Genomic DNA, 144,179 nt, shown 5'->3' with positions numbered 1-144,179 from the left:
TGTCTCAACACCATTCCTTATGAATCAAAAAAGGTGAAGGATATGCCTTGCCTGAACTGACAGTACCCTTATACATAGTCCATTTGGTCCATTTTGGTATAAGATGTTAAACTGTTTGAAAATCATTGTGTAACACAGACAGTTACTGAGTTAAATATGCCAGTCATATTAGCCATAATACATCTAACTTATTCAATTTGATTGAATACATTTAGATGGGTACTGGAATAAGTGCCAGAATTCTAACACCCTGCAGACTTGACACACTATGTATTTTTTACTGTTGTATAAGCCTTAGATAATTTTACTCTATTAAATCCCTCACTTTTCCATGTGACCAAGACAAGTGCATTTTGGAGTTAGTAAGTTTGATAATGAACATAAGATATTAACATCTAGTTTCAGAAGAGATCAATTTCAACACCCTATTTTTTCCCTGCACCACAGAGCTTATAGTCTCTCCATTCCCAGGTCAGTCTCCAATCATAAATGTTACAAAAACTGGAGGAAGTACCCCATCCTGCTTCTCCGCACATAGAGAGCACCTTTTGTTCTCTGCTTGTGCTCCTCACAGCCATGCTAGGGTCCACAGCTCTTTGGCAGCATGGACTTCCTTTAAATATATGACCCCAAGAAAATTAGTGAAAAGACCGAGCCAGAGATACACAGAAGAATAACTTTTCTGTCGCGATGCACCTTTTGAAAGTCCGGCCAGCCCCGGCACACCTGACAGCCTCCAACGCGTTCGTGGGCTTCTTTTCTGACACCCTTCAGCTTGCCCAACCTCGCTATAGCAACGCTCAATAAAGGGAGAGGACTCTCAAGGAAACGGAACAAGGAACTTTATTCCAGGTCCGGCATCCCAAGAGAGACACCGATCCTGTTCGAACAAGGATATTTAAACTTGGTCTCTCAACATGGGCGTAACAGGGGTGGGTATAACAACAACCAATAGGAAGGAACTGGGGGTGGCTGCATGAACAACATTAACAAATCATGAACAAGCAGGGAGGAGGGAGAACAGGGGCCCAGCCAATCACCCATCCCGGGCCTCAGGGTGACTGGCATGGGGGGAAGGATACATTCAGGCGGGAAGAAGGGGCCAATGGAGTGCTGTCTCCAAGGCGGGGAGAGGGGGATAACAAACATTGTAGCGAACTGGGGCTAACTATAGAACTGAGGGGAAGGTGAACAAAATGGAAGACGGGGTACAAAAAACAAAGGAAGCCATTTTGAACTGATTACAGAACATGAACAATAAACTTAAAACCCAACAAACCCACACTTTTCCATTAATATCTCCTTGGGATTTTTATATTGTGTTTGTTTGGCAAAGAAAGCCACGTTTTCTTCCGACCCTCTACCTTTTTAAAAATTACTTTAAAATTTAATTACAAATTACATTGAGGGTGTGTTTTTGTTGTTGTTTTTGTTTGTTTGTTTGTTTTTGTTTTGTTTTTTTTTTCCTAGGACTAGAACACTGAGAATTTATCATCCTTCCTGAAACATGGTGGTAGTTGAAATTATGACCCTGGATATTAGATGTGTTGATAGCCTTGACCTTCCACATGATATTAAGGTCATTTTATTCTCCAATGTGTCTTACCAATCTACTTCTATGAAACAGTTTTTTCTGGAAGGTATCATGTTTCTTGTCTGTGGCAGTTTTGATTTGTTGTCTAGTTTATTTTTTTTTTCCCAGTGATGTTAGATGTCTGTTTTCTTCCTGCCTCAAATCCCATGGTTAACGAATGATGGCTGCTCCCTCAAGCTTCCAATGCCCTGCTTCAAATGTTTTATCAACTCTTTGAGCTCAGATATTTTCTTTTTCAGTGGCAGTTTGTGGTGGAATGTTTTACCTAATACTACAGGAAACAGTTCAATAGGATTTCAGAGAGAAAGATAGTATTTTCTAGTATGAATGTTTCTCAAGGGTAAAAGAAGAAGGTGATCTTGTTATTCAGATATTTTTATAACAGCTTTTCTTAAAGTCCCTGACTTTGTACATACAACTGCAGGAACTAGGCCTTTCCTTTGCAGCTGTTCACAGGACAGAGATTACACATTCCTTCCAAAAGGCTCCATCGGGTAGTACAGCACTTACAGTATTAAGAAGGTTCCAGAAGCCAAAAGTAACAGGTAGAAGGTGCCTCTCTTGAGTTACAGTCCAAGGAAATTAATTTTTTCCTTATATGGTAGAGGTCTACTTTTTCAGAACAGAGTATTTCTGGTTTAGCTTATGTTTCTTTAATAAATAAAAGCAAATGAGTGTGACTACTCCAGTTGTTCCAATTTTCAAAGTGTGATATTCCTAGGGACCTCAGTGCCTGTCAAGAAGGAAAAGAACCATATTTGGAAACAGCACTTAAGGGAAAATGCTTTTAATACTTATTTCAAGAGCCCTGGTGTTCCATTTAAAGCCAAAACTATGCCACGACAAGAAAGAATTTTTTAAATTATCTGCATAACAAATAAGCAATTCTTCTGTGCTTCAGTGAGTGCAATTATGGACCTGTAAAATTGTAGATGTGTTAACCTGCTAAACCTGAAGAAGTGCCACAATGCAAGCTTGAGACATAAAGAAAGATCCCTGAAAATAGTTTTCTTGTGTATTTTTTCTTACTTCAGCAGAGAAATCACTATAAAAACTCCACCTGTATTCCTGTATTCCATGTTTTTTCCTACACTTACCTGTGAATTGGAGGCTGTAAGCCACTTTTGCTGCCTTCCAAACTTAGGTTGTGGTTTAGCATCTGCAGTACTGGACCGGGGCCTCTCTTTTTCATTGTTCTTCACCCAGCACATCTTTCCACAAAGGAATGGATTTCATTTGTTGCATGCAGTTCATTTTCTCAGACACAATGCTAATGATATTTTTGGTCTGGTCCAGAGTTCCCCTGCTAAAAAAAAGAGGTACAGGAATGCTAGAAAAAGTAAAAGTGTAGCCAGCATGATCCCAGAAATGACAGTTTTCATGAGTGGAAAGCTCTTTGGTTAGATGCTCTACTTCATAAAGGAATGAAAAAGGGAGGATAAAAGAAATCTGTTACATCATCTGCAGCCAGAAAGAGTTTGTTTACTGTCTCTTCTAAAAAAGCATCAAATGTAAACAAGAACTAAGGGCTTCAAAGCAAAACCAATACAGTCAAACTGGAACTCTCTATTTCTGCCAGCAATGGGCATTAAAAGTTTGCCTATGGCAGGGAAGAGAAGCTGAAGTACAGAGGGCTACAAAATGCCAGTGTGCTCAGTTAGGTTCAGGGATCAGTAAGATCTCAGGAATACAAGTGTGCAATCTGTAAAAGTAGCAGTACATGCCTGAGTTGTTACAGTCTTCCTGAGGCATCTGCTATTGGTTACACTTGGAAACAGAACCACTAAACAGGATAGACCTTTGATCTAATGTGATATGATGATCATTCTTATGGTCCCCATGTGCTGCTACAACATCTGGCAGGTTCTGTCAGCTTTGTCTTAATAAGCCAGAAGAAACCTAATAAATCCTTTTATTACTGTGGCTACCAAGCTTTACATGCAGACCAGCACAATGCCTTTGGTGCAGCCTACTGCAAGGCGAGACATCTCCTGGTTTCAGAGAGTAGAAGTGTCTCAGTGAAAGGGAATTGTTTTGTGCACACAGAGTATTGTGGGAGCTGTGTCCAGAATGCCCCAAGCTTAGCACTGATTTTCACAGTTTTCTGGGGCAAAGAAACAACCATCTAGCAATCATTGTGAGTGGCTTAACCACCAGAGAATGATAGCAACCAGCAAGAAAATATGGTCCTGTGTTTGCATTCACTACACATGGCTTCCAGGTGGAACTGTCAAAGTAGCCATTTTTACAGATTAGTCTAAGAAGTGGCTAGAGAATGAAAAATCAGTGATAACCAAAAATTTAAAAAATGTATCTGTAGGCCAACTCACCACATGAAATTCCAAAAAATTTCTGTGAAGAAATACTTAAAATCCCTTGATAGACCAACCAACCAACCAACCAACCAGCCAACCCATCCCTATCCAAAAAAAATTCCAGAACCCAATCCAACCCAACTCAACCCCAAAACCCCACAAATAACAAAATCAAAACAAAAAATACCCACTGCAAAACCCCAACGTTGTTATTGGTTTTGTTGTTGTTCCTGTTATTATTATTAATGTCGTTGATATTAATGTAGTTGGCATTTATGTTGTTATTGTTAGTATTATTACAACAATCAACACTTGCATCACAGGCCATTGCACAGGAAAAAATGGGGACCACACTTTCTAAAGCAGAGCCCCGTGTTCTCTGTGTGCGGGCGTGTGCCCAGGCGGGAGCCAAGCGTGCCCACGGCGGCTGGACAAACGCCTGCGCCCCTGGCAAAAGGGGCTCTGGGGGAATCACCCGGGCCGGCGGGAGGGGCTTCTGCAGCGATGCGCCCGGCGGTGCCCGGCCCCGGGCTGTCCCCGCGGCCCCCACTGGGTGGTGGTAAAACGCTGCAGATGATGGTGCTGCAGCCAACGAGGCGCGGCGGTCCGCACAAAAAGTAGTTCACGAGCAAAAATCTTTCGGGCTTCTTCAAATTCTGAGGGATCGGTACATATTTACTGTCTGCCGTCACAGCCTTAATCTTCTTATCTCTCCGGTGACTGGAGGACCTTCACGTCTACAATAGTTGTGCATGCTGTACCCAGAAAAATCCAGGTGATGGATGCTTTCTGAGCGCATACACACTGTTCCACAGCATCACAGAACGGCCTGGGTTGGAAGAGACCTTAAAGACCGCCTGGTTCCAAATCCCCTGCCGTGGAAAGGGATACCTTGCACTAGACCAGGTTGCTCAGAGTCTCATCGAACCTGACCTTAAATAGTTCCAGTGGTGGGGTATTCACAACTCTGGGCATCTGGTTCCAGGGCCTCATCACTCCCACTGTCAAGAATTTCTTCCTACTATCTAGTCTAAACCTACTCTCTTTCAGCCTGAAGGCATTCCCTGAACACAGCACTGCAGGTGGGGTGTCACCAGACCAGAGCAAAGGGGTCCTGCTGGCCACACTGCTTTGGATGCAACCCAAGGATACAGTGCGCTCTCTGGGCTGCAGGTGCACATTGCCTCCAACAGCACTCACTCCCAAGTCCCTGGTGAAGATAGAGAATCACAGGTGCAGAGGCGATTTCCAGCCTTGGCAGGGTATGGTGGCTCTTCCTGTGGCAGGAAACAGCCCTTTTGTCACGTTAAGGGCACTGCTATCCTGCCACTGAAGGAGAGAGACACAGTTGGACAGCGTGTGCATGCAGAAATGGTGCAGCATTTGAAATGCTGCCTTGTAGAGGAGACTATGATCTCCCATCTCTATAGTTAAAGGACTGGATGCAGTAGCTTGTGGGACACATAATAACAAATTATTTAAATACACAGTTTTAATCTAATTCCTTAAAATTCAGGCTTGAAACAGAAACATCAATAAAAGTTTTCCCGAAGTTTGAGAGAGATAGGTGGAGGGTACTGCAGTACTGCTTCTCTCAAAGTTATCATTTGTCTTAAGAAATAATGTTAAAAGCATGCAGCACAGAAGAGAACAGTGAATGTGTGGTCAACATTTATGTTGCGCATTAATTTTCTTATGAACCACAAAGTACTTTCACTGAGGCTTTTGTGCCTGAAATTTTACTGGTTTAGCTGTAGACTTTTGGAAGGTCACAGTTTATTCCCACTCGCAAGTTGCAGTGTAGTTGATGCTGATGGCAAAATTTGTTAACAGCCTGATTTTTTTCCTGGCTTGTAGCTGTTATTTGACAAATAAGGACTTTTAAATTATCATCTCTATGGTTTCAGTTGGGCTTGAAGGCCAAATTTTTTCTGCTTTTAGTCAAGGTAACATAGTATTGTGAGGTAACAAAGAAGCATATTTTGCAACATCAATATCTGTGCAAAAGTGGCCATCAACTTGAATAAGAGTACAAGGTCAACGCTGAAACCCACAAGAGCCAGGTACCAGAAGACTGAGGAAGACTATAAGGAGGAACAATCTCAGTGTCAGGACATGCTCCCAGTCCCTGTGAGCTAGACCAGATGTTAAAAACTAAACTTGTAAATATGAAGCTGGTTCTAGACCAAGAACACTCCCTTCTCCATATGCTCAGATTGTTATTTATATCCTTGGGATGAAACGGCTTGTCCCCATGTGGTAACTGACACTTCCAGATCAATAGCACAGACTGAACTGTTGCTGTCTGGAAGCAGTAGGGCCTGTGCTGTTGGAGAGGACAGGCCATGTCCTTGTTAACACCTCAGGAAGTGCAATCCCATCTGGCACTGTTTAGCTAAAGCTTTAAAGGAAAGAAACTGCCTTCTGCAGTTTGTCCTTTTGAAAAAATGACTGAGGAAATACTGAAGACAACTTTGTCTAGCATTTTCAATTTTATCCTGTCATTGCATACAGAGAAACTTTCCTTCTTCGAGGCTATTGAAGAACTAGGACATACTGTGCACTTCAGCCTGAAAAGGAGGTAAGTGAGAACCCTACGACAGGGTCTGCATCCTTGTGAATGATATGAAAGGCAGGTATCTACATCTCTTCTGTCAAAAGAAGATGTGAAACAGAAGGTATAAAACTAAAACCTCACTTAGCAATTTTTTTTACGTCTCTCATGAATAAAGCTGTGGAGCTCACAGCCATGAAGTAATTTTAATGGGCTTAGGGGAAGAGTGAAAAAGTTCATGAAAGAAAGTCAGTAAGACCCTTAAATGGGAAAGAAAAAATAAAAAGAACTTCTGATTATGTCCTTGAGCATGAAAACACTACTGTCTGGGAAAGCATACTGGGGAAGTGCTGCTGTGAGCCGGCTCTTCCTCAGGCAGCACTCTTCAGCTGCTGGTTTCAATGAACCTTTAATCTTTCACTCCAAGGTGGTTGTTTTCTTCCTGTGTCATGAAGAAATTTATTGTGGACTGTCTTTACAGACTTCTCAGTTGCCTCTCTGGCAAACTGGCATGATTATTCATCTTATTATATTCTGTTAACAACTTTCTTGCATTATTGCCACTGGTAAAAGGCAGACATATTTGGTAAGGTTTCTGAAGCTTAAAGGAGTAGGAAAAGATTGAGACAAAATGGAATGAGGGTTCATCAGACTAACCTAAGGTGCTGAATAAGATATAAAAGATGGAGTCTCTGTAGCATTCATAATAGTTTAAAAGCTCAGATGCAGTGTATGTCACCCTTAATCATGTCTTTGTAGTATTACTTATTAACAATGATCATAAAAAAGTAATTGGCAAAATTTAAAGCATCATGTTTCCTAGTGGTGGAAAAGAACTAGACCTTCTGAGTTCAGCTTCTTAGCACAGCAAAATGCTTTTTCTGCCAGTGCTCTGCTGGCAAACTTTGAAGAGGCACAGGCTGTAACTATCAACATTCCACCTGCAAATATTTAACCTACTTGCATTTCTACAAGGATTTTGGGTCAGTTGGGGAGGGAAATACACTAAAAATACCTGCATTTTTCTGCATTTCTTTAACCTTAGGATTTTGGAAGTGGTTTGTGTATTTTGGATTTTTACCTTGAAACTGGGCTCAGCAGTCACACTTGCCAAGGTCATACATCTGCACTGTACCTGTTCTTCATATTTCCTCTATAGTGAAAAGCTGCATGCCTTTTAAAAATGTTATATATACATGTGCTGTTAGCTCTAGAGGCTTGAAGAGAGTTGAGACATGATTCTTTAGCTGACACTGACACAAGTGTTTCTGCACTGAATATGTAAGCCCCAGGAGTCAGAACCTCAGTGTAATAGGTCATGCACTCCTGTAACTTTACTTTCAGTAACCGATTTATCTAATGATGAAGTGTTCTGCAAGTTTACATGGCTACATTAGAGAGCAGAGCTCCATTTTCTCTTGTCCTGGTGTTTGGAGGTAAGTGGCTGAAATGCTTGTCAAGGAAGTAGGATGGTCTTTCACACTCAAGGTACACATCAGTTTAGACCAGAGTCTTCTTGATCTTAATTTTCTTTTACATGCTGGATCTTACACTTTTATTGTGCTGCTAGGTTTGTTTCACTCTGTGATTGCCACTAATCCAGCCCATACTAAATGAAAGGGAAAGGCTGATTCCAAGGAGAATTTTCCAAAAGAAATCAGTCATTTATTGGTTCCCCAAGAATTACCACTGGAGAGCTGATCAGCTGGAAGTAGCCTCTTGTGACAATGCTTGTGCTATCTTCAGCCTGTATAGATATGCTGCAGAAATAAGGCAAACCATGTAGCAGCCTACATTCCCTCAGATGGATGAAGGCCTTCATCAGTTGATTAATTAACTTAATCAAGACCTTAGCAAACAGATGATGATGTATGTTGAAGACTGGACATTTTAATCAGAAGTAGTCCACATAAAGAACTGCCTGGTGCAAAGGAGGTAAATTTCTGGTTGCTGTGATAATCACCTCCCAGGACTCACAGATGCACTTAAGAGTCCTAACTTCCTCCATTACCTCAGCTGTGAGAATGCAGATGCCACTTGAGTGAGAAAGAAAGCAGTTAAATATACAGCTGCAGCATGAAATAATTGCTTCTCCAGTTCTCTTCTCTATACTCCCAGAGGATATTCCAAGAAAGTAGACCAAACCCATTTTTAGCTCAGTCTTGAATTATTGAATGTACTATATACCAGGCTATTAACCAAGGGAAAAAGTGGTTAAGAAAAAGACTTGCATGTATAGAAGAACAGGATATTTATTAGAAAAAAGAAAGTATTTAGTCTTGTTTGTTTGGTTGGTTTGGTTTGTTTATAAAGCATGTAAATCATAATTTTAAAACTAAAAGCTTTTTTCATCCTACAAGGATCTAGTTCTCATTATAGGTAGAATGATTATGGGGATGGCAAATGTTGTGAAATAACTTCTTTGCTGTTGCTGTTAAGATCTCTTTATCCCAAGTGGATCTTCCAAAATGTAATGTTAATTCGTGTAGTGTATGGTGTTGCTAACAACTCTAACGCCTCTCCCAGTAGAGGTATGCCTGCAGTGCAAATCCAAGCCACGACTGCTGTTCACAGAAGCATCCATCTTACAGGTAAAGCAGTAAAGCTACTACAGAGCAAAATGAGATACCTTCAGTGAATACCCAGGAGCTGAAATATGTGGTACCATAACTCTGCTGCTAGTCTTCAAAACATTCAGTAAATCTACACCTAGATAAATGGCAAAAACTTCTCTGCGTACACTATCACCAGTGGTGTTAGTGACTTACTGATCTTAAATCAGACTGAACTAAGAGAAGGGAAAACAGACTGAAATGCCCATGAGCATACCCCACAACTGGTACAGGTGTACCACAAGTATAGTGCCACATTAACTTACAATATGGTAGCTGCTCTGCCCTTCTGTTGCCTGCTCCATGATTCCTTTGGGACCCCCAGGAGCAACTCCTCAAGGAGAATGGCAGGAAGTGGTGGAGGACTGATAGGTCCTCCATGTGAAGGTACACACTGAAACACCTCTTTAAAAGTGATTCAAACACCTGTGGATATTCTTCTAAGTGGCTACTGTTCAGCTAACAGCAGCAAAAGGAGCAATGAAGCAGGACCTTAAAAAGCACAGCTATTTCCCACTGCTTGCTGTGCTGATTTGCAACCAGGCAAAGTTTGCTGGCAGCTCAAAATCCAGCCTGACCACCTAGACAATTAATTCATTGTAACTTCCACACCACTTGCAAAAATGCCACATCATGTCAGTGCTGTTGGAGCTACGCATATGAGAGGATGAATAAATTATACAGGGCTTTTTGAATGCATCTGTGCAATCAGTGAGGAGGAGTTACATAAAGCTCCTCTTCCTGGTGAAGGGGAAAGTGCCTTTCTTCAGCACAGTTCATCCAGGGACAGATTCTGCATAGGCAAGCACTGACAAATTATCTTGTAAAAGACACAGAAAACAAGGTGACGGTTTTCTCTAAAATTCTCAAAAATATATAGAAGGGCCAAATCCTAGACCCTATGGAAAGCTTGAGTGCAACAGCTTTTAGGCCAAGGATCTCAACAGGCACAGACAAACCTTTGAAAGCATCGCAGCTGCAGGTCTCCTGCAGGTTGTGTAGTCTTAGACCCTTTTGCAAAGAAGAAAGCCTAAAAATGCACTTACACAGTACACACATACACTTACAAAGCCCAAATCCCATACTGACATAATTTGCAATCCAGCAGGCACTGTACAACCCTTTCCAGGATGCAGCAGTGGCAAGACATGGTTCCCATGTCAAGCAATCTTCAGGACAACTGTTTTGGTAGAGCAACCCACAGAGCTTCCTGCATTCACAAACAAAGCAAAACTTGTCTGGTGGCTTGCAGACACATGAGGGTAAGCTTACAAGAGCACCTACAATGCAGGGAATGTTTCAGTGAGTCCTTCACAGTGTGTAGTGTACAGAGCAGTTAGTGGCTACTAGCAGAGACAGACTTTTTTCCCAATTGCTTTAAGATACCATCAGAGGACAGAGAACTGGGAGATGTCTTGAGACTTATGCTTAGTATTTAGAGAAGAAGGGGAAGATGCCTCTCTCAGAGATGCCAGTGGGAACAGTTTTATCTTCAAGTGAAGAAGAATAGCTGTGCACACACTGAACTGCAATAACTGCACGCTGTTTATTAGAAGAAAATGCACTGTGAAGCATGCTAGCCCAGTGGAAGGCATTTTTCTCCTCACCTCTGCCCTGGATTACGAGTATGAACACAGACAATTACCATAACTCAGCTACTTTCGATGTCTTGATTTAGGAAATAACTTCGTGTTTCCCAAAGCCAATCTGCAGTAAAAAAATACTCTCGTTACGTGTCTGTATTTATACACTTTCTGTGACATCTGTGTGACAAGTCTTCTGGGTACAAATGAGAACTTTCCTACACAAAACCTTTGGGATTTTGCTTTTTAGCAAATCTAAATCAGCTTTTGCTGATTTAGAACCTTTGTTCTGACCCCATTCTATAGCTGAATGCCTGGTTTACCCTGCTGTAACTCTTCTACAGTTTTCTGAATCAAGCTGGCAAGAAACCAGATTTCAATATTTATTTCCAGCGCTATTTAAAAATAAGAGATTCACTAGAGACATCTCTGCAACATGTGTCTTGTTGCAAATGGACTCCAGCCACTGATCAGAAGACAGTGGAGCAGCAGATGTGGATTGTGAAGAAATCTGTTCATATTTAGTAATTGGGAGGATGCAGCTTTCTTCCTATGTGTTTGTAGCTTAGAAAGAAAGAGTCAACAAGAGCAATAACAGTAATAAAAACAACCTAGCATGGACCAGAGGCCAACTTAAAAAAAACCCAAGAAAGTATTAAGTCATCATCTCTACCTCTGTCTCACACTTCTCTTTCTGTCTTGAATTCCTTAGGGCTTTTTAAAATATTTGTCTTGCTAACTTGACAATCATTATCAAAATACAATATCAGAATACAGTAAGAACCTACCTTCACAGAGGGCAATAAGAATGCAGCCACTACTAGGCACTTTATTGATTGTTTTACTTATTTCTAATACTCTGGAAGGAGCAGAGGAACATATTTGTTATGCTCCTTCTCCTCCTCATTTTCACTCTGCAGTCATTGACCCAGGGGACTCTAACCTGCAAAGCTCTCTGCCCACTGCAGTGCTGACAGAGCCAGCAGAGCATTCCCACCACAGGTGTTGCTGGCACAGCAGTGGGCTGCTGCTGCTCACCCTGGAAGAGGCAGCACCCCTCAGGGTAGGCATAGGGCTGAGTATCCAAGGCACAGCTCAGCATGGAAAAAACAGCTGTCAGTGATGAAATACCATTCTGAAGAGGCATCTAGAATAACAAGAAACTGTTACAAGCTCTAAGCTTCTGAAAGGGTCAGAGAAGAACTAGATCTTTGGATAGTAATTGTAAACTGCAGCTTTCACCCCACCAGTCCACAGCAGATACGCTCAGGCTGGGACAGCTGCTAGCAGTTAGGCAGGAGCTCTCTGGCATAAATTTAAAAGGCAGTGGGGCTGCAGCTTGTTGAAAAAGAGATCAGACAAGCATATGAGCAGCCAGGTAGATGAAATGAAAAAAATACTGTCTTGGGTGAATGTCTTCAGAGATAGGAGGGTAAGAAAATTCTTTTGATGTACTAGGTTGATGAGACAAATGGGAAACCATATTCTTGTCTACAGATATCAAAGCTATTTTATTTTCCCAGTCAATTTAGTAATACTATCTGTCTCTATGTTGCTTTTTCAACAGTAATATGTTTCTCAAAGCTGCTAACACTGTGAACTGGCTAACAACTTGCATGTGCCAAGATGTCCTCAGTAGCACTGAAGGACTTGAACACATAGCAGGCCTGGGATTTTCTTATGCCTAATCTTGTACGAAAGTGATAAGACCTTACTGAAGAGATAAAGGTATAGAAAATTCTGTAAGTATAACAGAACATGTAATAAAGGAAAAAGAAAAAGCAAAGGGAGAGGGGAAAGGCAAACAAGGAAAAGGAGAAAAAAGAATTTCCCAAGCATGGAATTTATACCTATGCAATTAGTAATAAAATTAGTATTGCCAGAATTTGAAGGAACTTTGAACCTTCAAAGGAAATTATTTTTTTTTAGTCACCAGTGCTATACTTAGAAAGCAAACAACAACAACAATAACAAAAGAGATGTGGTATATCTCTCTGCAAGGCTGAATTGAAGATTTATGTGATTTTACATATGTTCCAAAATAAAATTAATATTTTTTAAAAAGGTTGAACATGGAAACAGAGAATACAATTAAAAATATGGAAAGGGAAACTATAGCCCAGGTATTAAGATTAGGCCAAATTAAAGAGTATTTAATAAATATAATTTTGAAGATATCAATTATTTATTTACAAAGCATGCTTTTTGAGGTTTATACTATGCAACTAGAGAATAGTATAAATAGTATCTGTATTGAAAAAAAAGAAAATGCAGATCCAGCCACTGGGCTGAAGTTATATGATGATTAAGGTCACAGTTGCACAATAGCAGATCATCTGGCAGGGGAAAGCTGAGCTGGACCACAGGGAATGCATGATTCCCATTTCTGTTGAATTAGCCAGCATATGTGGCGCTGTCTATAGAAGACGACTGAAGACAGCTCTGGTGGAGACACCAACTCAGTGCTTTGCTTTACATGGATAAGGTCTTGGACTGGATTTACTGCAACATGACCACTGCCTAAAAACTCCCTTAATACCACAATTTTGAACAAGAGAATATTTAAAATAACAGAGGACAATTGTACAATATGCAAATGAAAGGAAAACTTAGTATCTTTATTTAACAGTGTACTTGAATTTTCAGGTTTCTCAGATGAGTGAAATCTCCTAGCACTCTCTGAAGGGACTTATAGTAAACTGCCCTATACTGCCATATGCAACATTAGATGATATAGCAGGGTATTGGACTGAAGATTATCCATAGTCACATGTAATAGGTTTTGCAGCAATAAAAATATAAATGCTACTCTGATAATGAGTGGCTGTTTGAGAGAGTTTCTGCTGAAAATCATGGTGAGTCTACTAAGTTTTATAAAAGTATCACCCCTTATAGAGTTTATGTCCTTTACTGTCCTTTACTGGATGGTATTGTAAAGTTTTTACACACTTAAACACTTAGTCCTTTGCAGCTCCCACCTGAGCTTTATGTCCTTATCTTTTCTTAATACTCACAGAAAGTAAATTTTCATCCCTAAGAAACAGTAAAATATTTGCTAGGGAGAGGGGATCTTACTGTACACTGTATGCCTTTCAGCACAGTTTCACAGTGCAGTGGTTGCTGGATTTTCTTACTTGCCCTGTTTCACAAGGAAGTTTTACTTGGTCCCTCTATCACTGCCCACAATGCATCATTAGAAACCCTAGTTGATGGCAATTTATGTACACCTGATTCCTTATTAAGTCTGATCTCAGTGAGGTCAAGGCTAATCTGTTCTAACATCCAGACCTTCTGCTTTTGTTTAATATAGCCCACTGAGATTAAAATAGGATTAGAGCTCATCTGATTGGGAGAATAACCTCTGCAGATGAACTCTTCTACTGTTCTTTTGAAAAAGTCACAACAGTGTCTTGCAATACCCATAGTTTCTATTTATCAATAGATGTAAGATATTTGGTTGTTTCTTTGTTTGAATTTGTGATAGTTTTGAAACCAGACTCATTATTTCCTGAGTCAGATCTCGTTATTACTATACACGCAGAATTCATGATTATGGATTTCAGAACAGGTCATTTTCTCATTTATCTCAATGCATTTTCAGTTCACAACAGCAATAAAACAAAAACAAATTTAAGTGAATTAATGGAAACTGTCAAGAGGTACATTTAATAAAGTTAAAAATTTAAACTAATAATACTTTTCTATGGGTTCCCCCCCAGTACGTTCAGTAAAGCCATTCTGCAGTATTTTGAATCTTGACACAGAAAATTTTATATTGAAGAACAAGATTTTGATATAAAACGTAAGTATAAGCATAAAATAAAGCAAAAATAAAAAGAGCAAAATTATTTGGTCAATATGTTCTCATTATTCAGATTCTAAGAAATTCAAAATAACATAACTGTCAGTGATGGGGATTATATAAAATATCACAGGTAGCATGCAGTGAGAAGATCAGCAGGGAGAGAGTTCTGAAAATGTTATTTTTGCACAGACAGGCTGCTTGGCTGCTGTCCTAGATTTCAGTCTGCTCTAGGTGGAGGTCATGCTGTGGCTAAAGTAATTAGCAAGGTCAATCTGACCAGCTCAATATAAACCTGGAATAACTCTACTGAAGTGTAGAACAAGAACAATCAAGAAGAAAACATAGTGTATTTGTCCTGGCTGCAGTACTGCTATCCATACTAGCAATGATATTTGTAGATTTCAGGAGTTTTTGTCTTTGGGATGATGCTTGGCCATTTGACTTCACTGATACAGGGTGTTATCCTTTGGGTGATATTATTTCCTAATAGCAGTCTGTGAGTCATTCTGCCACCAAGGTTTGATCTTTACCTTCTCTAGCAGTTAAGTTTTGGTCCTGCTTGGGTGTCCAAATGAAGGAAGACCCTTTTAAAAGGCAGAAGTGAAAAACAAAGAGTTGTTTGAGTTCTTAAAAACTTGTCAGTGGGAGCAAGAGAAGATACCTTTAATGATCTGTTTTAATTACATTTTCTTAACGGTATGGGACGAGCTCAATTGCAGACAGAGCAGCAATTGAAAGCATCATGTATCTCACTAAATGAGAATATATGATGGTATCAGCATCATTCCATAAAGGTTCAGATTTTTAATCTGATCAGCAAATTCATTGTTTATAATGTAAGAGTATGCAACTGAGTGAAAATATGAACATAAGAAAAGGCAGCATTATTGTGTATCTGGAAAATAGATCTTAGACTGCTACATGATTGCTTAACAAAGTCTTTCTTGCCAGGCACTCTACAACACATCTTCCTGTTGTCTGTGTTTTTCATGTAGGCATAAGTTTGATTTCTCCGTAATGAAGCCAGAAGAGCACATGAGCATTAAAGCTGCATGTGTATGGAGGAGGGGTGGGGGGTGAGATAATATTTTTGAGAGCCAAAGCAGTAATCACCTTTATAATCAGGAGCTGAAAATGCATCCTGTGTTGTACATTGCCTCTGGAATTATTTCTTCAGCAACCTTTCTTGGTTGCTTCCTGTATGCTAGGAAATGCAATGCAGTTTTATTTGCTATGTTTAGAAAACATAAACTTCCAGCTCTTCTAACTCAGTAAATGTGATCTTTTTTTTTTAATACTCACAGAAGGACAATTTTATTTTGTAAAAGCAAAAATCACCATGCAGATGATGTTGCACAATTACAACTAAAGCGAAAGGTCTCATTCATAACTATGTTTTCAATAAAAAAGTTACAATTTCTCCTGTGCATCAGGCAGCTCATCTGCCCATGCACTCTAAGGACTGCCCCAGAACCAGTGTCTGACAGTGCCCTGCCAACACCAAGGTGCAACACCTCTTGGCACTCAGGCTAATTTTCTATGGGACGTTACCTCCTTACATCTCTGTTTCATTCTTCATACATAGAAGAATACATACATTCAAATGTACATTCACAGATACATGGTACTGCATGAAAGCAGAAGCACTCTGGTCATCACCTCTGTCCCTGTAGTCCCTTTCTCACATTTGTGTCTTTCAGTCCCCTCTGAAACTCATGGCACAAGTGCTCTGCTTATTTGTGGTAAATCAAAGTTTGTTAAAGAGTAGATATATACTGTTTGGCTCTAAAGTATGTTGATTTACTAAGAGAAAGCATGAATGTCTGTTCCAAGTACAGTTCCAGCAAATTAACTCTAGAGAATCTGAAGTTAGTATGCCTACGTAAGAAGAGTGTACCATGTCTGCATTTTTAATTTTGGTTTTTGAAATGTATTAGTCACCAGTCCAACAAAATTACAGACAGAATGTGACTGATGAGAAAGCAAATCCAGTAAACAATTACACTTCCAGTCTCTGTCGCCAGCAAAGTCCTTTGTTTCAAAGCAGCCAGATTTTTCCCTGTCACTCCCCCAAAATAAAACATCAAGCTGGGATAAAACTGAGTACCAACTAGATTGGCAGCAGTTAAGCACCACACAAACCCCTGGCAATTCAGTTAAATCCCACAACTGATTCATAACATTTTGAAATCTTGGACTAGCTAGGCCACAGATTAAATAAAACAAAACATAGATCCCCGGGCCCTTTCGAAGGGATAGAAATTACTCACAGATGGAAAAAATCTGCAGAAGTGGATTTGTTTCTTACAGTTTGCAGGCAAGCCCACACAGCCACAGAATAGAGCTAGTTCCATTCTAAAGGTGCCTAAACCACAAAAATCTTTAATTACTATATAAACTCCTACACTGACCCAACTGACTTTCAGCCCTGTATGTGTCCATTCCAAACTTCCTACACCTAGCATTGCACCCCAGCAAGATGCAGCCTCTGCCAGCCTATGTGTTTTGCCTGTCCCAAACCTTTTTGCATTGGCACATCTTAGAAAACAGCCTACATGCAAAGGATAAGATTTGAAAGGGTAAATTTCATGGAAAGCATGAAGCATCAATGCTCATGCTAGCAAAGGCCACACAGATCTCCTATATACATGTAGGGCATCTACAAGTAATGAGAGACCCAGCCCTTGTATTTGAGCACCACTGTTGGTGCTGCTTGACTCTACAAGTTCTTGCTGCACTTGAGGAATGAGAATGTCCCCTTAAAGGACAAAAAAAAAAAAAAAAAAAAAAAAAAAAAAAAAAAAAAAAAAAAAAAAAAAAAAAAATTTGTCCCAAAAAAGTGGATTAGAAATTTGGCCTTCTTTTGCCAGGAGGAATTTCTAGTCTTTCACTTGAGCTTAAGCACATAAAATCTCAGTACACAGCCACCCTTTTCCCTTAATGCATGCAAAATTGCCACTTAACATGGTATTCTGACCATTCACTGTTTTTCCAAGAAGGTCTGACAATAAACTTATTGCTGAGAAAAAAAAAAAATAATCACACTGTCATAGGCTGGCCTGCTGTGTTCCATAAATGCATGGAAATCAGCCACACTGTTCTGAAATAGCTGTGTATGACCACACTGATTTCCAGCCCTGTTCTTCCTAGTGAAATGACAGAAGTGTGCATTACAAAAGGTGAGAAAACTTCAAGAAAGAGCTACAGCTTTCATCTCAAGACATCCTGCAGTAGATCTGAACATGTTCTTTCAGGTTTTAGGTTGTTCTTCTCTTGCTCTATGCCAGCAAGATGACTCAAAAAATCTTTAGTTCAGCAAGAGTTGTCAATCATTTGCTCTACATGTTAAGGGAGAGAGGACGAGTTTAATGGACTTTCATTACCTGGGCTCTGCTGGAGCAGTTCCAAGGTGCACAGAGAGAACCACAAGGCACCACTTCCCTTTCTTGCCTCCCTGTTGCCCTATGGCACAGTATGCAGGAGCAGACTTTTTTCTCCTTTTACAAGCAAAGAAAATGCCCTTACCAGTAACATTTGTGTCTCAAACTCTCTACACAGCCCATACTAAGAAAAGTTGCTGCTTCAAACCCTAAGACAGAGCCTGTGTGCAAAAAGTTGCCAGTGGCTTTTGTGAATAGTATCATGTTTCTCTTACTTTGTTGAAAAGCTTGCCCTTGTAGCATCAGCTGTAATATCATCACCAACAGAAAGTCTGTAAAGTCACTTGCATTTTTCCTCACTCAGGAGAAATCAAACTCAGTTCAGCAACAGCATTTATTGTACCCACTTTCATTTTCTCAGAACATTTAAAGTTCAGCTAAACTGATGGATCTAATGTTGTTAACATCAAATATGAAGTTTAAAACTGTTTATTTACCAGCCAAAACATTGCACAGTCAATGGCATACCTGTCTCTTGCAAGTACAGACTTTCCAGACTTTCACTTGCAGAAATGACCATGGATGTATGTGACAAAGACTTCATAAGCCACAAGAATATTTTTGGGTTACCTTCTCTAGGTAGAGCTGAGGAATACAAATCTGGAGTACCAAGATTAAAAGGCAGTCAATGTGCATTTTATACTACACTTATAATGCTCAGTTTAATTTTAATGGTATGTGTAAATGTTAAGTCTCCTTTGACCTGAGGCATGGTGCATACCATTTACTATTAAATGACAAGAGATCATAAAAATGCTACTCTTTCCCAATGATTACAGAAAACAGTAAAGATGTTTACTTATTCTTGGCATTAAAATGGAGCTAAATTGAATAAATTTTGCAGTTATATGTAAATTTCATGTCTTTTAAACACAGCTAAGGAGATAAAGCAAGATACCACACACCAGTGAATGTCAATGAGACAGTCCAAAACTGCATGAAAGCAGTAGTAAAGCAAGCTTTGACAGCATCTCTCAGATCTTTCGGCAAAAAATACTTATCACTGGGGACTGCATTCAAGGTAGCACTGGCCATTTAGTATTTGGAGGGAGATTTTAGGTTCTGCAGAAACTGATGCTGGTGGTCCAGCTGCAGAGAGTTGCAAAAGTCAACATCTCTTAGATGTGACACAGAACAGAGGTTCTTAGCACTAAAGATCACATATCTGGAAGGGAAAAAAAACCCAACAAACCCAGACCAAGTAATTGCATCTGTCTTCTTAAATTGTTCTTAATATAATGAACATATTACAGTGACCTTTAGAATGTCTAATGGGTGATGCATTTAAGCTTTTTGAATATTTAAGCCACCTTCAAATTATGTTTTCACTTGTTTATTTCTGCCTTAGTCTGTGCACTAAACTGCATCATAGTCAAGATGGATGAAAAATAACACAATCACTACATACAGATAGTTCCAGATCTCATTTTTTATATTTTTATATAAATATTTAAATAATTCTCTGCTGTTTCTCTTGAACTACTATGTTGGTCTGGTCTGTTTTTCTAATTTTTAAAAAAGCTACTACAGTACATAAAAAAGATCATTGCTTTTCACTTGTGATCAGAGTCATTCTACACAATAGAGGATTGTAAGCTTCAGAAACTTGAATTGATTTTGGGATGTATTTCTATAAAAAGTTCTTAATGAATGCAGGAAGATTACACACACTTGGATTATTAAATTCATGACAGAGAGTCTTCCACTAAAAAAAAACAAAATAAGTGTGTCTTGTCTTCTGAAAAACTTCTTAAATAATCAATTTATTTTCGTTCCAGCTTCTATTTTATATTCTGGTTCCAGATCATATTGTTAGTTTGACAGGTCTGGTTTTTTTTCTTTTCATGGGACTAATTCTTTAGTGCTGCTTTAGATCACTCTTTCACCTTACTCTAAAATTCAATAAAGTGCAACTCAGTGCTTTGACCACTACCAGATACAAAGCCTGCTATGTCAGCTAATCTTGGAAAGATTTTTGTTTCTTTTGCAACCACTGTGAATTTTGAAATTCTGCTGATACATGTGGTCTCTTGTCTACAGACCTGAGCATGCTTTAGTCCATGAGATAAGCACTTTCAGAGCATGTGTGCAGGACTCTTTAACTGAGCAATACTAATTGGTACTACGCATGCAAGGACGCAGCAATGTAAGAGGGAAATGACTCATGAATTTCCTTTCTTTTCATTGGCAATGTCAAGAGGTTAGCATTGACTTCAGTCATAAAAAGATTCTTTGATCTCTTTCATTTTGCTTCCTCTGTACTCCAACTCTGTGCACAGTTAAGCATAGTTCATAAATTCTTACCATTTCCAACTTCACTATTTGAGGACAATTTTTACTTCATATTTATTTCCCTGAAATAAATCCAAAACAGTGTAAGAATTTACCTGAAAACTAGGTTACTGCAGAGATGAAGACAATTTGTAATTCACTGAGTGCAAGAATTATGAGAATATGAGGACAGAGAAATGGTAGAAAAAGGAAATTGCTGTCTGATGGTATAGAAACAAATACAATTTAGTTTGTGAGAGGAGTATGGCCAGTGGGAGACATTCCCTTCCAGCTCTTTCTGGACAGTGGCCTAGTCATAAATAAATTGTGTGAGAAACCAAGAGTTGTAGTTAGTATCAAGTTTGACCTCTGCCCCTGAGGCACTCCTCAGTATTAGAAGTAATTGGGGGCAGTGGGTTTCAAGCCTCGGCTTTAGGCAATGTGACATATGGATCTGCTGGGCAATTGGCAAGGATGCTGGAGTTCATCCACCAAAACAACAACTGCTCCTAACTCTGCTGACTTGCCACCTTGCAGCTGTTATAAATGGGGCTGACAGACCACAGATAACAGTGAAATAAACAGTCTTGTTGATCTCAGGGCAGATCACTGAGGTTACATTAGACAGGAGGAGCTTCAGAGGAGCAACTTATCCCATCTGAAAGAGAATGGTTGTGTGAAAGCTCAAGATAGGTTGCTCCATACTGCTGGGTTTTTTTGGAATTACCCTGTAAGTAAAAATAATTATCTGTGTATAACATACCCAGATTTTTAAAGTGAATTCAATAATGATATCCCACAGAGTATTTTCTTCTGTCATAGCACTAAATGTTAGGTGGTTGTGGCTCAGCTTTGAGATGGTCCTCTCAAGCCTAGATAAAGAGAAGGAAGATTTATACTTTCATTGAATTAGACTGTCCTTTAAGGAGACAGGCATGTTATAATGACAACCTTTACAATTGTCTTATGTCTAATTAGTATTTTAAACATTATATTAAAAAAGTGTTATTTAGTGTTCTGGAAACAGGGGCAAAAAAGCTTTTGTATTTAAAGTTATACTCAGTTTATATTTTCCTATCACTTTATTCACTAGCAGAAACTGGAATTAAAAAAAAACAGTTAGTTTTAGTCTCCTTAATAAAGTTGTTCATGGTACTCATTGTAACTATGGAGTAGACAGGTACAGTCCCCAGATTTGTCATCTTATTTATTTCTAAAAACAAACAAATAAAATAAACCAAAAAAGAACCCAACCAAAAAAACCCCAAAAAAACCCCAAACCAAAACAAACAAAAAACCAACCAGACAAAAAACCCCCTCAAAAACTCTCAAAGCCTTTAAAATTAATTATTTATTATAAAATGTATGTTTTCATTACAACTGATCATGAGATATACCAAGTACCAAGGCTGTTGCAAAAGCCATGTAGTAGCAAGTAATATTTAACCCACTGCGAGTTAAACAGAAATATCAGATGATCTTTGAGGCTGAACAGTAAGAAAATACTAACAGTTGAAGGTAGAGCATATATTTTGCATCTTTTACAGCTAAATCCCAAAGTCAGGCTAGCTGACAGTATGACAGCAAACTACAATAGTTACACGTTGATTCTGGTCTACATGTCATTTTAGCTTGAAGTTTTGACTCAAGTGAAGAATGTGTACCATTGTGTATATGCTCATATTTTGTTTCCCAATAAGTAACATTCCTAACTTAAACACTTGTAGGATTGACTCATCACTAAGAATTTTAATTTCTGAATATTAAGTTTAGATGTCCTCTTTAATATTGGCTACAGGAAACTTGTTACTGGAGTTAATTTAAAGAAGTCAGATTAATTTTGCTCAATATATTCCTGAAGAATGTATTAGATAATATAAACAGTTTCTGCTCCTTAAACACTATGGTTTATATGCAATGTGTTTGCTTATTATTACTAACGATTAAGTTATTCAACATACTTTAATTATAAAGATCATATTCATGCTGTTCCAGTTTTGTCTGGGATAGAGTTATCTAAAAGGGCTAAGGGCTATCTATCGAATTTGTGCTGGAAATAGTGTTGATGACAGAGGGATGCTTTCATTACTGCTGAGCAGGGCTTAAGCAGTGTCAGGCCTTTTCTGCCCCTGACAGCACCCTGGCAGCGAGTGGGCTGGGGATGCACAAAGAGCTGGGAGAGGATATAGCTGGGACAGCTGACCCCACCTGACCAAAGGGATATTTCAGACCATACGGCATCATGCTCAGCACACAGAGCTGGAGGAAGGAGAAGGAAGGGCTCCTCACCCATAGCTACCATCCTTTCAGGAGCAAACCTGCTCCAACATTGCCTTATCCATGGCGGCATACCTGCTCTATCCTGGGCTTCTCCCTGGCTACACACTTTGAGGTGCTCCAACATGACCTCATGCACACTTCAAAGTGTTCTTGCTGCAGCAGGGGTTAATCCCTAGGCCACAGTCCTCTCAGAGGGGCACCCAAAGTGGTGCAGGCATAACCATAGCCACAAATACTTCAAGATGGACATACTGTAGTACAGGCATGTCCATGGCCACAGACACTTTGGGGTGCCCTGCTCCTTTCTTTGTGTACTTATTCACAGGTCAGAGTGCCTTTCAGCTGATTTCACCGTGGAGTTCCAGCCTGCCCAGTACAGTAGCATAGAATGAGCAGTGATGCCCTGGCCATATGCCAGCCCACACACATCACCACAGCTGTTATCAGGATGTTCCCAGGCCCAGCAGAATAACACAATCAGCAGCACAGCCCTCCCTATGGCAAGCAGTGAAAGCAAAAAGCAGGCACTAACAAACACTAGACTCTAATATACAGCCGGGCAAGTGAGTCCCATGGCAAGCACAGGAGCCTATTGATTAATAGCTAAGCAGTATAACTGCTATAAATTCAATCTAGCATATTGTAAATGAACATTATCTTGCACCCTTTAATACTCATGTTGGGGGACAAAAAGGACTGCTGTGGTTTAATTCTAGCTGTTAACTAGGCCCCACACAGCTACTGGCTCACCAACCCACACCAGGATAGGAGGCAGAATCAGAATGATAAAAGCAAGAAAGCTCATGGGTTTGCAATAACAATTATTTAAAAAAATAAAGCAGAAGCTGCACATGCAAGCAAAGCAAAACAAGGAATTCAATCATCCCCTCCCATGGGTAGCAAAGAGCTCATCCATCCCTACGAAAGCAGGCCTCCATCGTATGTGAGGGTGACATGGGAAAACAAAGACAATCACTAAGAACCTTTCTTGTTCCTTCTCCCCACCTCTGTACGCTGAGCATGATGCCATATGATCTGGGATATGATTGGGTCAATTTGGTTCAGCTGTCTGGGTGTTTTCTTTTCCAGCTGCTTGTGCACCCTTGGCCTTCTTGCTGGTGGGATAAGGAACAGTAAAGGCCTTGACAGCATAATAAAACCACTAACAAAGCATCCTTGACTTATCAACACTGTTTCCACCACAAACTATAACCCCATAGTGGCTGTTACAAAGAAAATTAACTCTCTCTCAGCTGAAACCAGAACCAGTGTTTTAATTTAACTCAATGTTGTCATCTTTTCCATCCTGTTTCACTTGTTACAAATGGCAAAGTGTGAAATAATTTTGATATTTCAAATGTCACCTGTTCCCAACTGCAATTAGCATTTAAAAGCTTAACATCCATTTTCATTCAAATATGCCGCCTCTGTAGTCATGGTAACCTCCTCATCAGGTTTATCTTCCAGCTTTAGAAAGTACTGCTGAGGTACTTAGAGATGTTGTTATTTAGGATTTTTCATTTTACTCCCTCCTCCTCCCCTCTCCAGCACAAAAAAACACCTCTGTGCTTGCTTTTACCATGTTGAAGGTTTACAAAAGCAAGAAAATAGACAAAATGAAAATACTGTTCCATAAATAAAGAAAAAATAGGTTTCACTTCTTGGAGCTTCCTGGAAATAGGAACTGGTGAAGAAGAATGGTTTATGAATTCAGATGACTCCTCACACATGGTGCAGTAAACTACAGATAAGGTATTAAGAACTATATATTCAGCATAAATATAAATAAATATAAATAAAAATGAAAACGTAGTCACATTTACAAATGTGTAGGAGTAGAACCCAAATATTTAGAAGAGGTGCCTTCTCTCCTCATTTTAAAGGAGAAACATTTAACCAGCTTTGAGACAAGTATTTTTTCATTCTGTAAAAAATAATTTTGTTATTCTGTATTTAACCAGGATACACGCTGGTGTTTAATTTTGTGAGGAAAAAAAAAAAAAGAGTTTTCTTTTATTGTTATTATCCTTCTTATACCAATGCAACTGTGCTTATTTATTCCTCTCCTGATTATTAGGCAGCATTTTTATGAGAATGGGACAGCTGATTCAAAATGCTTAAGTCATTGGTAGAGACACCCATCATCTGTGAGCCACATAATTTTTGTTACAAATATTATTGTTCCTGGCTTGCAACACATTTTTATTGTTGGGAGAAAAATCATTGTAAGTACAGAGAAACAGATGGATATTAGAATTTAGATATACAGACCTTCGGATAGTAAATAATATCATTATAGGGAATATAATAGCATAATTATAGGGGATTCTCTACATATTCTCCCTGTGGTCATTCGTAAAAGTCACCTACTTCCAATTTTTAATTCAGAAATTGATAAAATTGGGGGAATACTCACATATCTCAGCCTGCCTCTGGGCCATCTGTGAAGCTGTAAAACTGTTTTTGGTATTTTTTCAAGTGGCCACTTCTCATAGACTGCAAGCCAACAATTCAGCAGTCACAAGAAATTTTATAAGCATACCTACCCTTAATACTTGTCTCACTGTATAGCAGGCACAGGTTGAATGTTTGAGATGTAGCTACTTCATTTAGGTCTTTCATATGTGGATACAGAAGTAAATCTGCATTTTAACTAATTCTTATCTATGTGGGGTCTCAAGGAGCACAGTTAAAAGCAATCTCCGCATGTGGCCTTGCATTATCCTAAGACTGAACAAAGGCAAGCTGTGATAGTCAACAGGCCCCCTCCATCACCTGTCAGCCACTAATGACCACCTCCCAACATGTAACATGAAATGAATATACACTGCATGAGCAGCCTCTGGCCTTGAAGGGCATTTTGTGTGTGTGTGACTCAGCTATGGCTCCCACTAGAAACTATTGAAATTTTGGAAATATCTTTGTAACCTTTTACATCTCTTCCATAGTCACATAGTTTCTAAGATGCCTGCTGTACTTGGGTGTATCTGGTTTTGCCACCTCCTAAGTCTTCAGAACTTTTGAGTTTCCCATTAATGCCAAGGGCAAACCAAACAGACCACGTCTTACAAAATGTGGTGTGGAAATATACCTACAAAAAGTGTGGAAATATAAACAGACTGTGCACACCAGGCTTACCCCAACTGTCCTTATTTTTCATGTGATGTCCTAATAATACTTATAATATCCATATATTATCACTTAAATTCTAGCATTTTTGTATTCTTTGTGAAGCACCAATTAACAGTTATTTCCTATTTGCCAAGGGATGAAATCAGAGTTCAAAATGAAGAAGGTAGAAATTGTAAAAGGTAACTATTTACCCCAAAGAGACAGAGAGTTCACCTCTTACAGTAGGGCTTTTGAGAATGTGCAAAGGATGTCACTGAAAGCCGAGAAGTGTTAGCGAGCTGTTTACCAAGCTTCCCAGATCTCTCCTACCCAACCCATCCGAATATCCTTGCCCTTGTCCCGGCTCTGCACTTTTCAAGGCCTTCCACACGAAGTTCACTTCAACTGCCCTGACCCAATCAGGGTCGTCCTGGGGTGTTGCCCCACCTACAGTGGATTACTTTGGTTTATCCATGGATTACCATGTAGGTTCTTTAATAATGGCGTAGAGGAGGGGTGCAACTGGTATTTCAAAGGCGCATCCATCACCTGTGTAGTCTAATAGAGCTCCAGCAGGAAATCAGCCATGGTAGAGCTGCACTGTAACTGTTCCAGTGTTTGCGAATTTTGAAGCAATTACTTAATGAAGCACGGCTGATTTGGGAAACACTAATGTCGAAAGCAGAAGATCGAAATAGAAGGGGAAGGCTGTGGCTAAGGAATTCTCCCGCCTTCTCGTGTGTTCAGTGCATCTTTATTGTTCTTTTTGGCAACTTTGAGATGCAGTTTGAAGAAATTTCAGTTTAGAAGTAAATTAATCATGACGAATAACTTAATCGTGGGTACGTTGTCCTCGTTGAACCAAAACCAAAAAGAAACGTCCTTTTCTGTAATTTCCTGATTTCCCTTCATTTGGCATAAAGGATATTTTGATCAGAAGGCCTCACCTTTTTAAAATAATCCCGCTCTTCGAGGCTGGGCACCTTTGCTAGAAGCGCTGATTTTTTTACCTCGCTTAACCCACGCCAGCTTTCCCGGGACGAAGGGGAAAAGGAAGAAAACAAACCCCGGCCCCGCGGCTGGGCCAGGGTGACCCGAGCCCCGCGGGGAGCGGCGGGCGGGGGCGGGGCGCCGGCTGCCCCGCCTGCTCGGGGCGGGCCCTGTGGTCCCGCTGCCGCCGCCCGCCGCAGTCGGTGCCGCTCGGGCTGTGCCGGGGCCGCCCTGCCCGTGCCCGCGCCCGTCCCGCGGGTTCCCGCGCCCCTGCCCAGCCCCGCGGGCCGGCGCAGCGCAGCGCAGCTCCGGGTGAGCGCCGGGGAGTGCGCGGGAGGGGGCTGGGCTGCGGCGGTGCGGGGACTCCCATCCGCAAATTCCCGCCTCCATGGGCGGTACCGGCTGCCCGGGGGTGACCGGTGCCCCGAGCCCCCGGCCGGTCCCTCCGCGGCTCTCCGCGCTTGGGGCTGGACCCGCTCCCCTTTCTGAGGCGGAAAAAGTTTGTGCGGCGCGGCGCGGAGCGCGGCGGAGCGGCGCGAACTTGGGCTGAGTTAGGCGAGGCTCTGCGGCATCTCGGCGGGGGGACGGGGCGGAGGGCGGGGCGGCGGGGGCTGCGCTGCGCTCCTCTCCGCGGGCTCGGGGCTGCCGGGCCGGGGCCGCTCTGGCTGAGCCCTGCCGGGCCGGGCCGGGCCGGGGGACGCCAGCGGCGCTTCTCCCCTACCCCGCTCCGTGATGGGCAAGGCGGCGCGGCCACCGGCCCGGGGCCCCGGCTGTGCGCGGAGCGGCGTGGGGCCGGTCCGCTGTCCTTCCTGCTGAACGCTCCTGCGGCGCTCCGCTGGCTGTGAACTCTGGGGCGCAAAATAAATATCTCTGCTGTGCTGCTGCAGCTTGCGGGTGAAATATGTCTTTATGATATCTTAGTGTGGAAACTGTTTGAAAAAATCAGGAGAAACTGCGAATGACTTACTAACTTACAGGGAAATAACTGCACGTAGTAGCTGTAATCCTGTATTTGAGAATACAGAATCAGGTATTCTGCGGATTGACAGAATGCTCAGAATTCAGCTGTTGCTACAAATGACTTAAGTAAGAGATGTAACAAGGTATTATTTGGCAGTAATTGTTAAGACTAACATTCAGTTTTACTGAGAAAATATCTTATATTTTGTTTCATATAAAATACAACTTACTGTGAAAGACGTATATGTAACTAACTTCTACTTTACAAATATTCTTCAAATTCCTTCACCAAAACACCTGTTATTATCTAGAAATTTTCTTCCTGTGTTAGAAGTGCAGTTAGTCAAGAGTGCACATCTTGGGCAAGACTACTCATTCTTGCATAATTCCTTACCATTTCATTTGTTTCAGGAGCAACTCTTGTGTAAATTTAAACTATTTTCTTAAGTATTGGTAAGAGGAGCACTTTTAAAAGGTACCAAATAGGTATTCTTAGTAATATCCTACATTTACTGCTGAATCAAAACAAAATGAGGGTGACTGAAAATTTTGTCTTGACTTATCCACGACCTTGTCCTAGGTCTGATCAGAAGCGAAGTTCTCTCTGTAAATCAGAGTCGATTTTGCAGAGAAGCTAGGGAAACTCCCATTTCAATACCGTTCCAGCATCAGAGTGTTCTACTTACACATCAGTGACTTGCTCTGCGCACACATAACATTTCAATTAATGCTGCCTCAGCTGATGAGATGCTTGTTAGCACTTTGATTGCTTTTTCTGGCACTGTTGCTCCTGCATTTGGGATTTGGACGTTACGTGTTCATAGTGGAAAGTAATTACAGCAGGTAATAATCTTTGGTATATCCATTAAAAGAATAGTTATATTTCTGTACAACATCTGAGGACAGTTTTTACTTTCCACTAGGATTTTTTGGTTTGGTTTGGTTTGGTTTGGTTTTTTTTGTCAGCAACTGAGGAGAGCGGGGGCTCAGAGACATAGGAGAGGCATAAACTGAGTGTTGGGAAATTGTTATCCCCGGGGTTACTGCTTAAACAAATATGTAATTGCTGAGTCTGGTCAGATGTGACAAAACTTTGTTACGTATTCTGCTTCAAATTTTAAATGTAACCCAGTCTGTAAAATGTTTTCATAAGTTTCTAATCACTTCCTGTTTCACTAACACCAATAATATGTTTGTCCTTTTAAGACGAATGAAGAAAATACATACTGTGAAGAGTAAAAGTACTTGATTCTGGGAAGACTCTTACAGCCCTTCTAACTTCAAAGCTGGAGAAAAGTATGAAGGAACTGTCCGTCTGACTCTCTCAGCATCTTGCACCGAACACAAAATGGCTCTTCAGAAAAAAACTGGTTTTGGTGTCCTGGAGGAGTGGTGTTTGGCGGAACCACTGTTTGGTTGCAGGTGGCACCAGAATGTTAGGAAAAAACTGAGACTGATACGAATCATAGGGCTCCTTGTCAGTGTAGTGGCCATTAGTACTTTCTCGCTTTCAATGAGTGCCTTTTTCAAGATGGAACCGCGTAGCATGGCGCTGGTCAGCAGCCTAGATAGCCAAAAGCTCGTGCACGGGCACCAAAGAACTCTCTTGGATTTCACAGAACAGAATGAAAACGGCACTCCAGATCCACATGCTTCTATGAAACATGAAGCTGGGCACGACAATGAAACAGATGATCATGCAAAGGGAGAGTACCCTGAGGACCTTTTCTCTCTTGAGGAAAGAAGACAGGGAGCAGTGATCCTCCATATAATTGGAATGATTTACATGTTTATAGCCTTAGCCATAGTCTGTGATGAGTTCTTTGTTCCTTCCTTGACTGTCATCACTGAAAAACTGGCCATTTCTGATGATGTGGCAGGGGCAACCTTCATGGCTGCTGGTGGGTCAGCCCCAGAACTCTTCACTTCTTTGATAGGAGTGTTTATATCTCACAGCAACGTTGGCATTGGTACAATAGTGGGATCTGCCGTGTTCAATATCCTATTTGTTATTGGAATGTGTGCTTTATTTTCTAAAGAGATCTTGAACCTTACTTGGTGGCCACTCTTTCGAGATATGTCTTTTTACATCATTGACTTGATCTTGCTAATCATCTTTTTTCTGGATAACTTCATAATGTGGTGGGAAAGCGTAACACTGCTGACAGCATATTTTTTCTATGTGACATTTATGAAGTTCAATGTCCAAGTAGAAGAATTGGTGAAGAAATTTTTAAACAGGAACAAGGTTGAGAAGGTAACAACAGATGCTGAAGGAAAGGTTGGTCAATTTTTAGTTGAATTATATGTAACAATGTCCTTGTAAGTGCTGGGTCCTTCTATAGCATAAGGGTTCTAATAGTATAGTAACCAATATAAAAGTTCCATGTTTTGCTCAAATGCCTTTTTGCTTATTCAAACTGATATTGTTGAAAATGAAAGAACAAATAGCCTTCTAGTAAATCAATAGCTTTTAACTCTAGAATGATCCTGATCACACAGAAAGCAAACAAGAGAATACCAGCAAAAAGACATAAACCTTTACTCAGCATTTTGGCACATTAATGAGGTCTGAGCTATTTTTTCCCTAAGCTTTTGGATTAAGCAGTGACAATATCTGGGGAGGATCTTGTGACAAAATTTGGCTTTCTAAAGACTTTTAATGCACTTTCTTCCTCAGAGAAGGCATGAATAATTCAGAACAGTATACAAGGGTATTTTATATGTGTTTTTCTTCTACCGGTGCTGATAATACAACATTAACTTCCTGTTGTTATTAGTAGCAACTACATGAAAAAAACTCTTGAAAAGAGTGACCACAATGGCAAAAGTTATAGGTTCTCTCTTTCAGGAGGATGGTTTCCCATATGTTATTTTCAACTATGCAAACTAATTTTGGTCCACAAGTAGGTAACGAAATTTATCCACAGAGAGCTTGGTGGGTCTTCAGCAATTATAATAATCTTTTAAACAGCTTTCTTCTTAAAGCAAGCAATATTTAAGGGACCTATGAAGCTCAACTGGTTAATACTTATGCATGTAGCAGTGTGTTTTTTGGAATGTCTGATTTTATGTGACTTTGGGTATATTCATCAGATAAGGCTTTATTTTGCAGTAATTATTCAAATTATCAGGGGCTTAGGTGCTCATTGGTCCGTTTCTTTTGTTTAGCAGTCCTGTATGAAATGGTTCAGAAGAGACACAATCCACCGATATAAGTACACAGGCAGATAAACAGGAGAGAGACATACCAGAGCTGGATATTTTAGAAGCTGTGACAGACACATTCAATTTTTGGGCAAGCCCCAAACCACCAAAACTAAAACCCAAAAAAGTCTCTCTTTTTTTTTTTTTTTTTTCTTTTATTCTCTAACTAGATTTAACAGCTGTACACTTACTTTTAACTTTATCTTTTCCTTTTTTTCCCCCCGCAAAATTAGCATGCTCATCTTTGTCTTTCTCAAAATGCATAATTGGGATTTTAAAAGTAGATGAAAAGAAAGGTCAACACCAACAAAATACTTGCCCTAATTAGCAAAGGGCTTCTTTAACTACGTTAGTTGGTTTCTAAGAGTTCAGAGTGCACTGTCAGTCCTTTGACAGTTAGTGCTAAAAATATGTGATAATAGAAAGACTATGGTGTATTGAAGCAAACTTCATCTGTCCAAAACTGGACAGAAAATATAAATCTCTAACTGGTCTGAAGCAAATATCAATATGAAAAGCAACTGTCTTTTGTTGTCCTGGCTACAAAGTAAGGGAGAGTAGCTGTATATCAAAGTGTTTAATTATTTTCAGCCAAACAGAAGAATAAATAATTTGCAAACCATATTGAACATTATTTATATTTCAAGTACTCTAGATGGACTTGATTTTAAAAGGATACCTTTAGGACCACTCATTTATTGTTTACATTTTAGTTACTTAGAGTTTGTTTATAATATAGGTACGCAGATTTCAGATAGGAGTGAAAAAAACCAAGAACTGGCTATTTTTCCTAAAACCACAAGCTTTGCATCATATGTTTCTTGAAAATATTTTTCCTGAATTAACTGGAATTTAGTTAAAATGGTAAAATAATGTATTCATAAATCATTGTGGAGCGAAGAGAGGTGATGCTCTAATTTTGTGGTGATTTAGCTAATATGTATTTTCTGCTTCCTGGGGAAAATAGCTTCTCAAGGTGTCAAACCATTTTTTTACTTTGTGAGCCATGCTGTAAAGATGTATTTTTGAATATTCCACTGACACTTTGAAATTATAAGTCATTATGAATGATTATATTCTTCAGTTGAACAGCATTAAGCAGGATGAATGAAAATATTTTCTTACAGCAAGCATGTTAGAGATTGTGTTTGTTGGATAAAATCTCAGTGAAAGTCTCTCTTATTTACTCTTATTAGATGGTTGTGGTGCTTTTTAAAAAAAAAAAAAAAAAAAAAAAAAACCAAAAAAAACTTGAAAAGAAAAGCTATTACCCATAGTCCCAAGCCTAACAGAGATGCCTGGGACTTTCAGCTTGAAGTTATTGTCTAAAGCAGAGGACAAAATGCTTTTATAGTCTAGGTCTGGTGCCTCATAGTGAATGCAAAGCACATGGATGTCTATTTCCCAAACACTAAAGCTTATAAGTAGCAAAGAAGTGATAGTCTTGGCTTTTGGTGGCAAAAAATATTTGATTTCTATAGTATTAGCTGTTAGCCTAGATTGCTTCCACTCATCAAGAGTGTGTATGTACAATTGCATGTATCAAGTTAGTGTGCTGTACACAGAATTTGCAGTCTCAGTTGTTTCTGATGGAAACTTTTTCACTCTCTTTTCCCCCACTGAGATAGAGAATTGCTCGGCAGCTATCTGGAACTGGGTGTGTTAAAGTGTCTTGAAATATTTTAATTTCAGGAGAGTAGAGAATATTCTCTTTCCTCTAACAAAAACTTTCTCTGCCTATCTGTTGATTCTGCTGCTGCCAAACTGACAAGTATTCTGCTAAAAAAAATGTATGTCGTATTTATCTTTAAGACTGTTGTAATCTGAAAGCAGCTCAACAAATTTGAGAAGTCTAAATAAGGCATCATAAAGCTGGATAGTGAAGAGTTAGGTGGCTTATTAGCAAACAAATACCAAAGAATAAAAACCTGATCAGATGGGAAACCTCTTGAGATACTAAAATGTGTTTTAATGTTCATTTCAGTGCTTTTATTCTCAGCTGTCTTGAGAGGTTGAAGTAAGCTTTACGTTATCAAGGGCAGTGTTTCCCATGAGGAAAGGCTATAGATATGAACTGATTTTTTTTGTCTAGCTTTTATTTGCTCTAGAAGTATTCATCAGGTTGCTGGAATGCATGCGTATCTCTGTAGATGCCTTTTAGATTCCTATCCCCATTCTTAAAAATTAAAGCACTTTTTTTGTACTAGAAAACTCTGACTATTTGAACATCTGATGTATGCAGAGTACTCTACATGAATTTCATTGTGCTCACTATTTTCTTTCACATGCTTTCAGACATATACAGTCTGAATTATTAAGGAGTCCAGGTTGAGCAAATCTGGTAACTTTAATTTTCAGAACAATTTTGTGGCACTGGTGAGAACAGACTCCACACTTTTTGCATTTAGAGTTCATAGGGTTCACCAGCACGGTTCTGTGTGAACTATGGGTAGTTCTGTGCCTCATACTACCCCTAGGAAGCCTGATGGCAGTCTGATACTGATGAACTCCAGAGATCACTGTGGAGAAGATGAAGAAAAGGAGGGTAGATGAAAAAGGAAGACAGCATGAAAAGACAAGATAAAAACCAGATGGCTGAGTTCTACAGTGTAGGTTGGTATATGGTGTATGCGGATCAAGATGGGTCCCTAACAAGTCACACTCAATGGGCCCTACAGTAGTAAGTGCCATCCCACTGCTGGATATCCCCAGAAGTCCATTCCAGCCTAACTTATTTGGTGGCATGATTTTTAGGTTTTATGTAGCTATCCTGAAAAGAACAGATGACTTTTAGGATTGAGGTGCAGACTTTGGTATTAATTTGGTATCTTCCTCAGCTGAATGAAGATATTTAAAAGCACGAGCCTGAAATTGATTGTAATAGACAGGAAAAGGAAAACAGAAAAGGTTGATGAACAACTTTTTTAAACTTTCTGCTAAGATTTCAGTCTATTCTTCTTTGTCTCTGTTGGTGAGGATACGTTGAATATATTAAGTCATGTTAAAATATCATGTGGAACTACATTTCAGTTTTAAGTACTTTTTTCCTTTAATGTAGCATGGAGATCATTGCAAAAATGCTTGAATCTGATTGTTCAGTAAATAATTCACAACAGTTCTGTTTGGCAGCTAGGAGAACAGAATGTAGGTGGTGCAGGGATGTTGTGCAACGACATCTGTTTCACTGACAGTACCATTTTAGATAAATAGCTTATGGTATATACAAGACAGTTGCAATTTTTCTACATTTACTGAGAACTATATTTGGAAAATGAGCTATTTTTACCAACATGGCGTAGCTATTATTTTATTGCCAATTTTGTTGTCTTAAGAAACTTGAATAGCTTGTGTATGATATTTTAAGATCCACATTGATCTCAAGTGTTGCCACAGTGTACTTAATGGCAGTATTTGCATCGTAAAGGAAAATAACAGTATTTTAGGTGCTTCTCTAGTGGTTGTATTAGTGCTGCACATGCACATTCACTGTTCTGATGTCTGATCTAATAGGTGTTTAAGGTAAACACAAATTACTTGCATGCATACAGGAAAAACTGAAACTTCCTTTATCAAGGCTTCTTAATTTTGAATCCTCAGACCCAGTAACTGTAACTCTATCTGTAGAATAACCTTTCTTTTCTTGTTACCAAAAAAAGATTTTTTCATAGTTCATAGTGTTTCACAGTTCCTAGGAAGATTTGAATTTTATTCTAGAGACGATAAAGAGCTGTGAGTATCTGGATCTTGCAAGATATCTGCATTGTTTTAAGTGCGTGTTTGAAACGTAAGCCTCAGCACTGACATTGAACCGTCTTTTGTTTAGATAAATATCTGGGTTTGTGTCATGATTTATCTGCTTTTATTCTCTCAAAAAACTTTCAGTCTACTTCTGTGTTAATTTAATGTTGCTCCAGTAGCAGTAGCTATGAGCTAATTTGCCTTGAGTTTTTTTTTTAGCATTGTTGTTTCGATTTAAGACTATTAACTGACATAACCATAGGCTGATACTTTATATATGGAACTGTTAGTGCAGTGAAATGGATACTATTCTCAGTTTCTTTTAGCACTTCTCAGTAATTTATTGACCACGAAGCAATGATTATAGTTTTCACCACTGGAGTCTTGTGGTTTTTTTGTATGTACTTTGGAAACGAGCAAAAAGTGACAGCATGCAAATGTAGTGTAGATTAAATACGATTAACACGTGGCTGTCCACTAAGATGCTGCCCTTGTTAATTATGATGGGAAAAGAAAGTCTAGAACTGTGCCACCATTAATTAATAGGAAGGGGACAAAATGTCCATCAATATATTTAAAAATGAAAAGCATATGCAATTAAAAAAAAGCTAAATTATACATCTTAGAGGCTGTCCAAAATCAGCTGTGTTGGCAAATGCTGTGTTTCAGAAGAACTCCAAACATGGTTAAATTTGTTGTACCAGAAGCTGTATAAAGAATGGAACATTGAGGGACTTTATCAGTATAGTTTTTCCCTCTGTCGTCTCAGTTTTGGATACTTTGGTCCAGATCCTCCACAGAATGTGAAAGCTATGGGAGACTGTAGGTGGAATTTCACCCCAGATTGGTATACCAGACCTCAAAATACCTGCCAGCTTTGGGGTGCTTCTTAATCTCTGGGAGAGCTTTGCTTAGGATCAAAAAGAAGTTCAGATTTTTTTTTTTTTTTTTTTTTTTTTTTTTTTTTTTTTTTTTTTTTGCTTAGAGGGTTGTTCAGAAATGCCAGACATATGTGCAGCACTATGGTACTGCTTTTCCATCTGACCCATATTCCTTTACTTTTTCCCCCAAGATAGTTGTCCAGATTTATCTCTCAGATAAATATTTTTTAAAATCCAAAGGCTTTTACAGGGTCTTCAGATTTTGGGGATAAGAGTGCTCAACTTTTATGAAATTACATACAGATCTCCCACATTCACTGCCCATTTTAAGTTGGTGCCACACTCATAATGTAGACGTTTTGAGTGGCAAGGCACAGCTGACTCCGCTACTTCCCTAATACTGGTTTAAAAGGCAATAATGACTGCCCCACAATCTACGTTTTAGACTCTGGATCTGGGATATGGGTAGTGGAAGGACAGTGCTTGTTGCAATGTTGAGGGTGCCACATTTGGAGTGTGTGATGCTCTGAGCACTGCTGACTTCAGAGTGACCTTGGCCTCTCTGAGTGGCGACATTCCCCAGGCAGCCAGCACTACACTGCCAGGGCCACAGGCCAAAAAATTAGGTTTGATGAAGTGCTTCTTTCCCGCTAATGATCTGGAGTTTAGTTTGTTTTATTAGCAGGAGTCAGTTCTCGACTGCCAGCTGTGGAGGTGAGAAAACAGGCTCTATTGTGTCCCTTCTCCTCTGATTTTTTTTTTTTTTCTTTCTTTTTTTTTTTTTCCTTTTTTCCCAAGAATTCATGGATTTTGCTTTTGTAACTATGGAATGAGATTATAACTAACCTAAATTTTTTAGTATGTAATGGATAGTGTGTTCACAACAAAGAGAGCCCTGCAACAAAAACTATATAGGAGGGGAGATCAAGAAAGTTCTTAAAAATAAAGTATGTGCCCCATGCTTCTCTTGAAAAGATCCGTGTGGGATGAATGAGTATTAAAAGTGTTTTATACATGGCGTATAGAACAGATGGAAAGACGTATTGGAGATGAGTGTATATGAACAGCTGTAAAACCTATAACTCTTAAGGCATTCTACTGATCAACCTCTTTTTTACCATTTTTAAAATAAACTTCATATAAAAAATAACACCTCCTTATTTCTTCTGTGACATGTACCACGTTTTGTCTAACCTGCAAACAGTGACTAGTGTGACGTTAATTACTCTGTGGAATAAATGGTGTTTCCTTCACCTTAACCTAGATCAGCCATGTTCTGTTGTTTTTTAGCTATCTTTAATTTAAACATCACTTTTTATTATTTAACTTAATGGCTGCTTCCATGATTCTTTGCAGCAATAAATGTGCTATTGGCACAAATCAGAGATTTAAATGCTTCGGCACTGATAAGTTTCTTGGAATGACAAGATAAACCAAATACTGGGTAGTTGTAATAAATTTAGCATGCACAGATATGTATCATGAGATATAGGTGGGTTAGAAAAAGAAAGGTGACTGGTTTCGTGATTTTTTTTTTTTCTTTTTAATTCAAAACCTCTCATTAAGTATTCCTGAAAATCACTATCTTCCTTTATCGGTGCAGACCAAATACCGTAATAATATTTAGCTGTGCATTTCAAAATGCTGGTAATTTGGTCTCTTGAGTAGAATGCCATATAGAATGCTCCTGACACTGTATTGTTCTGAGACATGCACATATTTTTAAACTATTTTTAATTTTCCTACCAAAGTAATGAGATGATAAAACCTGGTCTCCCCTAGACTAGTGCTTAGATAACTGTGAAATCACAGTTTCTCTCCTCAGTGAAAAAGAGACTCATTGTGGGAAAAAGATAAATGTGATTCACGGTACCTGATAAGAAGAACATGACTTGTCATGTATACAATTTTATGTGCAGTTAGCATAGCATCAGCCTTTTCCTCTTCACCCAAGCTGTTGTTGAGTTGCTGATTATTTATTAAACATAGATGTCCAAGATTTAAAGACATAGCTTATTTCTCTGTATGACCTTGCAATAGGTCTTCACAAGTGTCATACATGATATATATCTGGGAGAAGACAGCATCTTTCTGTATTACAGGACCTAAATCAAAACAGTACTGTTGATGCTCTGTTTTGCTTTTGGGGAAAATAGTCAGATCAGATGGTTTGGATTTAGTTTGGTTTTGGTTTAAATTTGTGGTTTTGAAATCCTTGCAATTGTATTAAGTGCAGGTCAGTGTCACAGGCAAACTAAAAATCCTAAATTAGAGCTGCCTTAGGGTATACTTTTGGCAAACAATTTGCATCTGACACAATATATATTGTAGTACATTACCATGTTTTGTTATTTTGCAGGCAATACCCATATCTTTGAGGAAGTTAGTTATTTGCTGTCATTGGTGGTTTGTTCATTTACCTGTTCTTACCTGAAAAAAGGAAATGGGAAAAAAAGTACTGTGTTGAAAAAACAGCCATTGACTTGTTGGTAACAAAAGTGGACCTTAAGGCTGGGGAGAGCAATGAGAATTCAGTGTCAATTCTACAGCAGGTGGAGGGTTCACAGCTCACGTTGCCTCTGAAGCAGTTTTATCTGGCAGTATAACTACTGCCTTGTTTTAACCACTCACTCACTTGGGGTGATTTTACTGTCCCTGTCAGGAACAATTTCATCAGTGCAGCTCAAAGAACAATTACTGCTAAGTTACTGTGTTTTGCAGTATTTCTTCACCATTCCGTTGCCATCAATATGTGGTTTACATGAACAGCCATAAATAGCTGTGATCTTGGATGACTTCCTTTAAAGTGAGTGTGCAAAAACAGGCTTAAAGGTGTGTCTGTGCAGTGATACTGAAACTGTATGAAGTCCTACACTTAAGGGAATAATAGATTAGTGCAAAATATTTTCCTGTATCAGGAAGAATAAAGTTAGCAGGGGATTTATACTACAAACTATGCTGACAAATTAATCAAAAATTTTCCTCACAAATTAATCCTGCTTTATCACCTCTTAACTACTTAGTACTGTGAGTCTAGTCTGAAGTCAGCAGTAATACCAGTGACACTTATTGCATAACCAGCTAGTGTAAACTCTTCATCCTCTCACATTGCTATAAAATAGCTCTAGCTGATATAGATCACTGAGGAAAAGGCATGTCTGCTGTCACAGCCTATGTTTGGTAACTTTCAGGGCATAATTTGAGGCTTTTCCAGTTATGTAGACTTTTGCCCAGGGGAGAAGATTGAAGTTTGCAGGGTTTGTAACATTAGAGGATGAGCACCTCTTTTGGAATTAATCAGATTTTTTTTTTTTTTTTTTTTTGTGCCTAAGCTTTTATCAAATTACTAATTAAAGTCCTTCTATTGCTGCCAGGCACAATCACAAAGTTATCATTTAACTCAAATTTATGGGAATCAAATGTTTGAGTGGAAAACCCTCAGATTTTACAACTCCAACAATTTCTTTGCCCAGGAGTACTTTGAAGTAATTCATACTATTAGTTACTTATGGGTTTTTAAAGTCTACTGAAATAATTTGAGATGGTGTCTTACAGCTAATTATGTTTCCATATATTTTTATTTAAATATTTCCTGGTTTTCTGCTTTATTCCTAATACTGATTGTATTTATTTACTGCACTTCCTTTTCATTTAGAGTGTTTCTGGGTAGAAGCATATTCTGTTTGAAGTCTTCATCTTGGCTGGATTTTTAAATGCCGCAGTGATAAAAATATTAAATCTTCTGCAAAGTTTAAGTTAAGAAGTGGTAAGCTCTCTGTATTTCAAATCCTGGAAAGCTGTTAAGTTTTCCAGTTCTGAATGAGTGTTTTGGAAGCAGACACACCAATGCTACTTTCTCTCTAGAAGTCTCAGGCAGAATACCTGAGTCTCCTCTCAAAACCTGTGGCACAATTCCTTTGAAATTTAATCAGAGAATGATCCTGGGATTGCATTGCAGAGGAATATTGCCATTATTTTTTTGTGTTCCATTTCTGAAATAAAATCACTACTTGCTACTACTCCAAACCCTACTCTGCACATTATAATGAAGTGGTTTTGTAACCTTTTGATTGTCTCATTGTCATTTCCCGTTTGTGTGTGTGTGTTAGCAGACCTACATGTACATGTGTGCGCAAACTGTCAGTCTGAAAGGTGCCATGTGTGCCCTACAGGAGGTAAATCAGAAACTGTGCACTTCTCTAGAATGGTAATTTGCATGCTTCCTGCATCATTTCACCTATCTTCTGCCTAGTAGCCCTTTTCTGTAAGACTCCCTCAAATATTTAAAATTTCTGAACAGCACATTCCTCAAAGGATTTTTCCAGATTAGTTATTCAGAGAAAAAAGTCCGTGTTTTCTTCTTAAATATGAACTCCTTCCAAACAACAAACAAATCACTTCTGCCTGAGGCTGAGGACATGATGTACTGAACTATTGACATATTTTACTGTACCTAATGTATCACATTAATGATTTTCTATTCTGTACCTCTACAGAAATAGAAACAGGAGGTCTACATCACTGTAGAGGGATGATTTCTTGCTTTACAGTGAGGTAATCATGATTTGATTCTATCATGGGAATGGCCCATGGTGCTATTCTTTACTACATGACATTTCGTGAGGAGAAAAGGCATTTCCTATTCGGGTTAAAGGCCAACAGCTGTAATTACAGTAACTAATATTTGTTACATAAGTAAGAAACTGTGCAGTAAGTTGAAGTGAGAATTTATTACTTTCTTCATCTCAAGTTTCCTATAAATTGTAAGTCCTTTTAAGAAAAGGAATAGAAATGTTTCTGCCCTATTCCTTAATTATCACTTACAATAAATTTGCAAATATATTAGTAATTATTTGCAAATATCAATCTTAAAAGTCTGTATTTCCAAATAGATTAGTTTTGAAATTACTTACTGACGTATTTGGATAACTTCTTGTGTCCATTTTTTACTTGCAAGAAACACCATAAGGCTATTTACAGTGTAAAATACTGTTTATATATTAGCATTAAAAAACACCAAACCATGCAGCCCCTTCTTTTTAGGGCCATGGCAGATAAATGTTGATTTATAATATCATACATAGACATGTGTGAAGAAATACAGACTCTCATCTTAAAATAACAGCAATAAGGCTTAGTAACAGGCTAGACTGAATTGCAAACTCATGCCTTAGCTTTGGCTTTAAGGGTCAAGATGTGGTTCTCTTTCATTTAATTGTCTTAGAAACCTGTGGTTTGCCAGCCAACATTGTACAATGTGCTGTAGGAAAGCTTTATTTCTGCTTGCATGATTGGATTACTGTATGCAAGAAGAAGGCAGACTGTTGATGGCAAAATGGTCTTGAGACAAAGCAAGAACATGGTAGCATCTGAGAAAAAGGTGGTCAGGCTTGGTGGAAAGAAAACAGATAGCATACATGAGGCTCTCATTTTGCATTGTGATGGTTTTGAAGTATCTTGGTAAGCGTATCCTCTTTGCCAAAGCTTTACATGTTAGTAAAGTTTCTCTTTAAGAATTCTTCTCATCATTAACATTATTGTCCTTCCTTAAAATGTTAGGAAGGATAGTAGGGAAAAAAGTCAAATGGAACTTGAATAAACCCTATATGTGCAGATTTTTAAAATATCAATAATTATTTTGGTTTCTTCTTTTATGAGGGAAAGGACTAAACTCCTTTGGTAGCTTTAAAGTTGATGACAAGTTTTCCTGTTGATTTTGATGAAAGTGAAATTAAGCCCAAAAGTCAGGACATTGAGATTTACGATCTGGCTGCTTCTCTGATCTCTATGTGCCACTATATTATTCCAAGCCTCTGAGCTGCTCTCCTTCCATATTTAATCACCCCTAGCAAACAAAGAAAACATTTTCTTCTGCACTTGTAGCAAGCAAAACAGGCTTTATCATCTTTCTGTGCCCTTGGAATCAAACTGGAAAAGGGCACTCAGTGTTTCACAGCATGATCTGTCCGGTCATGTGGATTATTGATTAGTATCAAAGTAGTTATAATGTGGTGGGATCATAATTGTTTTTTTGCAGACCACTGCTAGAAACCACTGCTGCCTTCATCCTTTTTAAGGGTTCTATCTCTTAAGTGGAAGACTGGGCATGGGAAAAGTCAGTTAATTGCTTTCTGAAAGGTAGGAAAAGCTGTTACCTATTTTGTTAATTAGGTACACATACAGGCACATTTTTTGAGTGATCAAGTGGAAGAAAACTTTTATTCTGTGAATTACATGCTCTTTGTATAGAAAACTACTTGGAAAAAATACAAAGATTGATTTTTAGATTTAGTTGATCGACAATCAAAATTATCAATGAGAAGCTCAAGATTTAGGCAATTGCAGAACCCAGCTCTTGGCCCTAGACATACCTGGCTTAGCTGTGCTGCCTGACCTATGAATATAGTCTCCTACATGTTACACGTAATCACTACAGACAAATGGGCATTTTTATAGTGTCATAGATTCATTGAGGTTGGAAAAAAAGCACTTAGGATTACTGAGTCATGCTGTTAACCTACCAGCTCTAACACCAAACCATGTCCCTAAGCACCACTTCTACACATTTTTCAAATATCTCCAGGGATGATAGAGATTTTCCTGGGCATCCTGTTCCAATATCTAACCACCCTTGCAGTGAAGAAATTTTTCTTAGTACCCATGTGCAACTTGAGGCCATTTCCTATTGGCCTATCCATTGTTATTTGGGAGAATAGAATGGCCCCCACATGGCTACACCCTCATTTCATGCTAGTAGTGCTAGTGTAAGTGAGTGGTAAGCTTATCCCTTAGCCTCCTTTTCTGCAGACTGAACACCCCCAGCTCCCTCAGCTGTGCCTCACAGGACTTGTGCCCCAGACCCTTCTCCATCTCCTCTGCCCTTCTCTGGACACACTCCAGCACCTCAATGTCTGTCCTGCAGTGAGAGGCCCAGAACTGAGCACAGGATTTGAGGTGTGGCTTCAGCAGTGCTGAGTACAGGGGGGCAATCCCTGCCCTGCTCAGGCTGGCCACACCATTGCTGATACAGGCCAGGATGTCATTGGCCTTCCTGGCCACTTGGACACACACTGGCTCGTATTCAAATGGCTGTGGACCAATACTCCACCAGTAAGATCTTTATTCTAATGTTTAATCCTCTCCTGACCTGAAACTGGGCAAAAATTTGGGCTATCACCTGCAGCAGTAGATTGGTAAAATCTGAAAAGCTGTCTTCTATGCTTTTATTGCAGTACCATGAGTAATTACCACAGTGCTACCTTATATAAAACCAGGAATTACACCAGGTTGTGTGATGGTGATAGCCTGATGTCATTTAGCACAGGGTCACCTTTGAGATAAAGGTAGTTCAAAGTTACTGTTTTTCTATGCCACCAAACAAAAAAATTGCTTATATTTATTTAAGCTTTAATCTAGTCTGTGAACATTTAATTTGCTCTCTTTCTATTCAGGTCAGTATGTAGATATTACATATGGTTCCAAACAGGTACTTGAGGCAAATAAGCTATTAAGTGAGTCTTACTGTTATTTATAGAAAAGTTATTGGCGCTGCACCACAGACACTGTTAATGTACATGATTCATGGCAGATTTTTTTGGATTATCTTTTTTATAAAATGAGGCATAATTTTAACTTTCAGAGAATTACAATATTGTTTATCTACTTAAACCATTCTTGAATTGATCAAATTTCTAGACTTCCATGTGGATGACAACATTTAGAAGAAATGAATTAAACTGCATAGGTCTCCAAAAATAGCAAGGAAGCCCTTGTTAGGATTCAGCAACTCCAGCTTCCAATGGAAAAAGGAGTGGTTAATTATGAAAATTCAGATAACATTATTCTTGCTCCATCTGCTTATCATTGGTTTTGGGTGTTTGTTCTTCACAATTAAATGGTAATTGTTATTTTCAAATATTTCACAATTTAGTGAGGGAACAGAGCCTGCTGTAAGGAGGTGTATACATACAGGCCCTAACAAAAGGAAATCAGTTTGCAGTTGTGGCTCTTTCAGGCTTGTTTGTTGAATTTCTGCAAGTAATTTATTTCACAATGTCTCAGATCTCCTCACAGTTGTAAAATCCTATGCCTGCCTTACTCATTTGTGAAAAAGAACCCAAACCCTGAATGTCCTTGGATGTCATCCCATTAAAATAATCAATGTTACAACATCTGTGTGAAGCAAGAAGACAGTGACATTTCACTGATGAAATGTAGAGCATCATCTGTTTCTTCATGTTGCAGTGGTTCTGACCATCAGCCTATTTTAACATCATGAATGGGTCTTCAAAGTAATGATTACCCTGTTATATCAGTGTAAGGGTAAAAGAATAAGGTATAAGTGTAGGAAACTAGTATTGAGAAATGGATATTTTTTTAAAGGCAAAATTTCTTCCATTACAATAAGGATTTCATGTCACACTTTATTTTTATGCCTGTGTTACTTCATCCACTGCTTTTGTACCATACATATCAGTGTCTATTTGCCATGGAAAACGTAAAATTTACTGTATTTCCTTTGCCAACCATCCCTTTGAGACATGAGTACCTACCTGTGGAGGATGGGGTGTGGGGGATTGGCCAATGGTAAGCCTCAGTCTGTGCTCCCTGACCTCCTCTAGGGCCAATGCTGGTTGCAATTTGTTTACCAGGCCTCTTAGAGCAAGGGCAGAATAAAGAAAACCATCAGGTTCTGATCAGGGACCCGTTACTTACCTGATTTCCTAATTCCTTGACATTCTGTTCCAGTGTGTCAGCTTTATCAGGTGCTGTCAGGGACTGAGATTGTTGCATCCCTGTTTCCCAAAGAGTGGGCCAAGAAACACTTTCTGGCAGCCTGTGAAAGACCACATAGCAAAGCGCATCTTAACATCGAGAGCAGAAGGATCTGTTCTTTCATCTCCAAATGTCAGCCAGGGATTTTACACTGCAGAGAGCTGAAAGCTGCATGGGACTGGCTTTCTGCTCACAGTAGATGGGTATCAGCATTGTTGGTTTTAATGGGTTTTGGATAGATTCAAAGTGCTAGAAAGATTTTATGTAATTGCAGCATATTCTGTGCAGAAAGTGCTGACCATTATGATGTTGTTTGGCATCAAACATTGCAGAAAAAGGAAGCAGGATTTTCTAACTCATAATGATGTCCTGTTGTACCTTGCTGATTTTTTGTGTTGGGGGGCGGGAGAGCTAATAATGCATAATATTAACCCCTCTAGCAAGGAGAACTTTGATAGAAATACAGTTTTTCTAGGCTTGAACTGTTATTATAGTCTGTAGTCCTCCTGATACAAGAAGCTTACTTAAGTTCACGAAGATATGTGGGATGAATATAAAGCTCAGTGTTGAGCGGAACTGCTAATTTCTGTAATCAGAAATCACTATGGAATGTACCTGTCTTTATGAATTTTACTTTCAATAAAATGCAGCACCATTTCCTGTGAAAAATGCTGCCTTTTTCAGTTTAATTCCAAAATATGGTGCTACTGTATTGTCTGCTGGCTGAATTTATTCCTAGTGTAATGCATGAAAGTTTATAAAGGAAATACAGGAGAAATGTTTTCCGTGTGATTGAGCTGTGTGTGGGTACTTCTAGCAGGGCCCTCCCAGGCCTGCGTTGGCTATTCTGTTGCTTTTGGTTTGTTCCACTTGGGTACTGAATGTCCAGGGAAGCATGAACTCTCCAGACTGGAATTCAGGAGAAAACCTTTTGTTCGGATGACCAGTAAGATTAGATACAACATTGAAAATCTGGGCTCCTTATCAGCACAATTAGTCATACTTCTGGTGCTAGCCAGTGTTTTTCTTCAGCAAGGCTGCTAGCTTCTCCAGTGCATCGCATATGCCAATAATACACTTGCCATGAAGTAAACGTCTTTCATTAATTCTGCTACACATTAATCCCGTTCAAGATTATGAAAAGGTGACTACATTTTATTAGAAATAATTCAGTCAACCTTGTGTGGGTCAGGACTTCTTGTAATAGTTGGCCATTTTCATCCAAAGTTCATGGCCTGCTTTTTTTTCCTGTTTCACCATTTACGAGTTTATTGAAGTATAAGATATAGTTAACAAAAAAAAACTGTTATGAATGGGATATGTGAAAGCAAAATAGTAATTTACTAAGTCTATTTCTTTGTCTTGTGAGTCAAGAAAGAACTGTTAGGCAGCTTGTATAAGCTTTCAACAAAGCTGTATCTGAACGAAGCTAAAAAACACCTACAACCTTGAAGCATTAGCAAGACTAAATTACTATTCTAAATTACTCTTCTAACAAGCTATAGAACTAATCATGACAGACATATCAGAAGATCACAAATTAGTAGCCACAGAAATGAGCAATGGTTTTCTGTTGTAAAATACACATATCCAAGAGTTGTTCAGACGATTTGTATGTGTTGTGGCAATTAGGAGTGTTAAGGTTAATATTCCTGTTCACGTTGTTAAAAGATGAGCTGAGGACAATCAAGAGAGGTTCAAATGTCAGCTTTCATTGTGTGCAGTATTTTTCTGATAAGTAGGCAGATGCATTTTAATTGGGTCCAAGATGCACTTCGGATATGCTGCCTGTCTGTTAGTGTAATAGACAAAAGTATGTATTACAAGTATGCCTAGGGCTTTTAATCTCTCTGTAATGACAGCAGAGAGTTTCTGCTTACCAGGGAGGAAAAATCAGCATAGGTAAATTTATGTGCATTCCTGCTGTGATGTGTTCCCATTACATGTGAGTCCTTGAGCAGAGAAATACATAAATAACAGAACAGTCCGTACCTTTCCTCTTTTTATGTCTGTATTTAAACCTGAAAAAGAACATCTGGTTCTCAGAGGACAGTTCCTCTGGAAGAACTTACTAAGGCTGCAGAGATTAAAACAGAGATGCTACTTGTCACACTTGCCCCAAATAAATGTAATGCTACAGTAATCATAACACCAGTTCTTTCACAATTAAAAACTTTTTGCGCGCATTAAGAGACTGAAATCAGGATGACAATGTGTAATAGTGCCATCTGGTGACCTTCTTGTGGATTGTGCAGTGAAAATGTGTGATTCAGCATAAGACATTGCACTTAGAAATAAAAGAAGCCTTTAGGTTTAATTTTTTTAGATTAAAATTTCTTTTGAAATGCAGAGTTATCAAGAGAGGATATTTTATCAGCCCATTAGAGATAGATGAGGGTATGCTGTTTAAGCATGTGTATAAAAAATTGGAGTGTTTGTTTCTCCAGTGATACTGATATTGAAAATATACAATTTTTACATATCCTGATAGGCGTATGTCTTCTTGCTTGAGCTGAGAACTGTGCTACCCATTCAGTTTGATGAGGAATTCAGATTATTCTTGATGCACTGTTTCTTCAGCAAGTCGAATGACACCTCCTATTCAGGCCAGCCTTGCTGTTGCTCGTTAGAGCTGGTCTGTCTCAGCATTTGTCAAGGGCTCAATCCCCTGTGGGAGCAGCAGATTCTCCACACTGCTGCAAGCTGTGGCTCCCAGTCTCTTCCTTGATCCTGAGATAATAGAGCTGAAGATCCTGTTCAACTTCTCAGCTGCAAAGAGCTGCAGTAAAATAAAAATACAGCCTTTTAGCTTTGCAGATGGATCGCCTGGAGATCTCTGTGGCCCTGCTGGGCCTACTGAGAGACAAGACAAGAAATCTGATAATGCGTCTTGCTCAGCAGCAGTTGGAAAATGAAATATCATCTTAAATTTTTTTCCTAAATATGTTCCCCATTTTCTCCACCTTCTTGTTTCTGAAGCAGGGCTGAAGTAAAGGAGACATGGTTGAGACCTTAAGTAAAAAAGAAAACTGTTACACTGTTATTATTATAAAATATGGTATCACATTTCCTGCTCTGTATAGTAGCTTGTAATAGGAAATGCCCTTCACCTGTCATATGATTAGTTATCCACACTTTAGGCCAGAAAGCACTAAGTCCCATTACAAATCAGTCATCAGGTGTATTGCATACAGCAGATAAGTTCACATAAGTCCCAGATGTATGTGGGATAATTTTCAGTAAGTTACCGATTTTGCACGTATGAACAGAAATGTGCAAATAAACAAGAACTTCTAACAGGCAAGACTATACTCACAAATACTATGATTTTAGTTAATAGCAGCATTAAAAAAAAAAAAAAAGTATAACAAGGCACACAGCAGCAAAAGTATTTTGTCCTTCAAGTCCTTAAATTCTGGAAGTCAGAAAATTTTGTTAAATTTTGTAATCTTGAAAGACAACACTAATGTAAGTTCAGTTTCTAGCTTTCTTTTTTTATTGAAGGGGTTTGAATATATTGTCCTTCTGACCACAGAGAAGAGTGTAAGCAAGCTTACTGAAATAAACAGCTTTCATTGAAGTATCTCTAATGAGCTTCTCCATTTAGAATCACACCTGGGTTGAGGCTTACCTGCCTCTGGAGATTGTCCAGACTCAGCCCACCTCAGACAGCTCAGCTACTGTGGGTCATGTCAGGGCCATACCTGGTTGGACTTAGGAACCTCAAAGGAAAGTATCCACACTGCCCTTAGGAAATCTGTATCTCTGTTTGACCACCCTTGTAGTTAAAAATAATTTTCTTCCAAAGGTTAAGAAAAAATTTCTTGTATTTCAATCTGTGCCATTGCTTTCTGTCCTTTTCCCTGGGCAATACTGAGGAGGGTCTGGCCCCTTTACACCCTCCTGTCAGGCACTTACGCACATGTGAAAGTTGCCCCGAACCTGCTCTGCTCCAGACTGACCAGCCCCAGCTCTCTCAGCCTCTCTTCTTATGATGTGATCTGTTCTGCCTACTACCCTGAACATCTGGAATGGAAACGGGCAATTATTTTTTCTTTCCTATGGGCAAATTGAAGAGTTCAGCCTCTTTCCTGAGACTGAAAACTGGCAGTATTTTAAGGAGTTGTCTTCATGTCTGGTTATTTATTTTCTGTGGTTTTTTGAGACCACCATTAATTTTATACAGAATGCCCTCACATTTGTTTTATATTTGAAATTAAAAGGAAGCAAGAAATGAGATTAGGCTGAGTTACATACACTACACCAAAGTGTATGTAACAATTATGTATCAAGCAGAATTCTTGTTGGTAACCTCCAAGTCCAAAACCTCTTAAGTTTTTATCCAGGGCAACTTGTGTTTGCATATTGTGCATTAAGTGTTGTAGATGCTCTTGTCCTTGATCAATGTTTTAGACTTTGTAGAATAAATTCATTCCAGTGTATTTCAGCTTAAATAACTGTTCAGAAAGGACTAACTTGCTCTACACAGCATGAGGTTTGGGGGAATGATATGAAGAGTTACTTTAATGTTGATCTGGAATTCTTGCTGCCCATTTAGGATATCTTAGGAAAAACAATGAGTATATGGAGAAGAGATAAAAGAACTCGTTAACTGATGTCCATAAATAACATGACATAAGCCAGGGGTGAACAGGTTGTCCTTCTGGTGCAGATGGCATATGAATGAGCAGGGAATGCGGCACTTTTCTTACAGAACCAACAAGTAAAAGATATATGTTGAAAATGCTTGAGATATGCTACTTTTTAATAGCACAAACTTGTTCCTGCAGGTCACTTCAGCTGTCTTGCTTGGGACAGCCTCATGGCTTTCTCGTGCTGGAGAAACCCTGAGTAGTGCAGAGCTGCTGGAAGAGATTGAGTTGAGATTGAGAGATTGATTTTTTTGGACAAAAAACGAGGTGCCCTGAAGCACCACTAATGCCAAATTCTAGAACAGCTGTTGTGCATTATAGAAATTCTTTTATATCTCTGATTTTTGTTGATCCATGAGCCTGGTATGAGATATCCTTGCAATTATGGTGAAACAAGTTTAACTGAGACAAAACCTACTTTCATTTTTTTGTGTGATTATATTTTAAATCAGTCAGCCTACTGGCAACATTCTTAATTTTTGCCTTTTTAAATTGTAGACTCATTTTTTCAAAGACTGTCACAAGAGGAAAGTTTTTGAGAAGTTTTGGTAGCCTTGTCTTATCAGGGCAGGTACATACATTGTTCATGACAGTAGCAGCTTTTGGATCTGACAAGAGAAACAGGAAGCTATATTGTTACCTGTTTTCTGGTATGTACCTGCTTTTTGCAGTGGACAAATGTAGTTTTGGCTTACTGGTTTTGCTGTTGATTGATGTATATTAAATCTCTTGTGAAAAGCACTTAAAATTTGTGTTTATGTAAATGAGTTATTCCAACAAAACATACAGAAGTGTTGTTTTAATGATAATAAAGTATGAAGCACTTGAAAAACACTTACATGAAATGGCAGCAGTTAACATTCTGTTTGCAGAATCGTACCTTGGTACCTTGCCAGCCATAGGAGAAAACAGATGAAACAATGATGTGACTGTGTTCTAGAAATTACTGTAAGCAATTTCTTTACCCACTCTCAAATCTTATTGAAAAACATACCAATCTCTGATGAACTTTACTTCAGGCACAACATAAAGAACTAAATGAGTTGTTTGATTACTTTGTACTGTGATGGACATCACAGTGGAAACCAAATGCCTTCTCTATGAGTAGTCTCTGAAGAATTAACTAGGACTAATTCAGTGCGTCTGTTTTCTATAGAAGTGACACCTCATTGAAAATTTGGATTTCCAAGCAGCTCTAAACAGCCATAAAATTCAGTGGTCTGCCAACCAACAACGCCCTCCCCCCGCCCCCTCCTTTTTTTTTTTTTTTTTGTTGGAACTACTAGTAACAGAGCTCGTTCCTGAGAAGCTGGTATTTTTCTCATGATATGAAAATAAGTTTATTATCACTTTTATCAACTGTTTCTCCCTCAACACATTTATCCTTTGTACTTCACAGATTAAAAACCCCACCATTATATTTGCTTACAATTGCAGCAGCATTTAATGTTGGAAGGCAATCAAAATACATAGAAAGCCACATGTGCTTGCTTTCATGTACACCAGGATAAGATTTATCTGGCATATAATTCTTCTAGTATGGGTATTATGGTCTGACTCTCTTTATAGTCCACAAATTGAAGTAAATGCATCTGCAGTGTGTATCTAAGACAGAAATTCCTTCGTTGCACCCAGCAAGTGTTTTCTTATTTTGTGATATGCAAGGAAACTATGAAGATCCCTCAGAGTTATATTACTACATTTAAACTAACGCACCCTATCTCAGTCACCTGAACAAAGTTTGTCTTTAATTATGTACTCTCTGTAAGGAATGAAATGTCAATCAATTCCAGGGCTAACTTCAATTCATTGAATTGTCCTAATATCAGCTGATTTCCTTCCAGTTACTGTACCATGTCTCCACAGTTCCTAAATGTGAACATCCTTTGAGAGAAACAAATAATCAAGCAGGTATGTGAGACATGAGATGAGGTGCAATGGGGTGCTGCACCCCACCTCTTTAAGGTCTGCCTTGTTCCTCAGGAAGACTCTGCAGACATGGCTTCAGAAACCGTCCTCAGAAGAGTGATCAAGGTTGCTAATACAGGATTGACCTGTGTCTGGGATCCATTTAGCTAGCAGCCATGATGGGCAGGTAGGACACAGTTTTCTGGTTGATGCACGGCAGGTATTAGGATCACTTTTCCATGGACCCTTAAATCAGACTGAATTTCAATTATTACAGGAAAGTGGTGAGTACCTTCAGTATCTAAATCACAGAGTCACAAAGATTTCAGGGATTCACAAATATTTTGCCACCCCCTTTGTTCCCCAGCAGAAAGCACATCACCACATCAGGAGGAGTAGGAAGGATAAAACAATTGAGTAATGAGTGACTGCCAAATGCAAATTGTAAATTATGAAGAGGTGGAAGAGGGAGTAGAAAAATCAGCTGGCAGATTGTTGTAGCATTGCTATTTTCTGTCTTCTGTATCCTGATGATAGAAAAATGTCCTCAGCCTTTGTGAAAATAGAACTAGTTTACTGAAGAGTTAAACAAGATAAATGGCAGCTGTCAAGCAATAGGGTTAATTTTAGTTTTAATGAGTTATTTAAGAATAGGCAGGAACAGGCAGTGGCTGTTGTGACCTGACTGAAACAGACACACACATTTGTTTACTTATTTGAGGTTTTCCTACTCACAGCTTTATGCCCATGTCCTAAACACAGAAGTATTTACAAGAAATCCTCTGTAGATACACCAGTGCTAAAACTTCATAGATATGACGGCACACTATAAGCACTAGGACATTATGCTGAGTGCAGTGAAAGCTGTGGATTGTTTTTGTCTATCTCACCAATATTCTGTGCACTGTAGTGGTTTCAGCTGTCTGCAGCAGCTTGCTGTGCCTAGCAGTGTTCTTTGCATTCTGTAATCAAGGGACAATTTTAAAGCAGTTGCTTCATTCAAATGTGGTAAAATTTAAATTGTTCTAGCAGGGAGATCTCTCTGTGTAGGAGTCCTCACTGAGTTATAGCTAACTAGGCATGCTGCATAAATCACAGTGGGACTAAGTAATTTAGTAATGGGCTCTGTGGAGCTGTTACATGCAAGGGTGGCAGAAATGTATCTGTTCCACCATGCGCTGTTGTAATTCTGTGAAGCAAGAACACTTTGTGAGAAGACATACTGTCTGTCTGTAAGACCAAGTCCTTCTCTGGTGGCTTCTGCAGCCAGTGGCAGGGTGCCTCATGCTGACGGGCAGTGTGCAATCACTCAAACTTGATGCAAGTAGCAGTATTGTTGTAAAAGCCTGCCCAAAAGCAGCTGTGTGTCTGAGGTTGCTTTGGCATTTTATCTTTATGTCTTACTCTAAGATTATAAGGTAAGGGCAATGGATGAGGTTAATAGTGAGCTAAGACTATATGATATCTGACTGAAAATGTTTGGGGAAAATTAATTCTTGGATAAAACGTAAGTACTGCTGGATCCTATGTTTATTTCTTCTTTCATGAAAATGTGCAAAATATCTATGAAGTAGGTTCTTAAAAATATAAATAGGTATTTGGTGGTTCTCTGGGTAGAAGATAATCTTTCTGTCATCACAGATAAAGAGGGGCGTTTCATCCTGTATACAAAACAGAATATGAAAACGGAGACATTCAAAGCAATAATACATTCTGTTTGTGACCCCTCCTAGACTGGATCTTTTTAGGTTCTTATAAGACTTATATATGATAGCTGAGGCATAGAATGAGGAGAATATAGAGGTGAAGACAACTTTATAATAAAGATCCATAAGAAGTCCTCATCTCTTGGTACAGGAAAGGAGTCCTCAGACCCTACATCATCTTGTTCTTTGCAAAAGTCTGTGGAATATTGGAACATCGGTAAATAATAGATAATTAATTTTAAGGAAGCTAGCCAGCAAGGATAATGATCCCTCTGTCATATTAAAATTGTAGAAAGCCTAGCAATTACTTCAAATGAGTATCTGCATGACAGCTAGAAATTCAAAGCTGAATTGTTTTATTAACCAGCAGGTATCCACATACCTATCAGGTTAACCTATGCTGGTTAACAAAACAGGGAAGGGAGAGAAAATCACATTTCACAGAATGTTCAGCTCTGAATAGGTCAATGGGACCTGGTGATTCAAAGCAAAGCTGTCTTTTAATATGCCTTTGCCTTTCTGCAGAAACGTCTTTTATTCCAGCTGTCTAGCAGGAAGCAGAAATACTTGATTTAGTATCATTTTAATCTCTTCCTACTTTAGCCACTGCTCTGCACCTTACACAGACTTAGCATTCATCAGCACTGTTATGTAAACTGAATTATACGCCACTTTGTTGGGTGGACCTCAGTAAAGGAGCTTGCAGCCACAGCTCCTGGTACCTGAACAAGCACCACATTCTGTAGGTTTATCTTGGACTGGAATTGTTGACACTATGAGAAGCAGTTACTTATTTTTAAATTAAAGTCCATATTTGGCAGCACTGTCAATGGGGAAGGGTGATTCTTTGACAAAGTCAAACGGCTGTTTGGGTCTCTCAATAGAAACAATGAAATTTTTAATTACTAAATCGTTGCATTACCATATCTGTTATTTTATTTAGGTATTGTGCTGTTTCTAACCATCAGATAAGCCAACAGCAGCACTATGAGTCCTTATATTCATGAGCTGATTTTTCTGGAAACTTCAGTATTATTTGGTCACTTGTAGGTGAATGATGTTAGCCAAGAGCAAATTTCTGAATTACAGCGAATACTGTTAAGAGGGTTATTTATGTAGAAGTATCTGTACCCCATAATTTTTTAATTCTTCATTTTCATGGACTTGGATTGCTTTGTTTGTGGACAAGGGAGAGGCAGAGGATGCAGAGAACCAGTGAAGTGAACACGAGGTCAGGGGGCTATATAGTGCTGTTTTTCCTGGGGACCCTTAGCAGCACTGGCAATGGTGGTGGCATGGTGCCTGTAAGCTCTGAAGTGGATTATTGCACTGTAATGCTTCTGGGTGCTTCTGAAATGTGGGCAGCACTAACAGAAGTGGCTCTTCAGCAGTCAGGAGCTTTCTCAGACGCAGGGCTGACATTCAGGATCCAGCCATAAACTGGGGCACAGAAGTAGAAAGGTGCATCTTCCTGCCATCTGGAGTGAGGTACCAAGACTTCCTTCTGTCTGTGTCAGCACACTCATCATGTACTACCTGTCACAGTAGGTTCCCTGCTCATGAATATGGGCTGAGCAGGACTTAATTTTGATGCACTTGTTCCATGCACTGGATGTGAAGCCTGTGGACCTCAGTTAGGAATTTGGTTCCAGGTTTCTGTCCCTAAGATTCTCCACTCTTTTAAGATGCCACCTGGAGTACTGTGTCCAGCTCTGGAGTCCTCAGCACAGGGAGGACATGGGCCTATTGGAGAGAGTCCAGAGGAAGCCGCCAGAATGCTTAGAGGGCTGGAGCACCTCTTCCCTGAGGAGAGGCTGAGAGATGGGATTGTTCATCCTGGAGAATGCTACGGGAAGACCTAGCTGTAGCCTGCCAGCACCTGAAGAGGGAGTTTGTAAGAAAAATGGAGAGAGACTTTTTAGCAGGGCCTGTTTTAATAGAACAGGAGGTAATGGTTTTAAATTAAAAGAGGGTAGATTTGGATTAGATATTAAAAGGTTATTTATGCAGTGAGGGTGGTGAAAACCTGGACCAGGATGCCCAGAGAAATTGTGGATGCTCCATCCCTGGAAACATTCAAGGCCAGGTTGGTTGTGGCTCTGAGCAATGTGGTGTACTAGATGATGTCCCTGCTTGTTGCAAGAGCATTCAACTCGATGACCTTTTAAAAGTCCCTTAAAGCCCAGATGGTTAGATAATTCTAAGATATGTTCACAGGCCTGAAGACTTTTGGAACTATCTGCAAGTCTGTATATAAAAGTATGCTTTTGCTCAGTGTTTATGGCAAAACAGCTTGTTTTCTGTGCGGTACTAAGCAAGAAATATTGACATGATGGTAAGGGAAGATGTGGAAAGAGATTATTGAAGGTGACATTACTTTCAGGAACTGGTAAGCCTGCAGAGGAAGAGCCAAACAGATTTTTTTTTTTTTAATTCCTTATTAATTTAAAATAGGATGGTTAAATCCTGTAACACTTTATCTGATTTTATAATGTTTATTTTATCTCCTGGATCTTCTAAGTTTTCACTTGTAATTCATGAACTCAACTTGCAAATGAAACGTTTTCAGTTATCTAATGTTACTGTTTGAATGTTCACTTCCTATATAGAGAATATTGTAGATGTTAATAAAATTGTTTCATGGTAAAATAATTTTGCCACAATATGACACAATGCTTCATGTGATTTTCCAATTTATATTCATTGTCTGTAGTAGATTTATGCAAATAATAAACTGGGTGCTCCTATTGAAACATTGGCCATAAAATATTCTTCTATTAGTAAGATTACAATCTATTTTACTAGACAATAGGCTGCAATATATACAGGAGACCCATAATAATCCACATATTTCTAGTTCACACAAAAACTGTCAGTGTCTCCCCTGTTCTCAGGAAAAGAGGAGAAAGACTTTCTCAGGAAAGACTTCACATCAGGTTTCTGTAGCCAGGATTACTAAGCCATTGCTTTTTACAATGTCTGTTTCATACAGCTAGTGCATTCTGATGTGTTGCCATAAATAATTGCTGAACAGCATGTAATTTCTTGTGCCAGTACTCTTTGTGGCACCACAGTGCATGCACCTGTGGAGGTACTGAGCTACAGTTCCCTACAGAGCTCCCCATTGCCAGCTCTGATATTGCACTGGTTCGTTTCTTCTAGAAATGTGAAATCCCTTTTTTCTCAGCAACTGAAATAATTTTTGAGTATCCACATGAAAGGATCTCTCCCCTTTCTGCTCAGATTTTTGACCCCCAGGCATTGCAGAAAAACCATAGAATCACAGAATGGTTTGGTTTGGAAGGGAACTTAAAGATCGTAGCATTCCAGCCCCTCTGACCTTGACAAGGATGCCACTTGCTCACTTACTCAGGTTGCTCAGGGCTCTATCCACCCTGGCCTTGAACATCACCAGGATGGGGCATCCACAGTTTCTCTGGGCAACCTGTTCCAGTGTCTCACTGCCCTGTTAGTAAACAATTCCTTCCTCACATGTTATCAAAATGTCTTCTTTTTTAGTTTAAAACCATTGCCCCATGTCCTATCACTTTCTGCCTGTGTGAAAAGTCTCTCTCCCTCTTTTTTATGAAATCTGTAAGTTTATAAAATATTGATGCTATTGATGTTAAAACAACAGGAGGGAAAATTATTTCCGATGTGACTAAGTAGGGTCTGTGCAGTATCAGATAGTGCTTGAAGTGGTTGTATTTTATCTCATGCATTCATACATTCAGGTGCAATAATGTGCAGCAGTTTTTATTAGCACATTTTATATTCTCTTTTTTAAAATAACAGTAATGAATTATTTGTTTCAGTGATGCAGCGTTCTGGGTGTTAATAATATTAAGGAGGTTGCTACATGTGATACTGTGTCAGCCAAATGTCTCTGCTTTTGATCCCATGGGAGGTCCTAGGGGAAGGGCACAGAGCAGGCATCATAAAGAAAATTGTTGCACAATGGCTAATTTAGGTTGAGTCTGAAGCTTATTGTAAAATTCATGAAATATAAATCAGGCTCTCTCACCAGACCTTGGAAAAGAAGAATAGGCATTTTAAACCATTATTTTTCTAAAGAAACATTCATGGGACATGATTTCTGATGTAGTGATTTAGTTCCTTCCTTTTCTTTGCTCCAGAGATGTAACTATTCACTGCTACAATCTATTTTAACTCCACCACCCCCCCCCCCCCCCGCCCTGAATCTCTGTAATAGCTTTAATATACACACTTTTTAAAATTTTGAAATATTAAAGCAAAGGTCACAGTTTTCTTGAAGTCTGTGTCTTTGTCTTAACCAAAAAATTACTTACTACCATGCCACATGATCACATTGCAATACTATTGCTGACAAAAGAATATAAAGTCAGAAGCTGTGAAAGAAGTAGATTGCCTATGCGTTTTTCCCAGGACTGTATATGTAATTTTTTTCAGAGATTTAGCTGCTAGTTTTTGCTTAAAGTAATTCTCAGTCAAAGATTAAAAAGAAATTAATTAGGCATTGAAATAACTTTGTAGGAATGCTATGAAGAAGTGAGTAGATGCCATCATCAAAAAAGCTTTTTTTGCAGTAACTCCCTCTTTAAAAAACAGACAAAAAATTGGAAAAATAAGGGGATAGACAGTGATACACAGTGAAGACTTGAAGCAAGTAATCTCTGGGCTGCAGGGATTGAACTTTTGCTCCCTTGTGAAGAGGGGAGGAATAGAAAAAGGGGGGAATGGGGGAAGGAAAATTTTAGTCATTGTTAACGTTTTTTGTGATAAAACTTAACCCTTACTTTTTTTGCCTGAGAGATAAAACCTAAGGGAGCAATCTCTGAAGAAGTGGACTGGGGCAGAAGAACATTTGGCCACTGGAAAAAGGAATATTCTCTTCTGGAATGTCATATCAGATGTGCAGTTTTTCCCAAAGATGCATCTGCTTGAACTTTTGTTGATCCCATTTCTAAAGGTTTAAAATTCTTCCTTATCAGAAGTTTTAGGGAAAAATGAATGAGATCTTTTGGGGGAGGTGGGAAGGTTTCTGAGTCAGTTTCCTTGCCTGTCAACTTCTTAAATCATTTGCATCCATGGATGAGACTGCAGAAGTGTTAATGAAGGAGTTTAAGGTACCTGCTGTGCAAGGCAAAATGGCACAATGGTTTTAAGGTGTCTTCAGCCACCCAGGCTCCTTAAGGAGCCCAAGCTTTTGTAGTTTTAAATGTCATATGGTTTCCATGCTGTGATGCTTGCCAGACCCCAGTGATATGACTCAGAACAGTGCACTGAATGCTTGCTTTAAAATAGAAAATCGAGGTTGGAGGTGGTGGTGGGATTTTTAAACAGGAAAAAAAAAAAGTGATATCTTCATTTTTTAGCACTGTTTGAAGGTACATTTTCTCAGCATCACTTGGACTTAAATCTATGCACCCAAGCATTAGGTGCTCGCATGCTTTAGCATTAGTGGTTTTGATGTTTCATAAAATTAATCAATCTAATCCATTAGATCTAAATGGGGGTTTGTGATTTGGGGTTTCTTGGCTTTGCTAACTCTTTTTAAAACCATGGACAACAGTGCACCACTGCCTGTGTATTACACCAGGAATAAGGGGTTGCTACATTAGACTTTCAGCTGAAGGGTTACCTAAATATACTCATGTTCAAATAAGAGTATTCAAGGCAATTGAATTCTTCTGTTGTACAACATTTTATTTCTTATTTGTATTTGAAGGTCACTATTTCATATGAAAGCGTATCATATCAGTATGGCCACTTTGCATTCAAATTAATAATTGCATTCTTCTTAATATCATACCAACTAAACGTCTTTATAAAACCCAAATTAAATAATCTGGTTTTATGTTGAAGCATTTGAAAAATATTTATTTGGACTGCCTGTCATAATTTTTAGTTCGGCCATACGGGTTTATTTCACAAAATGTAGTGTGTGGATTTCTCATTTGAATGCAGCAATTCAAAGTACACTGTCAACATTTACATTTCTAAGTAAATCATATTTGTCTTTTAATTTTTGTTGTGATTTTTTAATATTTTATCAATATGGCTAAGTGTTTTAGTGGACATATGTTGTCATAAATTAAATATAATATTGCATTTGTACACTCAGTTTAGTCAACCAAATGATTTCCAAGGAAAATATTGCTGTTGCAACATATATACATATGTATTGCCCTTATTTATAAGTGCTAGTATAACACAGTAAAGATGGCCTTTTATAATTGTTAGGATGGAAGGATTTAAAAGGGAGTATGACTATAGTCCCTTGCTGAGTCCTGGAAATAATTGCTGTCTTCCATGGCTTAAGCACAAAATATCCCATCTTGCTAGACATGAAATTCCATATAATCTTGAGTTAATGCTGATTGTCACTTTATATCTAATTCTAGTATGTTCATAGTGATTCTGATTGTAGTGAAAACCTGCAGAGGGTTTTATTTCAAAATTGTCATTTAGTGTACACAGAGAAAGCAATTATATGAACCTTCTTGCTCTTCCATCACGAAAATAAGCAGATTTCTCAAAGTGACACATGAGCATCACTGAGATTCAGAAATGTACTCACTTCCTGTCACTGAGATTTATTTTTGTAGATGACTACAAAGCTTTCTAAAATATCCTTTCTGTCCAGAGTTCCTTCCTGGGAAATAATTTACCCCAGTTTTTCAATCTTCTTTTCCCCATTACCATACTTTAAGTGGGGAACAGTGACAAGATCCCATCCTACCAGGAGTCTGCTGAAGGCTAACAACTGTTGAAGTGATGAATCACCAGTGAATTATGTTGACTAGAAGACAATTCAGAAAATGTACATTTTGCTTATTAAAATAAAATGTTATAATAATAACAGTAATAACAACAAGAAAAAGAACAACAACAATAGCATCCAGCAAATCAAACCCACAAATTCTACTTCATTCAAAATGTAGTGTGTTGAAGGGGGAGTGTGTATTTACATGTTTCAAAATTGCTGCTATGAATATCAGCTGTTAAAATTAAGGAGAATTCTGTTGCTTGCATGCCACCAAGTAGAATAAATGCTTTTTTGATAAATTCTGGTGAAATTCAAATCTCCTCCTGATTTTTCATCAGCATGTCCTGCAAGTATTCATTGCAGAACCTGACAACACAGCACTGGTGTGGATTTACTTGTCCTGGTGCTTGTAATCAGAGGCAATTATTTTATGCTGTTCTTTGTATACACTTCTCAAAGCTACAGGAAAAGAGCGGATTCAAGTATAGGTGCTCAGAATTTGACCATTCCTATATGCCAAACCTCTCCTTATTTCAAGGTTAATTGTTTCTATGACCAGCTTATAACCTTTTGTTCTGTCCTTGTTTCACTGATACATTTTGAAAATGCCTTTGTGTTCTCATTCTCCCGTTTTTCCTATATAGAGAAATAAAGCTTTGAGGTCTCCTCTTTTCTCCTGTTCGCTGGCGCCCTTCCCAGCACGTGTCCTAGTCAGAACCCATATTTCCTCTTGGCATATGGCTAGAGCTGTTCACCATCTTGCAGTTGAGCCTTTGTCAGTGCCATTTTGAAGGGCTGCCAGTCTCTACTGGAAACACTTTTATTGGCACATCCTAGCATTCAGCTTTTCCACAGTGAAAACGTACATGGTTCATCATCATCCTGTGACAGAATATGACCTTCCTCCTTTTCTGTAATTCCTTACTTATAGTTCCTTGCAATGGTTACGTTGCTGCTTAATGAACTGTGATTTCCTAGGTTTTGATCAGTTCTGCCTAATTGAGGAAATGGAACGTCTTTATAAAACTCTTATTTTATATGAACATAATTGTAGAGACCTATCCAAAATATGCAATCTGTTGTTTGCTTATCAATGTAATTTCAGTGATGTTCACTATTCACTTACCGTAGGTGAATTCTGAAATTAGATGGCAATCCTTATTTTAACAGCAAGATGCTGAAGCCAATGAAGTACTTCTCTGCATCAAAACATTAGAAATCATCCTAAAGAATTCCATTATAATTTTGCTGAATTTTAACAATGCTTAAAAAACACAAGACTACTGAGTTCACAGATTTGATTAAATCAGGTTTGGCTTCATCAGTATTGAAGGGCATAAAAATGCTTAGGCAGTCAGAGGGGGACAGTATATCTTGATTTGCAGCTTTCTGCCCCAGTAAATGTCTAAAGACAGACAGCATGAACAGACATTGTCTTCTCATAGGTGTTGTTGCTGCTGTGTATTTTGTAACCAACGTGTACCTTTTATAACGTTGTAAAGAAGATCCTGTGAAATTATCAAAAACTTTAGAAATAATTTAAAAAGTTGAACTCATCTCTTAACTTTTATACTCTCTTTCTCAGTGTCACAAAACAGTTCAAGTGTCAACAGTAATATCTGAGTATAACTGAGTGTTTCAACATTCAGTCTCTTTTTTTGACCTTCTCCTGTCTGTTGGGGAACATCTGTGCTGTTTTCATCAAAAAAAGACAGACTTTAGTCAGTGTTGTCAGCCTTATCTCACAGCAAGAGCCATATTACAGCACTTGTAGGGAAGGGCATGGACTGAGTTCCAGGGCATCATTAATACAAAGAACTCATTAAATAACTGGTACTATCAAATGCACTACTTAAGCTTCAGCATTCTTCATGAAGTCCAACAAACCAGAAAATGATAAAAGACAGTTTTATCAGAAAAAAGCTGTGACATTGTTTTGGGAGAATGAATAAAATATATACTCAAACAAAACAGACCAAAACAAAGATAACCTTCCAGTTTTGAGTCTTCTTAGCTTGAAATCAGTAAGTAAAGCCAAAGAAACACTTGAATAATTGGAAAATGCACTATGCCTTCACCTGTGAATATGGTAATTTGTGCAGAGCAAGAAACAACTGTGACAATGCACATACATTTTAGTAATTGAGAAGTGTACATATAAGCTTCTAGAAAATGTGAAAAGAGTGTTATATACATTTATTTTACCACTCTGCTGATTCTGCTCACATTGATTTGGTCATTGCTTATGATAGGTGAACATGTTGGTACCTGCTTACTGCTGGTCTGACTTACGTGACAGTATTGAAAGGAATGTTTGTTCTGCAAATTTTATAACATGAAAAATAAATAATTCTGAAAATATTTCTAAGATGCTTTGAATCTCTTTTTCAAATGTATATATGCATTACAACAATAAAAAGCATTCTGAGCATCACACAGAAATAGTAGCTCTTCAAGTGTTTATTTTCATCACTGACCAAAAAACGTTGCTCAAGATGCATGAGATTTAACTAGAGCAGATGGAATTAGAAATATCAATTAAGAAGGGACTAGTGAAGATGCTGGATGATTTAACCAAATATTTAGCTCATTCTTTGGATTTTTTGTGTGTGATTGGCAAAGCTCTTTGCAAAAGGTCATATTATTGTCCTGAATTTGCAGATGGAGAGACAAACAGCAATACAGTACATCAAAGGGAGTAGCCCTTTGCTGTCAGTAAGTAGTGCTGGTTTGTGGAAATTTAAAACTTTGTATTTTGTTCTAAATGTGCAGCAATGCTGCAACCCTCTAGAAGGAAAATCATCACAGAGAAGATACTTTCAGCTCTTGACAGATTGTTCCTGTTCTTGTGATATTTTCTGTGGCTAATAAAAAAGCTGCATATTCACTGAGGACCCAATTCACAAAGGTCGTTAAGCACACATTTTAGCAGTATCAGAGATACACTTTAATAAGATGTTCAGTTTCAAAGTAGGCTTTCAGTTTCCAGCATTTGGAGCAAGCATCCTACAGGGCTGTGGATCCTGCACATGGGAAACAGAATTTGTCAGTTATGGGGAGAAGGCAGATTGGTTTCAACTAAAATTGTATGATCTCAATATCACAATATTAGATAGATCACAAGAAGCACTTGTAAATATCGCTATTCTCTTCTCCACCTCTGCTAGGACTGCCAAGGTCATTCAAGTCTTGTCTGTCTTAATGAACAATAAAGCTCTCAATAAAGCCAGGATTCTCCTAGGTCACCATTGTCCTTGCAAGACTAGAAAAAGTGGCTGGAGAATATTCTTAAACCTTCCATTTGGCAAATGAAGAAGAGCTTAGATCAGCACCTGCCTTAGAGGAAAATAACTATATTGCCTCACATAATAATGCTCATCATCAAATCAATACTGGTTTTCATTTTGTATTTTAATGAATTAAATCCATATACCAGTTCTACATAGGTGCCTGCTTAGATGCTTTCAAACTATAAAATTTGTAAAAAAAGCTCTCAGTAGCTTGTATTACCATTTTCTGCTCTCAGAATTGTAGAAATTCTGGCCCTGCTTTTGCTTATAAAGGTTGAGAAGTGATAGGACATACAAGATTCAGCAGCAATAACTAGTGCTGTGTGGATCTGTTCCAGCATTTAAACCAAGAATTTAGCCACAGTATAAAGAAAATGTAATTCCATTTTCTGCCTAGAAATAGGAAAACAAGATCTAAATCCAGGTCAAGAAGTTGACACCTTCTTTGTTAAGTTTCACATTTTTTTCTAGCTCTTCCTTACTGTGCGTAATGGGGACCATTTATCTGCCCCAAATGAAGGAAATGCTAAAATTCAAACCTACAATGTGCTGTTGCTGCACTCCTTGCAGCCACTCTAGGGCTTTGTCTGGTTGCTCTCCCAGCTGACAAATCTGTTACTCTTCCTTCACTTATAAACAGCTCTGACGAAAATGTATGGACTGTCAGAAGAGTACTCCCTTCCTAAAGAAAATGGTAGTAAGATATGGTGTACTGAACTGAATTCTGTAACTATTGTGGGAAATCTGAGGCTGCTTTACTGAGGTGAATGGAGTTCCTCTGGTGCACAGTTGTCTGGCATCTAAATACTGTTTAAATAAAAATGTGGGTATATTGAGAGGAAGAGACCTTTCTTATTATGGAGCTAGTATTAGGCTCCATTATCTCCCAGCAGACCAGAAATGTAGATACATAAGGCCATAATAAATGGATATTCTCAGACAGTTGTGGGAGTAATTTTTGTCTTTAAAAAGTATGTGAAGGAGTTTTGAGGCTTTTAAGAAAAAAGTGCTGTGCTACCCACAGACCTGTGCTAGTACACTCAAGAGATATCCAGAGATAAATACATTCTTGTTCTAACAGAAGAAATGAAAGCAAGACTTTGCTTTCCTCCTATCTGCTGGGCCCTGTTATGCCCCAGCTCTGTCCCAGCAAATCTCAGGGAGGAAAGAGATGTCACAAATTTGTCTGGTCAAATGCCAGATCCTGATTATCCTTCCCATTTGCATAAGGGGCAGCACAGCTGATCTAAGCTGACTGTAAAGCACCTCTAGTAATAGTGATTTGGATACCCTAAGGATCTTATATTTAAATGCGACTTAAGTCCACTACTAATTTTATTCCATTTGAAGGAAAGATATTTGGGCAGAATTACTTAGAACTTATCTAACTTGTCCAGCACAGCAAAATCCACATACAAATGCAAGTGGGATTTCATCATTGTTCTTGTGGTTTCTTCAAAGGACTGTAGAAAAAAATTTGCAGTTTTCTTCACTAACCCTGCTATTCCCCTTCAGTGCTCATATCTTTGTGGGAGAAGCAGCAGATCAGTATTTGCCCCAAATCCACAGGGGACTACCTTTGTTCTCATTTCACTGGTTTATAGTCAACTGTGGTAAAAGAGCCTTAGCAAAATTTCTAATACGCTGGTCTAACCCAGTGATCTACACAGGCATTCATTGTATTTAGATGCAGGAGGGGACACAACAAGGAGAATTATGTGACTCCTGCCTTTGGCTGGGTGTAGCTCTATCAGGGATGCTATGAGAATCAGTACACAGCAGGGAAAGAAGCCTCATTAATCACAGTGTGGACGTGGGCTTCCACTGAGATTTGGCTTAGTCTTCCTGGGACTTTTTTATAAGTCTTTTAATAATAAAATAATGTGAAGAGCAATTCATTTTATCCAGAAAAAAGATTTACTATGAGGAACACTGTAAAATAGATGCAGAGTACCTCACAAGCCACTTGACAGATAGGCGAAATTCAGGTGAAACACAGCAGCCATGTGGCAGCAGTGTGTGACAATGTAAATAAAAATAAAGCAAACTGTCACACTCTTCAATAAATATTTAATATAGACCAAATAGCCTGGTTTTCTCAAGAGGTTTCTTTGCCTCTCTCTGTCTCAAGTTATTGTGTTGTTTTACAGTGAACTGTAGCTGTCTTTCAGAGAGAAATAAAAGGATATTCTTTGATAGACAGAGAGAAATAAAGGCTTTAAAGTCAGTAGAAGTTTAACTTCAGCAGCAGGCTTAGTGGTTTTCAGTCCACTCTTTCAAAAACACTTTGTAAAATAAATGATCCTTACATAAGGCTTGATCATTACATACTTACATAAGGCTTAAAATAAATGAAGTTACTGAAATTTCAATGTTACAGTCTCTCCTCCTGCAAGCCTCTCCTCTCTGACTGAACAAATCAAAGGTTTGGTGTTGGGATGTGGTTGCTTTATTTTACCTTGCACTGTGAAAATATTTTTCACTGATTTTGTGTCATTGAGACCAAACCTGTAGTATCTATATCTGAAAAATATGAAAAACATCTAATTGTACACTTAACAAGTGTTTATAATATATTCTCTAGAAATCTGAACTCACTGTGCTCACTTTTTCTGAATACTTCTCAAACATACAGATGGTGAGCACTATTTAGTAACAATAAAAACGATAAATATGGTGAAGGGATTATTTTTGTGTCTGCTCAGTTCATCCTCCAAGTAAACCATCTGAACCACTAGTCTTTGTCATCTAAGACTTTCTGACACATACTGTCATCTGATGTGGTGTGTTGTTACAATATCAGCTGGCATGAAAAAAGTAAAGAGGAAAAACAATAAAATCAGCGTTACTTGAGAAGATCAGCCCTGGCCTGCTGTTGGAGTCAGGCAAAAGGTGACTCGATTGCAGGTTCTGTTTATTGCTGCAGTACCCATGTCTAATATAATAGATACATTTTACCATGGAAACAGACTCATCTTTTTCTTTCCAATCATAATCAGTACGGTACTGTTAGGTTGGCTTATTTGTAAAGTCTTTCTAATTGTTATTTTTGGATTATAATTGCACATGGTCTTGGAAGTTAAACTTTCTCAGAGCTGGGAAAGGGTGGGCAGTTAAAATAAAACAAAATGTAAAGAAATAGTTTGCCGAAGTGGGAACTTTGCAGTTAAGTGAGAAACAGAATGTAATTTTACTATGTAATTTTACTGAAAAGCTTTATTTTAACCACATTTACTAAAAGGACAAAAGAATGGAATTTCTGTGTCTCTGTAATAGTAAAGTTTTGGAGATGAGAAATACCAAACGTATTTCTGCCATGAATGCTGCAGAAATTGATGAGTGGCATTGCAGTGGTGAATTCATTACCATTTTTCCTGTCCTTTGATTATTTTGAGGTATATGTATAAAATCTCATGTCTGAGAATACAATTTCACGTTTATAAAACCAGTACTGTAAACAGTTTTAATTCAGAGGCATGAAAGTTACGTTTTCAACATAAATTAATAGACTGCCATGGAGGGTAGCAGATGTGCACCTATTTGCTTATGGCAGAAAGGCTAGGATTATTGCTTGTGTGATGTTGATTATTGATTGTATTGATTATTACTGCTTGTGTGATGTTAGCACATGACACTATAAAAAATTATAAGAAATGTATTATTCTAAGCTAGCTATACCTCTGTGATTGGCCCTACTTGATGTACAAAAAGATGACAAAGGCTGAGGACATTAACACTTTGCTGAGTTAAAATATCTAGGATCCAAAATGGCAACTTCCAAAGAACATTAGCTAAAAAGTTCTTTTTAATTTAGTTTTGTTGAACTTGCCTGTTATGATGAGCGCAGAAATTTGTCTTTAAGCAGATTCTGAATGAAAGCAAGAAGAATAAAAAGGAAACAAATGGTTGTGGAGGACATCCAGAAAAGAGTATGGACTAGTAGTCAGAAGTAATAAGTGGAACAGAGATAGCCATGGTAGTAGTATGCCTGATGCATTTTGCAGCAGGTAAAATAGTACAAACAAGTAAAAATACAAGTAGGCTAAAGGAAGGAGAGTATTTTATCCTTTGTCTTAATGAATGAAAAATAATTTTAACAGAGAAGGCATTTTAAAATATTTAAAGCGTGACACTGATATAATGTTGTAAGAATGGAAGAAGTTTCTGGGATTTATATTCTTTTCTAACAGAAGCTGAAACATGGAAAATTGTCTTACAGAGAATGATTTCTTCAGGCTTTTTTTTGTCACTAAGGAGGCTTCATGCTGAGCATTTAGATTGGAGACAGATCAAAATGCAGATGCTTTATTTGGTTACCTTAATAGTTTAATAGGCTTTATGGATTATTAGTCTCACAAGCCTTTTTGAGCTTATAAAATCCTAATGTATTTGCTGTTAGAAATTACAAGCTCAGTCCCAAAAACTCTTACTTGTATGAGCACTTTTATGAGTTCCCTGATCTTTAAGGGTCTGTAAGATGGCCATTCTTAAAAAAAATATCGCAGAAGACAGGAAGTACAAGAAATTCCCGAGGCGACCATATAAAACTATCTTATTCCACTCTGTCCTTCGTAAGGATTTTTGCTCCATTTGCATTCATGCTAACCAAAACCCAAATGGGTTTGTGTGGTAGATATTAATCAAAACTGTATTTATTTTAAAACTGTGGATTTCAGTGACACTGGTAAGGAAGAGGAGTCATCACCTAGAGTAGGAATATCAGGGCACAAAGTCTGTTCAACTGCATTTGAATTCTGAAATGCAGCTCTTCACATGCAAACACAAATCTACTCTACAATACATCTCCCCTAGTTTGCCATGGTTTTCCCAGGGATAAAGTTACATTGCTGTTAACCCCTAAACTGCTGGGTGACATTCCATTTGTGTATTCTAGCCTTGCTTTTTGTTATGCTTTATGATGTTGATTTTTTTATACTAGACCAAGTCTTCTTGACCTTGAAGTTGATATTAAGTCCCTCTACGTTGTTATCCTTGGTTCAAAATTGATGCTCATGAGAGTTTTGCCATATGAATACACTTCTGGCTGGAGCCACTACAGTAATAGCCTTAAAACATCTTGGAGTGGAATTACTTACAAAGGTGTAATGAAGAGTTAATTATGAAAACTAGTTATGAAACTTGATTCTGCAGTGTTCAGGACTCTCTAATTGACAGGCTGCTTTTTTTGTTTAACACTGACCACTGTTTTTCCTTGAATATTTTTATAGACTTTTTTTCCTATATGTTTCTTTCATTCAGTGGTATAGTTCAGAGAGAAGAGAATGCCCAACCATTGCTGCAGGATGTTCTGGCTCAAGTAGCATAAATGTGTACATTTTAGGGTGAACCAACAGGGGTCATAATTGCATCTCTCCATGACACTTATTCAAAATAAATTCAGCAGACAAATTCACTGCCAGCAGAGTAGTTCTGTTGATCTCTTGTGAAGAAATGAGATTTGCACTGCATTGCATTTTCTACCCAGGTATTTAAAGTTCTGTCACGTATTTCTGACCATAATGAAAGTCATATATAACTTTTAGTCCTAAGATCAGTGACAGACCTTGCAGAAAATCTGGCAGGTTTACAGAAAAATGCAAGACAAGACAGTGAATATATTAATGCTATAAAGCTTAAAAATGAAAAAGTAAGAGAGAAGTAATATTGATTCAGAAAGTGTTGAGGAAAAAAAAATGACACAATTAATTAGTCCTTCTTCTGAGAATATCAGACTGAAGACCAAAACAGAACCAGACTAAGAATCCTGAATCAAGCCTTTTCTACAGGAGATTCTGAAACCTTTTTCATTAAGCATGTGGAATGGGATAATTTCTGTTTAAGACTCTAAAATTGTAATTCTCTTTAAAAAACTTTAAAAATACATAAGAAACGTTAATTTTTTTGTTTATGTGTGAGAATGAGTCACGTACTACTGAAAACTGAAGTTTCCCTTAGAAGAACCTAAGAAACTAAGAAAAAGCAGCTATGAAGAAGCCAATACCTTTTACCCCTAACCTTTTAAGGAACCATTGGTTATGCAGTCATTGTTGAAAACTTTTGCTGATACCTTGGGGGAGATGAATACAAAAATATGGGATATAATGTATAATAAGAAGGTTTGTTTCCCAGTGTATAGTAGACTAGCTCTTGCATATTGCCACACCACCATGCTCAGACCTTTAATGCAGAAATGAAGCTTGCTTGCTTTAACTTGTTTAATCCTAATAAGTGGTTTATGCCCATCTACGTTTACAAGGTTATCCTCCCAAGGATAAAGCAGCAAAAATAGCATTTTATAAATTAAACTGAGATTCACCTTCTTAGTTTCTGAAATCAGAAGAAATTGTAGGTGTTAGACACTAGGCATAACTTTGAGTAAGGCAAATTTAGAAGAAAATTTAGACCTAGAAGATGAAGTACTTCTCTTTTTTTCACCAGGTAAAACAGTTTGTAAGGTTTAGATTACAGAGCAAGATTTCTCTTCAGCTAATGAAAGAAGAGAACAAATGAATTAAGAAAACCTAATGTGGTTTTTTTTTCTACGAAAATCAGGCATGCAGACATCACAATAAACTGTGACGTCCTAGACGACAAAAACACAGTGCAGAAATTATTCTAATTCCCTTTTCTGTAGAGGGCTACACATTCTGAGAGAAAAAATGCCTGAAGTAATTAAAGAAATTAGTGCTCCAATTATCTGTTGGAAGAATTATGTGAAAATTGATAATAAAAGGCTTGGTGCAAAGGCTTTAAATCACTCTATTTCAATTAAATATTAAGCAGGGTATGATTACAGAAAATTCCCAATGTGATGATGCCAGTGAAAAAAACCTTCTCTTTCTAAATACCAGTAGAATCCACATTGCCACATCAGATTTTTACAACTCTGTGTGTAATATGACTTCTTTCTTGCAGAACTTGTGATGAAAGTGATTAGGTTTTGTTTGTTTGGAACATTTCTGCTTCTGGTTCTGTTGGTGTTCTGATACACTTAATTGTCTTTAGCTACAAGATATGCAGTGTGTTTCTTACTAGGTTTTCACAGTGCCTTCATCAGACACGAATGAAGGCCCTTTTGTTGGGTATTCTTTCATGGTCCAAGAAGACATAATTATAATTCACTTGTGCCACAAATGCTTAATGATCACTATGGTTTTCGTAGAAAAAGATGAAATCCTAGATCTCAGGATTAGTCTTCCTTCGGAAGTCATGGTTGGAAAGATTTAGCCAACAGGTCTACATTTCTCTGGAATATTTCTGTTGTGTGTTTCTGAGAGATAAATAACATAAATCAGTGCCTTTCCCCCAAAAATCAGTGGTAAGAATTCAGCCTGCCCCTGGGTCCATGATTGCTTCTCAGGCAGAAAAGTTACACTTTATTGATAGAAAATATAGGCAGTCATTTGATCTTTTATTTAATAAGATAAGTAATATAAGAGCACAACTGATTCTGTGAGTAGCACATTTTCTTCAGGCACACAAAAATTTGTACTTTCTGTGTCTTTACGGCACTTCTGTCTGTTACAGTTTTCCATCTCATCCCTTGCCATCTCTTGTTTTCATTCAAGATGCTATGTCATTTTATATGGCCTAAACCAAAGAATGAGTTCTTCTGTATTATATACAATTGCAAATTAAGCTGGTATAGTTGTGTTAGTCAATTTATTTCCATCAGTGGAACTAATATACATAGCTTCTCCACAGAACTAATAAGAATCTGTAGAGCAGTTTTTCCAAAGGGTGTACCAAGACGTCAATTCTATGTTGGCTTTTAGGTCCAAAGTTTTTGGCGAAATGACCAGTCCATCCCCATGCAAATCTGTATTCTACTACTCTCTAGCTGTGCCCAAAAGATTGCAACAAAATCTGCAGTGACCCAGGCCAATTCTCCAGTCCTTTTTTCACAGATGGCATTACTAATCCAGCAGACAGGAGCAGCTCTTGTTTATACCCAACCTGAACGAGCCTTTGGCTAGAAATGAGACACAAAAGTGTTGGAATCCTGTTATAGTTCCTGAGTCGCCATCCTTTAATGAGCTCAGAGCTCAGTTTATAATGTTGTCCTTACTTGCCTGTGACTCTGACTGTGGTGGAGGCCAGGAGTGAAAGCAGTGAGTGTTGTGGCACGTGGCTGAGCCGCAGCGTGACTGCTTGGTGGTGTGTGAGGCTGCTCTGGATGCTGCAGTTGGGAGTGGCCAGGCATTACTTTATCTGGGAGAAACACTAGAAAAACTCACCATAATTTGCTATAGCCTTAGGAAAGCAATTTTCATTGTGTGTTGTTCTTTTAAACAGCCATTCTTGTGAGAGCTGACTAGCATGGGTAGGATACAGTAGCATAGGTGGGATATGAAGTGACTTAAATGCTTTTTGCCGAAATGTTCAGGCAGTTGGTCTTGTTGGAGCAGTTGAATTCTCCAGATCATCAGTGCCGTTTGATCTGGCTTGTCAGGGTAAATAACTCAATCTTGAGCCCTCAGTTTTCCCAGCCCTCAGTGCTGCGTGTCAGACACTTGTGACTTTAAACTACACCAAAAGTCTTCAGATTTTTGCATCTGGCTGTTTGCTGAGATAGGCTCCAGGCTGAGCTGACAAAATTCCAACAATCTGCAGGGTGAAAGTAGACTGCATTACTTCAAAAGCCCTTGTCAGGAAAGGTCTGGGAAAAAGTGTGAAATAGGAGCACATCCTACAGATAAACTTTATTATAACCATAATAAAACTGTAATTTGCATTGCAAAAGGCATCTTTTTCACTGTATTTTTGCTTTGTATCTAACTATGAGATGGACACTTCTCAGCATGCTGTGGAATAAATATAATCTCTTTTCCTGCATGCACAATCAGATTCTGCTCTCAATTAATTTAGTTTTATGCTAATGCCATGAAATTAATTCCAAGTGGTGTGAAATCAGACTTTGAGCCAGTATTTTTGTAGGGTTGATCTACTGGGTATATGGCAGTGTCTCCTTTACTTCTTTTTTTTTTTTTTTTTAATTAAGATTATGATTTTACCTGATCTTCTTAATTTGTGTCATGTAATTGCTAAATCTCTGTGAACCAGAATGCAGAGGTTTTGATAATTCAGATTTAACCAGAATATTGAAAAACACAATTGGTTTGAAAGGAGATTTTTGTGATTGTAAATACGAAAGTTCAGTTTGCAAACCACGTACTGTTAGCAGGAATTGAACAGTGACAGATCTGATGATTTATCCCTTTTAATAAGCACGGTTTTGAGCCAAAAGGAAAAAAAAAAAAGATTTTAATGAAACAAGAACACTTCAGGTGTTGCCGTTGACATCCACAGCACAATTGCAGGAATACTATTTGTGAAGCATATTAAAAATGTACATACTGTCTACTGTATGTACACAGATGTCTACTGTAAAACCGCCAGTAAAACAAACAGGAGGCAGACAGACTTTGGGAGTTCTGTGTTTCTCCTCATTCTGTCCACACACTGTTTTACAAACAGAAAGATAATTCTACAAGATTCAAATACATTTGAATCCTTTGACTCTCTTAGTCAGCATTACAAGCACAAAAGGTTAATGTAAGAGACTATGTATGGAACCCCATGTAATAAAAAAGTAACTTAAATTCATAGGATCCTGATTGGATACTCACAAACTCCTATGTGAAAGAATAATGTTTACTGACAGTTTAGCTTGAAACAGACTGCAATTATCTAAATCTCAGGTAGTGAAAAGATTCACGTGTGCATTATTTACTGAAGTTTTTACATGCTTGCAGAGTGATTGCAAATTCATGTTGAACTAGAAATATGTAGATTTATAACAGTGGGAGTTTTCCAGTTTATGGATTACTTCCAGACAGATTAACACTACAGAGCATGTAGTGATTTCTGTTTTACCTTAACTAAAAGTTTTCTTTTTATGACAAATTTAATTGTATTAAAATTCTGTCCTAGAGAGCTAGGTCGCTTCCTCCTGAAGCAACTAGATGTTTGTAGATCCAGGAGTATGTGCACTACCTGGAAACAGATTCATTTTGGGCTGTTAAAGCCAAAAACACGCTAACCTAAAATGTAGCCTCAAGAACTGGAGTTTGGCTATTAAATAATCACAAATGCATATACTTAGGCTCAGAAGGTATTTTTATTTGTCTTAATAGAATTCATACCCAGTGTATTTCATTCTGAGGGCCCAGCTACACCGTGCAAGTTCAGCTCTTAGTTTCAAATCCCCTGTCTTGGGTGACTTTACTTAATGCAAGGGTGCAGTTTTGGTTAAAAACTCTCCCCAGTCCTTCCATTTGGTGTACCTTTTACATTGAAGAGGGACTCTTCAGGCTGGGCAGTACTGAAAACAGTGGGATGTAATAGCCCTCTTGTTGTTAAGTGCAGATAATTATGACCATGCTTCTTATTGAAAGCAGATAGCTGAAACAGTGGGAACATCCCTCTCAGATACAGAGGTGTGCCAGTCCCTGAAACAGAAGTGTTCCTGATGGTCTGGGTTTCCATGGGCATTGTGTGATGTGCCTGCCAGTGAGATAGGAAAAAAAAAAAAAAAGGCAGCACCATGAAAGAAGCACAGGTTCTGAGGGAAAAATTATGAGAGGAAAAGACCTCATCACCCACTGTCTTCAACTTCTCTCAACAGGAAGCAGAGGGCCAGGCACTGATCTCATCTCTCTGGTGACCAATGACAGGACCTGAGGGAATGGCCTGAAGCTGTGTCAGGGGAGGTTTAGTTTGGATATTAGGAAAAAGTTCTTCACTTAGAGGGTAGTTGGGAACTGGAACAGCTCCCCGGGGAAGTGGTCACAGCACCAGCCGGTCAGAGCTCAAGAAGCATTTGGACACTGCTCTCAGGCACGTGGTGTTACTGTTGGGGTGGTCCTGTGCAGGACCAGGAACTGGACTTGATGATCCTTGTGGGTACCTTTCAGCATATTCTGTGAATCTATGATTTTGTGACAGAGACAGACTGTGCATTTGGGGAGTAACTGATGGCTAAAAGGATGCTTATAGCTGGGGGTAATGGCATGGCCTTGTGCTTGTGACTTCTGCAGTTGTAGACTGCAGACTTAGAGAGACCAGAATTTAATTTTTATTGTAGTGGAATGGAATTACATAAAAGATGGATGGGGTTACTGTGAGTTTCTCTTCTCTTGTTAATTGAAAGACCTTGCAGATTGTGATTTTGGCTGGCGTCCAAAATAACATTTCTCAGCAAAGTCTCAGAGAAATTTCATGTTTTGCAGTGAAGCTCATCTGGCAGCTTACAAGTGAAGAAATACTTTTGCCATAGACAAAAAATGGGATAAAGAGGTGAAAAGCAGCTAAGGGCTCTACCTCAGTAGCACCAGGAGCTGCTTAGGCTGCCACCCTCACTGCTTCACCGTGAACTCTTTCTTGCTTTTCTGCAGTTTTGATCTCCTATTACATCTCCTTAAGTCCTTCCTAACTCCAGCACATCTCCTTCCCCAATGCCTTATTCTCCTCGATCACAAGGGGAATTATCCTTGGAGCTGTATGTTTAGGTTAAATGTTAATTAGGAAGCTGTTTTGGGAGGACCAGACTTCATAGGGAAGAGGAGCAGAGCCACTGTTTCTGCACTGGCAATGATTTCCCTGCAGACATCTGGGTCATAGTTGTAGGGACGAATCAGTAGTGTGAAAGGCAGTGTGAAATAGCAGACTGATGAAGGAAAGTGGGCACAAAGATTTTCTGTCTATCCTTGGCTGTGCCATGAAGAACACAATTTCTGTCGTGATCCAGACACTGAGAGCCAAAATGGGGGAGATCTGATTTCAGGTCTGAAAGTTGTAACACTTCATTTAGGAAGAACAGTGTAATTTAGATCATTCTGCAGCAGTTTCATCTCTTAGCTCTAAAGGAGTTAAAAGTAACCTGGCACATGCATACTGCAGACTGTCCAGAGCACACATCTGGTGGTCTCTAGAATCTCAGCATGCAGGGATGCTCTTGATTTCAGAGCCACATATCTTAGATCTCTTTCATCTCAATGCCAAGCAGAACATTGTAGAAAATTAGTTAGAAGCAGGTGTAATCAGAGTTAAAGCAGAAGCTAATGTAGTCCTCTTTTTTTCTTCTCCTAATTTGAAGAAAACTCTTTTGTTTTATTTTATGGTTGTAGATGAAATTTGGAAATCACACTTGGCTCTCTGTCTACAGCTCCATAACGCTCACTTGCAGTACAGTGCTGCTTTCTTTTCTGCAGTTTCCTCTGTAAAATTTCTTCTCTATTTCTTCATAAAAGATTTTCTCCCTACCATTTCTTACCCCTGCACCAGGTGTAAGACAAACCCTTAGATGGCATTTCAGTGTTTCATTTGATAAGAAGGACCTAAGAGGCAGTTATGGAAAAGCTGAAAATGGTTATGTGAAGGATTAATACAGAGGCAGATGGTATTCAATGTCAGTTAGAAGGACAGTGAGCCTGAAATACTATTGAGTCAAATAGGTAAAAATAAGATACTTTCTTTTAGGAATACTTTGTCTTGAACATGATGTCTAGTTTCACATTTTAAAAGTGAGAACATGTAACATAATCCAGTTAGTGGGTGAATACAAAAAAAAATAAAATAAAAAAAAATCACATTTTCATTTGCTTCTCTCTTAAAATGTTGAGGAATTAGTATACTAGCATCCTATGGGATATAAAAATCACATATGTTCTGTGTGCTTTGATTACATGAATTCTCATATAATCTTGTAAACCCATAGCTTCAGACTTGTTAGAGACATAAATAGTGCAAAAAAATTAATAATCTTGGATGTTTGTTTGTTAGCTTACAAAACATTCTAAGAGGTGCATTTTGATCCTTTACCTGTAGCTGCTCTCGAAGATTTGCTTTGTAGCTTATTGAAATGAATCTTTATGTTGTGCTCAGCAGGAGATACAAAACCCAAAAGAGCACAGTTGATTGTTGTAGGGAGGGCAGTCATACCCAGTAACTTGCCCTTAATGTTATCAGCCCTCTCCATAAGAACAAAGTTCTTTACAAACAGTGCCTCTGTTCCTAGCTAACAAGTGGGGTTTAGCAGTCAGAAAAGAAGCTGACTGCTAGACTTTTACTATTACACTGGTGTGAAAGTGATACCCGTCTTATTGCAGCCCATAGCTGCCTGCATGCTCCTAGGGAGGATGATTTTATGTTTTGAAACACAGTTATTTGGAACATTTGTACCTCAATACCAGCTGTATTCTGATGCTTTTCTTTAGACCCACTCTCTCTTTTTTTCAATGTGTGAGTTAGACCACTTTAAATGTTATTACTGTTTCATGAGAAAGGTGGTCCCACAGGATAGCCAAGGCTTTCACTTTGGCCAGTATTCTATGTTCTAGTCTCTGTCCGTTTCTGGTGCTCTGGGAAACATGCACTGTGGAGCAATACTCAGCCTTTTTCCCAATATCATTCATTATTGTATATGCCTCTCACATGTTTGCTGATATTCTTCCTGCAGCCACTATCCGGAGAGCTCGATCAGGCATTTCTGCCAGCTGACAGTAAAGTCAGCAGAGACCCTGGTAGCAAAAAAGTCACCTGGAGGGGAAAGGCAGCCCTGAAATAATATGGGAGAAGTGAGCAGATCTAGGTGGAACAGGGACAGGGCAGCTGAGGATGTGCTGATTCAGCATTTCCTCTCTATGGGCTGTGCAGGCTGGTTTCTTCTCTGCAGCTGGAGCTGTCCTTCAGGATCTCCAGGGTGCTGGAGATGGAAAGGCAGTGCAACTGCAACTGCAGCCTTTTTGCATGTGTGATGAATCCTCTGCAGTATACAACCAACTGACTGCAGTGAAATTTATTCAGGAGCTGCAAATCAGCGTAGCAACAGCCACAGTTGAGATTTGTCAAACATTTTCCCCTCTGGGAATTATTGTGACCACTTCTAAGGCAAGCTCTGAAGCCATCATTATCTGTAGCAGATTCTTTGTGTGTTTAGGCAAGGAGAAGTACCAGAAAATGCTTTTTTGCTAGCTTCTTACTAAGCCAGTCATGTTCGATTGAGTTGCAAGAAATGAAGAGCAAGCATTTCCTGTCAGTAGTCTCTGTGGTGTAATTGCAGTTCAGATTAAAACCTTCCCAGTCTCGTCCTTACAATTTGCTTCTTGTTTCATAGGTGATTTTACTTCCAAAATTTCTTAAGATTCGAGAACTGATACTTGGAGCACTCACTAATGCACTCACTAATGCTTTCTCATGTAATGTTTTTGATGAAACAGCCACATATTAAAGACTTTAGGTCCACATATTTTAAAGTTAGCCACATAAATCCATACTGAAGTACTTAAACTGTCACTTGTGAACACATGTTTTGTGCATGTGTATCTAATGGCTATTAAGTACTGACATCTAGATATTTATTTATTTATTTATTTATTTATTTATTTAAGGATTCTTTTGCCCTCCTGAAAGTTACATAGACATACAGAGGTGTGGTGCTGTGTGCACAAAAAATAGCAAAAGGTGACTTCATTAGTAAGTCTTGAAACGAGGATAAGAGGAACAACTTAAAACTGTGTAATTACTTTTGACACTAAGGTGATTAAAAACTCATGAAGTCTTTAAGCTTGAGCTTTTATATTGCCACCCTAAGCCAAAGATACCTGACTTTAAGCAAGTTCAGAGAAGGTAAAGAGACATGGGGCAGACTCTTCCTTACACATGATGAGTAACTAAATACCATATAATTGATTATACGGTCTGACTGGAAGAGCCTTATTTCACACAATGGGATGCACAGATATCTGGAATTAAATCAGTTGACCTAACTTCAGCATGTGATTTAGCATGGCTTACACTATCCATTTGTCACTGCTCAAATCAACTAAGATGCATCTCTTCTGAGCATTTATGAGGCTTCACTATGTGTATGCACATTGGGTAATGACATGAACAGACTGGCATAAAAGAGACAACACATCTGAATTAACAAAGCCATTTTGCTTTTTCCAGAGCTACAACTTTCACACTTGGTGCCTTTAAACAAGCAGTTGTAAATGGAGCCAGATATTTCATTTTGGTGGTCCAGGTTAATGTCTTTAGAAGTTCAACCTCTAATTTAATACATTCTTCATTTTGATGAGTAAAGCAACTTCTGATGAGTGAAGCCTCAGTTTAATTTTGGATGTGGTTTTGTGAATCATATTTATTTTCTTCAACAATACAGAGACCTGCTTCTTCATGTAAAAACCCCCTGTTTTATTTTACTTTTAGGAAAGGGAAAGGTGAAAAAGGAAAGAAGGCAAAGTGAAAGAGAGCTTTAGTGTATTTTTCTACAGTGTGGTTACTAAAGCTTTTTCTTCGTCTGTTTTAAATAAGATCCAAGGTCCTGTGTGCGGTGTTAATTCTGTATGGATTCAGATACTGATGTCTAAGCAGTAACATATAAGTTAAAATCCTTACTATCAGTTTACTATAGCATAAACACACAGGTACTCTCTTGCAGCTACTTGCAGCCTTTCTACAAAAATAATCTAGAGAGTGGGGCAATGAGGTCTATCACCTTCAGTTATAAAGTTGTACTGGCCCCACTGCAGCACCTGACAAAGTTTCTGCAGGTGGTGACGGTCAGCTTTTATTTCCATGGATGCCTAGAATTTTAGTTTAAATATATTGATACCACTAGGATTTGATCTTTCCAGCTGACCATCAGGTAGGCAAAGGTTATAACTTTGGATTGTTTTGGAGTATTCACATAAAGGAGCTCTAAAGGATTCTAGTTTGGTAAAAAATTCAGAACTGTATGTATTAAGAGAACTAAATAAAGTATTACCTTCATTTTTTGGTTTCCTCACTAAGCTTATTTGGCTTATTTCTGAAATCTGCCTAGCTGAATTTGTTACTAGGATTTTAGTTATGTCTTTACCTGACTTACCATGTAATTTCAAAGAAATGCAGAGCAGTTCTATTCCAAGTACCTTACTAGCACTCCTTAGGCTGCTGGTTTTTAGAAATTAACTAAGCTGTCTGAGGTTAACTAGACTGACTTCACTGGCTGCTTTGAAATCTATCTCATTTTTCTGCAGTTCAGTCTAACAAAAAACCCTACAGACCTAAAGTGTAAGTTTAGAGAATCCTAGAAAAATGCTCCAAGAAAACTTATCTTCCGTAATTTACTTGAGGACTGACAAGTGGTGACTCACTGCCAGCTCTAAAAGTTGCTGTGTCCAGATGCCACTTTTTGAAGCAGGCACAAGAGAGAGCAGCAGTAGTCCTGTGCTAGAAAGCATCTTGAGACAATTACGTAAATTCCTGTCTGGGCTCACATAATACAGTAATTGGAGACACCATATTGCATTCAGCACCACACTGCCAAATAACAAACATCACTAAATGCCATTATTCCCAGAAAAGCTGATTGACTGATTGATTGATTTTTAACATCTTTTCGTTATTATATTTGGAAAATATTTATCAAGCAGAAAAGAGATGTGAACCCACATTGCAGAAAGGGTGTTGAAATACCATTACATTTTCACTTGCTTTTGTTTGACAACTTGCTTTTCTCATGTTAGGAGAAGAGAATGGGCAGTCCAGTTCACTGATTGTTTCTGGCTACTGAACCTTTAACATGGAAACTTCAATTAGAGCAACAACTGGTCGAGCTGCAGACAAGTCTGCTCTCTAATTTTGGTTGTGGACTACACACTAATGGATGATTCAAGTTACTAGCCATCTTTTGTTAACAGGGATGCTCTCCGTCAAATACCTAGAGCTTTTTATAGATTCTCCTCCTTTGACTGTCATGATGCCCTTTATGTCAAAGGAGAGCACTGGGAGACTTACCAGGCGCTTCGTGAGCCATCACCTCTCGCATGAATTACTCAGAACCCTGGTTTTCAACAACGTATGTTCCCAAACAAGACAAGGGGAGTTGTCAGGCTCAATCACTGATGGACTTAGATCACTGAGGAAGAGAGATGTGTGAAAAGAATACCAGAAATCATTTCTCCATAGCAAGGAGACTTTTTTATGTACTCTTCCTGAAACAAAATGTTTTAATATTTTTAGCTCATCTGAAGCAAGCTTGAGTACATGATCATTGATGGCGGCAGGAGGATGGACAAATTCTTATGTCCTGCCATGGAGTATGGGAACACTAAAAAATACTCCATTGAGTTATCTGAAAAAGTTTAGTGATCTGTCTAATAATTTTATAATTCTGATAAAAACACGATAATGAATTGTGCCCCAAATACTTTTTAATAAGAAGGTATGCTAGAATGCATTTTCTTCACTTTGCAGAATCATAATGAATTTGTAGTTTTAAAGAAATTCATGGTTTTTAAAGCATGTAATTGCAAAAGATCATTTTTACTAGTAAAACCTTCAGAAGTATTTGTACTGTATAAGACATGGAAGTTTAATCTCTTTCTGATCCTAAGGGAACTAACATGCAACAGTTGCCATGATTTAAGAACAATCCTATCTTTACAGAAAACGTGTATTTTCTTTTAAATATCATTGTTGAGTGTGTCCACAAATGCAGTATTTGCTCCCTGTGCAAAGAAACACCACCAACTGAACCAGTTTTTAAGTGTTGTCTCAAATTAAGATGGCATAAAATGCCTGAATAGTCAATGTTTCTGCTAGGAAGAAATGATGCTTTAAGATACTTTCTCATACAGAGTGTGACACCAAAACTAAGTAGCAAAGACTATGTTCAAGACTTGCTGTGAACAATAGTAAAATAGTTCAATTTTCCATCCTGGTGTGGTCAAAATGCCATCCAGTACTGTAAACAGCAACACAACTGAATTTTTCACTGCCATAGTTTAAGATACTATTAAAGGTGGGGTTTTTTATTGTTAATCCAGGATATGATCCAGGAAATGTAAGTATTTAGTATCACCAGAATGTCAAACAATTGTTTACGTGCCCAGTTTTGAAATTGTCCTGAATATTTCTGCTAGGATATAACTTGACTGGCAAGTTCAACTCAGAATCAATTTCATGGCTAATCCTGAGTGGAAAAAATAATTTTAAAAATCCATTTCATGCTGTATGCCCCAATTTGTATTAGCAAATAATTAAATTATTTCACACTTCTGTTTCCTTAATGCATATGGAAAATATGTTTCATTATTTTTTCTCTTCTTGGTATAATTATCTTCTACTAATTAAATTATATGGCGCAAATGATTGACTAGCGGTTTTTATGCATTCATTTAGCTTCATCTCATTCTTTTTCAAATAAATGAGAAGTCTTTTGTTCAACATGAAATTTTGAAAAGTGATAGTCTTCAGACCTTTGTCAGGTAGAAAGTACAATTTACTCAGTTTCATCAATTATACATTCTCTTATGTTTCAATATTAAAAATAAAGAAATAGATATCCTGTCTTCAGAAAATCAAAGTTCCAAATTCCAAATAGTAATTTTTTTAAACTTCTAATCAAGTTCCAGTTCTGCTCATTCATTCATCTATTACAGCCTTTACTTCTGTAACTATAGTCATGGTGCCTTAGGACTCAACTACCCTAAACTGCTCTTTTTTGGAGACACTAAAAACTTTTCCCAGCTTGTCTTTTTTGCTTTATTGCAAATTCTGCTGTGTGATGGATTTTTTTCTATGAAGGTTCCTCAAAGTACTCACGTATTAATTGTGGATTTGCTCATTTGTGTGGATTTGTATCTGAAAGACACAAATGTATATGTATTACTTATAACCATATATACGTACACGTTAGGCCAACATTTTCTAAGATGCATCTTCTTTTAAAATGACATTTTAGAGCACAGATTTTGTATTTTCTTTCTGTTTCATTTTCTTTTTTATTCTTTTCAAAGTTCTTTTTGTGATAGTTTTCTTCAATAAAGCATAAAACTTTTTTTCTGTTATTTTATCGCTCAAGGATAGATTTATTTCAGTGACAGGTAGGTCCTTTATTAGAACAAAGATGTTTTTGTTGTCTAATTATCTTTTTCTTGAGTTAATAGTTCAGAGCTGTAACAGTACATTTTTGACAAAGAGTTTGGTTCTTACTATTCTTGTATTTATTATGGAACATAAAGGATATTTGCTCTGTCATCAGTGTTTGCTCATAGCTGCTTGCCTTCCACTTAACCTTCAAGATTAATTAACCCAAAAGGCATGTCCAAAAAATTACTGTTGATGTGTGTCCAAAAACTGGGTTTCACTGAATGGGAGAGATTGTTCCATAGCACAGCTGTGATGTAATTTTTTTTCTGTGTATTACATAGCACTAAAGAAGAGTCCTTGAGATGGAGAAAATAATTTAAGACCCATTCAGAGTCTCATTTTCCTTCATGGCAGGGCAGTGTGTGCCATGTGGCTTGCCCTTAATCAGAGCTGCCAGTTTAAGCTAAATGATAATTTGTAGGGAGGGGTTAAACTGAAACATACTTTTTCATTTCCTTGTCTAGTCTCTTCCTGCAGTATACCAAGGTTACTGTTTTTAGGCATTTTGTGGAACAAATGGTCAATCCTAAGTTTCTTGTTGCCCTTATTCTTCTATCTTCACTCTCTCAAAGTGGTTGCTGTAGAGGGAGTTTGTCTCCCTGGATAATTAGTATGAAGTGAACATTGTGATCTGCAGCCTGGCTGCTGTGCCAGGCCCTGAAATGACAGCAGTCCCTGTCCCAGAAACTGACTAGAGTAAAAGACACTTGCACACTACAATGTGAATTTACTCTGATTTACTTGATCAGTACCATGCCCTGAGTGGTTCAAAAATCTGTCACAATAGGATTCATAGGATCAGACATGTGTGATGTTCTACTGCCTTTCCATTCCCTGTGTGCTCCATCTGACACTTCTTTTTGTTCTTTTTCCCATTTATGCAGTCGCCCAGTGCTGGAGACAAGGATGACCAAACATTAACGGTATGCAGCAATTATACATCTGAGCATTTGTTTCTCAGGAGGGTGGTGAGGCAAGCCTTACATTAGTTTGGCATGCATCAACATTTTTCTAAAAAAAAAGTTGCTGGGATTCCTTTTGCCTCTTATACTGATGTAGAGTTTAAATAATTTATTTCCAAACATAAAGCAGTGAATGAATCTTCTTTATTGGTTTCTATGATTTATTATTTTGTGTGTGTATGACACCAATGATTAATCCATGTATTATTGCCAAACGTTATTTTCTTCAGTGTTGGTTTTTTCACTCAAATTGAATTTCAGAGTCTTTCTAGTCAGTCATCTGTTGGCTCTCACTGCCCTTTTTATTGAAACAAGCAAACAGCCACAAAACAGTCTTACTCTACGAGATATGTACAGTGCATCAGTTATTGTTCTAGACAATTGCATGGGGAACAGAATCTCAGAGTATGTTTTATATTTTGTTACAAGCATGCAAAAGATGCTTGTACATTAGATTCGTTGCTGTAGATTTCTGTATTGCTTTGCCACATTCTCAGTCTGTTTTTGCCATAAGACTTCAGTGGATTGAGCCAAAGTGAGGAACATATTTCTGACTGACTGCCATTAAAAAGAAGTACCGTTTGTCCTTCTTCTCCATAGTTTTGATCATACGCATATTTGCAATGTACTGAAGTAATAAAAATTATAATTTACTTCAGGGATTAATACAAAAGGTTCTACAAAGAAACAAATTATTAGTTCTTCCTGATGCAAGCTTGAGGCTTTCATTTTCTGAACACTTTATGAGTTTTCACAAAGAAGGATTCTTTTTGCCTGTTTTTTTTCCTGAATCCTGGGAGACTAATGTTTTTTCTGACAATTCTCCTACAGAGAAATTGTCTGTGCTTATGGCAATGGGTGATAAAGTCTGTACCTTAACATAATCTGCTATAGGCGATAGTTCAAAATGTCTCATTGTCCAGTGAGGTGTGAGATTAATTCTTACTGTTTCAGACATCCTTCCTCACAAACAACAAAAACCCCCTAAATTCTTCACCATATTTTTTTACACTAGACCAAGCCACGTCTCCAGCGGGGAGGAAGCTCTGCATCTCTCCACAACAGTCTAATGAGGAACAGCATCTTCCAGCTAATGATTCACACACTTGACCCACTTGCTGAAGGTATGCCTATAATTTTTTTTTTTTTCTTTCCTGATGCAAAAGCAAACAAATGCTTTATTTTCTCTTTCTTTCCATGAAACTATTTTTTGCATTTCTCTTGCTTTCATCAGTATTTTCTGAATGTGTCTGGTTTTTCTGAGAGAGTTCTGCACTTTTATGGTGTGATATGCATACTCCCACCAGGACTTCCAACTTAGGAAATGTGTTCATTGCAGTGGAACTGAAACTGGTCATTTGGTTGATGCATAACTACTGCTTCTTTTCTCTTCTGGCTTCAGCAGCAATGTAGAAGTTACACAAATGGTATCGTCCCATGGTTTCATAATTTTGTTTGCTTGTTTGTTTTCCTTCCTGGTTTTGATTTTATTTTTTAAAAAAATGTCAGAATGGTGGATAATTTTTCATGTGCACTGTAGAGAAGAATGAGATTATGTTGGTTTGATTTCAGGTTGTTTAATGCTGACATTAATAAAAATGCAGCCAACATACCTCTGTGTTACATGTATGTAAAGGGTTTACTTGCTTTATCCAAGTGTGGTGTGATATATTATTTCTTTGACAAATTAGCAAGAAGACCGCTTTTTTGATCTAAGAAGCTGGCAGGAAAACCATATTGGCTTTGTAATTGTGGGGTGATCTGACTCTCAGATTCTAGTAGAAGAAACAAAAAAATTCAAGGCTATGTGTTACTTGATGCCCGTGTGTCTGTAGGACTTCTCTTTGCTGCAGTAATAGATGTCTTGAGAAATGACACTTGTGAAGGAATAGGGAAATACTAAAGAGACGTAAAATATTACGGACAAACCTTTCAGACTTCAGTGAACAAAAACTGCATATAGCACTTCACATGAGCATATGTGACAGATTGAGGACTAGACTACAAGAAAGCTAGAATTGTTGACTGGAGCACAGTTTGAACCTACTGTAAATGGAGAATAAGTATCTCTCAGGTATTTTTCCATTGTTCAAGCTTATTTCCCTTGTTTCCCATACATAGCTTGTTCAGTGTTCAGACCTGTCTATTTTTCTGCTGTAGTAAGCTTGCATGGTGCAGTGTGATCCAGAGGCTTCCCCCTTAACAACAGTGAAGGACAAAAGGGAGTTGACATCTGAAATTCCTCTTGGGAGAGACAAAAGCCCTACACTTCTGAAAATTAAGTATACTTGAAATTAAGTTTGTCAGGTAACTCAATCCTGGTTTTCATTATGTCAGTAAAACAATTGAGATCAGTGTGGATTGATAGAGGTGTTTGCAATGCATAAATCTTACTTAAATTAATCCAGCACCATTTTCTTCAAGGTTTCTTCACACATAATACTTCACTTTTTCAGATCTTTCCCTTCCAAAGTCTTACATTTGTCCTGGAAGTAATATTCTTTGAAAAAATGGGAATAGAAATAGATTGTGGCCTTAAAGGCACTAGCTATTTAATTATCTGGACATTTCATTAAGACTAACACACTGTGTTGAATTCACAATGAGATAAAAGACTCTACCTCCATTTACAGTAAACACTGTATTTTAATGCAAAAATTCATTAAGAAATGGCCAAAAAGCTGCTGGAAAATAGCCTTTGTATGTGCAGATTTTAAGTTGGTATATAAGGAAGCCAGTATTTCAAGCTTTTGCTGACTTTACAGAATTCAAATTTTAGCACATGAGAGCATGGAAGTGCAAGTCATTCAATAATTTGTTTTTGCACATGGAACTCTGGTTTTAGCTTTTTATAAAGAGACTTACAACTGTAGGAAGAATCTGAGAAAAATGCATCCGTGTTTCCATCACACATTATTAACCTTTTCTGAGGCACCACCTCTCATTTGTACAGAGACTTGGCTTTCAAGATCTTTTGCACTGCAGGCAGTTTGGAGGGCAAACATGAGGAATATCAGATGTCTTCACTGAGCACACCCATGTTGTTTTCTGAGATTTTAAGCTTTTAAATGTCCATATTAATTACTCTGTATTGAGCTTATTCTGTAAACTTCTGTGAAAGAAAAGGTGTTTTTTATTTGATGTAAATACTGTGTCTGGTCAAGGCAGGTAATACTAGTTAATAAATTTGGATGTTGTATTTTAATCTTACATTCACTTTAAAAGTATGTGTGAAAATGGATGTGGGTACCTACTGTATGCAATATTAATTATCTACTTGGAGCTGTATGAATCATATCTATGAAATTCTTCTCATGTTTTTGTGTTCTAATCTGTGTGTTATGACCTTGAAGAATCAAATTGGTGCATCATCTTTATTTTAAGAGTCTTTTGCCAGCTAACTAATTTTTTAAGCTGATAGCATTTAATTATTACAAATTGAAAGAAACAGTATTTATTAAAAGTGTCTGAAAAATACAGTCCTTTGCTCTATAAACCCACTATCTGGGGAGATGTAGAAATGTAAAGGATTTCCTCATGCCTTCTCTGGCCCGTGTGGCTCTCTCCACTTTACATGTCCTTTCCTCTACCAAAAAAACCTCAACAGTTTTGAGTTTGTGTAAGCAAAGACAATTACTTCTGCTGCACTCATGTAATGAAGGATGATGGACCTGCTGCATGACCTGTAAGGCTAAAAGGCTTCTTCCAAAACATTTGATGCAAGTATGGATCATACCCAAAGGAATAGCAGAAAGATGTTATAAAAAATTTTCAGTCTTACTTTAGTAAGCTTAAGACTTACTAAAAGTAAGCCTTACTTTTAGTCAGCTTAAATTTCCTCAGTATTTCTGCCAGATGATGACTTAGATCAATAAGTCAAAAATGTTGTGTCATTTGCTGAATTTGTTGGATTTTCAGAAAAAGAACAGTTTATGAAAGCATTAAAAAGTGCCACTCTCAAAGAAAAATGTTTGAAAGGTGTCTATCAAAGCTAACATATACCCAGGGACTCTGGCAGCCTCTACACTCAAGGCATACTCCTGACATCATCCTCCTCCTTGTTGCATTTCCTTTTTCTGCATTTCTCTAGCATTTACTTTTTTGCCTTTCTCATACTGGGTCTCACTCAACTGCACCTACCTTCTTTCAGTCTTCTCCTGTGCAATGGCTTCTTCAGCACCTGCTGTCTTTCTGCACTGCTGGGTCCATTAGTCAGATCTCTTCCCGATCAGGCACCAGCAACACTGCAGCTATCACAGCTGAGTGAACTGTGTTTTGGAAAAGCATGGGTAAAGTCTGTGAGCTCTGTTCTTGATTCTTGAGGGCTTCTAGGTCAAATATTGCCTTTAGAAGTTATATTTCTAATTTTTGCACTGCTACTGAGAGACCCAGCTTTTCTTTCTCTTTGAGTCAGTAATAAAGTTCACTGTTACATTCCCTTGAATAATTGCAGGGGAAATGGGGGCATCAGAAGGCACACTGCACTGTCACTTGGAGTTGTGGGGATTTTGCAGAGGTGACAGAGAAGAAGTCCTGTCTACATCCTCTTGGTAGCAAAAGCAGTATAGAATATATAAACAGGCCACGTGAGCATTAAAGATCTACTTGACCTACACACCATTATTACTGCATTAACATTCAATGTATTTATAGAAAATCCGCTCATCAATTTCACTTCTGAATAATTAATTTGTGAAGTCAGAACCAACCTCTCCTGCAAGTGAAAGCATCTTAAAAATGCAGTTGATTGCAAGTAGGGTAACATGAAATGAGTGAGTAAGATTTACTTTCCACAAAATGAGGATAAACATAGCAGTCCCAATATACTATTACACTCTTGTGAAGCTCTCTTTCCTTTTCCCTCTTCACATAAATATGGTTTTGGATGGCTTGTGGCTGTCTTGTGAAAGCAAACTTGCAAACTCTCCAGAATCAGTAGGCTTGCAAGGTGTTCAGCCAACCTCTCACAGATGAGTAATATCTGACATCAATGGGAGTTGCTTGATATTTGGTTCTTTGTATTCAAGCAGGTGTGCAGTCATGCTGTGGATTTAACGGTCTAGACAAGGCAGGCTTCCCCCCTCCCCCCGCCTTCAAAATCTTGGTCTCAGCATAAAGCTTCTAAGAAGATAAGAGTTCAGCCAGTCTAACAGGTGAATGTGTAGGATGTTTGTTAATAGGACATGAACTTTTCATTTCAGCTGAATTCATCATTCATTAAAAACACAACTATATGACATTAGATTTTTGTTTCCTTTTATCTTATTACAGAAATAATGACCTTGATAGAGATCATTTCCTGAGGATTAAGATTAATGACTGCCTGTGTTTCAGGCTATCATCAACTCTCAGCCAGTTGTTAATCCCCAGGAAATCCTATGCCATATTTGCTTCTGCTTAAGTCTGGCAATCCAGCTGGTCTGTTCATAACATTACCTGTATGAATAAGGATGGCATCATTTGACCTGCTGTGTTGGTCAGGCCCCAATCCAAAATCCAAGCAACCTGAACATAAATCATGATCTTTTGTAGTTGTTTTCTTCTGAGTCGTATACCTCAGATACCTTTGTCCTAGTTTTGAAAGGGATATTCCTGGCTTATGAAAATGTAGGTTTTACAAAGATCTCTACATTTTTAAATAGATGACGGCTGTTACTGTGCAGTGGGAGCAGGGCAAGAATAAGATGGTAAGTATTTTTTGTGAAAGTGTGCCATGAATAGTAATCCTACCTTCTCCGTATAAGCTGTAGGTTGTTTTAAAGATGATTCGTTCAGGAGTGTGGAGGGAGCATTTTCTCTCTGGAGGTACTCTTGTTGAAGTTGATACCAGCACTGAAGTTTAGAGCACCAGTGCAATCTGAGGCTACACTGTTTTTCTTGCACAGCTTTATCAAGATACAGGAGGAATGAGATCTTTTCATAATCATAGCATCCCATTTCTGCCTGCTGATAAGGTGCCACAGGCCAGCAAAACATTTCCCACAAGTGAGGAATTAGCTAGTTTCTGACTTTCTTGCTCTTGTGTGACAAGGCTGTAACTCATATGCAAATGCCATCTCTGCATGAAAATGAGTGTGATATAAATCTCTGTCATGGCTGAGTCCCCAGTGAGAAGTAGGTATGTTTGGCAATTTTCTCCTATTGCCATCTTGAGTCCTATTTCCAAAATGAAAAACTACAGGATGTACTTCTGAAGAAAATGAATTGATTATCTTATATGGTGTACTTTTTTTTTTTTTTTTTTTTTTTTTTTTTTTTTTTTTTTTTTTTTTTTGGTAAGGATACAAGTATGGTGCATGTTATTGGTGAAAGAAGAAACCTTCTGTTACATAAAGCTGAGATTACAATTCTGTTACTTCCTTCACTGAAGACGGAAAAATACAGTACTGACACTGTTCTGACGAAAAAACGAAGCCTGTATTCATACATTCATACTTCTCAGGAAAATGAAGACAAATCCTCAAAGTTTTTGACATAGTAGTGAATTATTTATAATGGCTTGGTAGATGTTGTTGTGTTCCTACCTCCGGGTCTTAAAGAATTTTCCATTTGCATTCACTGCAAACTGTTCTGCTTCATTTGCTGCTGCTACTTGAGTACTTTTCTTGCATGTTATGGAAACTGTCAGCTTACCCCAAAGACATCTGGCAGAGGTTGGGTAACCTTTGCCTACATGGTCACTCGGCAGCCTCCCAGCTTTTTTCTCATTTTATAAAAAACTTACATTTTTACCATGGCCTAGGTGAGCTTTACCATCATGTCTGTGCTCACTGCCATTGGTGCCGTTGGAAACCTTGTTTGCCTGAAACTGTTTATTTGCTGTATCCTCAGAGAAGTAAGGCCAGGCAGCTCAGCTTACACCAACTCGTGGGTATTGCTCAGCTCCTGCATGGCTGAAGTAAGCTGAGGACTTCCATTTTCCTCATCTCCAGAACATGGATCTCAGAACTCTTTTTTAACTTTAACCATTCTTTGATTCTGTGATGCAGCAGGACTTGAGTGCACTTCACAGAATTGCATAATCAGAGAATCACAGAATGAACTAGGTTGGAAAAGACCTTTGAGATCATAGAGTCCAACCTATGACCTAACACCTCTTCATCAACAAAACCATGGCACTGAGTGCCACATCCAGTCTTTTTTTAAATACCTCCACACAGAGTAACTCCACCACCTCCCTGGGCAGACAATTCCAGTGCCCAGTCATTCTTTCGGTGAAGAAATTTTTCCTCACGTCTAACCTAAACTTCTCCTGGTGTATGTTAAGACTGTGCTCTCTCACTCTGTCAGTGGTTGCCTGGGAGGAACTCACACCCACTTGACTACAACTACCTTTCAGGAGATTTTAGAAAGTGATAAGGTACCTCTTTTCTTCCAGACTAAAAAACCTCAGCTCCCTCAGCCATTCTTCACAGGGTTTGTGTTCCAAGCCCCTCACCAGCCTTGTTGCCTAATCTGGACGCATTCAAGTGTCTCAACATCTTTCCTAAACTGAGGGGCCAGAAATGGACACAGCACTCAAGGTGTGGCCTCACCACTTTTTATCACCATGCCAGAGAAGAAAGGTATATATCTTCAGAACTATATAAGCACAGAAGTATTTCATTTAACATGAAGATATGCTAATCTAGACAAAATTAATAAAAATAATTTTGTATGTTACTAACTATCTCTGCTTTGAATCCTTCATCATTCTTGACCATCCTTTAGGCATGCCCATAGGCCTGCAAAGAAGCTGAGCATCCTACTTCTCGAACCCTTGTTCTTACCCAACTTGTCCTTTGTTCCTGTTCTGTCCCATCAAGGAAAAATCCTCTGAGCACAGTACTCAGACGGTTTTGGCTCTCCTCTCAGCTGCAGACTGAAATGTTTGCAAGGGATTTCTGCCAAAGAAGATAGGGTGTTTCAGTCTGATATGATGGTGGGAAACCAGTGAAAAGGACAATTAGGCTAACCTTCAAAGTGTAGTGTCATGTCAGGCAGATACTCATACTCTTTTTATGTCTCTAGCTTTCACAAAATTGATGTGGTTTTTCTCATGTAGGTTGAAAGGGACTTCTTGCATTACAGAATCCAGCTAGTCCAGTCCCCTGCTCAAGCAGGATCAACTCCAGCAGGTTGACTATGACAGCTTCCAGTCATGATTTGAAAATGTTCACAGATGGAGACTCCACAGTCTTTTTTGGAGACCCATTTCAGTGTTTTCCCATCATCCCAATGCATGTCTGGCTGGAATTTCCTGGTTTTAGTTTGTGTCCATTGACTCTTCCCATGAGTGGGCACTTCTGAGAGAAGTGTTGTTCCCTTTTGTTCTTTCTGTCCCATCAGGTGCTTATACATGGGGATACGATCTCCCTGAACTTTCTTTTCTCCAGGCTGAATAGTCCTAGCTCTCTCAGCTTCTTCTCTTGTGAGGGGTGCTCTAGTCCTGCCATGATTTTTGTGGCCCAGTGATGGACTTGCTCTGGTATGTCTACTGCCCTGTACTGGTGGGCCATGGGCTAGTTCCACCAGCCACATGTCTCACAAGCACTGGTGGAAGGAAAGTGTCACCTCCTTGACATGGTGGCAGTGCTCTCTCTAGTGGAGCATGCTAAGGATGCTGTTGGCCACCTTTGCTGCAGTAGCACTTTTCCAGCTTTCTGTGGTATGACTCTCCACACAGTTGGTAGGAAGAAGAAAGCTTTCCCTGGGGAAGTTTTCAAACGGCTAAATGAGACAAGTGAAGCAATGAGGCTCATCATTCTCCAGCAAGGTCTTCTTTCACCTATCTTTAGGTTTCCATTACAGTAGAGATGACCAAAATTGTGTTCCTAATTCCTGAGGTTCCATGATAATGTAGATGAGATGAATATTTTAAAAGTATCTCCAATATCAAACACCCACACTGCTAAAGTTCAGCTGATTTTTTATTATGTCAATCATATACTGATAATCAAAGAAGTAGACCTTCAAAGTCTGAAATATTTTACTGAGTGGATCTATTTAGTTTACATACAGAGACCATTTCATTCTTGTCATATTTTGGGGACATAGGTCTTGCTTTTTCTAGATAACAGAGGTTGCACTTGCATGACTGTAGAGTGAGTGGGCTTGCAACTTTTATCATACCCACAGATGTTGAAAATTGACTGTGTTTTTGTTATACATAACTTTGTGGGGAACAAAGATTGTGGATTTCTCTCAGAAAGGATAGTTCAGTGGGAAAATTCTTTGTTATAATGCTCTCCAATAAGTAGCAATAAGTATCAGATCTGCTTATCTTCACAAAATTCACAGAGAAGGCGCATGCCGTTGTACTAGTTTCATTCATTCTAGTTACATAAGATTGAAGCACAGGTCTCCCTTTAAAATCAGTATTGATATTCGTAGGTGGAAAAACTTAAATAATGAAAGTTTTCTGATGCCTTTTTGATTTAGTTTTGAATTTGGAATATAATCCTTGTTTGGTTTTTTTGTCATTTTTCACAACAATTTATTTCTGCATGCTCTGTTTCGTTGTTTTAACTATAGTCTACTTAAGTTGTACACTGCAGGCAGAATTCTTGTTTCTCTTCTCCATAATATTTTCCTGTGATGCCCTGTTCTTCGTATTCTTTTTGGGATTCTCTACAGTGAGTGCGTGGAAGACATGAATATTTAAATACAACCATGATCCCTGCACAGGGTATAGCTGTTCTAACTATGTATTTACATGCTTAATGGCTCTAGCTTCATTTTAAGTTTCTTCCTAACTCAGTATTTCTTTGTTAAAAATATGAACAACAAAGAACATAAATAATATATAAAGCTCTACAGGTCAGGGAGTAGTCTGTGAGGGGCTTTCCATTGCAGCTAAAAGTGGGAGATTTCCTTTAGTACAGTTTGCACATGACAGATGACTTCATCATCCAGAGGTTGGTTGGATTTTATCACTGGATAGTGAAAGGAAGGCATGCTGTCTTTCTGTTATTTTCCTTGGATATGCTGGAAAGCAAAATAGCTGAAATTTATTCAGTTGGACGTGCAGATTTCCAGACCCTACAGTGCCTGGTCCAAGAGACACCCAAGGAAATCCTGATCCCACTAGAATCAATTATTGAACTCCCAATATCATTAGCATAGTGAGGTTTTCACTTCTACACCTTGGAATTCCTATTTTAATGAATATCTGAAAATTGTTTGAAGATAAATAGCATCTTTAAATCAGCAGGAATTGTGTTTGATCCAGGCCAAGTAAATTCTTTTGTCTTGGTTTGTCTTTTGGTGTTACTACCTTACAGAACATGTTTGGCCCTTGTCTTCAAGAGTTGATGGCAGATGGAACAAGTGTATCTTAAGAGGAAAGAAGAAACAAAGGAACAAGCAATTTCATTCTTTTCTTTAATTTAAGAAAAATAAAATCACCTAAAAATATCAAAATCTGGGTCTGATATACAATAGTAATTTAATTTAATTTCAGCCATGACTTGCATATGTCTTTGACCATCCCCTTAAAAATATTTGCTCTTCAGCCCATATCAATCAAAACCTCAACAAATTTCCTTTTGTCACCACAAGAAGATTTGTTAGATAGCATAGACTGAAAACAGTGGATTTTCACGCTTCATTTTAAATGTTGCACTAAGAGTAAAGTAGTAGGTAGATCTAGCTTTTGGATGTTAGCTATCTTAAGCTGCCCAGAACTCTACTGATATGACTGTAAAAAATTGAATTATATTTCTACTCACACTCCAACTTGATAGAATTGCAATAAACCAATTATATAAAAGCAGACAACTCCAATAAAATTATTTTCAGGGCAAAGCCACCTAAAAAAACCAGGGTAAGGACACATGAGGAGAGAGAACAGGAATAAAAGTCTTGCAATTTAAAGACAAGATGCAAGGTGACAACACATAATAATGTGTTATTAGAGTTCAGATGGGCAAAGTAATAAATGATTTAGTTACTCCCAGTGTACTGCCCAATAGCCAAGTACCTGGAAGACTTTGTTTATATTATTTTCTGTATTTGTTTAGGAGTGTTAATAGAGCAGTATTGGTAGTAGTACAAGCAAATAAGATGTAATTCTGAAATTCAGTGCAATTTTTAACTCTATTACTTATATCCAAAAGGGATCTTTTTGTATTTTCTACAGAAACAGCTCAGTGGCAAAGCCTCCATTTTTGAAGGACTGGCAGCTGGAAGGTCCACAAGCCACAAGTGAAAATGTAGGGTACAGCATCTGATTATCCAGATGTAGTAGGAGACTAAGTATTTTGCTTTTTAAAAGATTTTTTGTTTTCTCTCCTCTGCATTCTGCAGTGATATTATATACAAACTCCCACAGCAGTCCCAGTCTATCCCAGATGGGATATAATTACTCGGCAAGAAGGTGTCTGGTGTGACTTTATGATGCCTGTATCCCCAATTGTCTGTTCTGTTTATGCTGGATATTCTGCACCTTTATGACTGGTTCTGAGAGCGAAGGTGGAGAGAAGAAGTGCACAGTTTGTTTTCAGAAACTGCACTTGCTCCCCTGCATCCTTCTCATGGACTGTGTTGTCTGCAGCACAGACAGAGGGAGAGAGCTCTCCTTTACTTTTTAGTTAGTTTTTAGCTAGCTGAGGCAGAGAAGTTCCCTGCACTGTTTTTTATGTTTTCTTGAGACTGTTCAAACCTGCTCTGGACTGAAAACCCAGAAAAACAAGGGAAGCTCACACCTGTGACCCACTGGGGCCAAGGATGTGGCATTTTTCAGAGCAGGAGGGACTGATAAGAGACTGAGCGAGCAAAGCTACACCCCATGGCAAAGACTTTCTGAATTTGCCATCTCTTCAGAACAGTGAGAGGTTTCATTGTTTAATATTATTCAATTTTTATGCTTGTGAATACTTTGCTTGTTAAATAAACAAGTTTTCCTAGTTTTCTCCAAGGAAATCTTTTCCTGAACCAGTTGGGGGAGGGGCCGCTTGAATTTTCTTTTTAGGGGGACTCCCATGTGGAGGTTTCTTCCCAAATTTGCCCTAAACCAGGACAGAAAGCTAAGCGGTTTATGAAGTTTGTAAATGACAGGGGTCAGAATAAGATGAGATTCACTGAAAAAAGTATTTCAAATAATTCTTTCTTTTTAAAATTTACAATTGCTGTTAGTCTTCAGTTGGTGGGATTTTCTTGTGTGTTTTTTCTCTAATTGTGTAAGTACAAAGGCATCTTCTTTTGTTAAAGATCTCTTAGAGGTTAGGACTCTAATTTTAAACCTGTAATGTTAATCTTCAATTGATCTTTCACAAGTTCTTAGCATCAAGAGATCTTTGTTCCTAATCTAACATCAGTGCTGAAACCAAATCAATCTTTGATTCCAGTTTAGTTTCGATAATCACTACAACTTACCTAGAAAAGTTTTTAAAGTGGCCTTCTTTTTCTGTTTATGGATGAGGCTGATCATCAATTTAAATTTTCTCAAAATCATGACATGTAGAAGAAAAAACAGTAAGGACATCCTTGTGCTCCTTGGTGTTATCATATGAATTCCTCTAATTCCTTAAGCCAATTTTTTGGCCTTCTTTTAAAAGAATGCAGATGAAAAAGGACATCTTGTTAAGCATGATGACAATAGTAAGTGCAAATCAGAGGTCATATAAAAAAGATATAAAGGGAAAGAGTGGGTTTCCAAAATAATGTCTTGGTAACCAGGAATTTGCTGACTTTGAGAATTCTGTGTACAGCCTCTCATACAGAAATTCTCTTCTGTCACCAGTACTCAGTTTACTTATAAAGTAAACTTTATAAGTTTAGAATTTTTTGTAATTATTTACTTTCTTCTAAGTTGAAGTGCTTTGCTACATGCATGTTCTTAGTTTAATTTAACCAGTTTTGAGCCCTTATTTTCCAATTTCACTTCTCTTCTATGTCTTAGGTATCCAACCTTTTGGTAGTTTGAATTTATGAGTATGAAAACTCAGGAAAAATATGTGTTCTTCATCTGCTTGTTGCAAGATGCCTCAAGATTTCTTTTAAGCTAAGCTCCCACTGATGCAAAGGAGAATTAATTAAGCCTTGACACCTTCATGACTGTAGAAGTCAAACAAAAGGAGCCTCTAGTAAATGCAGCAGTGGAGTTGTACTAAAAATTATGGGATTGCCATCAGTAATTTCTCTTTACCAGTTTTGTTTTAAATAGTAGATATATCAACTTTGAAGCTTTTAATTAACTTGGAGTAGTGTGACATGGATTCTCATACAAATACATTTTTTATGCAAAGTGAAAATCTCGTGCTTGTTGAAGAAATCCAGAATAAGTTTCTTTCATTTGAGAGTCTGACTTTACATTTTCCATGAAGGGATACATACCTTTAGGAATGCAAGTTGCTGTCTCTAAAATAGCTGTATGGCGTATGAGTGGTTGGAGAAACTCTGAGATAGCCTTATTACCAGGGTCAGCTGCAGTCTGTATCTGACATCTTAGTCACAGGAGAATGAAGAGAAGTAATGGTTCTGCTTTTCTTCTGTGGCACCCTGTGGCTATATACTTAAAAGACAGAAAATAGTATTTCATTACAGACTATGTACTAGAGTTAGTGAGTATAAAATAAACTCAGTTATTATCTATCTTATTTAATAAAATAATAGAATAGTTTGGTTGCAATGGACCTTTAAAGATCATCTGATACAATCTCCCTGCAATGAGCAGGGACATGTTCAGCCAGAGCAGGTTGCTCAGATCCAGATCAGATCAGGTTGCCCTGTCCATCCTGACTTTGGATATGTCCAGGCATGGGGCACTTACCACATCACTCTGAGCAACCTGGGCCATTGTTTCAACATCTTCTGTATAGAAAAATATCTTCTTTATGTCTAGTGTGAATCTACTTTCTACTACAGTAGCTCCTACTAAAAAAGTTTGTCCCCATCTTTTTTGCAGTTCCCCTTTAAGTGACAGGCTGCTCTATGGTCTTCTCAGAGCCTTTTCTTCTATATGCAGAACAACGCAAATGGGTTGTGTTCATAGGAGAGGGGCTCCATCCCTTGGTGGCCCTTCTGTAGACTCTCTCTAACAGGTCCATGTTCTTCCTGTGCTGGGACCCCAGAGCTGATGCAGCCCTGCAGGTGGGGTCTCAGCAGAGCAGTAGGGCAGAATCCCCTCCCAGGCCCTGCTGCCCACAGTGCTTTGGATGCAGCCCAGGACACGTTTGGCTTTCTGGGCTGTGAGTGCACGTGGCTGGGTCATGTCCAGCCTCTCCTCCACCAGCACCCCCAAGTCTTTCTCCCAAGGGCTGCTCTGATCTGTTCATCCCATAGCCTGTACTGAAATCAGAGATTGTCCCGACACAGGTGCAGTGCCTTGCACTTGGTCTTGCTAAACCTCATGAAATTGCCATTCCCATTTATCCAGGTCCTCTGAATGACATCCTATCCTTCAGATGTGGCATCAATTAGCTTGATGTTGTCTTCAAACTTTCTGAGAATGCACTTGATCTCTCCTGTCAATGTAGTAGATGAAGATAATAAATAAGACTAATCTCAGAGGGACACTGCTCATTGCCAGTGTCCATCAGGACTCTGAGCAGCTGACCCCTACTCTGTGAAAGTAACAACCCAGTCAGTTTCTTTCCACTAAACAGATCCATGTCTCTCCAGTTCAGCGAGGGGAAGCATGAGGGGATCTTACAGAAGTCCAGATAAGTGACATCTGTAGCTCTTCCCTTGTCCACTGATGTAGTCATTCTATCATGGAAGGTCATCAAGTTTGTCAGGCAGGACATTTCTGTTGGTGAAGCCATGCTGGGTGTCTTGAATGTAATTGAAATCATGAATAACATAGCACCAATAACCAAAAATATTTTTTTGTTTGCTTTGATGTGGTGTGACACCTACTAACACTGTAGAGAACAGTAGGTAGGAAGACAAAGTTGCTATAATCCTTCAGGAATGTCAGACAGGATTACCAAGAACCTTCTGTTCTTTTCTGGTGTAAAAAATATGCACAAGGGAACAAATTAATTCAGTGACTGTAACTGTTGGTGATCAGCTGTTAAGCTGCCTCTCTAGATCCTCTTTGTTTCATGTGACCAGCAGGGATGCAGGTACTGGCTGTCATCCAGTCTGTTTACTATGACCTCACCATGGGAATTGCATAGCATGTTCACAAAAATGGAATGATCAAATTTTAGTTGTATTGGATTTGTGGATAATTTTGCAGTCACCCTTTTCAATTCCATTTCAAACAAGTTTACTTCTAAAGCTGTGAAATTTTTCCAATACAACTTTTTGTTTTCTAAAATTTACTTAATTTTCTGTTTACTTAAAGTTATATTAAACAGAATATATCTTGGTATAACAGGAGAATTCAAAAAACAAAGAGCAGATTTAGTCCAAATTTTACAGCAGAAGTACAATATATTGGAAGTAGACTGTATAGAGGCAGATCTGCCAAGCAGCACTGACCTAAGTAATCTTAATACCCTCAAAAATAACTCATGTGAATACATACAGATGATGTTTTCTGGGATTATTGTGGTGCATTGTAGTCAGTGGGCTGATGAGTGTATGAAGTGTTCCACTTTTCTAAGTATAGGAATATAAGCTTTGGGGAACATAATCTCACCAGCAAGATTAGAGTTTTCCTGGAAATAATTTTGCTAACTGCAGGAATCAACCTAGTTTAATCCTTGGTGTGTTGAATTGCTGAAGTGCTCAGAACATGATAACCATCAGCATCGCACACTGTGATTCATCACCTTGTTTCTCTTCTTTTTTGGTCTCTTTAAGGTCACATCAACCCTTTTTTTCTTTCCTGTTTATCTTTTATTTCTCACTTCAGGTGGGAAGCAAATAGATTTAAATGGGATTGCCAGTGTGTGAAATGTCCTGCCTTGCTGCCACCCCATTACTTATTTTTGAGATTTAGAATTCACAGTTGGTTTTCTCTGAAATCTCTTCTGGTTCATCTGCTGAGTCAGAAGCCTCATGCTATTCTCTTAATTCTGAAGTTTGTTGCTGTGGTTCAATGTTCTTCTAAACTTCATTCATGTGGTCCCTTTCTGCCAACATTTTGTTCTCCACGTGCCTCCATTTCTTTAACTCTTACACTCCTTTTCACAGACTCTTTCTGGCATATGTGTTCCAGTCCTGTCCTCAGTCTCCAGTGAATGCCTCAGCCCAGGTTCTAGCAAAGCACACCCCAGACACATGAAGGCAAAGATCAGTGAGAGTAAATATAAGCAAAGGTGCTGCCTGTAGAATCAAAAAACACTGAGCCCTAATTAAATAGGACAAGTAGTTCCAAATGTTGTGTATAGAGAAGTCTATATTGAAGTTATTGGGAGCTCTTTCCAGGTAAGGAAATTAAATCTTTAGGACTAAAATTAAGATGGTAGGACAGTAACTTATTATATGTACTAACAGCTACAAAGATTTTGTTGCAAGACTAAGAACATTTTTACAAAATGGTATGTGCATTCTTTATTGCTGTAAAACAATATAATAAATTCTGTCTTTAAATTACATTTTTCTTTGTTTTAAGAGAGACTTAATGTCCTATTCTATTTGGCTTACTTACAGGCAAGTAAAACACTGCATTGTACTAGCAAGAGTATATGGATACTTTTAAGTTTCTTTATAATATCCTTATGAAAAATCATTACAATCCAATCATACTTACTAAAAAGAAATAACAATGATAATGTCCTCTATGTTTTAGTTACATGGCATAAGGCATTCTCTGTCTCTGCAAATGATGTAAGATTCCTTTTTTTATTTTTTAAATGTATCTCTCAAGGTGTGAGATTTGGTATCATCAGTGTTTTACAGTTAAAAATGAATAGCCAGGCTTCTACTGAAATTCACTTTTGTGAAACATTGTTGAAAACTCATCACACTTCATCGAAAACAAAACAATTGGATATCACTTTTGTATTCAATTGCTTAAGCTGTGCTTAAGCTCTTTAACAAATATGAGAATAAAATATTTGCAAAGTAAAAGGCATCATCAATTGTTAAATGTCCATTTTTAAATGGTTACATTCTGTCAAAAATTGGATGCTCAAAAACTCAGTTGCAAAACTTCACATAAAGATGATGAGTAGTCATCCACAAATTCCTCAGCCAGATTGTTTACAAATTCCTCATTGAGCTTAATTTTTCATTGTCCTGTTTTGTGAGTTTATATTAATTATTGTGTTTATTCATATAATAGCATATATGCCAAATGTTAAGAAAAAAACACTTCAAGAAAAGGAGTGTAAAGCCACACCTGGAGTAAAAAGGTGATTTCATGCAAGATTGTATCACACAGAAAGAAATAGTAGTAGCCCTAGAGACCTGGAGACCTCTGCGTTCTATTCTTTTTTTCTGCCCTGACAGAGTATAATAATGCAATATATTCAGATAGATTTAATGATTTAATTAATTTAAGCCCATATCCCCTGATGAAGCAAGTAATTTTTTTCTGATTTCACAAGTGATAAGAGAGTGGTTAAATTAAGTAGCCCCTCTAAAGCCAGTCAACATCAGCCCTGGTATCAAAACAGTGTTTGGGAGACAGCATTATGAAGAGTTCCTAAAATTATGTGTTTTGAGACTTTTTGTTTAATTTGGATACAGAAATATTTGAATGTCTTACCCTGAGGAATGATAAAAAAGCTTAGTTTGCAAAATTGCAACCTTTTAGGTACTCTCAAGGTTTATTATCTTTTCCCTAATGCAAAGGCACCAAATTGGCAAGAAACTTGAAAAGGCTAAATTTTAGATTTCAGTGCTTCTCCTACATCTCACTTTAGCAAGTTTAACACTTTAGCTGAAGTCAATGACTTGTGAAATTTTGGAGGGGGAAAGCAGTGCCATTTCTGTAATCTGTGTTTCGTTGTCCTGGAAAATGTTTTGCATAATCACTGTTCCAGTTTATGAAGCACATGCAAAAACATGTACATTTCTTGAATGTCTGCTGGTTCCTTATCTCTGTGTCTTTTACTGTGATGTTATAGAGCTTGGATCATATGGAAACCTAAAATATTATGACACAATGACTGAAGAAGGTAAGAAATATTTTAGAATTGTTTGTATGAGCTTTTTTTGAAGCCCTCTGAGCGCCTTTTATGTGTTTACAATTTTTCTTTGTTTTTCTTGGTCTTATTTTCATTTTCTCCGTTTTTGAATAACTCCTTTTTGCATGTCTTCATTGATGGCTCAATCAGTTACTGCTCTTTTTTCAAGTTGTTGTTTTCAACATTTCAGTTCTATTTCAGGTAAGGAAATACAATGGGATGCTTTTATCAAAGAACATACTTGTAAATTATATGGCACAGTATAACATCTATTGTAGGTGCTTATTTGATGCCGTATTTTACAGTGCATTCAAGAAGAGAAATTAATTTATGGATTTTCAAATCAATCAGAACAATTGCTAAATGACTTCAGTTTACTGTATTATTGAAAAGTAACAAATAACCGTTAAAAACTAGGCATGTTTATTCCTGGAGTATTAATTGTATGCTTGATTGCAGTGCAAAAAATTTGCAGTTTGAAATCCTCATTCTAGCAATACAAGAAGGAAGTAATTAGGGCCTGAATCAGGGCTCAGTGAAATCTCAGAAAATTTTTCTGCTGATTCAAAAGCATTGCAGTTCTATCTAATTCAGGAAAGCAGTTAACTCTGTACTAAATTTCCAACACATGCTTTTCTTCTAGTGCAGTCAGCATTCCTACAATTTGGAATTATTCCTGAGCTGAGACCTGATTGTCTGTAGGATCAAGGCCTCTTGGCCAGCTCTCTGATTATGTTGCCAGACAGATATTTTCATTATGTAAAGTTTACAAATTAGCCACACGTTTGGGGATTGGGAAAATCTTGAGACCTGTAGATAAGTTAGCCACCTATTCCTCCTTGTTTTTTATCTTGGGAATTTAAGACAAATACCATAATTCTCTCTTTTTTAAAAACACAGTTGTTTTCTAGTGTTGAATAATCTTGATGATTTTAAGAGAATCTTCATTACATGACTTATTCATGATCATTCCTGAGGGAACATGAAAGATGATAATGTCTATTTCCCTCCTTCTGTATCTGCTGTTGATACACCAGTATATCCATCCAGTTCTGGGGCTGGCTGTGGGAAATGGTTCCATGCACCTTTGCTCCAGGTGTTGGAAGATGCTGTTTTCATCTGTGGCAGGCTTGAGCTCATAGAATGGTCTTGTCTCACTGCACTCCATTGCCCAAATTAAGCATCTGCTTCACAGGGGTGGCACCAATATAAGAAAAGATGTCTGAAAGTGGATTTTAGCAGGCAAACAGTGGTGTCTGTGTTGTTTAAACACACCTCTCAAGCACCTGTAAGGGGCCATTGACCTGGGCCACTCAGATATGGCTGCCAGAGGTAAAGTTTTTGCAGTATGTCTTATCTCAATCTTCATTACAGTCAAGATAAAAAGGTAATTTCTCACTGTGGCCTTAAATCTGGATTTAAGGTTTTCGTTATTTATGGCGAAGTATTAAATCTATTATTTCAAAAGTAGCCTTCTGAAATTCTTAGATACTCTATTGTCATCTAAATGTAGTTATTTGTAGGGAAACACCTGTTTCAGTATAATACATACATATATGTATATTATTACTGTGCCTATGCAGAAGTAATGCTTTTAATATTCAATGTCATCTCAGAATGCATTTCTTATGAATAAATAATTCAGGACCATACTGCAGCAAAAGGGAAAATCCAGTGGCAGAAATAAAAAGGGAGCTCTTCATCTTTAGAAACATTAACACTGACAAGAGTCTGTGATGGAGTTTACCTTCTCAAATACAACCATCATCATTTTCACATGTCTTTCACAAAACAAGTAATGAGTAGTGAATCTCAGAAGTTATATTTTGATCAAAGTGTACTATATATTTTCAGCTTTCTGTCTGAATTTTCAGAAGTCATTACCCCTTTTCTTCTTTCTCTTCTTTTATTTCACTGAGGTTTTTGTACCTTTTGCACAGCAACTTATTCACAGGAACATATAAATCCAGTTACAAATCTATTGATTTTTTTTTTTTCTGATAAAAGTACATCCTTATGTCTTCAAGCCTGGAGTGAGATAGGGAATATTCTTTCGGTCCTCCAGTGAAGAAACTCAGGTGCATTTATTCTCTCTGCTCCATGAGAACAATCAGGGACAAGAATTAATGGTTAAGCTATAATACACAATCAGATTTAGCCTAATGGCCAGAAAGCCATTGTGTTCCATATATTAGAAACTAATTTCTATTGTTTTGATTGTTTCTCTTTCATCTGAAAGTGACTTTAAATTAATTTTAGATTAATCAGGTCAAATGGAGAGAGTAAATGTGTCATACAAGATGAGAAGAGACCCTCACTATAATCTTGTGCTCCACCAATAGCCTACAACACGACAAAACTGCATGTGTTTTCATTTGATACTTCTGCTTGATCTTAAAGGAGAAAGCGTGTAAGATGGATTTCTGGAATTGATCAGTAGTGACTCACTAGTTATGTTCCACAGCAGGTCAAGAGCAGAATTAGTAAGTGCAGTTCAGAGAGCAGATTTGACATGTTCAGATTCATAAAAGCTTGGTTATAGCTACACAGATGCGGTAATTTTCCTTTGATCACAGACTGAAAACAAGGCAAGTGGTTAAAGTCTTGAATTTTTAAATGAGTGAATTTCTAAAGAACTGTTTTCACATCAAATCAGATATTTTTCTGACCCAGGGAGCCTGCAGACTGCTATTTAGTTTGTAGATAAAGGACTAGCTTTTTAATGTGTCCTTTGTCAGGAGGAGAATCTCTGCCAACTGATGCCAGCTGGAGTTACTCACGCAGATCAACGTGTACCTACCTTATACAATACTGATTTGTTTGTATCTATTCAAATAAAACCAATGTCGTTTTAAGCTACCATCTTTGGTAAACATCTGGCCTTGATCACCTCTTCCTTCTACTTCATTCTTTGCAAACTAAAATGACCTGCCAAATCTGTTGGAGTTTAGTGAGCCTAGATTTACTAAGAATTTTCTGTGGCAATCTGTGTTATATTAGGTCTATGGAAGCATGCATTGTCATTCGCCTAAACTCTCATTATACCAGCTGTTGTGAAAATCTCTTACATAGTTAAACCATAATACATAGGACTGTTCCAGAGGAAAGACAGGCAACCACCTTCTAGAAATAAGAACAGTGACATAGACATAAGATTACAATGCTTTATTTAATGACACCACCTAAAGATAAGAAAAAAGACATGACAGAAGATCGGTACCTAAGATTGACCTTAGTGGCTTTCTAAAAATTGGAATGACTTAGATACATCCTCAGCTGATCCTTTTTTTTGGTGGCTCTGTGCTTCCCCTTCAGTGAACAAGTTTTGATTTGGTTTAAAGGAGGAAAATGCTAGAGAAAGGAAGGGAGGGAGGAGGTATTTGCTCTGCTGTCTTTTTACATTTCACTGTCTTCATGCAGTCAGGTACTACTGCTTTTGTCAGTTTCATATTTTTGATAGTCAATAATGTCTTTTAATCATTTCCTTGCACTTTTGTTACCTACATTGAGTGAATCTAATAGAAAGCAATGATGTAAAACAGTGTAAACTGAACAATGCATCTACTGAGAAATAAAAATAAAACAAAGCACTTTTTAAAAAAAATATTGATTTCAACTTCCATGACAGTGACTTAACAACTGTGTAACACTCTCCTGAATGGAATGGTGTAACTAAAAACAATTTTTAGTTAAAAGTCAGTGTCAGAAATTCTTTTAAAAAATGCTGGGAGGTTTTTGTAAATGTGAAAAAAAATGGAGGACACGTTCAATTAAGCTAATCTAAACCAATGTGAATTTCTACAAAGATTCTTTTGAACTTACTGAGCTGATTTTCTTTTCAGTTCAATAATGGCCATGTTTCTCTGTTAAGAAAACCTACACAGTTTCATGCCATCTCAAATAAAATACTAGAATATCCTTAGGTTCTTCAGCATTTTAATCGACTTCTAAAACTGAACGTTTAATTGAAAGGTCCTACACCATCTTGGAATAGGTGGAGATATGGATGACTCCACAGATGTTTTTCAGAAGATGTCTCAGCTGCTCATTTTCACTGCTTGCATAAAATGCATTTGTATATATGTGGCATCACAAGCTGAATTCTCAAACATATAAAGCTGAGTTGGAGTCTTAAAGCTAGCACAATCCTTTAGCAAACTGAAATTATATCAGGCACCTTTTAATATATACTCCTTCTGAATAAGCATTTTAAATACCCCTACTCTTTCAAAGGAAATTAGGAACTGCCGTGACTCAGAATTTTGGCTTTAAATACTTGGGGATAGGTTTTGTATTTTTTCTGGGTTTTTTTCTGTTTTATCTGCTATTCCAAAAAATTCCCGTTCTTTCTCTCACTCTATCTTTCTTTAACTCTTACCTCTTCCCTTCTAGCTAGAATCTCTGCCTCTTGCCCTGTGCAGTAAAATAATGAGATGCCTTGTTAATTTTGATTGCGTTCTATGCTTAAATATGATTCTTCAGGCGTTTTACTCTGGGTGCCAAAAAAGATAATATTTGCCAAATATTGTGATTGCTAATTTTAATTTTTTAGAGCATGATGTGTTTTTGAAAAGATAGGGACTGCAGAAAGGGCAATACTGCTTAATAAATATTTGTGGTATTTTTATTAGTATCCAAGTGGTTTGCTGTTGAAAAATTAGTTCCACTTCCCAGCAAATGATAGCTGCTAGTTCCTATAAACTGCTCATATGCTTCTTCACATACAAAAGTGTGGATATACAGGAGTTTAAAGCTTCCATTTTAAGGAAGGAAGAGAGGATTTCTTTCCTAACTAATGATTTATCCTTGTGTGCTTGGAATTTCTCCAAATTTTTAGCTTGGGAACAAGTGACTGTTATCCAAATAACTGAATGAATTAATGACTTCTTACTCTCACTTTCCACTGTTAGTCTTTTATATAATTCCATTGAAATATCTTCTGGTCTTAGTCTGTGCTGATTTTACTGCAGGGACACCAACAGTTTTCAATGGAATTTTTTTAACTGGAGATGAAGATTTAAAAGAGCTACAGTCCCTGTATCATAATAGTATTTTTAATTAGAAAAATGTGCTGTAAAATAGACACCAGTTAAACTTAAAAAAATAAATTTAAAATACTAAAAGTGCAATACCAATCAGAATAAATCGGTAAAGGCAGATACATCAACTTTCTACATATAAGATGGCTGTCATAAGATGTCCAAAGAGTCCTTACCTAGAAAGATCTATCAAGGCAGAAAAATTTGATTTCACTTAGTATTTGACATTTTTAACATTGTCTTGTTTTAGTGTGTCATTTGGACACAGTGGCCAATAAAGAGTGACAAAACCTGGGACCTCTGGAGAGTGTGTTGCCCCAGAGAGTGTAGAGGTTGAGCTGCATGGTTAACTTTATGGGAGACAAAAAAAATCTCCAACCTGGCAGGTTTAGAAGAAAATTTACCTTTAAGAATTTGATATGAAAATAATTTATTCTGGAGATTTCTTCTTCCCCTTCTGAATCACAGAATCACAGAATATGCTAAACTGGAAGATACCCACAAGGATCCTCAAGTCCAGCTCCTGGACCTGCACAGCACCATCCCCAGGAGTCACTCCCATGTGCCTGAGACCAATTGTCTGAATGCTTCTTGAGCTCTGTCAGGCTGGTGCTGTAACCACTGCCCTGGAGAGCTGTTCCAGTGCCCAGTCACCCTCTGAGTGAATAACCTTCCTCTAACATCCAACATAAACCTCCTCTGACTCAGCTTCAGGCCATTCCCTCAGGTCCTGTCACTGGTCAGCACAGAGATCAGTGTCAGCCTCTCCTCTTCCCCTCACAAGGAAGGGTTGCAATGAGGTCTCCCTTCAAGTCTCCTCCTCACCAGGCAGAACAGACCAAGTGACCTCAGCTGCTCCTTAAACAGCATCTCCTCAAGGCCATTCACCTCTCTAACAATTTCATGTCTTTCTCATGTTGGAACACCCAAATCCGGCCCCAGCTCTCAAGGTGAGGCTGCCCCAGCTCAGAGCAGAGCAGGACAATCCCCTCCCTTGCCCGGCTGGTGATGTTGTGCCCGATGCCCCCCCAGGACAGGGTTGGCCCTCCTGGCCCCCAGGGCACTGCTGGTTCATGTTCAACTTGCCACTGACCAGGACCCCCAGGTCCCTTTCCATGGCACTGCTTTCCAGTGTCTCATTCCTTGGTCTGTCCATACATCCAGGGCTGCCCCACCCCTGGTGCAGAATGCAGCACTTCCTCTCGTTGAACTTGGTATGGTTGGTGATTGCCCAGAGCCCTGATTTGTCAAGGCCTCTCTGCAGGGCCTCCCTGCCCTCGGGGGAGTCAGCAGCTCCTCCCAGTTTTGTATCATCTGTGAACTTGCTCAGTGTGCCTTCCAGTTCTGCATCCAAGTAATTTATAAAGATGCTGAAGAGCACAGGGCTGAGGATGGAGCCCTGTGGAGCCACACCAGTCCCCCCTGGTGTCTGATGTCACCCCATTCACTGTAACCCCCCGTGCCTGACCCGGGAGCCATTGCCCAGCCATCCATGATGTGGTTATCCAGCTTTCAGCTGTGCATTTTGCCCAGAAGGATCCTGTGAGAGACAGTGTTGGAAGATTTACTGAAATCCAAAAAGATCACATCAACTGGCTTCCCTTGCACAACTGGGTGTGTTATCTTTTCCTAATCAGAAATCAGGTTTGATAGGCGAGTCTTTCCCCTCATGAAGCCATGCTGGCTGTGATAAATGACTGTGTTGTCTTTCAGGTGTTTTTCAGTAACTCCCAGAACAATCTTCTTCATAATTTTACTAAGCACTGAAGTGAGTAGAAGACACAGACATATTGATGAGTCCAAAGTGACAAAGCTGACCACACTCACTATAATGCAACATATGTGTTAATATGAAATTCTGTTCTACAGTACTACTATTGAGAACTGAAACTGTGTGTTTGTTTATGATATCTTGATTCATCTGTATTCATCTTCTGCTTCAGCTGAAATCTTACACCAGCACATTTATAGGTGGAAAATTACTGACTTCTTTCAAAGAAAAATCATAGCTCTTGGTTTCAATTTCTTGTTCTATTCGTTGCTGAGTTTTCAAAAAAATTTACAGTTCATTTCCACAACAAAAAAACTAACCCTGTATACGGGAACCATATATACATAACCATGTATACGGGAACATGAGATAGTGTTTAATAGGATATTTGCTGTTTGAGGAAGAATTGAAATGGATTATCATCAGTGATCGATGGAGCCTAAGCTATGGCAAATAAACTTTGCATCTCAAAATGGCTGCATTGTAATAATGACAATGTTTTATTTTAGGAAAGTTCAAGGAAAGGGCCTCAATTCTGCATAAGATTGCCAAAAAGAAGTGCCAGGTGGAAGACAGTGAGAGGCAGAATGGAGCTGCTAATCATGGTGAGTGCAGCATTGCAGATTTATCACCTGTTCCTCAGAATCTCTTTCACTGTTTTATTTTGTTTGAAAATTGTTAATCATTACTTTCTCCTACATTGTGTATACTATTTTAGTAAAAATACTCCCATTCTCTGTGCCAAAAAGTGGGAAATTTATGGATGGGACAGAAGTTACATGCAAGAATAGATAGCTAGTCAAGGTATATAGAAAGCTTTCTAGCAGATTGAAAAGAAAAAGCAAAGCTGATTTTGGTTATATGTTGAAGTGACAGAGAGCAAAAGTTCCTTGCAGTATATATGTGAAAATTTAGTTAATTTATTGAAATGCTCTAGTAGAATATGTGTTTTATGTGGTACCACCCTCTTAACAAAAAGCATCACCTTCATATTTAAGAATTTATTTGTCTGTATACTTCTTGCTAGAAGTCCCTGAGGCCCATCTGTGCTAATTGTGCAAAATTAACTTACTAGGGTTTCCATTAGGGCAAGAATTTATATTTTAGTTCCAAAGTACCTATGCTAAAGGAAAATCTGTGCCATGACCTGTTTTCTCTACCTCATCATAGTATCTGCATTAGAAAACCAGATACAAATCTGCCCAATAAAATCTGAATAATTTTATTACTTGACACTTTTTCTGACCTTGTGTTATGTTTACATATTACATGCTTCTAAAACCAGACAGTTGGTTGGGATAATTGGTCTGTTAATAAACCATAATGCTGACTATGGGGTTGAGACAACATATACTGAAATAGTAAGAGATAGTCTGGCACTCCACGGTGGCTGTGATCTCAGATTTTTAATTTAGAAGAATCTCAGGATAGCAGTAATGTAACTAGACAGCTGTATTTATTTCTATGCACAAGAGCATACCATAAGGCATGTTGAACTAGAGTAAGACATTTCATATTGCTATTCCCCATTACTTTGTATTTTCCAAGGGATTTTGGGCCATTGCCACATTTATGTACTACGTACTTATAGAGGTAATTACTGCTTAGAGAATCCCAAGATAGTCGAAGTAAGAATAAATTTTAATAAATTTGGCATCAGAAACCAAAGGCCTAACTTTATCCCTTTGACTCCTGTGGAAGTTTAGCACAAGGACTGCAGGTTTGTGGTTTAAAAATGACCCTCTATTATTAGATGTTATTACTCCATCTGGTTACTCTTTCCCACGTTTTTGCATGGGAGGCAGCAGGTTTACAGCTTGGAAACAACTTTATTAATTGCAGGGGTTTGTGTGTTACAAAATTTATATTGCTGAATGTATCCCCTCACTTGTAAATGCAGCATGGTGCATTCTATAATGTCAGAGGTGATTGCTGTATGTCACTTTTTAACTGAAGAATTAGGCTCAATGCATTTAGCATAAACAAAAAGCACTGACTATTGTAAGGAACTTTGCTAGCTTACTGCTTATAAGATTATTTTATTGGAAATGTGTACTAGGCAAATTTTTTCCTCTCTCTGTTAACACAGATGTTGGTTCAACTTTAGTATTCGATAATTTGCTCAGACTGAATATATGATAGCTATTTCACTAGTGTATTTGTAACTTAATATTCTGATCTGTTATTTTCCTGCTCTTTTCTATGGATGATTCCACAGAGAAAGGTGCAAAAGTGGAAGTTGCAGTAACACCACCAAGTGATTCAGGACCAGTGCAGAATGGAATCGCCCATAATGTTGAAGAGGTTAATTACTTTTTTATTCTTCTTTTTATTCTTGTGTTAGTAAATATATTGCATGCTTGATTGTGCTTTTCACTGGAAGTAAGTATCTTAATAGAAAGAAGCTGACAGGAGGAACTGTCTACATAATATTTAGTTTTTATTTACAACTGAACCCAGTGTACAGTTTGCCATATATAAAAGATCTTGCCTTTTGTTTCCGCCCTTCAGTGTAAGATAAGATGAGAGTCTGGAATCTATTCTTTTGGGAAATGTATCTTTACTGTACAGATAAAATGTTTGCAGCTCTAAATATAGCTAATAGAAATTGCTTGTCACATTGCACAAAACCTGTTCTCTTAAGAGAACCTGTCATGATGTGCATCATGGAATAATCAAAATTCACTGTGCAGAGGACCTGTACACAAACTTCTGCATCCTGCCTTCTGTTATCTTGCTTCATGATGCTGTTATTCTGTTATCATGCTTCATATTTTTCCCACTGAGATCGTTCAGTGAAAACAATTAAGAAAAAGCAGTCTTAAGCAATCACATATGATAGCAATATCCACATGTTATCAATTTACATTGTAATAAAACATTTCCTAGGCTTGTTCAGAAATCTGCAAGGTCAAGGAGCTTTATCATTTGAGATAATGGTTTCAATTTCAAGCCACTGCAGGGGAAGAAGGGAAAATTACTGCAAGAGTACATTACTCAGCAATGTGCAATTCCTTTCATCTCCCTTTGGACAGTTTAAATTCACAGTGATGTAAGCTTTGGAACTTTTATGTTAATTTCAGCAAGTATTAGTACATTCTGAACAATGATTCTTATGTATTAGATGTGGGATACATTATTTATCCTTATCCAAATGGCACAATAGAGCAAAGCAGGGAGGTTTGTAACTGGTGGAGGAATGAGTCTGCAGATTTAGCTCCATCAATCTGAATGAAAGGATTTCAGGTATCTGCTGTCAAAATAAAAACTGTCAGTCTCCTAAGAGCATTTTGAGATGGTCCATGCTGGATTCCTCCCCAGTGGTCTTTCCAAATTTGTCTTCTTCCAGTGGTAACCTGGCAGCTTTCCTAGGCTGCTTGAGTTACTGATATCCTGAAACCTATTTTGTAAATTAAATGTACATACTGGAATTTTTGAGAAGTTGTAATAAAAATAATCTACTCATCCATGGAACAAGTAAATAGGCTTCCATAACACTTAGGACCCAACTTCACTGTCAGGGTCTCTGCCAACTCTATAGTGTAGAGTGTCTCCTCAATGTATTGGCCTGGCTTTTTGTGCATAGCTTCCTTAAACACCTTTCCAAAGTCTAGCATCACTCTGAAGCTAACATTGGTGGTTCCGTTTCCTTCTGCTCTGTATATTGACTTCATGGATGTTAATGAGATTACTCTAAATTTACAGAAGACAACAAAATTTTCAGGCAACAACAGAAGCCCACTCACAGCATTTCTGTGACCCTTTCTATGGGTTTAACCCACTCTGAGGGTCCAGCCTGGCAGAATGAGGCTATAATAATGAGTGAGATGGCTGATCGTGAGTGCCTTGAAATATCAAAAGGGTTTTAATAAAGATGGAAAATAATACAAAAGGCAACATAACAAAGCCAAGCACAGCACAGAGACAAACTCTTTGCTTGCTACAGCACCTTCAAGAGTGAGAAGTGAAAAGTGTGGAGTTCTTTTGTTCTCTCTCTTTAATACCTCATAGCTTAGGTGGCTTTTTGGCTCTTGGCCCAATGAGTGTAACAATAGTCTTTTGAGTAACATTTCCAGGGTCCAATCTACACTTCTGGGCGGGCAGAGTCAATTGCAAAGAGAAATCCACAGAACTTTCCAGCTAACTTTGTAACATGTCAAAAGGTAAAATGAGACCCTTTTCCTATTTGGAAGCACCTGCTTGAGATGTAGGGATTGCATTACCACATCTTTCCATTGATGATATTAAAATTTGAAGAAGGGAATTTGGTCACTGCCCTCCTAAGCGTTCTTTTTAGCTTTTCCAATTTTGACCTACAAATGGTCTTGAATTTTGATCTTTTTTAACCGTTTTCCATTCCATGATATGATTTGCTTCTGTTTCTAAGTAGAATTCAATCAAGTAGCTTGAAATTTTGATGATGCTTCCTTAGTCTAATGCAAAAGGAATTGCTGTAGTATCAGAATTTGGAAAGATAGTATAAAATTGCTTTTCTCTGGTTTTTGACTTTTATAGGCTAAAGATGAGGTTTTGTGATCTGTAAGTGCTGTTTAGGAAAATCCCTAAAAAACCCTGTTAGTGCCTCTGTGTTGTGGTAATGATAATTTAGAACTGAGAAAACAAGAGACACTGTCAATCTGGACTGACAAAGCTTCAAATATGCCTTTAGGAAGAAAAAATGTCCTGAAATCTGCAGGATATGAAATAGATATAGTCACATAGTAGGTCACCCTGTAGCATGTTTGTTTGATGATACGGAAGACCTGCATAGGCATCTAATTCTTTCCTCTTCATTGTCAAGTTCCACTATGGTCTTCATGCTTTTCCCTCTTGCAAAACAAGCATATTTTGGGTTTTTTTCTTACTTTTCACTGATGCAGATTATGGTGTCTGGATCTAAATCCCTGGACACAAGCATTTTAGAATATCAATCTCTATATTGGAGTTAGAATTATCTGAAAATAAGTGCATTAAATATTCTATGTTCTTCTAGTAAAACCAGAATAACATATATAACATAAATCATATTAACAGAAAACATAAATAACATAAATCACATGACATAAAACACATATAAATCCATTCTACTTTTAAATCTATTATTTTAAAATGACAATGTTGAGGAAAAGATCCTTGTGAAAAGATGGTTGCAGGCTAAGACTGCAAGCAAAGGAGAAAAAAATAGCTTTCATACTGTATTTTAATTTTCATACATTTGTAAATTTTTTTTTTAAAAGCATAATACTCCTAGTTGCCATGATTTAGTTTTCCATCTACCTCTTCTGGTTTCTTCATGGGCTTTTCAGAACCTCTTTATATTTTTAGCAAATTCTTTTTCTTTCCTCCTTTCCTTCTTTGTCCAGAAAGACGGAAAGGTTTCCACAGAGCTGAAACACCACACAAGACAGATGCAAGGACACTGTCAACTTAATGACTTCTGCAAGGTGTCATGACTGAGTGGACTTCAGCTAATTTATTTGGGAAGTTTTTGTTTTGTTTTTAATTTCTTCATTTCTCTCTTCCGAACTCCACGGTCTTGTTTTTCCCTTTTTCCTAGGACCTTGACTCCATTTTTCTTACTCCACTGTCCTCCAGGGAAATTCTGCTGTTGTCTTTCTAGCTCAAGTCCTTGAGCAGCAAGAAAAGCTCTCTCCTAATGCTGCTTGCAGAAATTCAAAAAGGGTGTCCAGAAAATGTACCCAGCAACCCAATTATTTGTGCCAGATAGTGAGACTCTTACCACCCCACCTAGCTACAAGCAGCAGCTGATACCCTATTCTTTGATAAAACTGGGATCATCAGCTAAGGACAGACGGCTGTGGTCTCCTTCCCATTCCTTAGCCAACACAGGAGGGAAAAATACCTCCTCCCACCATACCATCTGTAAGACATTACTGTTTTATTGAAGTCAGAAATTGCCTTCATTTCTGCTGGATATTGCATCTTCCTTCGGGATTTTGTTCTGCTTAGAGCATTCTGTCTAACCTTTAGCAGGTTGCCACAGAGAAGAAGATTCTGTTATATAACATGTCATAGAGTGGTACCAAGCATACATAAGAAAATTAAAGAAGACTAAAAGGACACTTACTAGCTCATTAAATGTTTTATAAAGTGCCCTTCAGAATGTGATCCTTCTGAGAAGTCCAGTTACACCCCCTGCCACCTTCTTAACTAGCATTTGGTAGTCGTTTTAACCTATGGCTTACCTAAAAATAGTTTCCAATCTGAAGATAACACCTTTTCCTCCCACCTACACACACACGCACACATGCACGCACTTACACACATGCACACGTACACATGCGCATAGTTCTTCCTGTTTCCCTGGAAACCCTGCTGCAAAGTATTTACATGCCAACCATAATTGAGATAACTTTTCCATGAAAATACAAGGCAGCTTTTATATCATAAGAGAATGATGCAAAGACTTCATTGCTTGCATTGGATTTAATCCTCTTACCTGAGCAACAGTCTGGCAAAGCATGTTTTACCTTCCCCACTGAAGAGCAGCAGCACCATTTCAGGACAGAGCACTGATGGGGACATGTCTGCCCTGCCCTAGAATACTCATTCCATTCACATCAAATTAGCTTGGTGTGAATGTAGGTAACATTGCATTCTTTGTCTCAGGGTTTTAATCTGAGTTACGTTAAACATTACTATTTCATAGAGAGAGGGGATAGAGAAGATTAGAGCAGCCTTTGTTTAAGGATGCAATATATATTCCAGCATCTCTGGTATTTGTTTGATTCATCATAAAAAATTTATTTTCCAAAGCCAAAATACTTTTTCAGTTGCCACACTTGGTCTAAAGTAAATGTCTGTGTCTTGCTTGCTCATTGTAACCTAAAGAGAAGGTGCCACTAATCAAAAGGGGTTTATTTTCACAATGCTACTCAGTTGCCTACTCCACATTTTTTGCTTCTGTATACCTGTTTGACTTACTTGAAAATTAGGACTTTGAAAAATGGCATGAGGACAAAAGTTTAGTCTTTAGAAGCATCTCCATGATACCATAGCTAATATTTCTCCTGGTGAGCTGACTGCAGTTTTGTGTGTTACGTTCTGAGAATTTCTTCTCAAATTCTCCAAAGAGTGCTGGCAATAACATAGCATAAAAACTACCATATAAGTTTTGGGAGCTGTGATTTCTGCAAATGCATAAGAGGACACAAGGAGGAAGAGGAGAATCTGGACCAAACTCCTATCTGACCTTGCTCCTTCATGTAGGGTCAGCTCAAAAGGTAGCTCTTTTCAGTGAGTTTACAGTGCAGAAAGGATTAGCACAAATTAGCTGTCCTAAAGAGAGTATGCACATATCCAGAATGCATTCTGAAAGCTAATGGATTTAATATTACTGCCTGCTTGAATTTTCAAGAATTTGTGAGGAAAGATGTTGCTTTCTATCTTAGTCACCCCATAGAAATTGCATACGCTTGTACTAGCTTACTATCTCAGCCTGGTTTGCATTTTTTTTTAATGACATGTAGGAGAAGATTAATGAGTGATATGGCTTACAGACAAGAAACAGAAGGCAGAGGCTGAGGTTAGTCATAGTATGGCTCCAATTGTTTATACTTTCTGCCTTTCTAGTGAAATAGATTAATGTGAGATGTGCCCTTCTGAAGAAAAAAAAATAACCCTCAATTTTGAAAATCACTACATACCTCTGGGACAGAGAACATTTGAGATCACAGTCAGATCAGTTTTTCTTGACTTACTCATTGTGAAAAGTTGGGTTGTACAAAGCTCATTTCCAAAAAAAACCTTCACAAACAAGCAAGCAAACAAACAATGACCCAGACAAAAAAAAAAAAAAAAAAAAAAAAACCAAAAAAAAACACAAAAAACCAAAAAACACACCTGAGCAGTCTTTTGCAGCAAAGAAATTACCTCTTTATAGATGGTGTAATATCCATACTATATCTATAAGCAAATATAACTGCACATAATTCCTGTCTTAAGTTTCCTTTCTTCTGGAGGCCTCATGCTAATCCTTTATTGATCAATTGTATCAATTGTATCAGCAGAATGCGCAAGAAATGTACAAGCATGAGAATTTATAACTTAGCTCTTCAGTTTAGATGGACTAACAGATTAATCCTCAGACTATGGTATTTATAGTTCATATGTTCTAGCTGTTATACAATACAAGTAGTTGGTGAACAGCGGCAGATTCAGTATTTCTGGTAAGTTTGGGGTGGTTCTTTGTACTTGTTTTCCATTTCCTCCTAATGTATGGGAAAAAAGTGTAAAATTCTGTTTAATGTGCCAGAAAAGCAACTGTTTTTCCTAATGTGAGTGTAAGCCTGTATGGAGACAGTGATTTTGTTATGTTTGCTAGGAGTGACTCCCTTGTGACTTTGGCAGATGAAGTTTGCTATAAGCTGTTGTTTATAAACAAAATAATTGTGGATGAAATGTCACTTTATGTTTGTATGTTTACATAATGTGAAATACACCATCATTTCCTCTGTTTGGAAAAATTTTACTAGGAAAATTGGATAGGTTTAGATTAGATACTAAGAAGAAATTGTTTACTGTGAGGGCAGTGAGGTACTGGAACAGGTTGCCCAGAGAAGTTGTGACTGCCCCAACTGGAACTGTGGAAGTGTTAAAGGCCAGTCTGGGTGGGGCTTTGTGCAACCTGGTCTAGTGGAAGATGTCTCTGTCCATAGCATAGGGGTTGGAACTAGGTGATCTTTAAGGTCCCTTCTAATGCAAACCATCCCATGTTTCTAAAACAGTCCTGAGCAAACCAGTAAATGCTTTCTTCCCTGGGATTACAGGTGAGTATTTGATAGTTGTTCTTACATACAGAACTGTGAAACTGGGAACATCCATAGTTTTTGTTCCTTTTTAACTGTTTGTAGTGATTTTAATAAAAGAAGATTTGAAGTAGCAAGAATAGTTTTGATGACAATCCATTAAAAAGAAACTGCTGTATGAGTGTGTGTAGATTGGTTTAAGAGAGTATTTGTTACAGATGTATGGAAGAGAACACCAAGCAGAATACCACTTCTAATCTAATTTCTTAAGATGCAAAGAGGGCATTTTCCCAACAGAGAATTAATTTCCTTGTCGTCATTAATAATATTAACCACAATAAAATATATGCCAGGGTACCACAATTATCCCATCTAGGCATTAGTATACATTTGATATTCAGCACTGCAAAATGACTCTTTAACAAGCATCGGCAAGAAGAAAGGAAGATCCTATGCATAAAGAGTAAAAAGAATTATGACAGAATTAGTCAGGATTTCATAGAAACACAGTAGTGACTATTGTGAGGATCTAATGCAGCTATGTCTTAATCTTTAATGACTGGTTAAGGGATGAGGGGCACAAGAATGTAATTCTGTATTCTTCCAGTTGCAGGACATGATGAGGGTAGGAAGATTCAAAAGGTCAACAACTTGCTCCAAGAATGGTGGCACCAGCAGAATTTTAGGGGTTTTTGTCATGAATTGGCTTAAACAAGCCTGCTGATGACAGGCAGGCTACACCTATCTCAAAGGGGCAAAGGGATCAGAGTTAGCAGGGCTTACTCAAAGAGCTTTAAACTAGATTTGAAAGAAGAAAGGAATGAAACCAGGCATGCAGAGATAAGCCTAGGAGTGGTACATTAGTGTTTGAGGAACAGTGTGCTAGTGTGGTCCTTCAGTTTGCTCTATCGTGTGCTGAGTACATCAGAGTATGTTTGAAATGTCCCTGTACTAATGCACATAGCACCTTCACCATCTCAGTGGAGGTGTGGGTGAAGATCCATACACAGCTGCAATCAGACCCCTAGACTGGAAGACAAGTATGGGTAGCAGAATGAAGCCCCCATACTCCAAGGGGAAATGGCTAGTGACCTCCTGTACTGCTTAACACACATGAATCTCTGAGGCTAGATGGGATCCACTTAATCCACTCAAAGTATTGAGGGTACTGATGGAAGTTCTCACAAGCCACTTTCCATCATTTACCAGCAGTCCTGGCTAACTAGGGAGGTCTCAGTTGACTGGAATTGGCAGGAAGGGTGTGAAGGAGGATCCAGAGAACTACAGGCCCGTCAGTCTGCCAGGGATGGTCACAAAGCAGATCACCTGAGCGCCATCACACAGGATGTGCAGGACATCAAGGGGTCGGGCCCCAGCACCTGGGTTTGTCAAATGCAGGTCCTGCTTGACTAACCTGATCTCCTTCTATGGCAAATTGACTCATGCAGTAAGTGAGGGAAAGGCTGTAGATGTTGTCTATCTGGACCTCAGTAAAGCATTTGACACCATTTCCCATATCATTCCTCTGGAGATACTGGCTTTTCATGGTGTGGGTGGGTGGACTATGTATGGATGGTTCACTGGGTAAAAAACTGACTGGATGGCAGGGCCTGGAGAGTTGTGGTGAATGGAGGTAAATCTAGCTGTCAGTCACTGGTGATGTTCTCCAGGGCTCTGCACTGGGGTCAGTCCTGCTTAATAATTGATAATTTGGATAAGGGGAGCAAGTACACCCTGTCATTTTGCAGATGATGCAAGTTGGGTTGGAGTGTTGATCTTCTGGAAGGTAGGAAGGCTCTGCAGAGGAGTCAGACAGGCTGGATCAATAGGCTGAGGCCAGTGCTGTGAGGTTCAGGAAGGCCAGATGCTGGGGCCTGCCCTTGGGTCACAACAATCCCATGCAACAGTGCTACAGGCTGGGGAAGAGTGGATGAAAAACTTCATAGTGGGAAAAGACCTGGGGGTCATTTAGTCTAAATCTCCAGAAATCTCTTCCAACCCTGATTGTTCTATGCTGCTGTGATTCTGTGCTGGCTAACTAAACTGAACTAAATGAGCCAGCTGTGTGCCCAGGTGGCCAAGAGGTCCAGTGGCATCCTGGCTTGTATTGGCAATAGTGTGGCCAGCAGGACCAGGGCAGTGATTTTTCTCCCTGTACCCCTGGCACTGGTGAGGCCACATCTCAAATCCTGTGTCCACTTTTGGGCCCCTCACTACAAGAAAGACACTGAATTGCTGGAGTGTGTCCAAGAAGGACAGTGGAGCACAAGTCCTGTGGGCAGCAGCTGAGGGAGGTGGGTTTTTCAGCCTGGAGAAAAGGAAGCTCACAGGAGACCTTACTGCTCTCTACAACTGCCAGGTAGGCGTCAGCCTCTTGTCCCTAGTAGCAAGTGACCGGACAAGAGGAAATGGCCTCAACATGTGTGAGAGAAGGTTAGATCAGGTATTAGACAAATTGCTTCATGAAAAGGGTTATCAAGCATCAGATCAGTTACCAAGCATAAAAGTGGTTGTGTCACAATCCATAGAAGTATTTAGAATATGTGTAGGTGAGAATATATGTGGGTTTGGTGCTTGGCGGCATGGTTTAGTGATGGAGCTGGCAGTGTTAGGTTTATGGTTGGACTTGATGATCTCAAGTGTCTTTTCTAGCCTAAATATTGCTATGATTCTATGAATTTGCAGAAGATGAAAAAATATGCCATATTCCAGTACTTAGTCTCTGAATGCCCATGTCTGACCATTGCAAAGTACATTGTGTAAATTGGCTTTTGTTCTGATTTAATACAGCAATTTCTTTCCAATGGATTGTCATCAGACTTCATCATACCAGGTGATACAGCTTACTCATATGTCCAGTCCAGTATCCTTGAGGTTAATTAGCTACAGAGACATAACAGGGAATGAGTTTTTGAGTGGAGATAGATAGGTACTAGCACTTCAGCTGCCCTAAAGAAATGGAGGTCTTTGCACAGTGGTGGCAGGTATGTCATAAAGGGAGCAGAATATTCTTTACTTCTGTTAGAGCTTGTTGGGGTCAAGGCAGATACCAGAAGGTATCTAAAATGGTACTATCATATGTGTTTAGGCAGTTGAATTCCTTGGTATATATCATGTTATAATCATATTTTCTTCTTAGCATTGCAGAATATAATCATACTGAACATCGCAAGTACAGAGTTTTCATCATGCAAACTGAAATAAAACTATATTCTCAGGCTTAGTTTCTACAAACTGTGATAGTGTACATTCAGTATTTACATGGCTGGAGCCACAGACAGTGCATGCAATCTCTGCCATAAATCTGTGCTGAGTCATTTTCTGTCACTGCTGCTTAGTCCACAGCATGACACTCACATTTGTGTGGTTTTAGAGCTGCAAAAATTATCTCCCATTCTTTTCTTCAGCATCAGTGGCTAATTGCTTTGAAATTCATGGAAGCTAGATCTACAAAACTTTGAACTTCATTACTTCCACTGATTTTTGGAAGGTCAGCATTGAAAATCAGATGCCAATCCAATTTTCAAAATAGGAAATAAATATCCATTCTGCAACACCTGTAATGTATCCTGGAGTTAAGCTAGCAAGAAAAAGTGCTTTGCCTGCACTGTGAGCTTGTGTTTAGCCTTACATTTTGGGGATAGTTGTCTTGGGGAAAGGGATGATGTAGGACAACTGGAAGATGAAAATACCTCAAAGAGATCAAGATTTCTCAGGAGACATCCAACAATCTCCAAAAGCAACTCTTTGTTCTTTGCTACAGCCACTCATGTTGCCTCTGTGCTCAGGCTCACTCAGAGGTGTTTGACACAGACATGAGAATAGAACAAGGCTGTGTTGAACTATATATATAGTATGTAGTGGTATTGCATGAACCAACGTAGGCATTACTGTCTAGATATTTTTAAGACTCATGTGCAAACTCAGACTCTCTAAAGTTTTGCTGCGATTAAATGTAATTTTTAATCATGGCTAATCTCTAGAGATGGCAATTCAGGAAGTACATTGCCACTCAGTGCTGTTTATGCAGCAGTCACCTAGAAAGCTTTATTCCAGATGAGCTCGCTGATTGAATTACACAGAGGCCATTCAAAAGAGTTACCTAGGCAACCCTTCAACTGGTCCTTTTGTGCTCAAATTTTATCTCAGTCATCACATTTCAAAGCTGAGCCTGTGTCTCAGGTTCATTTTCCCACCCCAAAAACATCTGCCAGAATGGAAAATTAATGGATTTGGTTTTGGAGAGTAGTCTCACAAACTTCTCCAGCACAGCTCCTCTACAGTCTGGCTTCAATAGATTTCCAGCAATGAAGCATAGTATGTCCACTTTAGTGAAGAGATGAAAGCTAAAGGCAAAAAAAGCTAGCCTCTTAAACTGCTCAGGAACCTCTGAAGTACTGTGTTGAGTGCAACAAATTGTGCTTATATGTTCTTAAATTTTTTAAAATTGTTATAACCATTATGACCTGTTCACTTTACTGTTGTCATACAGTCGTGCACCTTGGGAGTTCCACAAAGTACAGGGGTTAGCAAAATACTGTCCTCTGTTGACATCAACATGCAGCTCAAAAGTTGCTACAACTTGTCAGTTTGTCAAGAGGTAAATAGGAATTAGTTTCCAGTCCACTGATGTCAGGTGAAATCTTCATAGGGAAAGATCCAAATCTAAGAGCTGGACTTGCTTCTGTAGGTACTGATAATTCAGGTAGTTGAAGAATTCAGAAGTTCACAATAGTGGAACAATCAAGACCAGTTCTTCAAAATTAGCAGTAAATAGAAAATGTTACTAACAGTATCGAAATATGGTGACATTTCATCAATAGCTCTTTTGCTTAGAAAAAAAATCTGGTGTCGTCATTTAAATGATTGCTTTATACAGCATCATCATAAAGTTTATGTAAACAATCTTAATACAGGTCAATAACTGAAAAGAAACCAATTATAAATCTATAGGAGGATAACATGCATATTGTGCAATATGCATTATTTTTGCTCAATTACCTTTTTTTCAAGCATAAAACTCAAGAACCCTACCTAAAGAAGACATCATATATCACTCACATTGTCAAACAGTTTTCACTGGATGCTCTTTTTCAGAGTTTTTTAGCTTTCATTGAGCTCTCTAGAAATCTTTCCACAGTTTTAACAACATTTGCATTATACATATCTGTGTGAAAGTATTGTTCAGGCCATTTTTTTAGTTGCCTGATTCTGCAATTTATGTGCAGTTCTGGACACATCACCTACGTATGTTAACAATTTAAAAGTTATTTTAATACATGCGTGCAAAAGGCTGAGTCATGTGTACTGTACTTGCTCTATTTTGTAAGCAGAAGCAATCTAAGGAAAGAAAAGTGTGTGGCAGCCAAATGCATAGGAGAGGGTTCCTATACACCTACTTTATAGCAGGGATGACAGGTGGGCATCTTACACATAAATGGAGACTAGGGATCAATGTGAAAATCAGTGACACAAATTGGAGATGAGTGTCATCAGTTTTAGCACCAAGTTGTTAGGAGCACTGCTGTGTTGTGACTGGTTTGAACACAAGAGTGTTTGGTTGGAGATAAGGAGAAGCCCTTTCCTCATGTGGACAAGCTGGAGACAGTGCTGGGGCCCAGAGAACCTGGGCCATCTCTATCCTTGTTGGTTTCACAGTTTAAATGGGCAGAGCCCTCAGGAGCCCAGTCTGACCCCAGCAGCTTAGCACTAGAGCTCCACAGGTGCCTGAATCACCCTATCTCCCTGTGGAGAAGACAATACATAAAATATATATGCATATATATTTAATTTAATAGTAAGGTTTCAAGTTACTCACAAAAGCTTAAGGAGTTAGATACATGTATACGTTTATATGCACACATAAAGATGCACATCTCTGTGTGTGCACACATTCTCTTTCACTTGTCTGTGTGGCCAGGCTTGATGCAGCCCAGACAAGTTTTAAAGCCCAGACTAGACTAGCACATATCCCAAGGGAGAGCCAAGGGAGCACCTGTCAGAAACACCACACCCTGTGCATCCCAAGGGACCAGCCACATTGTCAACAAATGGACATCATCAGGCAGCCTGTGCTGTAGGGATACCTCACAGTCCAGACAAAGCCTTTTTTGGTGTGTCCTAGCTAATGTTGTTAGGTAGGTGTGGTGTTAATGCAATGTTTTCAGACGCTGTATTTCTCCCTGAAACACAGTGCTGTCCTTGAACTCCTTTTGAAAGAATCCCTGACTTCATTCATCCACCTTGATAATCTGCTCACTGGATTTTTCTTACAGAATGAAGAGGATGAAGAGGAACAGCCTCTCAGCCTGGCCTGGCCTGAAACTCCACGCAAGCAGGTCACCTATCTTCTTGTGTTACCCATTGTTTTTCCACTGTGGGCTACCCTGCCCGACGTCAGAAAACCTGTAAGTAACTGTTATAAGTCAGTGTGTTCTGAAAAAAAGGGTGGCTCTCTAGTTAAATGCCAAAAAAGAACTAGAGCTAATTAGGTTTCTTCTTTGAAGAGGCCACAACATTAGTATTCAAATCTTCAAATGGCAAATGGGTGTTTATGGCCAACTGGTTGGTAATAGCTCAATAACTGTTATAATTTGTATTCACTTACACTTCATGATATAAAGTGAATGGTCTGAAAGATTCTTTGGAGCCTTCACATTTGTATTTCTGAATCTCTGCTGAATGCATGAGTGCTGAGTATTTGACTATTCGCAATGCTGTAAAGAGTATGACTGGAAGGATTTCTGACTGTCTTAGTTCAAACATAATGATATGAATTTCTCTTAGATTTATGTTCTATTAGATCTTTCTTTTCTACCCATAATCTTGTAATTTTCATACTAGGATGAGATCCTTAAGTCCTTTCATGTATAAAATACCTGCTAGTTTTGTCCTAAACACAGCTTGAAGTAATGTGTTTACCACTTTTATACAAGTAGACCAGACTGGGAAGGCTCATGGAAATTAAAAGAGAGCATCAAGAGCTGAAAAAAAAAAAAAAAAGTGGTGTTTTAATCTCTTTTTCTTTCTGGATCAAAATAGGTTTAAAACTGCTGCAAGAGAGGCATGCACAGCATATAAGTTTATAAATCAACACCCTGAATTCTCTTTTTCTTCTCACACACAGTGAAAAACCTTCCCATCCCACATGCTGAAAAACTGCAATTCAGTGCAAGAAAGAAGCTAAAATAAGATCCCTGACTTGTTTTTAGATAAAAGGTTCCAAAAGGCTATAAAGTGACATTTTCCCATCTTTGCCTTCTGACACTTTTTTCTTCCCAATCTTTAAGCTTTCTTTTTCTTAAAGATTCCAGAAAACTCTGGAAATCACCTTTGTCCATAACACACAGAACATACTACATGAATTTCAAGACTGTTTTTTTCTGAATTATGCCCTCCTTTCGTCATTCAAAACAGTTCTTGTAATTTTTTTCATAATTTGACCTAAAATGAGCAAGAAATATTTGTGGGCATTATTTTGAATTTTGAAAATCTAAAGGTAACACAAGCAGACCTGTAGCTTTATCCAGTATTCTGTACTGCACAAATGAGAACAGTTTCGTAAATAATAGTTTTGGAAAGTGAATATCTTCACAAGTTGCCTGTAAGCGTGTGATGCATGTTTAACAGTAGTACCATTCTCAACAGAACTCCATGGTAACATCCAGCAGCTAAAATACCCAGCAACTAAAGTACCACAAAAGATAAACATAGTTATATGTGCCAGATAGGCAAGTGGACAACATTTTTAAAACTCCATTCACTGAAAGGAATAGTTTTTTATACAGAAATAATGTCATTTGTAATTACATGTAGATTAAGAGAAGAGCTAATGGGCTATATCAGTATGACAATCTGCTTACTTTGAACATTGCTGTCAAAGAATTAACCAGATAGTTGCATAAACGAACATTTTATGTGTGCTTCATTAGTGTATTTTGAAAATATTCTTACTTATTTCTGTGTGCCATCCCCACTAATCCCTTCCTAGCAAAAATGATGCCTGCTATCACAGCTCAGCATGTGCATCAGAAAACAATTTTCAATTAAATCTGTGAGATAAAAGTTAAAGCAAGCCTAAAATAATACTCAGCTAGACTGTTTAGATAGGCCTGTCGTCAGGAGCTCAATTTGCAAGTGTGGTAATTTTAGTCAGAAACCCAAATTCTGCATCAGGATGCTCAGATTAGCATATGCATATAAAGTGAATGCTTATGTGCTAAATACTGATTTTAAAGACCATATGGAGCCTTTGGCATCCTCTGTGGGTGTCCACTTTTCAATAAGTTCTTCTTTCCATCTAGAGTCTTTTTTCTAATGTATATTTTATCTCCACAGAAAGAAGATGGTTTGACTGAATTTATTTGTACTATTCTGAGATACATTTAGTGCTGTGAAACCCAGAAGGTCTAGAAAAATTATTTTGTAGACAAGGTCTCTGGTTCTAGAGTTAGCAAAATCCTGCTGCCTTATTGTGCTCTGGTGCACACATATGCAGATTTTTATATACTTAGAGTAGATTATGCATTAGTTCAGCTTTCAGCTGAATGACTAGCTGAGATGTTTTAATGTGTTTAGTGCCTTAACTACACCTACTCACATTAAGCCAGTATATATTAAAATCCTTAGTATAACATCAATAATGTTGTTGGCATATCCCAGAGGTAGGTGTGCCCTTGGGGAATTTTTTTCCTGAGTTTTTGCTCAGGTGTTTTGAACAATAATGGGTATTTCTCCCTGCACTAACAGCTTGTTTCCCCAGTGGCTCTGTAAAGGTCACGTATGTAATTGCCCACCTCCTGGAGTAACAGATATTGAAATATTGAAAGAAAAATTATGTGACCAAAGTGCCCCAGTAGGTCAGAAGCAGATATTGAACATCACCTCTTTTATTATAACCTTACTCCACTGTCTATCCCTTTGCATTACCTGCCAGAAAAATGGTTTTTGGGGCTCTAGTCCTGCCGTCATTGTACTCATATGGGGGAGTTCTTCCATCTCTGCAAATTCCCAGTACAAACAATGAGCTACAGCTTCCATGAACTCTTGTTGCCATACAGAGATGCACTGTTACCAAGGGGACAGGGAAAACATGTTCCTGTAGAGATCCAGTTAGAGGAGCAGGTTCTGAGTAATCAGAGTTAAGCACTGTTAAGTGTGAAAAGAAGATCAAACTTTGCAATGCAGATACATTTATGAATGAGACAAACGTGAATTATTCAGGTTAAAGATGTTGGTAATAATGCTGGCTAAAATTAAAAGAGTTATCTTCCAAATTATGTAGCACACACCACCTTCCAGGATCAAGCTCTTAGAAAAAAAGCCTTCATACCTGGATTATTTTTGATATTTATAGCCCTGTTTCTCAGACATTGGCGTTAAATAAATATATAGAAATGTATCAAGAAAAATATATCAGAAAAAGTTTCTGACAGGAGCAGTACTAATCCATCTAATCTACAGTGGAACTCCAAAACTCTTGCTTTTGTTAAAGGAAAATGGCATATGAACTGAATGAGCCTTGGCTTCTCTCATTTATCTGTTACTAGGACCACAGAAGAGCCAATTGCTAATAAACTCTGCACTGTCTTTACAAGGCAACCACCACAATAATATGGAAAAAGATGGAGAGAAGTACTGCTGTCTGCTGTCTCTGACTAATTCTAGGAAAATATTTAGAATGGGCAGCTCTCTGTATTTCCAAGAGCTAGGGAGTAGAAATTACATAAATCTCAAAAGAATGCTGAAACTAGTTACAAAAAACCCATGATTACTATTGTTACACTCTGGAATAAAATCCAGCATACAGAAAAGAATCAGCATTCTTGTTATGGCTTTTTAAAATTTTCATCTATATGCAAATTATATAGAAGCATCTATGGAGTCCATTTTTGATTTCATCACCTGTAAAAAGTACAAGCTTTAAATTTTGCCCTTTCTGAATTTAAGTGTTCCCCATTTTAAAATAAGTAATTTAAGTGTTAAGCCTATTAAAGTATCTTGGACTGCTGCTTATCAGTTAATTTTAGTGGGAGAGGATTAGCTAAGACAGGCGAGGAGTACACATGCTGCAAAGTTACTGACTCGTAATTCTTAGCCATCCAAATTCTGTGAGTGTCTGACTCAGATAGGCAGTGTCTCCTTGTTTTGCAAGAAGCATTTGCTGTATATAATCACACCATCAGAGAGCTATTACTGACCATTATTGCTCTGGTTGTATTAGTTTTGCTTAAGCCAGTTTATGCTTAAATCTTGAGTATTGTGCAGAGATCATTCAAATTGCATTGCTGCAAGGTGCTCTGCGCAGATTTTGTAACCAGTTCCAACAAGTGTATTGCTTCATTGTCTCTCTCTGTAACCATCTGCCAAAAAGATCATAGCTTCTACAATGAAGATGAAAAACATTGAAAGCTGGAAAAGTTGACTAATAAGACTGGTGGAAAAGAAGTCCTAGCTGCTTAGTTTTAAAAGAGGAAAATGCTATTTAGATTAATTTATTTCTACTTAATTCTGCTCCCACTGCTTTCAGATCATTATAACACCATCAATATGTTTCTTTCAAATTGTGTTCCTTTTCACATTAAGGTCTTCTGTCCCCTAATGCACATAAAATTTTGATTTTAAACTTAAAAGTCCATCTGAGTAGGTTTTAAATGCCATAAGCTCATTATCATATTTTCTGATTTGATAGAAATTTAGAACTCTCTTTTGAAAAAGTAACTCTGTAATGAGTTGAGAAGCAATTAAGAAATAGATCAACCACAGTACCCTGAGTAGTTCTAAAAACAGTGCTTGTGACGGTAATGGAATTTATATAAAAATGATGTTTCCAGGTGCCATGGTGGTTATTCGAGGGTAATCTGTTTAAAACACCTACTCGACCACTTCTTTCACTCCAACAGAATTTCAGTTATATATATTATGAGGGAGTTTAGAATCACAGATTGAGGAAATGGTTTGGGTTGGATGGAAACCTTAGAGATCATCTGGTTCCAAACTCCGTGACACGGGCAGGGACACCTTTCACTAGGCCAGATTGCTCAGATCCTGGTCCAGCTTGGCCTTGAGCACTGCCAGGGGTGAGGCATTGTCAACTTCTCTGGGCAGCCTGTTCCAGTGTCTCACCATCCTCATACTAAAGACTTCTTCCTAAAGTCTAATCTAAACCTACTTTCTTTCAGTCCTCTTGTCCTGTCACCACATGGTCTTGTAAACAGTCTTTCTCCATCTTTCTTAGAGGCTCCCTTCAGGTACTGGAAGGCTGCAATTAGGTCACCCCAAAGCCTTATCTTCTCCAGGCTGAACAATCCAAATTCTCTTAGCCTTTCCTCACAGAAGAGGTGTTCCATCCCTCCAGTAGTGTTGTTAAATCTGTACTATTTTTAATATGTGTTCCTGTTTGTATCTAGTTGTGAAATTGTATAGGTCGTGTTAGTCAACATGGTCAGTTTTCAGGAGGACATTTAGCATTTATGTAAAGTACACACAGGGAGTAACTGCTCTGTAGCACAGCTGGCAGCTGCACCTGCTGCTGGAGCAGATATGGGCCTTCCATTTGTCCCATGCTGTAGATGAGTGTGCACAATTGCCATTGCTGACTTTACCCTTTTTACATCAGCTAATGTCCCAAGCTCATTCTAGTTACATCAGCAGAAAGTCTGCACAGCCTCTGATTGTTTTCAAGTTCAGCTGGCAAAACACGGTGACATTCCCACTTTACCATTCCAATACACTGATCATCGCTTGGTCTACGGCCACCCTGTGGTTCTGTGCTGATCAGTTCCTAAATGTGAAGCTGTTTCATATAAATGCCTGTTGAGTTTGTTATATAGGAAAAGCTGGTTGTGCAGCTCTGTAAACTCCCTAAAAAAGAAGTGTTTATTATGACTTCAGGAATCTGAATCAGAACAAATGGTATTTTCTTTCCAAAAGTCAGATTGAGGGAAAGCCCTGCAATCCCATCTACTCCTGCAACATCTAGGAATGATCCACATTCTTATGAGGTGCAGCAGGGGTATGATCTGCAATGAAAGGGGGTACAAAAATTCTGGAGTGGAAGTGGATTTAGTGAGGACCGAATGGGAAGAAGTACTGCAGGACTGAGCAGCAGCTGAAAGAGGTATTCAGAGTGGTATAACTTATTTCCACAGACAGTCCAACTGTTTATTCATGCAAATTTGTAGGATTCTGCTAGTCACATGTCAGAAATCATCTGGGGTAAGATCTGCATTCAGAAGTTCAGTGACCATAAAAAAATACTGGTAGAATTCATTCACAAATTTAATTTTAAGTACTGATTTGATTTAGATAGTGTTTGGCTGGTGCAGTACTACAGTTTTGTTTCCTTCCTTTAGTAGTTAACTTGACCTTTTATTATTTCATAGATTCAATTAGTCAGTAGGAAATATGGAAAATGCAAAAGATTGGAAAGAACAGAAACCAAAATAAGTCATTAATCTGAATTTACCATTCATTGGCTGCAAGAACACTGTCTATTCAAAATCTGACACTAGTAAGGGAGACAGTGAAAATGAAAATTAAGTTACTTCGGTATTACACAGAGTTTTTAATTCATTGAAGGGCCCAGCAGTATGTTTTGCATATTTTTACAACATTATAACATTAAATTTCTCAACAAAATGAAGCATGAAAAATAGGTGCTTAACATATCTTCTGAGACAGTGAGTAGTTTTCACAAGGAGAGTAAATGCCATAATAAATTTTAGATGTGCATGTTTTTAGCTCTGCCATATGGCAGTCTTTGTTATACTGTGAAATTTGTTGCAAAAACTTACTAATGTGGGAAGGAAAGATACAGGCACCTGTTGAAACAACTTAAAACCATCAATTCTGAAGAAATATGAAATTAATTTCATATGAATATGAAATTAATAAATTTAGAAGTCAAACCACTATTGAGCAAAACACATATTCAAACTGTGTTGTAACAAATTATTATAAAAATGACAACCCAGAACTTGACATTCATCTTACACATTCTTAGGAGATCTTATTTTATGACTGAGGCAATTGGAAGAATGAAGGCATAGATAAGTATATACCAATATCAGGACATCTGTTTCTTACCTTTCTTGGCAGGTATTTTGATCATCTGATGATGGTCAGAACAGTTACTTAGAACAGGCCATCAGAAAAAATGAGGAGCCACTCTCATATTGAGAAGTGATTATGAGTATGGCATGTCAGTCTTCAATATAGGTTTTCACTGTTTCTCCTTGTTTCTGTTTCAGACATCAAGAAAATTTTTTCCTATCACGTTTTTTGGCTCTATCAGCTGGATTGCCTTCTTTTCTTACTTGATGGTCTGGTGGGCACACCAGGTAAGGAGGTGATACTGGTACAAAATAAAAGCCCTGCATTATGTTTTGCACTGTAAAAGATCATTTCTAATTAGAGTCCCTCTATCTCATGCTGGGTGCTGCTTTGTTTTGGGAGCTGTAACCATGGATAAAGTAAATCAGTAGTCACTAAGTGGAAAGTAGTTCAGAGAGCTGTGGTTGGCCTGACCACAGGACTTGATCATTCTTGTAACATAAGAACCATCAGCAACTGCCTGTCAATACCTTATGCTTCTATTTGAAAGTCTTCTCTTTCCCCTGATATGTGAGGAAATCCATGAAAACTAGTATTTCTCTGATCTTGCGTGGTATTCTCCAAGCTAGTGAGAAACTCCAGGACAGCTGAAAACATTTCTTCACAGCAGGACACTTTTTTCTGGTTTTGTTTAAACCCTCCTAGGTTGGAGAGACCATTGGTATTACTGAAGAAATCATGGGATTGACTATTCTAGCTGCTGGCACGTCCATTCCTGACCTTATTACCAGTGTTATTGTAGCACGCAAAGGTCTGGGGGACATGGCTGTATCCAGTTCTGTTGGAAGCAACATATTTGACATCACAGTGGGGTAAGTTCTGCACCAAGAAAATTGTGTCTATTTTAAGCAAGTCTTTTGTCCTTAGCACATTGCTGTGGTATTGCCCACAAGCAGCAATCTTTAAAAAGGAGAGTGATGCAAATATGCAGTGTTACTGTGGTAAGTGCTCTGAAATTTATAGATATCTGCATGAAGAAATGTTTTAAATTTGTTGCCTAATCCTTGCTTTGATATATTACAGAGAGGCTTAGGCAAGTGAATTGCACATTAAAGTTGTGCAAGGGCATTGTTCCGAAAAGGAATTTCAAAGCTTTTCATACTTTTGTGAGGTTGCTGCTGCTACCACTCATTGTGCTTATATTAGAGCTTTCTTTATAAATGATGATCAGGAACAATTCATTGCCTCTGCAGTATTCAACATGTTTGCTGTAATAACAGAAAGTCATAGTCTTGTGTAACTCGTTTAGGCTGCTGTTTACATGTGATTAATTTCTTTTTATCTACCTGACAAGTCCCAAATTACAAACCAATTCTCTTTTAACAGAAAGGACCCTTTTTATAGCTCTGACAATGTGAAGCTACATGAGATTGTGCAGAAGTTTTCTATTGACATTTCAGTCCTTCATGGCAGCTCTAGGGTACTGATTTGTGGCATAATGTTATAATTCAAAATCTTTTTTTATCTTCTGAGACCAAGGTAGATCACGTTCAGAAATAGTGTATTCTATGCCTCAATGTTTCAAAAATGTGTAGGAAATGCACAAATAAACACTGTCTTTGTTCTCATATTCTCATCTTCAACATAGGATGGAGGTGCTGAGAATCATGTCCTTACTTTTAATTGCGCTATCTTTGGTTGTTTCTTGCTATCACACAAAAACAGAAGAACAGGTCTAGTCATAATTACAGGGCCAGACAGCCTGGTTGTAGAAGAGATCCTGGTTTTCACAGCTGAAAACATACCAGAAACTGCACAAAGTACAAAAAAGGATCCTGAAGTTAGAATGCATAGTAAATACCTTACTTAATCTGTTAGCTGATGGCAGTACTTTAGACGTAGCAGGAAACTTGGCTACTTTTCTATTAATCCAGAAGCATTAATCTTTGAAATATCTATATGCAGCAAACCTGAAAATACATGAAAACCATGTCTTCCAACTTGGAGTACAGAGGATTCATTATAAAATTATTTCTCTTTTGTGGTGCTTTCTTACTTTTTAAAAAAGGTTTAATCTTCCTTCCAATGGAAATGGTTTTGTCCTGCACCAGTTTGCTACATTTACAAAAGAAATGGCACAGCTGAGCTGTAGACTGGTGTGGTTAGTACTGCAGCTGTAATAAATTATTCTCTCCTGAGCTGCTTATTCAAAGTTTTAATGTTGTGAGCTTCTGACAACTCACTTCATGCTTTCTAAGCCTGCTAAGCTCCAATCAGTGTCTTAAATATTTATTTCAGCTTGACATCTTGCAGAGGGATATTGTCTCCTTCTGTGGCGTGAGAGATGAGAAATGCAATGACAGCAAACACAGAAATAGAAGTTAAGCTGAAGTTCAGTTGAAGTTCACAGTTTAACAGAGGTTTATACAGACAATGTGAGCAAAGATATTTAAGAGTGAAATTTTGTGAGCAGTGCCTTGCAGAGGGCTGGTTTTTCATGGCAAGGACATGTTTCTGTGCAAGCCACCCTCCTGCCACGCAGGCTCTTGGAAAGAAGGCAAATAGCTTCTTCTGCAGATGGTGTGAAATCTAGAAACAAATGAAAGGGGTTTTCCACTTCACAGACAAGATGCCAGGTGATTTGCCAGCCAAATATAATTCAGCAGTGTAACTGGTGGAAGAGTGGGGGAAAAAAATCCCATGTGTTCTCCCCAAGAACCAAAAAGCTTACAGTTTATATTTATACAATGAGTTGAAACTCTTCTGCCTCACTTTATGCAGGAAGCCTTTGATTGTGTTTTGAATTGTCATCAGAAACTTCCTAGTGCTCCTGTCGGACTTCTGCAATGTTTTAAATTAATTTTTCTGTTTCTTAACAGCCTTCCTCTTCCATGGCTCCTGTATGCTGTGATTAACAGCTTTGCTCCAGTGACAGTCAGCAGCAATGGTCTGTTCTGTGCGATTGTCCTCCTCTTCATCATGCTGCTCTTTGTCATCCTCTCCATTGCTTCCTGCAAGTGGAGGATGAATAAAATCCTGGGTTTCCTCATGTTTGGGCTTTATTTTGTGTTCCTGATTGTCAGTGTCCTTCTGGAGGACAAAGTGATCCAGTGTCCTGTCTCCATCTAGTGGAAAGTGCTGTTTCTTGAAAAAAAAAAGAAAAAAAAAAAAAAAAAAAGAAAAAAAAAGAAAAACAAAACATAAGTATTTATTAAAGAAAAGATACATATGTCAAAACAAAACAGCAGAAAAAAACCACAGTGGAAAACTTCAGTGGGAATAACTCATGGATCTGTAAATTTCCTCTTCCTCAATTTTAAAAGAGTGAAAGAAAGAAAAGGATACAAAGGGTCCAATCTCAGAGCTGAAGAATGGCTCCTGCTGGACAGTGCAGTTACACCTGAAGGGCTGAGTCCAGATGCACCGAGGGTTTCTCTGCTGCAGAACATCCCTGCTGCTCAGCACTGGACATGCTACGTATGCACGGCAACAGTGAAAGTTACTGCTTCTCTCTGCCTACGGTACATGCCCACAGACTTCTCGTTCCCTGTACTCGTATACACAGACACACAGTGTGCTCAGTACTTAAAGCTCTCCTTTTCTAAGGGGAATGCTAATATTAACTTTGTGGAGGCACCACCCCCCACACACCCTGGTACAGGATTTTTCTGATAACCTGCTGAAACTCCTGAGTGGAAAGCATACACCAAGTGATGAGTCACAAACAGGGAAGGGCTTGTGTCTCTTCATGTAAGTGAATTTATATGATGTGATTTCAGCAAAGCCAGGGAATTCATCAGTGTTTTGATCATCTGCATCACAGGTCTGTAAAGGCAACTGGCAGGATGTTAATGGTGGTTTTTTTACATCTTGCAAAACTCTTCAGGTTCCAGAAACTCTTGTCTCTGGCACTGAAGGAGCCATGATGCCTGGCCATTTTGTAACTGGTGCAGATTTTCATTGCATTCTCGTGCAAAGACCAGAATGGGGATAATCTTTCTTCTCTAATAGCAACGCAGCATGCAGTGACATCATATAGCTATGTGAACACACCATTTTTTCTAATGCAGCAATATCAACAGTACCAATGGCTTTCAGATGCTGTTATGATTATGAGTTTGCCTTTTCATGCCGGAATAAAAAGGCTAATTTGCTTATGCATAGTATTTCATACAGAAAATAGAAGTAGTTATAAAGTGACAGCCTAATTGCTAAGTGAATATATACTTTATAGGCTTTGACTATTACTAGGAGTGTAAGGACCTTCACAGCTACATATAGTTATTGCTGGAAGAGATCTCCAGCTGTTGCATAAAGCTAGGGCAGTTCACATTTGCTGTTACAAATCTGAAACTAGGTAGGAGAAACAGAATTTAAATACAGTGGAGCTGAAGGAAACTTACATGAAAATTCTTCAATATTACTGGAAGTGTGCATGTCTAAAGAAACTCAGGAAGGAGTGAAAAAGCAACATCCTTTTTCTGAGATACTGAGAGAAGGAGAAGGTCCTAACCTAGAGAAGGAAAAAAAAAAAAAAAGCCAAGAAGGGAGAAAGCAACTAACATTCATCTTTCTGTAGTTTGGCTGATTTTTTTAAAAATCAGAGGACTGGAATGAACTATAAGAAATTATTTCAGATAATCATCATTTCTTTGTTCAAGTCTTTTGTGCAATTAAGAGTTCATGAAGTTTCAGTTCATTTCTGTGACCTGTTTCAGCATTGTTTTATTATGTGTATTGTGCTCACAATGGCAATGCCATGCTCACATCTGTGTAACAGAAGGCTCAACACATTTTGTCCTGTCTGTTTTTCTCTGCTCCACATTGTTTGTTTCTCATTCATTCCCTTTGTCTTTTACTTTTATCCTGTTATATGTTATTTGTATGTAACGGTATATGATTAGAAAGTAAGGATTTGACAGAAAACAATGGTAGAGAAAACAGCACTAAATTCATATTAGGAATATTAATATTATGTGATATCATGAAGAAAAAAGTGAGATGTTAATGAAATAAAGGAAGGATACTAGGAGTTGCAATGTCTGCTACTCTTATATTGTCTTAAGTCCTAGCTACATGCAGAATCAGTATTCGATCTTAACCATACAACAAGCAACACCTCTTCCTTCTTAGTGCTTTTTAGAGTTAGCTTCTCACATTGAAAGAAAAAAAATTGTCTTTGTATTCAAGATCCTTCACTGCTGCAGGATTCTTACCTGTCTTAACGATAGTGCTGCCCCATCTCTTTAACATTTGTTCCCATGGGTGTACGTGATGGAAAGGTGGGTGTATTTACATAACTGTGGTGCCCTCTACTGAAAGAACAGCAACCTAAAGCAAATTTATAACCCAAGTTCTGACCTCAACAGAAACCTGTGTCCCAAAATACAGAGCTGACTCCACAGTACTTTCTATTCCAGAGGAGTCACCAAATGCTTTTGTTTCTGATGACAGTGCTCAAAATAGGCAATCATTTCCCAAGTATGCAGAATCAGACACAGGAGTCATCTAAAGGAAGGGCTGTGTATGTGGGCACTTACAAAATACTGCAGTGCTCATATTCACTCATCTGAATTTCAAATCGAGAAACCAGACCAGAGTCTGATCTGTGTTAGTACACTGCTCTCTTTTTTTAATTTCATGCCATCACGGTGTAACAGCTCCCACAATGGAAAAAGAAAACTACTACGTGACCTCCAGAGCTGTAATAGCACTGGTGCATTCAAGGCAGCAGCATCAGAGACTGCTGCCCCACTGAGGGCATGTAGGGAGTAGAGAGAAACTGGCATCAACAGCTTATAGGAAGACTTTATGTATACCATTAAGGACTGCTATCCTGTAATGACATTTAAGCCAGCATTTCTATACTATCTTAAAATGCGTCTCATTTCTTTCCCATGTCTCATTTTCCCTACCACATATTTATCTTGGAAGGTATTAAAAGTTACTTTTTCTCCTCCAGAATAAGACACCTTATGGCTCCCATGGCCTTGTATCTTTTGGGCAGTTCATTTTTCAAATGGCTGAATAACTGTGCCAGTTGCACCTCAGATCCAGAGGTGATAGGACAGGTTTCAGTTGTGTGGTGCTTTCTGTGAAGGCTGTCTGTGAATGATGTTTATATTTGCCAAGGCACCTTTCTACTGCTGGGGTAAACTGTTCGTGGATACTTGGATGCTGATGTGCTCTTTCATTACAGGACAACAGCTCTGCTGGCTGGTAGGGAAAAAGAAAAGTGGGATGGAGGGAGAAGCTTAGTCCCTTTTTCTGTACTGAAGGAATTAAATTTTAAACTGGAATGCTGAGAGAGCAGTCAAAAGCTGCTCTAACCCAGTGACTGGATATCAGTGAGTTGTCCCGACTCAATGCTGCCAGAAATGCTCACACTTGTTGCAACATTCCTATTTTACAATCTCAGCAAATTTCCCAGCATAAAGTGCTTCTTATTGTTCATAATTACTTCAGTGTGGGATCATGAACTCTTCTCAACATTGCACATCTAGAAGCTGAAGTTCAGTTCCTGTTTTTTTCAGCCAAAGTTCTGAATGACTTCACTAGGGATCTGGTCCACCATGCTGCCCAAATTCTACAGCGAGCTGGTTGGTGTTGAAGCCTGTTCCACCTGCCTGTATGCCTGTGCTCACTTAATTGATACTGCTGTCTGCATAATCCTTATGAAGTATAAATGAATAATTAATAGAAAAAATGGCATTATAACACAGATTCTGTTCTATCTTAGCACTTTTAGGACACCAGCTTGGCAATGTAGCAAGTAAGATAAGAATGCAACTTCAGATTAAATAACCAACCCTCTGTGCCACCATCATCTCTGAATGGAATAAATCTTGATCAAAATTTTTGGAAGGGATTTCTGCTAGCATTGGAAAGGATCATGGTTCTGATTCTAGCCAGTTTTAAAGGTTTTCTGCACTAACTTCATTGCAATTAACTATGAGAATGGGCCCCATTGCTACAAAATACCATTGGAATTCTCCATCTGTTCCCTGTTTTCCCTCTGCAGAAGCCACCCTGGTCACAACTTGGTAAAAGCTATAAAAGTGTGATTAAAAGTGTGGTGTGAAGATTCTCTCCTTAAGAACTACATGTAGACATGAAAAATCTTTCAGTACAGCTCTATGTCTTTAAAATTAACTATTTTACTGAAAGCTAGTGCTTTCTTATAGTGCAGACAGGCTCTTGTGTCTGTGTGCTTCTGCTTATGTATCCAGTTGATGTGGCTGACTGCATAAACTCCATGAAGCGTAAAGCACAGTGGGTGACATGCAATCTTATCTAGGTGTCATTTGTTTGTAATGGCAATGAACCTACCATATAATTTCCACATATAACTACTCTGAAGTAGTCTATGGTCACTGTCACTCATGGTACTGTTGTGTGTGGATATGAAGGTCCACAAAGTGGTAAGTTAAACATGTAGTTAATCCAAGTACTGTGAAAAAATAGATGCTTAGAAATATTATTAATGTTTGGGTGTTTTTTAAGGGATTATTTCTCTGGTTGTCTTTTACTTCGTTACATACTTTGCAAAAAAAAAGGGGATATTCAATGTTTTTTAATTATTATTCTTTCAGCAGTAGTTTCTTAAAATAGCATCTTGTGGTCCATATAACTTACGTTCTGAGTCAAGTATGAGTCTGTATCAGATGGTTTTCTTTATTTGTAACAAGGAAATAATCCCTTCTCTAAGAACTGGCCCAAGGAAATACAGAATTCTGCCATTAGCCTGGACAAGATAGAGACTTTTATCTTAGGTTCCTGTATTTCGTAAATGGAGTTACATAACAAACCTCATGGTTCTGGGAGCTATGTACAAAGAGATGAATAACATTCACTTGTATTCTTGGAAACAATTTTACCTCTTGTAAATAATAATGACACAACTAACTGAGAAAGAGGCATGGTTTGAGCAGGTGAATCTTTTTTCTGCTGTTCCTGGTAAATTAAATTGAAGGATTTTCACCTGGAATAATACTTGCAGAAAGTGATTTTGAGATGATCAAATTGAATAGTTTGCATTCAACAGTGTGGAGAAGAATCCTGCTCCAGTCCTCCAACAGCCATGGGTTTCATTCCTGGTTGATGTTAAAATTATCCTTCTTGGGTCTGTTGCTATCAATTACAGGAATATCAGTATTAAGATATCTGTCATTTCCACTGGAACTGGGGAGAGTCACTTCCAAACTGAAGTTCTGCAGTCCAGTGCACCCACCAGATACAACAGTCACATATGGCTCACGGCCCTGTAGTTCTGACAGGTCATCCAGTAGGTTTGCAGTGTGTTGCTAGGTGTCAGTGTGCAGCATCCCAGGACTTGTCTCCCTGGATGGGTACAGATAGTTTGAGCCTTCCCCTGCCCATGCTTCTGCCTGACCAGATACAAGCCATGTCTTTCCAGATGTCGTCACATTAGCATGGCACTGAGCCCATGCTCCAGCCAGCCAGGCACGGGTCAGCCCCAGCCTAGAAGCCATGTAATCCCTTGGAATGTGGGTAGACCAGATACTTAATTGGCCATATCATTCCTACATGAGCCATAACTGAAACAGCCGAGGACAAGACTGAGTAATTCAAGATTGGTAAATGAACTGTACATTCATGTAGATTTATTGTAAATTCACCACTCATCAAACACAAAACCAATCCCTACAATGAAATTTGTACACGTTTTTAAAGATGGTGCACTTTACTATTTTATTTTTATTTTATGTCACATAGTTGTCTTAATGCAAAAAGAAGCCATAAAAACCCAGAAGACTAGTATGGGGTTTCTAAGTAAGGGGATCATTAATTCCATGTCTCTGTTAAAGATAAATGTCAAATGCTGACAAATAAATGTACAGTAAAACAGGATCTGGTTTTGCCTTAGTGATGCTGTAAGTCAGGGGAGTTTGCTCCTCGTACTCTTGAGTTTTCCTGTGGGGCTGTACAAAATACTGCACACTACCTTTGCAGTTGGGACTCAAGCTGGCTACCCTTATTCACCCCAGGAGAAGGAATAAAATGATTGCAGAGTCAGGCCCAATGAAGCAATTAAATCATTAGCTGCTCTGATATGTTTTTCCCACTGAGATCACAGTAAAGGAAGCTCCTTATGTTTTAATAAGTTTATAAGAGTTGAGTTGCTTCTGTCAGTTTTTCCAAAAGTTTTCAGGGTCAGGTTATCCAACAGAAATCAATAATTTATTTTAATCCCTTATCAAAATTAAGTAATGCCAAAGGATTTCATTTAGTTTTGCGTTCATTTCCATTATCAAGGTTTCTGTTGCAGTTTTAATTCTGCAATCCTGACTCTGGGGAGTTGACTTACATGAATTAAAATTATTTCTGTCACTTAAGATGGCAAGATCAGGACATGGTATTGTGATGTGAAAATAGTAGTGTGTTATAACTGACAATCAGATGCTATTTTTGTAATAAAGCATTTTAGCATGTTTGTTTCACTTTGTAGTTTTCATACTTTTATCATCCTCCACTTTCATCCTATTGTAAGAAAAATCTGGAGTCCCCCATCTTAACTCATTTCAAACTTGAAAAGTAAAAATACATTGCCACATATTTCTTATTTTGCAAGTCTAGGCAACCCCCTGAATATTCCAGTTTTTCTCATGTGTTAAGTGTATGGATCATTATTCACTAGATGAAACTCTTGTATCTCTGAATCGGTATATTTTCTGTGAATATAAGTTTGTATATAGTATGAAAGTTAGCTTTATTTGTACATAGGCTCTTGGAAATAATCCCTTCTATCAAGGTCCTACTTCACTATATACAGAATGTGGTGTGTACACTTTCTCACCTTATCATATTAATACAGAGTTCTTCATATAAATCACTTAATGTAACTGAGTTGTCTAAGTGTGAATAACAATAACAATAATAAATACTAATAAAAAGACTGAAGAGTCCGTCAATTTACTCAGTATCTTTTGTCTTAATGGTCTTGGGTTTGCCGTTGCTCTGAAAATAGTACTTTAACTACCTTCTCCAGGATGAGTGATGATCTGCAGTGCTGCTTGTCATCACTGGTGTTCAGGCTGCACTGCTTGCCTCTTGCCATGTCCCACTGCTACCTTCTGTGTATACACAGAGTTAGGAAATTGCCTGTTTTTCAGTGAGCTTAAAATTTTCTTAGACAAGGATTTTTCATTTGCAGCTCAATGTGAATCCAAACCACCTGGAGCTGTGTATATCTGGAGCCCTGTGTTCCATTCAGGATCAAGTTCCCTTACATTTCTTTACTGATGCATTTGATCACAAGATGTTTTAAATGCCATTTTTTACTTTGACACCTTGTTAAATCTCCAGGCTGCACAGTCTGTTGTCCTTGCCACCTTGGCTTCTTCCTTTTTCTGGTCTGTCCTTGGGTGAATGATGCATTTAAATAAAAGAATGATCTTCAATAAATTACAGCAAAAGAAAGTCAATAATACTAAAATTTTCCCATAATCAACCAAACTTTCCATCTTCACAAGTTAAAAAACATGGACATTATTACTTAATATTTCTCTTATAGTAGCCCCAGGAAGTCATCCTCCCCCCTGAATTAAGGTGTTTTTATGAGGCATCATGCCAACACTGAACGTGTGAGCTCAGGAGAAAGGTTTTTCATTCATATTTAACCTTACTAGAGCCTTAAAATTTAGATTGCAAACAAAATAAATTTGCCAATAACCTAGGGGTTGAGAATGGTGATCGTCCTGAGACATTCATGCCTGCCAAACAACAAAAAACAACAAGGTCAAACACATCCTACAAAAACCAAAGTTGGTGTAGGCTCCAAGTCACAGAGACACATCTGGGATGTTTCAAAATTTAGGTTGGAGATAGAGAGTTTGTAAAAAGACATCTAGGCTTTATGTGAGAAGTAGACATGCATACATACACACAGACGCAGAGAGAGAGAGAGAAAGAGAGGTGTTCCTATCTTTGCTCTGTGGATGTTTTCTTGCCTAGTGCTTGCTAGCATTTGATCTCTTCCACAACTGCAGTGACTTTTTGTGCTGGTTTAGCACGGATAGCAAAAACCAGTTGGTGACTGGCTTTGAACTAGACTACCGGAGTAACCAGTTAAATATAGGGATATGCCTCAGGGTTAAAATTGGAGGAATGGTGGGAAACTTCCTTTTCCTCCCTGCCTTGGAACAAGTACCAGGGCGCGGCCCCCTGGGGCTGGCACGGCCCGGCGGCCTCTGCCGCTGCTGCCGACCGGGGCTCCTGGGCCCAGCGGCTGCCAGCGGGGAGGGGGAAGCCACATTATTATTACCATCCAGCCGACCCTAAAGCCTACCCCACCGCTGACTGGGCCGAGGGAGATGTGCCAGGGCCCCCGGGAGGAGCCGAGCCCGTGGCTGGGGTGGGGCCGTTCCCTGGCCTGGCCGCCGTGCCATCCCTGCGGCCTGACATGGCAGCGGTGCCCCCGGCAGGGACACAGCCTGCCCTCTGCAGACCTCGAGATGGTAATCCTTCCTTTGACAGGTGAGACTTGCGAAAGAGACGCCCTTCTCTGAGTGAGAACAGGCAGAGTGATTGAACCGTAAGGAGACACAGCATGAAATTAAAGACTAATTAAGTGAAGAGAGAGTAAAAAGTCCTGAGTTGGAGGAAAATTGAGGAGTTGCCTAGTTTAGGCTGAAACTCTTTTATGAGCCATGGTAATGAGCTGTAAGATACTAGAATATCCCTTTAAAATGTGGACAATATGGATTGGGGAGTTGATTATTCAGGTTGTAGATTTGAGCAAAGGTATTTTGTCAAGGACTGAGTGCTGTTATCCCATGAGAAGCTTGAACAGAGAGAGATTGGATGAAGATTGTGCCTCTAGAGAAAGAGAAAAGAGATCTCTGTTCCATGGGATGAAGAACATCCTTTGCCTTTAGAGCTGTTTAACCTTTAAACTGACACCCCAAAGAGTCCATGACCCATACGCAGCTGGCTGGAAGCTGCCAATGGGAGGGACTTCACAAAAGCAGGTTCCCAGGTGGCTGTTTTTTGTGACAATTAAAACCCACAAGAGAACTGTTCTGTGTTGTCAGTGGGGAAATTCCATGGCAGACTTAAAGGGACTTCTCTCTCCAAAAGAACTGATGAAAGACTATTTTATGGGTAGTAAACTGACTGAAAGTCACAGGTTTGTCTCTTTATGTTGTTAGTGAGAAAGTGAACAGTTGTGGGGAGGAGGAATGTTTTGAAGGTTTCATTTTGATTCTAATTTTTCTTTTAGTGTGTGTTAATAAATCTATCTTTATACCCTTTAAGTTTGAGCCTGTTTTGCTTTTCTCCTAATTGTATCTCACAGTAGAAAAAGAGTAAATTATTATGGTAGACAATTAGACCACTACACAAAAATTTGGCAAACAGGAAATTGGCGAACGTGAAATTACTATACTTCTCTAAAGTGGAGGATTTTAAATCCTTCAGTATCACAGCAGGCCTTAGTGGTATATGACTGGGTTGAGCAGGGAGAAAAGAAAAACGTATGTATCCACCAGAATCCTGCCTGGGGGAATGAAGGCAAATTGCCTTACTGTGTGTCCACAAGCAAGTAGTTCAGTGCCTTATCTGTAGTGCTGAAAAAAACCATTCACTATTACTTTTTTTCCTTTACAAGTAGTTGCATTTGGAGTGTTTATTGACAAGGAGAAAAGCAATATGCATGTTAAAATGGAGTTCAAACTTTACTTCCCTGGAAAGACTTCAGAATTTCCCTTTAAAACAAGGAGTTCCTTTCCTGTCAACACATATCTCAGAGAAAGAAATATTTGTGCCAGAAACTTGCAAAGAGTACAGAGAGCTAGACTACAGATTTTACCCCTGAAGAGATGTTTTTCCATCCCTTCACCTCTTAATTTACGCAGATTTTCACATCACAGTTTGAACAACCTATATGTTTTGTGGACAAGGGGGCGTTTTTTGGCAGGGCGATAGTAAATAGCTAGTATTTCTTCTGAGGCATCAAACCCAAAGGGAACCATTTCTTGTTAGCTAAATATGAGGATAGTCAGAGAAGTTCCCAGCATCTCTAAGTCTAAAGCACTCCAAATAGGATGTTTGAAAAAGAATTTTACAATGAATGAAACTTCAAATGAGCAAGAGGTGTCCCAAAACCTTTGGGTTTCTTTCACACACTTTTTGCCTGTCCACCAGCAATGATGAGCAAATACCAGCCCTCAGAGTGGAGTGGAAAGTAAACAACTTTCAGCAAAGCTTGTACCAGAAACTGACTGAAAACAGAAATTGCTAAGTGTTCATGATTGTTATATGCAATTTTTTCCAAAAAGAAATTTCCTGGACAGCTTTTTGCCACCACTATCACCTGTCCTGATAAAAACCTATTTAAAACATGCCAGGGTGTTGTCCTGAGAAAAGTTGGGACAAGCAGGGTGGAGCCAAATCTTCCCTGTCCTCAGGCCTTTTTTTACAGCCCTGGCTCCATCTACATCTGTTCCTCACACTGCCCAGCATCCAAAGTAATTCCTGTCACAAATGGTGCCCCAGCAAGTGGAGGCAGGTGATGATGCTGGCAGTGAGAAGGTCTCAGGCCTTTTGACATCCCATAAGGGTCACACAGAGGAAAGGACCCTCACCTACAAATAAATCCACAGCCCTGGAATGAAACAGCCATGATGTAACTCAGGTTCTTTCTTTGAGGCTTTGTTTAATGTATTCCTGGGATTTTCACCTTTTCTTGTCTTAATTAGTATCTCAATAAGTCATTTGTATTTTTGTAATCCATCACAGCCGTGAGAGAAGTGTGGGTTTTGCTTACAGAAGAAAGCAATGTAAGGGGCTAATGCCCACACGATGCTCCTTCAGGTACAGTGCCAACACTGCTGTCCTCCAGGCAAGGCCAGTTTGTCCCAGCTGGCACCACACCTGACACCACTTCTAACTGTCTGTGGTATCACTTGGCAGCTAAACATAGAGTGCAAGGTCATCTCTGCAGGTAGCACCAGGCACCATGGAAGGAGCAGAGAGCAAATGGCAGAAGCAGGGCATCTTCTGTTCTTTCACAGTGGGTTTGTGCAAAGCTGAAAGGACATGACACTGTACATCCACCCACTGCCTCACTTGCCCTGGTGAGCTCTACCATTCCTGCCCTACAGAAAGAAGTTTACTGCATGAAGGTACTTTGGCACCCATATCAACTTGTCTAGAGCTGCTAAAGCAACAAACCCCAACATGCACACCTTGTGAGTCAACACTTCTGAGAAAGGGTAAAAAAATTAAAATCTCTTAGTTGCCAGCTCTGCCACAAATTCAGGAAGAGGTGGGCAATGTGATCTCCCAGAGAAACACTATCTTGCAGAATGTCAGAGGAGGTAGGTGGACTGAAACACAAACAGGTCATGTCCTCAGTTCATGGAAAGTGGCTTATCTGGTTTGATAACTGGTGCTGGCATGGTTGCTGAAGCTTTCATTTTCTTGGAATTACCTTAATAGCAAAGTGTCTGGTAGCAGGTGTGCTCGAGGACATTTGCAGGCAATTATCTCTGCTGACAAGGAGCTATAATAAAACCCTTAATGCAGGAAGAGAGCAAGGCACAGCCAGGCAAGGACATTAAGCAGGGCAGTACATCTCACCGTGTCCTTGTTCCAAATATATACTTAGCATTACAGCAGCTGTTCTCCAGTCAAAACCCATGCTGTCTTTCATTACAACAAAAGCATCCTCTTCTGGGCTGATTTCAATTCTGAATGTTACAGAATAAGGGCAGTGATAGAGATCATAAAGAATGCAGTAGTTATTACATTTGCCAATACAGGGCAGGTGCCTAAAAGATCTGTAGGTTTCTCTAGGCTCCAGCAACAGCCCAAGGTACAATAAAGAGCAGCTGGGCTTGGATGGAACTTTGCCTTTTGTTGTGACCCATGTAGGAAATGTCTTCCTACTTAACACTCACATGGGGTGAATTTCCTCAGCCCACCACACACCTCTGAAGAGTTGCAGATTGTATTTTCCTTCTAGACTCAACAGATTTCCTTCTGTTCACTACATATTCTGGTTGCCATGCCATGTAATGGGGTATATCCCATCATTTCCTGGGGAAGGGATGGTGAAGGTCTCTGCACCTCCAGGAGGGCTCTGGGAGAAAACACATCTGCTCAACATTCCAAGCTACAAAAACCCACTGTGCAACATGCAGCCTGCCACCAGGCTGCAGGGAACAACTTGTCCAGACTGGTTGCATCTGAAGGCCCTGCTGATTTTGATCTGTG

General features: G+C 38.5%; 1 protein-coding gene across 2 annotated transcripts; it reads left to right on the top strand.

The window, feature by feature from the left end:
- The first annotated feature begins 27,010 nt into the window (after positions 1 to 27,010).
- Positions 27,011 to 138,831, top strand: SLC24A2 (solute carrier family 24 member 2). 2 transcript variants are annotated; one of them, XM_083884004.1, is made up of 11 exons: positions 27,011 to 27,105; positions 28,722 to 29,796; positions 82,229 to 82,267; positions 83,322 to 83,430; positions 100,252 to 100,302; positions 107,631 to 107,726; positions 109,340 to 109,425; positions 122,165 to 122,296; positions 129,140 to 129,229; positions 129,648 to 129,814; positions 131,822 to 138,831. In XM_083884004.1, the coding sequence occupies exons 2-11, from the start codon at positions 28,864 to 28,866 to the stop codon at positions 132,069 to 132,071; spliced, it is 1,953 nt and encodes a 650-aa protein (XP_083740130.1). In that variant the 5' UTR covers positions 27,011 to 27,105; positions 28,722 to 28,863; the 3' UTR covers positions 132,072 to 138,831. The 2 variants fall into 2 exon arrangements, with proteins under 2 accessions (XP_083740130.1, XP_083740131.1); XM_083884005.1 differs by lacking the exon at positions 100,252 to 100,302.
- Positions 138,832 to 144,179: the final 5,348 nt, after the last annotated feature.

Source organism: Zosterops lateralis, assembly GCF_965231275.1.
Source record: "Zosterops lateralis genome assembly, chromosome: Z".
Lineage (NCBI taxonomy): Eukaryota > Metazoa > Chordata > Aves > Passeriformes > Zosteropidae > Zosterops > Zosterops lateralis.
The sequence above is the reverse complement of the archived record's forward strand: the minus strand, read 5'-3'. Positions and strand labels throughout refer to the sequence as shown.

Coding starts and splice junctions, on each gene's coding strand:
- SLC24A2 (XM_083884004.1), top strand. CDS start 28,864: ATGGCTCTTCAGAAAAAAACTGGTTTTGGTGTCCTGGAGGAGTGGTGT. Junction 109,426..122,164: donor TCGCCCATAATGTTGAAGAG/GTTAATTACTTT, acceptor TTTTTCTTACAG/AATGAAGAGGATGAAGAGGA. Junction 129,230..129,647: donor TGGTCTGGTGGGCACACCAG/GTAAGGAGGTGA, acceptor AAACCCTCCTAG/GTTGGAGAGACCATTGGTAT.